This window comes from Homarus americanus, unplaced genomic scaffold, assembly GCF_018991925.1.
Source record: "Homarus americanus isolate GMGI-L3 unplaced genomic scaffold, GMGI_Hamer_2.0 scaffold39155, whole genome shotgun sequence".
Taxonomy (NCBI): Eukaryota; Metazoa; Arthropoda; class Malacostraca; order Decapoda; family Nephropidae; genus Homarus; species Homarus americanus.
In genome coordinates, this window is record NW_024737042.1 from 11,953,384 (window position 1) to 12,097,562 (window position 144,179).

Here is a 144,179-nt window from a genome sequence, read left to right on the forward strand (position 1 = left end):
ATATATATATATATATATATATATATATATATATATATATATATATATATATCGTTTTAAAAATGCATGATCCAAGAATTACGTAAAATGTATGTAATTGGTAACAGTTAGTCTTGTGTTAAACTGCAAATAACTGTTTATTATATTTTTTCTTGAGTGTAGATTCAATTTTGGAGCCTCACTATATTTACTATGACAAATGTGGCCGAGAGCCTACAGAAGGATGGGGACCCCTGGGATAGAGGGAGGGAGAGGTTTAAGGAGTTAATTGTGCACTTGCAGGGTAGTATGTATAAAGCAAGGATATAAGAACATGGGACAAAACACAAGGTTTGCTTTGAATGTTTTACCGCACATTACGGTAGTGTTTCCACCATGCGCTGCTGGTCTGAGTAATATTTATTTATTTATTTATCTATTTATTTATTTATTTAATTACTTCTTATGCAACTCTCACGTAATCTAAGGGTGATAAGAGGACTAGCTGGAGTCTCAATATGACAGGGTGACTTTCGTGGCCCAATACATAACCGATATATTTTATTTTATTTACATTCGTATCAACTTATTAATATTATGTAACTTACAATAAAAACACACCGAAGAAGTTTCCAAACTACGTTTATTATAAATAACATTAATGTGTGTGAATGACATAATGATAAGTCAGTCGGCAGCAGTTCCATTTGTTGCAAGCATTTCCTGTTTGGTTATAGTTTTAATACAGTCATGCCATTTATTCACTGAATGATTTACGCTTGCTCTCATTTACAGGTTAATCAGTAGTCGTGCCTCGCACAGGTCCCTCACACAGATGTAATTTATTATTACTCGACACACACCCTTGAAGGTTGTTATATAGACTCATAGAAAGTTTTGTTTTAAGACATACTAGTAATTGAAGGGGCAGCCATCACAACTCATTAGATCCTCACCATCCTCTCCCCGGCTGTGGTAGTTGAGAAATTTGTATTCAATAATATTCCGTAACTATGACATTTATGAAGGTATATTAAACTTTTCAGCTTAAAGATTCAACGAGCGTTGTATATAGGGCCAGTTTACGAGTTTGTGACAAAAGTTATTGGATCTTGTTTGCCGTTCCCTCGAAGCAACGTGATATTACTTTACTTATTACAATATATGTTTGAGCAACGTTGATGTCTTATATGCTTCTTTGTTTACATATTCTCTCATAGATTGATTGGTGTAGTATGGGAGTTTATCACATTATATCAAACTAGCCTCCTTTCGGTCAAGCATATGGCGTTTGCATCTGTCTTTATGATGATATTTACGCTTACCAAGTATAAAAAGAATAATTCTAGCCCTCACTGATATTAAGGCACAGTAAATTTAGAAGTAGTAATAAGTGTAGAGCGGGTGTCCTGGTGGTCTGCCCTCCTTCCCTTCAACCCACCGATCCCCCTGTACACGAACCCTCACCTTGACAATACACCTATTCGGTTTGTACAGTATTCTTAGGCTTTAGTGTCAGGTAGTAGCACGATTTTAAGAATGCATATTAACAAAAGTAGAGCAATACCTTTAAAAACTGTGAGGGAACTGTTGACTGTTTCATCACATAATGCGTGTTTGCCTCTTGTTCGTTCATCTCAACAATCCATATTCCTGACACAAAGGTTCTAGAATACAACCCATTGACAAAGATGGTGGCTGGACGCGGTATTAGTTTTAATTTAGAGTTGGGATTGAAGCTGTAAACTGTGTATAAATACAAACTTACAATTGAAATAATGTCTGGAAGCAGGAAGATACTCTGACGAAGTCAATATCCAATAATGAAATAACGAAATATCTGCAGACAAAAAATCACGAGCATATTTTTGCAAACGATAGAAGTCATAGGGATTGAAATTGCATTTCACACAATGCTTATACTGTATATGCACCGAAACGATTCCAATATTTTTTGCTAAAAGAGATTAAGAGGAATATTAAAAAAAACAACAAAAAACCTGTTCATTATGAAGCAATATATGAACATCGGGCACAGTGAACTTATTAATTGTTAGAAAAATGCCATTGCAATAATATATCAAGGATGTTTATTAGTATACATGCATTAAAGGTAATATATATAACACGGCAAAATAACAACTTTACTGATGAGAATGAATACAAATTGTTGCAGAAAAAACATAACTATGGTTTACACAAAGGACACAAACCTAACTAATCGGCAGATAGACAAATTAATGTCCTTATATATTGCTTTTGAAAATATGAATATATACTAATAGATTGTTGATACAAACTTAATCGTTGGTTATCATGTAGCCTATCATTAAGACGCGTTGAGTAAGGTGTCAGATGATAGTTGTTGTGGTTCGCCACTATTTAGTTGGAACATAAAATTGCAAATTATTATTTTGACAATGTCTTTGATCAAACAAATCCTTAATCATTATAAAGTGGAAGACTATGAGCTCAGTAATGGTTAATAGTCGATTATATTCTTTGGTTAATTACTAGAGGTTTTAGATGAGCTTATACAGTTTCAATTCATCGTTAACGATACGTAATGGAAAACTATACATTTAATCATATGCCAATGTATGCCTTTGCATTTTAATACTGTATTAGAGTGCTTCATTGATGTGTGAGGCGGCGATACAAAAGTATGTGTGTATACTCGTTACGCAAGCGAGTGGACCTGGGTTCGATTCCTGGGCAGGGTGAAACCATGGCTAAATTTCTTTACACCAGTTGCCTCTGTCTACCCAGAAGTAATTGGGGACATGAATTTTAATCGATTTGCAGATCGTGTTGCAATGGTTAGCCAGTACAGCTGGCGAGTCCAGTCTTCTCTGACTATTCCTTGACATTGAATCATGCAACTCGTTAACTCAGGGTGCAGTTGTTGTGTTGGCGACAGTTTCTACACCTTAAACAAATTCACGCCTAGGTGGCCCTAGGGCCGGCCAACCTCGAACACGAGGGGTAACCGTTTCTTATTTTACTTGTGTTTGGAGTGTAGGGAAGGGGAGGACAGACCGCCGAGACACCAATTATAAGTTATTGTTACCTCTAAATTTATATCAATTTAATATCAGTTGTGATTAGAATATGTTTCCAAATTACTTCGTAAGCGTAAATATCATATCACGATAATTACTCCTATAGTTAATAATGGCAAGTAAATCCGCTGTGATTAACCCTGGTAAAGGTCAAGACCACATGCTGCTGATAAGCGCCCATACTACATCAATTTATCTGTGAGAGCATATATCGAAAACATGTGAATCATCAACGTTGCCGGACCATGTAATGAGTAAAATTGTATCAAGTTGTTTTAAAATATTCTCCTCTTTCCAGGCTTCCGTGTGCACCTCAGGTCTCGGCGAGTAACTCAGAGTTGCCAAATCAAAATGTTTTCAACAATATATAGGCTATCTTCCGGATGACCTTGCAGTTATAATGGATTAGGGATGATATCTATTGTCAGGGCCACTACCGAATAAATCTCCTCTCTCAGCAGAGCTTCAACTCCTAGGCCCATTAATCAGATTTACACTTTGAAATAACAGCTTTGGTTAACAGACCAGGATCATGTATAGAGTGTAGACAATCGCTTGCTTCTTCTAGCTGACAGTTGAAGATAACATTTAATATAAGTACACTGTGAGAACACATCCAAGGAAACCATTCATTATATTGTGCAAAGTGAGTCAGGAATTAAAGGAATACTAATTTATAATAATCAACTTATTTATTTACAGTGAAACCATAACATAAACAATAACACTAAATGGTCTTGTGATCCAAGTAATTTAGAAATTTATCTTTCTTAATCTCTTCATAACGCTCTTCCTCCGCTCATATTACTGGTGAACAACTTATTGATGGCCAAATATAAGATAAACAGTGGATGAAATAAGATTATAGGCACTTCTCTCGTCTCTCATCCACATGCTGTGTTTACCCCGGAGAAAGACAACTCCAAAACGGCAACAAGCAGAACATCTTTTACAGTAAGAATATTCCAAACTCAGAACTTCTTTATATAAGTACATAATATTATATGATTACAAAATATTAAAAATTATATAGAACCAATATAATTCATATGCAAGCAAAAAACCTAATTATTACAAAGGTTATTAGTCAGCTTTCATATTTCTTTCCTTCATAGAAAACAGCTCTTATAGCGGTGACTGATACAAAATGAATATACAGCAGACATCTTAATATTATGCAAATACATAGACATATGTAACACTATTATTTTTGTAGATTCCTCCATGTTTAATACGCCTTACTGCCCATATAGCTCAGGTCGTGTGGATCTGCTATACCTATTCATGGTGGTACCAAGAGTAATGAATACACATTATTGTTATTTATAATAAATGTATTTGCAAACTTTCTGGGTTTGTATTTATGGCAAATTACTATATACTAGCAGGAATCCGTGGAAGCTCCACGAACCCCTCCCCCGGACCCCCATCCCCACCTCCGATGCAATGAACCTCCCAATCCACACCCCTGACCCCTCCAACACTCACCCTTATCCCCCATCCCCCAGACCCCACACACTCCTGAGTGCCATATGATGCAAGGAACGTTAAAGTTAAATATTATATACAGCTGGATGCGACCGAGTGATTTATTAGGATTCTAGCTATGATACAGATGTGACACTTTACTAAATTTTTATACCGAGGGATAATAGAGGTCATGATCACGAAATTCTTTTTCACATTTTACTTTTTAACATGATGTGTCGCCTCAAAAAACTAAATAATAATAACGACAATGTGCCGTTGAGCCCTTCGAATTGCCAGCGTTTGCCTTATGTTCCAAAGCACACGCCCGTAAGGAGGTCAGAAAGTGGTTTAACGATTTTTATGAAACTTGATGAAAACACCCTGCGGAATCCCTAAAGTGTTCGAGCCGCTTTTTATTGTAATCAGGTAACCAAAAATAAAAAAATAGGAACTATAGGTTGAGAACGAAGTTATCCAACCCCCATTTAGAAGTGCTTTGTGGAGTATCAAGAGGCCAAATGCACAAATCCCATTCGTGAAATAATGTTATATTTGTAGACTTTAAACCAACGATTTTCCTGCCCGACCAGAATTCATTCAGTATTTTGGTAATATATTTCATGAGGAGCTGTTCTGGTGTGATACAGAAATACACATTCGTGTATTATTATGCAAGATTAATATTTTGATGCTAATATTTAATTAATTAAATGCATCCGTTATTTTTGGTGTCATGAAAGTCGTAAAAGGACGCAATATATAGAGACTCCAGGCCATCCCCTATCAACCCTAGATTTGGGGAATGCTTCGGATTCACGAGTCGATACTCTCGGGGTTCACACCTCACGGAGAGTGGATTGACAACTCTGACTGTAACAGTTGGAAAAATCGTCAAGTGTACATCCATATTGTTTCTACCCAGTAGGAGAAAGAGAAAGGGAGGGAGTGAGCTGGGGGCAGGAAGTGAATCAATACACCTTATCTTTTCTCCTCAAAAGAAGTTTATAGTGTGCGTTAGTCGTCGTCTTGCTTAAATGCACGACAAGCCGAGAAGAGAGGCGTATAACCTAGGTGATGTGAGAAATAATGCCTAAACATCAGAGGTGGTGGCGACACAGCCCAACGCCACACACACACATTAATATATATATATATATATATATATATATATATATATATATATATATATATATATATATATATATATATATATATATATATATACAGGTTGACAACCCTTATCCGAAATTCCGAAAACCGAAAAGCTCTGAAAACCGAAAGTTTTTTGTGGGGCAATGTTTTTTTTTTTTTTTTTTATATAACAGGGATATCGCCTGGGCTAATCACTGACCCACATCAAGGCCTGGGAGGCGAAATGTAATAATAATAATAATTATTTATAGTAAATAAAATTTTTAATAAAAAATACACCAAAATAAAATAATAATGATAACAATAATAATAATAATAATAATAATAATAATAATAATAATAATAATAATAAAGAAATACAAGAATGAAAAAAAAAGATCAAAAGTGATAAACACGACCTAGACTATGAATTATTATTATTATTATTATTATTATTATTATTATTATTATTATTATTATTATTATTATTATTATTATTATTATTATTATTATTATTATTATTATTATTATTATATTTTCGCCCTGAGGCCCTGATGTGGGTCAGTGATCTATGCCCGGGTGGGCTAAAAAAAAAAAACATTCTGAAACCGAAAACTCGAAATCCGAAAATGCCTCTGGCCTCAAGGATTTCGGATAAGGCATTGTCAACCTGTGTATATATATATATATATATATATATATATATATATATATATATATATATATATATATATATATATATATATATATAATTTTTTTCTCTTCTCTGTGTCACCTTCTCGTTTTTCTGAGCACTTCTGAAATTCCTCCAACATGTAACGACTGCCAAACTTCACCACCTGTATGGCTCGGTTTGTATGACAAATGATATAAGAGGAAACCACCTGCGTGATTCAGCTGGTTTCTGAAGAGTCCCGTTGTACACATTGAACCGCTGCACCACCTACATGAACCAGTGCACCTGCTATGAATCACTTCACCCATCTATGAAGCGCTGCACCACATGTGAATCACTGCACCGCCTGTTAACCGCGGCAACACTTTGAACTGCTGCATCACCAGTGAACACAGGCATGACCTGTGGCCACTACCCCACCAGTGGACCACTACTCCACCAGTGGGCTACCCACCAGTGGACCAACACCCCACCAGTGGACCACTACCCCACCAGTGACCACTACCCCACGTGGACCACTACTCCACCAGTGGGCCACTACCCCACCAGTGGACCAACACCCCACCAGTGGACCACTACCCCACAAGTGGACCACTACCCCATCAAGGACCACTACCACATGTGGACACTACCATCAGAGGACCACTACCCCACCAGTGGACCACTACCCCACCTGTGGACTACACCACCTGTGGACCACTACCCCACCAGTGGACCACTACCCCAGTGGACCACTACCCACCAGTGGACCACTACCCCACCTGTGGACCACTACCCCACCAGTGGACCACTACCCCACCAGTGGACCACTACCCCACCAGTGGACCACTACCCCACCAGTGGACCACTACCCACATGGACCACTACACCACCTGTGGACCACTACCCACCAGTGGACCACTACCCCACCTGTGGACCACACCCCCACCAGTGGACCACTACCCAGTGGACCACTACCCCATCAGGCCACTACACCACCCCACCTGGACCACAACACCACCTGTGAACCACACCCCACCAGTGGACCACTACCCCACCTGTGGACCACTACCCCACCAGTGGACCACTACCCATCAAAGGACCACTACCCCACCTGTGGACCACTACCCATCAAAGGACCCACTACCCCACCAGTGGACCACTACCCCATCAGAGGACCACTACCCCACCAGTGGACCACTACCCCACCTGTGGACCACTACCCACCAGTGGACCACTACCACCAGTGGACCACTACCCCACCAGTGGACCACTACCCCATCAGAGGACCACTACCCACCTGTGGACCACTACCCACCAGTGGACCACTACCCACCAGTGGACCACTACCCCACCAGTGGACCACTACCCCATCGAAGGCCACTACCCCACACAGTGACTACCCCCACCTGTGGACCACTACCCCACCAGTGGACCACTACCCCATCAGGACCACTACCCCACCTGTGGACCACTACCCCACCAGTGGACCACTACCCCACCAGTGGACCACTACCCCATCAGAGGACCACTACCCCACTGGACCACTACCCCACCAGTGGACCACCACCCCACATGTGGACCACTACCCCACCAGTGGACCACTACCCCACCAGGACCACTACCCACCAGTGGACCACTACCCCATCAAGGACCACTACCCACATGTGGACCACTACCCACCAGTGGACCACTACCCCACCAGTGGACCACTACCCCACACCAGTGGACCACTACCCCACCTGTGGACCACTACCCACCAGTGGACCCACTACCCCACCAGTGAACCACTACCCCACCTGTGGACCACTACCCCACCTGTGGACCACTACCCCACCAGTGGACCACTACCCCACCAGTGGACCACTACCCCATCAAAGGACACTACCCCACCTGTGGACCCACTACCCCACCAGTGGACCACTACCCCACCAGTGGACCACTACCCCATCAAAGGACCACTACCCACATGTGGACCACTACCCCACCGGACCACTACCCCACCAGTGGACCACTACCCACCCTGGACACTACCCCACCAGGGACCACTACCCCACCAGTGGACCACTACCCCACCAGTGGACCACTACCTGTGGACCAACACCCCACCAGTGGACCACTACCCCACCAGTGGACCACTACCCCACCTGTGACCACTACCCACCTGGGGACCACTACCCCCACCAGTGAGCCACTACCTGTGAGACCACTACCCCACCAGTGGACCACTACCCCACCTGTGGACCACTACCACCTGGACCCTCCCTGTGAGACACTACCCCACCTGTACCACTACCCCACCTGTGGACCCACTACTCACACTACCTCAGAGGACCACTACCCCACCTGTGGACCCACACCCCCCACCTGGACCACTACCCACCAGTGGCCACTACCCCACATGTGGACCACTACCCCACCAGTGGACCACTACCCCACCAGTGGACCACTACCCCATCAAGGACCACTACCCCACCTGTGGACCACTACCCCCCATCAAGGACCACTACCCCACCAGTGGACCACTACCCCAGTACCTGTCCACACACCTGTGGACCACTACCCCACCAGTGGACCACTACCCCACCGGACACTACCCCACAGTGGACCACTACCCCACCTGTGGACCACTACCCCACCTGTGGACCACTACCCCACCAGTGGACCACTACCCCACCAGTGGACCACTACCCCACCAGTGGACCACTACCCCACCAGTGGACCACTACCCACACCTGTGGACCACTACCCCACCAGTGGACCACTACCCCAATATGGACCACTACCACCAGTGGACCACTACCTGATGGACCACTACCCACCTGTGGACCACTACCCACCAGTGGACCACTACCCCACATGTGGACCACTACCCCACCAGTGGACCACTACCCCACCAGTGACACTACCCCACCACTGTGGGCCACTACCCCACCAGTGGACCACTACCCCACCAGTGGACCACTACCCCACCTGTGGACCACTACACCACCTGTGGACCTACCCACCAGTGGACCACTACCCCACCTGTGGACCACTACCCCACCAGTGGACCACTACCCCACATGTGGACCACTACCCCACCAGTGGACCACTACCCCACCAGTGGACCACTACCCCATCAAGGACCACACTACCCCACCTGTGGACCACTACCCCACCAGTGACCACTACCCCACCAGTGGACACTACCCCACCAGTGGACCACTACCCCACCTGTGAACCACTACCCCACCTGTGGACCTACCCCCACCAGTGGACCACTACCCCACCAGTGGACCACTACCCCATCAGGACCACTACCACATGTGGACCACTACCCAACCACTACCTGATGGACCACTACCCCATCAAGGACCACTACCCACCTGTGGACCCTCCACACCAGTGGACCCACTACCCCCTCAGTGGACCACTACCCCACCAGTGGACCCACTACCCCACCTGTGGACCACTACCCCATCAGAGGACCACTACCCCACCAGTGGACCCACTACCCCACCAGTGAGACCCACTACTACCCCACCTGTGACCACTACCCCACCTGTGACCACTACCCCACCTGTGACCACTACCCACCAGTGGACCACTACCCCACCAGTGGACCACTACCCCACCTGTGGACCACTACCCCACCAGTGGACCACTACCCCACCTGTGAACCACTACCCCACCTGTGGACCACTACCCCACCTGTGGACCACTACCCCACCTGTGGACCACTACCCCACCTGTGGACCACTACCCCACCTGTGGACCACTACCCCACCTGTGGACCACTACCCCATCAGAGGACCACTACCCCACCTGTGGACCACTACCCCACCTGTGAGGCACTACCCCTGACAGACACTACCCACATGTGGACCACTACCAGTGGACCACTACCCCACCTGGACACACATGTGACCTACCCCATCAAAGGACCACTACCCCACCTGTGGACCACTACCCCACCTGTGGACACTACCCCACCAGTGGACCACTACCCCACCAGTGGACCACTACCCCACCAGTGGACCACACCCCACCAGTGGACCACTACCCCACCTGTGGACCACTACCCCACCTGTGGACCACTACCCCACCAGTGGACCACTACCTCAATGGACCACTACCCCATCAGGGACCACTACCCACCAGTGGACCACTACCCCACCAGTGGACCTACCCCACCTGTGGACCACTACCCCATCAGAGGACCACTACCCCACCAGTGACCCACTACCCACCAGTGGACCACTACCCCTGATGGACCACTACCCCATCAGAGGACCACTACCCCACCTGTGACCACTACCCACCTGTGGACCACTACCCCACCTGTGGACCCACTACCACCAGTGGACCACTACCCCACCTGTGGACCACTACCCCACCTGTGGACCACTACCCCACCAGTGGACCACTACCCCACCTGTGGACCACTACCCCACCAGTGGACCACTACCCCACCTGTGGACCACTACCCCACCAGTGGACCACTACCCACCTGTGGACCACTACCACCTGTGGACCACTACCCCACCTGTGGACCACTACCCCATCAGGACCACTACCCCACCAGTGGACCACTCACCCCACCTGTGGACCACTACCCCACCAGTGAACTCCCCACCTGTGGACCCCACTACCCCACCTGTGGACCACTACCCCCACCTGTGGACCACTACCCCACCTGTGGACCACTACCCCATCAGGGACCACTACCCCACCAGTGGCACTAACCACTACATAGTGGACCACATCCCACCTGTGGACCACTACCCCCACCAGTGACCACTACCCCACCTGTGGACCACTACCCCACCTGTGGACCACTACCCCACCAGTGGACCACTACCCCACCGGACCACTACCCCACCTGTGGACCACTACCCCACCAGTGGACCACTACCCCCCACCTATGGACCACTACCCACCTGTGGACCACTACCCCACCAGTGAGCCACTACCCCACCCACCATGGACCACTACCCCACCAGTGACCACTACCCCACCAGTGGACCACTACCCCACCTGTGGACCACTACCCCACCTGTGGACCACTACCCCACCTGTGGACACTACCACCTGTGAACCACTACCCCACCAGTGGACCACTACCCCTGGCACCCCCCACCAGTGGACCACTACCCCACCTGTGGACCACTACCCACCAGTGGACCACTACCCCACCTGGACCCACTACCCTGTGGCCACTACCCCACCTGTGGACCACTACCCCACCTGGACCACTACACCAGTGGACCACTCAACCTGTGGACCACTACCCACCAGTGGACCACTACCCCTGTGGACCACTACCCCACCTGGACACTACCCCACCTGTGGACCACTACCCCACCAGTGGACCACTACCCCACCTGTGACCACTACCCCATCAAGGACCACACCTGTGGACCACTACCCCCACCTTGGACCACTACCCCACCTGTGACCCACTACCCCAGTGAGCCACTACCCCACCATGGACCACTACCCCACAAGGACCACTACCCCATCAAGGACCACTACCCCACCAGTGGACCACTACCCCACCAGTGGACCACTACCCCACCTGTGGACCACTACCCCACCAGTGAGCCACTACCCCCCACCTGTGGACCACTACCCCACCAGTGAGCCACTACCCCACCTGTGGACCTACCCCACCTGTGGACACTACCCCACCTGTGGACCTACCCCACCAGTGGACCACTACCCCCACCTGTGACCACTACCCCACCAGTGGACCACTACCCCATCAAGGGCCACTACCCCACCTGTGGACCACTACCCACCTGTGGACCACTACCCCACCTGTGGACCACTACCCCACCAGTGGACCACTACCCCACCATGGACTACCACATGACCCTACCCCACCAGTGGACCACTACCCACCTGTGACACCACTACCCCACCTGTGACCACTACCCCCACCTGTGGACCACTACCCACCTGTGGACCACTACCCCCACCTGTGGACCACTACCCCATCAGAGGACCACTACCCCACCTGTGGACAACACCCCACCTGGACCACTACCCCACCAGTGGACCACTACCCCACCTGTGGACACCCCAAGGACACTACCCCACCAGTGACCACTACCCATCAAAGGACCACTACCCCACCTGTGACCACTACCCCATCAAGGACCACTACACCAGTGGACCACTACCCCATCAGAGGACCACTACCCCACCAGTGGACCACTACCCCACCTGTGGACCACTACCCCACCAGTGGACCACTACCCCACCTGTGGACCACTACCCCACCAGTGGACCACTACACCACATGTGGACCACTACCCCACATGTGGACCACTACCCCACCAGTGACCCACTACCCCACCAGTGGACCACTACCCCACCAGTGGACCACTACCCCAGTGAACACCCAACCTGAGGCCACTACCCACCAGTGGACCTACCCCCAGAGTGGCCACTGCACCAGTGGACCACTACCCCACCAGTGGACCACTACCCCACCTGTGGCCTACCTGACCCACTACCCCACATGTGGACCACTACCCCCTGATGGACCACTACCCCACCAGTGGACCACTACCCCACCAGTGGACACTACCCCATCAAAGGACCACTACCCCACCTGTGGACCACTACCCCACCAACAGTACCACACCTAGACCCTGAAGGACCACTACCCACCTGTGGACCACTACCCACCAGTGACCACTACCCCACCAGTGGACCACTACCCACCAGTGGACCACTACCCCACCTGTGGACCACTACCCCATCAGAGACCACTACCCCCACCAGTGGACCACTACCCCACCAGTGGACCACTACCCCACCTGTGGACCAACAACCCACCAGTGGACCACTACCCCACCAGTGACCACTACCCCACCAGTGGACCACTACCCCACCTGTAGACCACTACCCACCTGTGGACCACTACCCCACCAGTGGACCACTACCCCACCAGTGGACCACTACCCACTGTGCCACTACCTGTGACCACTACCCCACCTGTGAACCACTACCCCACCTGTGACCACTACCCCACCTGTGGACCACTACCCCACCTGTGGACCACTACCCACCTGTGGACCACTACCCCACCTGTGGACCACTACCCCACCTGTGGACCACTACCCCATCAGAGGACCACTACCCACCTGTGGACCACTACCCCCACCTGTGGACCTACCCCACCTGTGGACCACTACCCCACCAGTGGACCACTACCCACATGTGGACCACTACCCCACCTGTGGACCACTACCCCATCAGAGGACCACCCCCATCAGTGACCACTACCCACATAGTGGACCACTACCCCACCAGTGGACCACTACCCCACCCAGTGCCACCCATCAGTGACCCACTACTGTCAGGGACCACTACCCCACCAGTGACCACTACCCCACCTGTGGACCACTACCCCACCTGTGGACCACTACCCCCACCAGTGACCACTACCCCACCTGTGGACCACTACCCCATCAGGGACCACCCCTCACTGCAGAACCACTACCCCACCTGTGGACCACTACCCCACCAGTGACCACCACCCCACCCAGACCACACTACCCCACCTGTGACCACCACCCCACCTGTGACCAACACCCCACCAGTGACCACTCCCACCAGTGACCACTACCCCACCAGTGACACTACCCCACCAAAGGACCACCACCCCACCTGTGACCACACTACCACCCAGGACCACTACCCCACCAGTGACCACCACCCCACCTGTGACCACTACCCCCACCTGTGAGCCACTACCCCACCGTGACCACTACCCCACCTGTGACCACCACCCCACCTGTGACCACTACCCCACCTGTGACCACTACCCCACCTGTGACCACTACCCCACCAGGAACCACTACCCCACCTGTGACCACTACCCCACCTGTGACCACTACCCCACCAGTGACCACCACCCACCTGTGACCACTACCCCACCTGTGACCACCACCCACCTGTGACCACTACCCCATCAGAGGACCACTACCCACCAGTGGACCACTACACCACCAGGACCACTACCCCACCAGTGACCACCACCCCACCAGTGACCACTACCCCACCAGTGACCACTACCCCACCAGGACCACTACCCCACCAGTGGACCACTACCCCACCCAGGACCACCACCCCACCTGTGACCACTACCCCACCTGTGACCACTACCCCACCTGTGACCACTCACCCCACCAGTGACCACTACCCCACCAGTGACCACTACCCCACCAGAGACCACCCCACCTGACCACTACCCCATCAAGGACCACTACCCACCAGTGACCACTCCCCACCTGTGACCACCACCCCACCAGTGACCACCACTCCCACCGTGACCACCACCCACCAGTGGACCACTACCCCACCAGTGACCACTACCCCACCAGTGACCACTACCCCACCTGTGACCACTACCCCACCTGTGACCACTACCCCACCTGTGACCACCACCCCACCTGTGACCACTACCCCACCAGTGACCACTACCCCACCAGTGACCACTACCCCATCAAAGGACCACTACCCCACCTGTGACCACTACCCCATCAGAGGACCACTACCCCACCAGGACCACCACTACCCCACCAGACCACTACCCCACCAGTGACCACTACCCACCCAGGACCACTACCCCACCAGTGACCACACTACCCCATCAGAGTGACCACTACCCCACCTGTGACCACCACCCCACCTGTGACCACTACCCACCTGTGACCACTACCCCACCAGTGACCACTACCCACCTGTGACCACCACCCCACCAGTGGCCACTACCCCCACCAGTGGACCACTACCCATCAAAGGACCACTACCCCCACCTGTGGACCACTCACCCCACCAGTGACCACTACCCCACCAGTGACCACTACTCACCCAGGACCACTACCCCACCTGTGACCACTACCCCATCAAAGGACCACTACCCCACCAGTGACCACTACCCCACCTGTGACCACCACCCCACCAGTGACCACTACCCACCTGTGGACCACTACCCCACCAGTGACCACTACCCCACCAGTGACCACCACCCCACCAGTGGACCACTACCCCACCTGTGACCACTACCCCACCCTGCACTCACCCCACCTGTGGACCACTACCCCACCTGTGACCACTACCCCACCAGTGACCACTACCCCACCAGTGGCCACTACCCCACCAGTGACCACTACCCCACCTGTGACCACTACCCCACCTGTGACCACTACCCCACCTGTGACCAACACCCCACCAGTGGACCACTACCCCACCAGAGGACCACTACCCCACCAGAGGACCACTACCCCACCCAGCCACTACCCACCAGAGACCACTACCCCATCACAGTGACCACCATCCCACCCAGGACCACTACCCCACCTGTGACCACTACCCACCAGTGACCACTACCCCACCAGTGGACCACTACCCCACCTGTGGACCACTACCCCACCTGTGACCACTACCCCACCCAGGACCACCACTACCCCACCTGTGACCACCACCCACCTGTGACCACTACCCCACCCAGAACCACTCACCCACCAGTGACCACCACCCCACCTGTGACCACCACCCCACCTGTGACCACTACCCCACCTAGGACCACTACCCCACCAGTGACCACTACCCCACCTGTGACCACTCACCCCACCAGACCACCACCACCCCACCAGTGACCACCACACCACCTGTGGACCACTACCCCACCTGTGGACCACACCCCACTGTGGCCACCACTACCCCACCAGTGACCACTACCCCACCTGTGGACCACTACCCCACCAGTGACCACTACCCCCACCAGTGGACCACACTACCCCACCTGTGGACCACTACCCCACCTGTGACCACTACCCCTCATCAGGACCACTACCCCACCTGTGACCACTACCACCCAGGACCACCACCACCAGTGACCACTACCCCACCTGTGACCACTACCACCTGTGACCACTACCCCACCGTGACCAACACCCACCAGTGACCACCACCACCAGAGCACTCACTACCCACCAGAGACCACTACCCACCTGTGGCCACTACCCCACCAGAGGCCACACTACCCCACCAGTGGACCACTACCCCACCTGTGACCACACACCCCACCAGTGGACCACTACCCATCAGAGGACCACTACCCCCACCTGTGACCACTACCCCACCAGTGGACCACTACCCCACCAATGACCACTACCCCACCAGTGAACCACTACCCCACCTGTGACCACTACCCCATGAGGACCACTACCCCACCAGTGACCACTACCCCACCAGTGACCACTACCCCACCAGTGACCACTACCCCACCAGTGACCACCACCCCACCTGTGACCACCACCCCACCTGTGGACCACTACCCCACCAGTGGACCATCACTCCCACCTGTGACTACCACCAACAGTGACCACACTGCCTGGTGACCACTACCCCACCAGTGACCACTACCCCACCCAGGACCACTACCCCATCAAAGGACCACTACCCCACCAGTGACCACTACCCCACCTGTACCACTACCCCACCAGTGAACCACTACCCCACCAGTGGACCACTACCCCACATGTGGACCACTACCCCACCTGTGGACCACCACCCACCAGAGTGACCACTACCCCATCAAATGACCACTCCCACCTGTGACCACTACCCCACCAGTGACCACTACCCCACCCAGGACCACTACCCCACCAGTGAACCACTACCCCACCTGTGACCACCACCCCACCCAGACCACCACCCCACCTGTGACCACCACCCAACGGACCACTACCCCACCACCCCACCAGGACCACTACCCCACCCAGACCACCACACCTGTGACCACCACCACCCCACAGACCACCACTCACCAGTGGACCACACCCCACCTGTGGACCACCACCCACCTGACCACTACCCACATGACCACCACCCCACCAGTGACCACTACCCCACCTGACCACTACCCCACGTAACCACCACCACCCAGACCACTACCCCACCTGTGACCACTACCCACCCAGACCACCACCCCACCAGTGCCACCACTCCCCACCTGTGACCACACCTCCAGCACACCACTCCAGAGGACCACCACCCCACCAGTGACCACTACCCCACCAGTGGACCACCACCCCACCCAGGACCACTACCCCACCAGTGGCCACTACCCCACCTGTGACCACTACCCCACCTGTGACCACTCACCCCACCTGTGACCACTACCCCACCTGTGACCACTACCCCACCAGTACACTACCCACCTGTGACCACTACCCCACCTGTGACCACCACTCACCAGTGACCACCACCCCACCAGTGACCACTACTCCACCAGTACCACTACCCCACCTGTGACCACTACCCCACCAGTGGCCACCACTCCCACCTGTGGACTCCACCCCACCCAGACCACCACCCCAACTGTGACCACTACCCACCTGCAGACCACACCCCACCAGTGACCACTACCCCACCTGGGACCACTACCCCACCCAGACCACTACCCCACCTGTGACCACTACCCCACCAGCGAGCCACTACCCCACCAGTGACCACTACCCCACCTGTGACCACTACCCCAGTGAACCACACTACCCAACCTGTGACCACTACCCCACCTGTGACCACTACCCCACCCAGACCACTACCCCACCCAGACCACTATCTCCACCTGTAACCACCCAACAGTGACCACTACTCCCACCCTGTGACCACTACCCCACCTGTGACCCACCACCCACATGTGACCACTACCCACCAGTGACCACTACCCCACCTGCACCACTGTCAACCCACCTGTGACCACTTCCACCCAGGACACCACCCCACCTGTACACTGCCCCACCAGTAACACCCCACCTGTGACCACCACCTCCAGTGACCACCACCCCACAGTGGACCACTACCCCACCTGTGACCACTCACCCCACCCAGGACCACCTACCCCACCTGTGACCACTACCCACCAGTGACCACCCCACCAGTGACCACTACCCCACTCAGAGATGAACTCACTACCCACCAGTGAACCACCACCCCACTGTTGAACCACTCCCCACCCAGAACCACTACTCACCCGTGAACCACCTCACCCCACCTGTGAACCACTCACCCCACCTGTGAACCACTACTTCATCTGTGAACCACTACCCACCCAGTGGGTTACTACTCTACCTGTAGAACCACTACCCTAACCTGTGAACCATTACCCCACCTGTGAAACTACTCCCCCACCTGTGAACCACTACCCCACACCTGTGACACTACACCGAACCATAACCTGTGAACCACTACCCACCTGAACCACACCCCACCTGAACCACTACCCACTTAGAACCATTACGACGACATACATGGACTACACCGTGAATTACCACACACACCTCCACTGAACCATCCCACCACTATTTACCTGTGAACCACTACGTCACCTGTGAATCACTACCCCACCTAGAACCACTACTTGACCTGTGAACCACTACCCCACACCTGTGAACCAAAAACTCACTTTGTGGAACACTAACCCGTACCTAGAACCACTACTCCACCTGGAACCACTAACCCACCTTGGATCACTAATCCGTACCTGTGAGCCACTACCCCACCTGTCCACTACCCCACCCAGAACCACTACCGCACCTGTGGATCACTAACTCGTACCTGTGAACCACTACCCCACTCCTTAGAACCACTACGCCACCTGTGGATCACTAACCCGTACCTGGAACCACTACCCCACCTTGGAACCACTACCCCACCTTGGAACCACTACCCCCACCTATGAACCACTACCCCACATGTGAACCACTGCCCCACCCAGAACCACTACTTCACCTGTGCATCACTAACCCGTACCTGTGAACCACTAGCCCACCTGTGAACCACTACTTCACCTGTGGATCAACCCGTACCTGTGAACCACTACTCACCCAGAACCACTCACCACCTATGAACAATTAACCCTCCTGTGAACCACTACCCCACCTTGAAACCACCCCCACCTGTGAACCATTACTCATCTGTGAACCACTACTTCACCTGTAAACCACTACTTGACCTGTGAACCACTACCCCACCTGTGAACCATTTCACTTGTCGATCACAACCTGTAACCCGTACCTCTGATCCACTACCCCACCTGTAAACCACTACCCCCACCAGCGAACCACCACCCCACCCGTGGAATCACTACCCCTAACCCAGGAACCACTACCCCACCTGTGAACCACTACCCCACCTGTGAACCACTACCCCACCTGTGGACCACTACCCCACCCTGTGGACCACTACCCCACCCAGAACCACTACGCCACCTGTGAACCACTGCCCCACTTTTGAACCACTACCTCACCTAGAAACCACTACCCCACCTGTGAACCACTACCCCACCCGTGAACCACTACCCCTCCCTGTGAACCACTGCCCCACTTTTGAACCACTCACCACCTGTGAACCACTACCCCACCTGTGAACCACTACCTCACCTGTGAACCACTACTCACACCTCTGAACCACTACCCCACCTGTGGACCATCACCCACCTGTGAACCACTACGCCACCTGTGAACCCCCGCCACCTGTGAACCACTGCCCCACTTTTGAACCACTCACCACCTGTGAACCACTACCCCACCTGGAACCACTACCCCCACCCGTGAACCACTACCCTCCTGTAGAACCACTGCCCCACTTTGAACCACTACCTCACCTGTGAACCACTACCCCACCTCAGAACCACTACGCCACCTGTGGATCACGCACTACTGCCATCAGAGCTAAAGTTGTTGACCTGAGAGCAATATCGCTCTCAATAATTGGTGCACCATCACTGGACCACATTCCCTGGTCCACCATCATTGGACAACTATTATTAGTTCACCGTCTTTGGTCCACAATCATTAATCCACCATCACTGGTCCACTGTCACTGGTCCACCTTCATTAATCCACTAACACTAATCCCCCCCGCCACTGGTCCACCGTCCAGCCACCATAACTGGTCCACCGTCAGCGAACCATCATCACCAGTCCACAATGACTGGTCCACTATGAACCATCATTTGTCCACGGTCATCAGTGAGGGTAATCTGGCCTGGGTGGCGCGGGTCCTGGGTTATTAAGGAGCAATATTTTGTGAGAGTTTAGGGTTGGACTTGAAGAGGAACCTTCGGCCGCGGCTGTTGACACCTCGCGTAAAGTCTTGGGAGATACTGTAGTCAAGCAGCTGCAGAGAGAGAGAAATTTCCGTACCTTTGATCAATAATCATCAATGATAAATTTATTTCGTTTTCTGGATAATCATATGAACGAACTCGGTTCAATTGCATGCTTGATTGATGCACGTCCCAAATATCATACCCACATTTGGTTGTACTGTGATCTTGAGTGTCCTTGGGCAATATACCGGCACGTCAGCAAGTAAGGTGTCTGTGTCATATTATTATTATCATCATCATGTACAGGTATATATTTTTCTTTTGTTATGAGAAATTATGGGTCATTGTGTATGGGAAGGTAAAAGGCATAAATTTTCACCGTAAACGTCACTATAAAACAATAAAAAGATAATTAATTTTTCTTTATCATATCTGATAATGGTACTAGACTCTCTCTCTCCTCTCCTGAAAATTGCATTTTCTTGACAATGATCTGTCTTACACAGGAGTCCAGAAAACACACACACACTATATATATATATATATATATATATATATATATATATATATATATATATATATATATATATATATATATATATATATATATATATATATATATATATATATATATATATGACTGATGGTAGACGAATATTGGTGCCTGATGGAGTTGAGGGTGGTGACTGTTGGTAGCTGAATGGTGGTGACTGAAGGTAGCTGAGTGGTGGTGACTGTTGGTAGTTGAGTGGGGACTGATGGTAGTTGAGTGGTGTGACTGATGGAGTTGGAGGGTGGTGACTGATGGTAGTTGAGTGGTGGTGACTGATGGGAGTTGGAGTGGTGACTGATGTAGTTGAATGGTGGTGACTGATGGGAGCTGAGTGGTGGTGACTGATGGTAGTTGGAGTGGTGGTGACTGATGGTAGTTGAGTGGTGGTGACTGATGGAGTTGAGTGGTGGAGACTGATGGTGGTTGGAGTGGTGGTGACTGATGGTAGTTGGAGTGGTGGTGACTGATGGTGGTTGAGGGTGGTGACTAGAGTTGAGTGGTGGTGACTGATAGTAGTTGAGTGGTGGTGACTGATGGTAGTTGGAGTGGTGGAGACTGATGGTGGTTGAGTGGTGGTGACTGATGGAAGGAGTGGTAGACTGATGGTGGTTGAGTGGTGGTGACTGATGGTAGTTGAGTGGTGGTGACTGATGGTGGTTGAGTGGTGGTGACTGATGGGTAGTTGAGTGGTGAGACTGATGGTAGTTGAATGGTGTCTATAGTCGTTGAGTGGTGGTGACTGATGGTAGCTGAGTGGTGTGACTGATGGTAGTTGAGTGGTGGTGATTAGGTAGTTGGAGTGGTGGTGACTGATGGTAGTTGAGTGGTGGAGACTGATGGTAGTTGAGTGGTGGTGACTGATGGTGTTGGAGTGGTGGTGACTGATGGTGAGGAGTGGTGGAGACTGATGGTAGGCTGAGTGGTGGTGACTGATGGTGGTTGAGTGGTGGTGACTGATGGGAGGAGTGGTGGTGACTGATGGTAGTTGAGTGGTGGTGACTGATGGTGGTTGAGTGGTGGTGACTGATGGTAGTTGGAGTGGTGGTGACTGATGGTAGTTGGAGTGGTGATGACTGTGCTAGCTGGAGTGGGTGGTGGTGACTGTTAGTTGAGTGGTGGTGACTGATGGGTGAGTGGTGGTGACTGATGGTAGTTGGAGCAGGGGACTGATGGTAGTTGAGTGGTGGTGACTGATGGTGTTGAGTGGTGGTGACTGATGGTAGTTGAGTGGTGGTGACTGATGGTAGTTGAGTGGTGGTGACTGATGGTAGTTGAGTGGTGGTGATGAGGTTGGAGTGGTGGTGACTGATGGTAGTTGAGTGGTGGTGACTGATGGTAGTTGGAGTGGTGGTGACTGATGGTAGTTGGAGTGGTGGTGACTGATGGAGTTGAGTGGTGGTGACTGATGGGAGTTGGGTGGTGGTGACTGATGGAGTTGAGTGGTGGTGACTGATGGTAGTTGGAGTGGTGGTGACTGATGGTAGTTGAGTGTGGGTGACTGATGGTAGTTGAGTGGTGACTGATGGGAGTTGAGTGGTGGTGACTGATGGTAGTTGAGTGGTGGTGACTGATAGTTGGAATGGTGGTGACTGATGGGAGTTGAGTGGTGGTGACTGATGGTAGTTGAGTGGTGGTGACTGATGGTAGTTGGAGTGGTGGTGACTGATGGGGAGTGGGTGGTGACTGATGGGAGTTGAGTGGTGGTGACTGATGGTAGTTGAGTGGTGGTGACTGATGGTGGTTGGAGTGGTGGTGACTGATGGTAGTTGAGTGGTGGTGACTGATGGTAGTTGAGTGGTGACACGGTGGTAGCTGAGTGGGTGGTGGTGACTGGTGGTAGTTGAGTGGTGGTGACTGATGGTAGTTGAGTGGTGGTGACTGGTGGTAGCTGAGTGGTGGTGACTGATGGTAGCTGGAGTGGTGGTGACTGATGGGAGTTGAGTGGTTGGTGGGGTGATGTTGGAATGGTGGTGACTGAAGGTAGCTGAGGGGTGGGTAGGAGTGGTGACTGATGGCTGAGTGTGACTGATGGGAGTTGAGTGGTGGTGACTGTTGGTAGTTGGAGTGGTGGTGACTGATGGGAGTTGAGTGGTGGTGACTGATGGAGTTGAGTGGTGGTGACTGTTGGTAGTGTGAATGGTGGTGACTGAAGGTAGCTGAGTGGTGGTGACTGTTGTAGTTGAGTGGTGGTGACTGATGGAGGGCTGAGTGGTGTGACTGATGGAGTTGAGTGGTGGTGACTGATGGTAGTTGAGTGGTGGTGACTGATGGGAGTTGAGTGGTGGTGACTGTTGGTAGTTGAATGGTGGTGACTGAAGGTAGCTGGAGTGGTGGTGACTGATGGTAGTTGGAGTGGTGGTGACTGATGGAGTTGAGTGGGATGAAGTTGATGGTGGGAGACATGGGTGAGTGGGGACTGATAGTTGGTGGTGGAGACGATTGATGGTGGTGTTAGTAGTTGAGTGGTGGAGACTGATGGTAGTTGAGTGGTGGTGACTGATGGTAGTTGAGTGTGGTGGTGACTGATGGTGGTTGAGTGGTGGTGACTGATGGTAGCTGAGTGGTGGAGACTGATGGTAGTTGAATGGTTGTGACTTATAGTCGTTGAGTGGTGGTGACTGATGGTAGCTGAGTGGTGATGATGTGTAGTTGAGTGGTGGTGACTGATGGTAGTTGAGTGGTGGAGACTGATGGTAGTTGAGTGGTGGAGACTGATGGTAGTTGAGTGGTGGTGACTGATGGTGGTTGGAGTGGTGGTGACTGATGGTAGTTGAGTGGTGGAGACTGATGGTAGTTGAGTGGTGTGACTGATGGTGAGTTGAGTGGTGGTGACTGATGGTGGTTGAGTGGTGGTGACTGATGGTAGTTGAGTGGTGGTGACTTATGGTCTGAGTGGTGATGACTGGTGCTAGCTGAGGGTGGTGGTGACTGGGCTGAGTGGTGGTGACTGATGGTAGTTGAGTGGTGGTGACTGATGTGGTGTGACGAGTTGAGTGGTGGTGACTGATGAGGAGTGGTGTGACTGATGGTAGTTGAGTGGTGGTGACTGATGGTAGTTGAGTGGTGGTGACTGATGGTGAGTTGAGGGTGGTGACTGATGAGTTGAGTGGTGGTGACTGATGGTAGTTGAGTGGTGTGACTGATAGCTGAGGTGGTGACTGTTGGTAGTTGAGTGGTGTGACTGATGGTAGTTGAGTGGTGGTGACTGATGGTAGCTGAGTGGTGGTGACTGATGCTATCTGAGTGTGTGATTGATGGTAGTTGAGTGGTGGTGACTGATGGTAGCTGAGTGGTGGTGACTGATGCTATCTGAGTGGTGGTGACTGGTGCTAGCTGAGTGGTGGTGGTGACTGGTGCTAGTTGAGTGGTGGTGACTGGTGCTAATGGAGTGGTGATGACTGGTGCTAGCTGAGCGGTGGTGACTTGTGCTAGTTGAGTGGTGGTGACTGTTACTAGCTGAGTGGTGATGACTGGTGATACTTGAGTGTTGTTGACTCTTGGTAGATGAGTATGACACATCAATACTTATTGTTGCCAACGCTCAAAGACTTTGTGTGGTGAGGGGGAGAGTTACGGTTGCCGGGTGTAGTCTTCCAATCTGCAATAAACCAAGTTAAAGTGTTTGCCTGTAACCGATATTGTACGATGACGTCATGTGAATAGAGCAGCAAGAGCCTGCCTTTGTCTTGGTTCTATATAAGTTAACCAATAAAATTTTTGATTGCCTTTTAACGCTGAAAAAAATAATCTGTTTATTTAGATCAACATTCCATTTACAAATCTGCAAGTACTGACTTTTAAATAAGTACTCTTATATGTTACTGGTGGGCAACACTGTGGTGGGTTTTGGAAGGTGACCTGAGTTGCTCACCCTCACACTGGTAGGCATTTATAGTTTATATCACTTTTTTTCGTCCACATGATCGCCTTTATATACAGACTAGTTCAAATTTTAAGATAATAAATTATAGTTTTTTAAATACCTATCTATTGTAAGGATCATTTACACACATGATATCTATAAATCATCTAAGAACATAAGAACATAAGAATGAAGGAGACTGCAGCGGGCCTGTTGGCCCATACAGGGCAGTCTTGTTTACACTCAAACCCTATCGCTCATATATCCGTCCAACTATATTTGAAGCTACCCAGCGTGTTCGAGTTAATGATGATGTTTGGTATCTTGTTCCACTCATCCACTACTCTATTTCTAAACCTGTGTTTACTTAACTCGCGCCTAAATCTATATTTGTCTAATTTAAAACCATTGCTACAAGTTCGCTCCCTGTTAGATACTTTAAGTACCATTGTAAAGGCCTGGGACTTAGGGATAGAAATCCCTTACCAGACTAATCAGGATCTTAATAAAGGAAAGTCAAGGACCATGGTTTTCTGAGGAATAACAAACAACCGTTTGAGATTGACATCTCTTTACTATAAAAATATAACACAAAACTCTGACACCACTCAACAAACATCAAGTAACAATTATGGGAGTTAAACAATTAATGCAGTAAACAGTTAATGGAGTCAAAAATTAATAGAATCAAACAATTAATGGAATCAAACAGTTAATGGGAGTCAACAACTGATAGAATCAAACAATAAAAGGGGGTCAGCAATTAAAGGAATCAAACAGTAGAATCAAACAATGAACAGAGATTTCCTACGACAGTGGCCCTGGGGTTAGGTTCTGGAACAGGGTGATCCACACTCAGGGTAGGGAAGCGTCCACTCAACTCCACACTCGAGCGACGTCTTGAAATGGCAGGAGAACGCCGGGGCACAGACGGATTGAGATGAACTGACGGTCGTGGTAGTGGTAGATGACCTTAGAATTGACAGTCTATAAGTGAAGGTCTGGGGACACAGCCCACGAGTCCAGAACCTATTATGAGATCACAGCCAGAATTTGACTAACAGCGGGGTAGCTAGATAGTGACTGTATGGCGGCTGGGGTGAATCTGCCGGTGACACAGGTAGCCGCTGCCGTTCTCACCTCTGTAAACCCCCCCCCCCCAAGTGTTGGTCGCACCAGCAAACGGGAGAGTTAGCAGCAGTAACGAGCAGGAAGATCGTTTCCGCCCTAACAACCATTGTTATATCACATTTGTTTAACCCCGACTTCCATTTACACACCTCAATCACATCGAACCGAACTCTACGTCTCTCTAGGTACTGCAATTTCGGATGCTTTAATCTGTTTCTGTACTCAAAGTTCCTAATGCCCGGAATCAGTCTTGTCATCTTCTTCTGTATGCTTTCTAGGGATTCAGTATCCATTCTGTAGTACTGTGACTAAAACTGAACTAAATAATCTAAGTGAGGTCTCACAAACGCAAAATATAGTTTTAGTATATCACTTAATAGTGCACAACTATATCACTCGCACACATACATTTTAGCACTTCACAGTGTAGTATGTTTTAACTATTACGTTCTAAGTAGTCACAACTCACTATTATGACTTACGGTACTACGTACTGTCAAAACGTTTAAGCAGCGTGAACTCCACCATACTGCTAAAATTTTGGTGCGTCTGTATTTACATATAACACATGTAAAACTTGGGACACACCTTCAGAGGCTCGGGTCACCGGAATAATATACCAAAGTTTGAACAGTGACACACAAACTCCGGCATCAGGAAGCCATTCCCTCAAACTTTGTGAGTTACAACAATTTCAAGGTTTTGCTGCCACGCGCACGACTGGATGGTACGACAACAACGACTCACCTGTGTCACGGCAACGTTGCTGCCACTTCCCTTGGAGACGATTACTGAACTCTCTGAGTACACGTACTTAATGCCTTGAGTACAATTATTTGATACCTTGATTATGATTAATTAATACTTTGAGCACGATTAATTAATACATCGAATACGATTGCTTAATCCTTTGGCTGCGGGAGGTTACCTACCCAAAGCTGCATAAAATTGTTTGGCGGTAGCTAGAATAAAATGGTAAGTGCGAGAATTACAGCGAAAGGGTTAATCGAGATAGGTTTTAATACCTTGAGTAAGATTAATTAATATCTTGAGTTCGATTATTTAATACTTTGAGTAGATAATTCATTACTTTAAGTACGTTCAACTGAGTACAATTATTTAACCCCTAGAGTACGATTACTTAATCTTTGAATACAATTCCTTGACCTCTGAGTACATTTAATTAACCATTCCAGTACGCTTACATAACCTATTGAAAGTGATCATCTATACTCTTGGGTACAATTTCTAACCCATGGAAATAATTCCTTATCCCCATTTAATTAACCATTCCAGTACGCTTACATAACCTATTGAAAGTGATCATCTATACTCTTGGGTACAATTTCTAACCCATGGAAATAATTCCTTATCCCCATGAGCATAGTATTTTAACATTTTGAGAACGTTAAGATAACTATACTCCTAAATATAATTTCAATGTATTTAAAGGACTAGATCACTGTACTCAAAACAATAAGACATCGAACTCATGATATCGCTCTCTGGGGATTTAAGTTATTGTACTCATGGGGTTTAAATCATCGTGTTCAAAGAGTTAAGAAATATATTCCTTGGACTAATTCACTGTATTCAGGGAGTTGACATCGTACACAGTAGTTTGAGAGGCTTGGGTGAAGTTGACATAGATCAAAGAGCAAAAGTTTCCGTCATTTGAGGTAGACTGGAGGAGGAGGAGGATGTGTATGTGTGTGTGTGTGCACAGGGTGGTGCAATGTGTCTACAGTAGTGTGGCAGCATTATGTTTGTGTGAAAGGGCAAGCATTGCTTGCTTCCTCTCGTTTTCAGCAACCGCCGTTGGCTAGTCTTCGTGGCGAACAGAGAAGTAACTTGCATAAGTCTTCCCCTGCCAGTACACAGCCTCTTCACCATCAAGACTCCTGCTGTACTTCCTCATGGCAACACACGGTAACTGGGTGCGCCGTGGGCCCAGGCTAGACCAGCAGGGGATCTCGGAATAGCACTGGGCTCCAGAGGGACGGCGCATAGGCCCACTGGGGTGTAGACACGTCCTGGCGCCTCCCAACCAATGCCCCGCTGCCTTGCAGATTAACCTTGGTAGGTATAAGGCTATAGGAGTAAACCCCGAGCGAAAATCTGCAGTGGAGCCCCGCATCAGGCAGACATGCTTACAGACCTCCAACAAGACCCCAACGGCGGCATAGGCGGAAGAGGTGACACCATGGGAACCCAACGACTACACCGGTGGACAAAGGCAATGTATGAAGGTCAGGCTACTAAGGCGAAACCCAACAAACTGGGCTATCGGCAGTCCATTGCAACTCTCCCTCTCCCCAGTCGTTGCAACACTTGCACCACCGGATCAGGAAAAGGGTGAGCCAAGATGTGTGGTTGCAGCCTGTACTACTGCCCCACCACATAAATCAACTCGCGCGCATTCATCATCCAGCTTACCATACTCCTCTTCATCATAGAAACCCCAATACCCTTAAAAGTCCTATGGCAACGGACGAGTGACAACGGGGACAGGCAGAGATGACTGTCTGGAATCTCAAGTCACAACTCTGCACATGGGCGCCACAGATAAGATGGTCGTTTATGCGCTTGGATCTAGGCGGCAGTGCAATCCGGTCCTGTCTATGCGACTGAGCAGTCTTTTCGAGGAGCCACTCTGCTCACCCCACATGGGGAGGGGGCAAGAAAAAGTGCCCTAAACATGGCCTGCCTTAAAAACCAACCTGACTGGGCAACCGCAACGAGGAAGGTCATCTTTATGTGGTCGAAAACACAATCATAACCACAGATCAAAACAAAAACAAACTATACAACCTCTTATGGTTGCACCATGGAATCTGTGGACCCCTTTGGATACTGGCACAAATGAGCGTCCTGAAAGAAGAACTGCCCTTGTGGGAAAAGTTCTGGCTTGGTATAACATCGACAAAGCAGCCATTAGTGAGTCACGGCTCCCAGACGAGGGTCAGCTCACAGAACGGGGGTCTGGAAGGTTAAGCCTGCTGCAGAGAGAAACTGCATTTATGGAGTTGGCTTTGCTATCCACCAGTGCATTCTACACAGGCTAACTGAAATGCCTGTTGGGATCAACGAGTGCCTCATGACACTCCGAGTCCCACTGAATCACTTATGTCATACCTTTTTCATCAGTGCATACACCCCAACACTGGATGCAGAGAATGACATCAAGGACGCCTTTTATGCCGACCTCGACAGAGTGCTAACCTCTATCCTCAGAAAAGATAAGGTTGTGCCCATTAGTGATTTCAATGCCAGAGTCGGCAGGAGATGCTGACATTTGACAGGGAACCATAGGGAGAAATGGACTAGGCAAGTGTAATCCCAACGGCCTACTCCTCCTCAGCATTGTGCATCACACAACCTCACTATCACCAATACCCTGTTTAGGCAGGCCGGCAAGTTCAAGGATTAGTGGCAAAACCCACGATCTAAACACTGGCATCATTGTCAGAGAAAGAGATCGCCAAGATGTCCTGATGGAATCCCAGCCGAGGTGTTTAAAGCAGGAGAATCTCTGCTTACCAGCCGTCTCCACTCTCTCCTCGAGAATATATGAGAAAAGGAGAAAATCCCTTAAGCTCTTAAAGATACCTCCATCGTCAATATTTATAAGAACAAGGGAGACTGGTCGGTCTGCAGCAAATACCACAGGATCTCACTGCTGTCCGTAGCTGGCAAGATTATCGCCCGAGTCCTCCTTAACAGATTTCTTTCTAAGGCGGAAAACTTCCTCCCAGAATCTCAATGTGACTTTAGACCCTCATTTGACACCACTGACATGATCTTTGCTGCCCACCAGATACAGGAGAAGTGCAGAGAACAACATCGGCCTTAAGGTGAATGTACGTAAGACTCGGATTCTCTTTCAGCCTGCCCCTGTTTCAGCCTCACCTCCACCATCCAACCAGTTTAACTATACTACCCTCTCTAATGTTATCCACTTTCGGTATCTTGGCTCACACCTGTCCATCACCGCAGACATCGATGAAGAGATTCAACATTGGTCAGATGTGCATCTCAAGCCTTTGGCAGACTCCGTACTCGTTTCTTCAGCTGTAGGAGTTAAAATTATCTACAAAGTTGCACGTACATCGAGCAGTAGTCCCATCCACCCTGCTACAGTGCTATATGGCAGCGAGACATGGGTCACATACAGGAGACACCTCAAGGCACTGGATAACTTTCACCAACGTAGTCTACGTTCCATCCTCCGAGTTCGCTAGGAAGACAAGAGAACAAATCTCAGTATTCTCGCTGACACCAACTGTAGGAGCATCGAGGCTACGATTATCCATAAACAACTACAATGGACTGGCCATGTTGCCCTCATGTATCACAATAGACTGTCAAAGCAGCTACTTTACAGTTACTTATCGAATTGTAAATTGACGCTGGCGGACAACTGAAAAGTTATGAGGATAGTCTTGAGACAAACCTGAAAAAGTGTCAAATCGACCCCCTTACCTGGGAGACGATTTCTCCATACCGTTACGCTTGGTGTGAATACTTTCGAGTTAGCCCGACTGCATACCGAGGCAGACAAGTGCCAACGCTGGAAAGACGCTGCCGCCGCCGTTCCCGCACTAGATGTAGCCCTCCACATGCATAAAACTTCTGTGAACGACCCTGCCAGTCCCGTATTGGCTTGTTTAGTCACCTCAGAATTCACCACCGTAGGTGACATCCTTAATAACTCGTATCATTTTATTATAGCTGGATGATCGTCATAATCCGTTCCGAGTGACAGCAAAGTAGTAGTAGTAATAGTGTGTGTGTGTGTGTGTGTGTGTGTGTGTGTGTGTGTGTTTGTGTGTGTGTTTGTTTGTTTGTTTGTGTGCAATCAAAGACAAAAGTCGTGTTGCGGTTTTGTCCAAAGATTAAATATAACTCGTGAAACATTATGAGAGCCCCCTACCACAAGGCAGAGCGCACCAGAAGTTTCACCCTTCTTCATATGTTATCACCAAATTTCACGACACGACTTTTGTCTTTTATTGTACATGCATGCGTGGTGTTTTTATATTCAGAAAACCTTATTCCCTCACTAAAGGGACGCCGCTCTTGATATTTTGTTTAACAAACACCAGACGATTTTATTCAGCAGAGAGGGAAACCCATATACAAATGGTTATAGAAGAGTGTTTGTTACGGTAGAGAATCACATCAGGAAAAAAAAACACATGCACCTTACATTACAAGTAGAAATCTTACCACCGTCATTTTGGAGTGAAATACAACGGTAAGTACAACCAGCAGAAGGCAGGTGTACAGCTTTCATTAGTTAATATGCATGCAGCTACACAGAAACACACTGTCTTTTACGGATTCTCTACCTTCAAATAGATGATTGTAGTTATCTCAGTGCTGATATAAAGGATCTTATCTCTGTCCCCAGCCGGCAAGATCCCGAGTCTGATGGACGGACGAATTTCAATCAAACTGGCGATTGTCCTTGATTTATGTGACTGCCTGGTTGTATGATAGGTGAAACTGTGAAAAGTGCCATAGCCAGCAAGGAGGATAGATGATGCTGATAAGTGCATGGGTGACGGGGGGAGGGGGGGGGGTGAGCCAGAACAGTGCTGAAATTGCGGAAATTGCCGGTATCTTGTTACACTAACGATGTATTTAAAACTTATATTTAGTTGCAGACTGAATATAAAAGAAAAATTCATTTCAATTAAAGAAATGTATTGAAAAAGACAAAAAATCGTACAAATTAACCATTGAAAATAATTATTCTCTGTGTAATAGTTAAACGACAAGGACCATGAAGCAAGTGATGACCTCTGCATTACTGAGGGATAATACTCTTTGTTATCTCTAATGGATTTCCGAGATGCCATCCATAACTTCATGAAAATTTGATATCCCGTTTATGTCCCTTTGACGACGTAACTTCAGGACGTAAAGAGAACTGTGACTGACTGTAACTCGCGTAAGAATGATCATTAAATCTCATGACGACATTTGAATCACTAGAAAACAAAGTATGGACAGACACACAGGCGTATTAAAAAGCCTACATGACACTTAGATAAGGTCAGACATCCTACAAGAGTCAGGTCTAACAAGGTCATATGTCTCACGTGATGAAGTAATGCTACAGGACCACATCGATGACACCGGCCACTTACCCCGGTGACACATTTATGGCTTATATACACACTTTCAACTTAGTCACTTCCCTTCCATGTTTTCAAATATCTTCGGTCACAGATTCAGTCATTCATGTTCGTTCAATCACACTCAATCAGTCAAATAGAAGAAACAGACAGAATTTACACACCATCTCCGAGTTCAAGTGAAGACGTCCACAGAGCTTAAATGTGTTGTATATACAGCACGTGCACAGGGGAGGTGGACCAACCCTCAGCCCAAGCTCCACAAGACAGGTTGCTCATAGATTTTTCTTAAATCGTTTTACTGTCTGGCCACGGCGTTTTAGTAACGAGTACAAAGATTTATGACCCAGTTTAGTGTGGTCTTTTTGTCAGTGGGGCTGCTTCTTGTTTGTCGTTATGGAGATGGGGCTGTTTATTTATTTATCGTAGGCCAGGTCTTAGGTCCAACCTTTGCCTGTTATCCAGGTGATGGATAGTTCACCAACTTAAAAAAAATCACTGTTATTTAGCCTCCATATATAACTTATTACATATTAGTGACTTCAGAATATCAAAGAAGAGATTATAAGGTAGCTCTAAAATATATTCTATTAAGGTTAAATACATCGCTAAAACATTTGTTTTTAATATAAACTGAAGATTAAACGAAATTGGGAAATACTGAATAAAGAAAGTCGTTCTATAGTACATACAAGTGATCGTGGGCCCTTCGTGCCCGGTGGCGAGTCCGGTGGTACAGTTTACCAAAGCGTGAAAGTTCGAACGCTCGTGCTTGGCTAGCGCCTAACCGCCGGCCGGCCGACAGCGTACAGCGACATCGCTTTCCAGCGTAAATAAAATGGTTAATTAATAGCTTCCTAAAGAAACCATCGACATGGGACCAGGTTTGTTCCACTCTACGAATTTTTTGCTATTTTTCCACCAAGTTTGATGAAAAACGATTGTGCCGTTTCGGCTGCCCAGACAGACAGACAGACAGACAGACAGATAGACACACGGCTAGTCCTATAGTATATCAGATGTTCTTACATGTTAAAGGTCAGTAGGGAGGGGGGTATGCACACACACACACACACACACACACACACACACACACACATACACACACACGCGCGTGCGCGCGCATGGACACACAAATAATAATTATAATAATTAACGGTTTATTGAAGGAGCACGGCTGCCTAAAGGCTGAAAATATACAGATGCATAATTGAGGAATGGTTCAGCACAAGATGCGTGAATTTTTCAATTCCACTAAAACATTTTATGGCGCAATCACTCGTGGCGCAGCCGCCCTCCACTCATCCGAAGATAACTCCTCAATTAAAGACGATGAAGGCATCCATCAGCATTGGAAAGAGCACTGCCATTCACTGCTTAACCGAAACACCGATGTGGATATCCTGACTACCCAGCAAGTCCCTCAGCATCCAGAGCTGACCCACCTCAGCTATCCTCCATCCCTGGATGAGGTAGCTACTGCCATCAAAAAGATGAAAAAAAAGAAAGCCTCAGAGCCTGATGGAATCCCAGCCGAGGTGTATAAAGCAGGAGGACCTCTGCTTACCAGCCGTCTCCACACTCTCCTGGGAAATATATGGGAAAAGGAGGAAATCCCCCCAAGCTCTTAAAGACACCTCCATCTTCAATATTTATAAAAACAAGGGAGACTGGTCTGACTGTGGCAAGTACTGCAGGATCTCACTGCTATCCGTAGCTGGTAAGATTATCGCCCTAATCCTCCGAAACAGACTTCTTCCTCCTGAGGCAGAAAACTTCCTCCCAGAATCTCAATGTGGTTTTAGACCATCACGTGGCATCACTGACATGATCTTTGCTGCCCGCCAGATACAGAAAAAGTTTGCAGAGAACAGCATCGTGACCTCTACATGGCTTTCATCGACCTAACCAAGGGCTTCGACTCGGTCAACAGGGAAGCCCTCTGGTGAACCCTCAGCCGTTTTGGCTGCCTATCAAAATTCTTCGCCTTTGTGAGACAACTCCACGATGGCTTGAACAGAAGTGTCCTGCACAACGGCACCCAGTTTGAGTTCTTCCCCATCCAAACGGGGTTAAACAAGGGTGTGTACTGGCACTAACTGTCTTTTCCATTTTCTTGGCTGCCTTCCTTACTCGTGCCAGTGCCAATTTAGCCGGCGGGGTGGACACTGAGTACCAGATGAAGGGTCTATTCAACATAAGACGACTCCAGGCAGGAACAATGGTATCAGCAGGTTCCATTACTGAATTTCAGTATGCAGACGACCTCACCCTTGTTGCTCACACTGAACGCAACCTACAGGAGATCCTGAACACCTACCGTGGCCTAGCGGATGAGCCGCCTGGAGCGAACAGCGGACAGTCGGTCACAGGAAACAGATCAGGAAAGGGAATCCCGTCTTAATGCTAACAGAAAGCGAACAGCGGACAGTCGGTCACAGGAAACAGATCAGGAAAAGGAATCCCGTCTTGATGTTAACAGAAAGCGAACAGCGGACAGTCGGTCACAGGAAACAGATCAGGAAAGGGAATCCCGTCTTAATGCTAACAGAAAGCAAACAGCGGACAGTCGGTCACAGGAAACAGATCAGGAAAAGGAATCCCGTCTTGATGTTAACAGAAAGCAAACAGCGGACAGACGGTCACAGGAAACAGATCAGGAAAGGGAATCCCGCTTTAATGCTAACAGAAAGCGAACAGCGGACAGACGGTCACAGGAAACAGATCAGGAAAGGGAATCCCGCTTTAATGCTGACAGATAGCAAACAGCAGAAAGGCGTTCTCCAGAAAATGATCAAGCACATGAAATTCGTTTGAATGCTAATAGACAGAGAGCTGCGGGATCCAGAATTCTAAGAAAGAATACACATTGACATCCGCTTGCAAGAGCAGCATTTAACTATGACAATGAGATAGAATATGAAAAGTATCCCTCTGTTGTCATTGGCAACATGGATAAGAAATGTGAACACTGCGGTGCAAAGAAGTATAAAGGAGAATCTGCTGGACTGTGCTGCTCTCATGGGAAAGTACGACTGCCAAATTTGGAAAAACCACCACAACCATTGAAGACTCTCATGCTGGGAACAACACCAGAGTCAAAACACTTCTTGGAAAATATACGGAAGTACAATTCATGCTTCCAGATGACATCCTTTGGAGCTACCAGAGTAGTTCGTGAGCACGGATACATGCCCACATTCAAAGTCCAGGGTCAAGTCTATCACAAAGCAGGATCCCTCTTACCACTGGAAGATGAGCAGGCAAAGTTCCTCCAAATCTACTTCATGGGAGATCATGAAAAGCAGACTACTATCAGGTGTGGCAACATTCAAGGTGTCAGACATGACATTGTCCTATCTATCCAAGAAATGCTGCATGAGCGCAACACGTATGTACAGTCATTTAAAAATGCCCTGGAAAACATGCCTTCTGACGAGTACAAAGTCAGGATCAAAGCAGACACGACCCCTAAGGGAGAACATGAAAGAAGATTCAATGCTCCTGTAGTTGATGAAGTAGCCATCCTGATTGTCGGTCAAGAGTTTGAGAAACGAGACATCATACTCAAAATGAGAGACGAGTCGCTCACAAGAAGAACATGATGCCACATGTACTGGAAGCTACAATACTGACAGGAAAAGCTAAAGGAGAGGACGTTTTTATACCAAGGATACCTCTCATCACCACTGACCTGCCATTTGAGTTCAAGCGACTTCAGTTCCCGGTTAAAGTGAGCTTTGCCATGACCATCTACAAAAGCCAGGGACAGTCCCTAAAGATGGTTGGCCTAAACCTGGTGTTTCCTTGCTTCTCTCATGGACAGTTCTATGTTGGATGCTCCAGAGTGGGAACTGGCAAAAATCTGTACATACTTGCTGCTAATGGCAAAACCAAAAATGTGGTCTACCCTAATGCACTACAGTGAGACAATGTGGAGCGTCCCGGAAGGTGGCGTCCTACCGTGGCCTAGCGAAAGAGGCGGCGATTCCTCTAGTATACATATATATATATATATATATATATATATATATATATATATATATATATATATATATATATATATATATATATATATATATATATATATATATATATATATTACGACTCTACTGATTATTTTTAGGAGTTGTTACGACCTTGTCGTATTTTTCAATTTTTTTTTATTTAACATGCTTCCATGTTGTTCCATATTATTCCTGTAATAATGTGTTATATTTACTATTATATAATCTAGTCACCTTACCCTGTGCTGTTAAGGTTTTAACTGTTATTATTTGTTCAAGCCTATCTTATTTCTTCATTTAGTATTGTAACAAGCATTCTTTCTCTCTAACGACCATCTGCATCGCTAAACGACCCACGGGCGGGTTTTGGGCGGGAATTGGCCCTATATATAGTGGTCCACCGACTGACTGTGTTTAGTCCAGTCCTCCTTGTCATTCAGTTCACGTTCTTTTGAGTGACACTCGTCACCTGTTACTTATACTTCATTTTATTTCTGTGATTGTTCCTGTCGCCACCATTGTGGTATATATATGTGAGTACCTATTCATGTCTCTTATGTGTCCATCAGTATTTGCTTAGTTACATTTAAGTAATTCAGTGTTGTTTCACGTTAGTTAATTTCAGTGTTAGTTTTTATATGTTTATGCAGTGTTAACGTAATTCAATGCTTTATTTTTATTCTTTTGATGTTTCGATGTTTAGTATCATTTGTGTCTTAAAAGTTTCGATAGTGAATCAATTTGTTGTGACAGCCTACGAGGCTCTTTGTTGTGTTAATATTTATTTTAATTAAGTTCTTAAAGGTTTACTTTATTTATTTTTATTCCCTTTTAATTTACTTCACTCACTTTTTTGTTTGGTTACTCCTAGAACCTGGTTATTAAAGTAAATTAAGAGACGGCGTAACAGTCACCAGCATGTGATTATGTTCCCTTATCCCCAGCTCAGAGTTAACTCGAAAACGTACACATACTGTATATGAGGAGCTCCGGACCATAATCTGCTTAGTGCCAAAAAATGAAATGGAGGAAAATGCTCAGGGAGGAATGTGTGAAATACCCAGGGGATAGGGTAGAGGTTGGGGAATACAATGCAATATTTAACACGTTTCAGCGATATATGGCTCTTAGCAGGTTATGGTCCGAAGCTCCTCTTATGACAACATGGAGGATGAGGAATAGTGCATAGTAAAAGAGTCAGGATTGAGGCCAGACGAATCCAAGTTGCCAGAGCCGCGAACCCCCCTCGTCCTCTACACATAATTGGCTCACGGCCAGCTTCCTGTCAGCCTGATCACCACCATCTTCACAATTTCATTAAAAGTTGAGAAGTCAAACTTTATCAAACATTTCCACAGTTAATGGATTTCTGCGTCTGAAGTTTAGGAAAACATGGATGATATTGAAAATGGGAATAAAGCAGGAGAAGCGGCTGCCCCCATTATTGATACAAAGCCTCGCTCTGGCCACGACTGATGACACAGTCGATCAGCTGATGCTCGATACCTCACTAAAATATTAATCTACTAGGTATTGAAACTGTAATTAATATGATCTCTGTCCTGGTTATTTGTGTGGTGTGTGTGTGTGTGTGTGTGTGTGTGTGTGTGTGTATGTGTGTGTGTGTGTGTGTGTGTGTGTGTGTGTACAAAATATTTCAATATCACACAAATTATGTTACATGAGAGATGTTATTTAAGTGTGTTCCAAGTTGCCGTTTATGATGAAAGGCGGTTGACAGTGACAGTGACATTGCTGACAATGTTATTAATATTGTCAAACACTTGACTCACGTTTTCCAGATACATCGCTTTAGAACCACAATTGCCCCACGTAGCTAGAGCGCTCATTTATTGTGCTCTAGTCATTATATTTATGTGTTTAACTGTGTGTGTGTGTGTGTGTGTGTGAGAGAGAGAGAGAGATCGTATAGGATACGTGTTTATGCCATGGAGTCCATTGAGTCCAGGTTCCAATATATTCTACTGTGACAGCCACTCCTATTTTGTGACTGTTATTCTGCCAGAGATCAAATAATGACTTGATCATTGAGTATTTGTAATTTTAGGTTTAATGTCTTTACACCACACATTGAATAATTATCCCTTTTAGCAAGCTTGGATATATATATATATATATATATATATATATATATATATATATATATATATATATATATATATATATATATATATATATATATATATATATATATATGCGCTTTTATAAGAGTTTAAAGTTCTTGAGGTGCGTCTCGGACTTCTGGTACTCTCCGAGTGAGCTTCCGGTTATGTTTTTAGCCCTTGATTTTTTTAAGGTAGACTCTTCTGATACAACTGTTCCACCAAATTTGTTAGACAGGTGTGTGTATCTCTATCTATTAACTCATATATCAATGTCGAAGGGACAAATGTAATTCCATTTGGGTGTAACTTTTTATCATACAACCGTGTGGCCAGCTGTCTCAGTGCATGATAACATTGCTTAATTATAGTCGTAATGAGTTGTTAACAACCAGGCAACTAGTATACCGCCATCATAGTTTGTTAAATAACCCTGAATCCGGCTCTTGAAATAAGATTTTAGAACTTACATGGAGGGGGAGCCCTAGTCGGCAGAGGCGCAGACGTGGGCGGCAGCGTGAGGTACTTGCGGGCAGAATAACTCGTTATTTAATCCTGATGCAAATCTCGGAGTGTTCAGCTTACATTCTTAGATAATGCAGCTAATCAGTTTGCGATCTGCATTGCTTGTTGGGCGTGGGCGCGGCCGACCGGTGCGTCGTCCCTCGGTGTTTCTTTCTGCAAACGAACACAAAATTAGATAAAATTGGAAATATTATTATCACAACATAGTTTTGACATTGCAGTGATAACAGAAAGAAACTTGAACAATGAAGCTGGTGGGGAAATTGAATTGCCAGGATATGACATACGACGTAGGGGCCGTTTCTTCTGCGTAGTAGACGGACGAGCTGGGGTGTTGATTTACATTCATAGTGAACTAAAGATTGTAGTACCGAGACGAGTTGGAAGTATCACGATATTTGTTGAACCGAAAACGTGAAAACTGCATACTGGTGCGGCAGTTTACATTTCACCCAACACGTGTAGAACGACTCCAATTAATAATTGATAGTTTATTTCAATCAACTGACACCATCCTTTCCTTGAGGCCAGAATCCCGTATCATCATTTCAGGTAATTTCAATCAGCATTTTGACTGTGACACCTTATGTCAGAGTCTTGGTCAGTACATCGGGCGACGACGTTGTGTGGAGGTGTGTATTCCAACAGCACCATGCACACCAAGCCATCTCAGCTCGACTACTCAGTTTCATCTACCAAGCACTTCGGGCAGTGGATTGCATCTGAAGTCTGGGTGGATGTGATATGAATTTCAGACCTTGACTGTGCTTTAGAACCCTTTCAGCACGTACTTTAGACCAACTACGAGAAGTGCTTCCAACAAATCATCTTCATCATTCGGAACAATGACCTTGGCTGGAAGACTGCAAAAATATAATGGCTCTTCTCCTAACGTGACCGGACACTCAACAGGTGCCAGCACCAACGGCTTGACCAACAGAGATTGGAGGTTAGAGTTATAATTAAATCCGCCAAATCCACATGATATCGTTGCTGCATCCAAAACATCTGCAACGACACGAAAGGAGGCTAGTATCGGGAGGTACAAGTCCTTGCGAATCGCAAACCCAAGCCCTGGTAAATAGACCTGGACAACGCACCCGATGACCAAAGCCTCACGGGGAAAATTAATACACACTTCACTGTGGTGTGCAACCGGCTGCCCCCTCTTCCTGCCTACCTCCCAGCGGAGGAAGGCATCGTACAGTAGAACTACAACCGTGGGGCGTGGCCAAAAATCTCTCACATTTGAAGAGTAACATGGCCATACCTCCAGGTGACTTCCCAATCAGACTCATAAAGGAGTTCGTCACTGAATTGAGCTTAACTCTCACCCATATGTACAATACTGTAGGTCTTTGGGACATGTTCCCTCCCTCTGGCGTCAAGCAACCAACATTTCAACACCTAAGAAACTTAAACCCAACACCATTGACGAACTTAGACCTGTCAGTCTTTCTCCCATTCTCAGCAAGACCCTTGACGGCTTTGTAGCACCATTGATCAGGTCCGACCTCCTCCCCTATGGTGCTATGAAAATATGCTGCACCACGCACAACTTTGTTCGTCTCTTTCATGACATGCTCACCGACCTTGACAAGCCCGGAAAGATATTTTCTTTGGTCTTGTATGACTTTTCGAAAGGTTTCAACCTTACAGAATATAGATCACTCACTTATCATCCAAAGACTTCGAGTTATGACTTCGATCCACATATCTCCGCTGGTTCTGTATCTTCCCTAGTGACTGGTCGCAAAGGGTACGCGGCCCCTTCATGGTACTATGTGTGGATTCATCGCCTTCCTGGCCATGATCAATGGTGCTGCGAGAGACTCTCATAGACGCCTCAAGTACGTCAACGGCTTTATCATTTACGAGGCGTGCCCACTTGCACCCTATAACTAGTCACCCAGAGTTAGAGTGTAGCGTGGTCATCAACATACAGAAGTGCCAAGTTTTGCACATATTTACCAGTAAGTTTCTCAAATTGATGAATTTTTTAAAAATTTATGGTTAAAGTTTAAAGAATGAAAATTTTGTTTTAATATTTTGTTTTCTGTTAGCTTGCATTAACTATCGGTGAATTACTCGTACCTGGAGACGTGGAGTTCACATAACCTTATCCACAATGATGATGGCTTACTATCATAACGCGTAGAGAGAACGGGAGGTGTGCAGTACGGGCCTCCCTCGTCCTGGGGATAAAGAGAGGGGAGAATAGGAGGATTGTAGAATAATTGATGGAGAAGAGTGTTACTGAGGGATAGAGTTTTGTTCACTCACACTCAATTATATAACACAAGTGCATTTGAAGTGGAGGCTTTGTTTAGCTTTAGAGTAATTTTTGTCATTTCAATTAATTCAAGGTACTCTCTTTTAAGTTATACTCGGTAAAGGGGAAGATTGATGACTCTGTTGAACAACTCTTTCATTTATCTAAAACACGTAATTTAGAATGATTTACAGCATCACTTCAACACCTACACTCTCAATTAATTAAAGGGACCACGCTCTTCCAACATAACATCTTACAAGGGACTATACCATCAGTATGCACTCATGATTTCCCGCCATATGGCCCAAAGATACCCAGGACGTGCACACTGCTGCACTTCAAAAAACAGACTGTTTTTTTTAACTAGCCCGCACTTCTCTGTGTGTATGAGATGCTCATTGGTTCACTCAATCAACTCAAAGTGTTCTTGGCGTCATGTCACAGGCTCCCTGTGATTGGTTTACAGGCCATAGGCTTGGCTTGGCGCGAAACTGTTCTGTAATTGAATCTACAAATCTCTAAAAGCATGAAATTATGTACTATGAAATCCGATATTACACATCAGTCAGTCAACAGTCAGCATGGGTCAACCATCATGCAATCAACAGTCAGCATGGGTCAGCCATCAGACAATCAACAGTCAACAGGGGTCAGCCATCAGACAATCAACAGTCAGCATGGGTCAACCATCAGGCAATCAACAGTCAACAGGGGTCAGCCATCAGACGATCAACAGCCAGCATGGGTCAACCATCAGGCAATCAACAGTCAACAGGGGTCAGCCATCAGACAATCAACAGCCAGCATGGGTCAACCATCAGGCAATCAACAGTCAACAGGGGTCAGCCATCAGACAATCAACAGTCAGCATGGGTCAACCATCAGGCAATCAACAGTCAGCAGGGGTCAGCCATCAGGCAATCAACAGTCAGCAGGGGGTTAACCATCAGTCATCACTCAACAGTCAGCAGCAGTCAACTATTAGTCAGTGAACAGGGGTCAACCATCAACCAATCAACTTTCAGCAGGTCACCCATCAACCAATCAATACACAGTAGAGGATCACCCATCTTCCAATCAACATTCAGTAGACAGTCACCCATCAACCAATCAACACAAATAAGAGGATAATGAGAAGAAAAAACTGCTGTCTATCTTACTTGTTTATTTTTTACAGTATATCAATAAAGCTTCCGGAAGTGAGGGAAAATAGAACCAGAATGGAAGAGATAGGAAATGGAATCAAGGAGGAGGAGAAAAGGTGAAATGGAATCAAGGAGGAGGAGAAAAGGTGAAATGAGAGAGAGAGAGAGAGAGAGAGAGAGAGAGAGAGAGAGAGAGATCAATGTACAATTAACTTTACAACATCAAACATCAGAATTACATTACAAGGCCAGATGAAGGTGGAGACTACACCTCTTTGTTGATGACCCGGGGAGAGGACGGTTCGAGGGAAGAGGGTGCGAAGGGGAAAGGGGAGGAGGGGGAAGGGGAGAGGAGTAGGGAAGGGGAGATGAGTAGGGGAGCTGGAGGAGTGGGGAAGGGGAGAAGTGGGGAAGATTGGAGAAGGATGAAGGAGTGGTGGATGGGGAGGGTTGGAGGAATTGGGAAGGAGAGAGGATTGAAGGAGTTAGTGAAGGGTGTGCGAGTGGAAGAGAAGGGGTAGGGGTGGGTGGAGGGGAGGGGAGGGTCTGATGGGAGGGTTGGAGGGCAAACATGGCAGGTGGTGGGGAGGGGGGGGGGGGGGGGGGAGTATACTCGTATACCCATACGGTAAGTCTCCGAACAAATGTTACTTAGAATTAAAATATATAAAAACTTGTATTAAATTATACATAATGTTATAATGTCTCTATGTTATGTTACAACGGAAGCTCTGAGAATCCCTCAGCCATATCTGTTATTGCTTCTTCTCAATCTAATAACACTGGTCCTATAATGCACCAAAAGCTATAAGCTAAAGTCACAGACTACTTAAAAAGCATTTAATTTTACACGAAGCATTTAAAGATTTTTAGATTACAAAAATACATTTCATTTGGCTATTCCTCCTGCAATATAAAGAATCCTTCAATATTCTAGCACTGTACAATACACTTTCAACATAACCTTAAGAATGAATGGTACAATGTCAACGTAGCCGAGAACATTAAACAGCGGACACTGGCTTTAACCTCGCACCTTCAGGACATTTTCATCTCTGGGTAAGTGGGATATGTATAAAGAGGCCGTCAGACAAACTGGCGTCGACCAGCAGGTGTAGGCGGTGAACTAGGGCACTTGTGTGTCTCTTCTTGTTACCTGCAGCCTACAGTAGAGCCAGCTGGACACTGCTACAACTGGCCCAACTACAGAGTGCAACAGAAGGCGACTGTATCTGTACTAGCAGGCACCGCCACTGCCCTGATGCTACAGTAGTTGTTGTGCTAATGAGCTATGCTATGGTTCACCGCTACTCACTAAGTACAGGTTCCATGCGCTCGCTACTAACATCTATCTCTGTGCCTTATACACGTGTTCCCATCCGTCTATGAATAACAGAGGGAACACAATGGAAAGTTACTTCAGCCATTTTGCCTTTATATTGTTAACTAACGAAATTGAATTCCATTCTTTTGTCATACATCATAATATTTTAACTTGTGTAACGAATAGTTTCTTCCTATGTTACCGGTTATGCCTTGACTGTTTTGTTGGCACTCACACGAAATGAAAAAGAAGTCGTTCATTCTTTTACGTAAACTCCCACAATTGAGTTAGTTAACGCTCTGAACTAGGGCGAGGCAGAGCTTTACTGTACACGGGGTACACAGAGCCAGTCACCCCGTGGCCTCTACTTGGAGACACTGCGGTCGATAACATAAAAGATACCAACTTTACGTCATGACCTCAAATGCCACGGAACACATTACTTATCTCATCATACACTGCACTCCGAGGTCTAACACACATTAGCTACATGTCAAAATTAGTTATGACCAGATGTACATCTTGAGGTCATAGTGGATTACTTCCTTAGCTTAATAAATGATGGTGATGGCTGCTGCCTCACCCACATGCACAGCAGATGAACACTTGTTAGAACACCTTTCTAGCCCTCTAAAAATCACGTATTATTTATTTTGTTAGTTTCAAAACACGAACTTATCTACTGCGATCTATCTCATCTCAGATAACATTAACATACCACTTGTGATGGTAATGATCCGAGTCCATTTATTCCCATAGTAAATTTACCACATTCTACAAAGACATCAAAGATCATGTTTTATGTAGTTACCGTGGGAAAAAAGTCCTACTCTCCTTATTGGTACAAAGGGATATAATACGGACACTACCGCAGAGGGACTTTGGACTCTGCGGTTATACATTGGATTTGTGACAGCGGGACTACTATACCCTTTACAATAGTGTTTGATAATTCCCTCACAATGAAAAAAAAAGTCTCGTGTGTTAAAAAATTAACAACAGTACGATGAGATAAGTGTTTAGACATCTACTGACGGAATATGTTGCATCTACATTGTCACGGAGAAAGAGAAAGTCTCTTTCAGATGCTGATGGTAGAACATCCTGTACGTCCAACTCTGCTGTGAACTGGAGCTTAGACACAAAAAACAGGGGCTGAGACACCTAGCAATGAAATTGAGACACCAAGGACTGGGGCTGACACACTCTTGGCTGGAGCCGAGACACCCAGGGCTGGAACTGAGACGCCCAGAGGTGAACTGAGACACCCAGGGTTGCAGCAGAGACACCCAGGGCTGAAACTGAAACAGCTAAAGGTGGAGTGGGGCCAACTAGGGCTTGTGCTAGCTGCCGAACTCGTCTACCTCGTAGTCTTTGTCGTAGTCCATAGAGTGAGCAGCAGCCTCGGGGCCGCCTCTCTCCTCGTCCGGCGTGTTGTACCCGATGTCGATCACTTTGACCGGGTACGTCAGTTGGTTCCCGTTGTCCCATGAATAAATCTCCTGCGAGAAATACAATTCTTTTAATGTTAAATGGCCAGGTTAAGAAACAGCAGATCACGTTAGGCAGAACATTACCACGTAGAGACTTACTGTAGTTGGTTAACGATGGTAATGGACCAGAATGTTTTACAATGTTAAAGAGTTATATAACAGTAAAACTCAGCCTACAAGAGTAACGTGAGACTTGCTAAATATTTTTATGTTTAGTGTTACTTGACTTCCTCCATCTTGGTGATGTATTGCATTGAAAGACAAAAGTCGTGTCGGGAAATTTGGTGAAAACATATGCCGAAGGGCTAAACTTTTGGTGCGCTCTGCCTTGTGGTAGGGGGCTGTCGTAATGTTTCACGAGTTATATTTAATCTTTCATTATACACAGCCACCTCCAAAACTCGACCATCCTTGTACACATCTTTGTCATCATCGCCTCACAAACATCTGATAATAGTTGATGTCTAATGTATGATCTAATGTAGAGTTCCTGCTGAAAGATCTCAGTTTTTGAAGCGCGATAACATAACATCAACAACACTTGAACTGTCTCCAACACAGTTAAGCGAAAATTGAAAAAAAAAAACATGATTCTAGGTGCATGGCTGTCAATTAAGCTGAATATTTTTTCTTAATATTTTTTATATCTATTCAGATAAACCTAAAGTGTTACTATTCTGAAAAGGAGAACCAGCAACAAACCTTCACTTTTGATAAAATCTGGCATCATTTGAGGGTCGGGGAGGGAAATGCAATTGTGATTCAAAGATCTATGAGCTCATTTTTTCTTCGTTTAATAGAGTGTTTTCTCGCGTTCTTATTCGGGCTTAATAAAGAGGAAACAAGTACAGTACATGTCTGATATTGACAGGTGTCGAGGGAATTTTTGCTGTAACTTTACATTGCAAAAAAAAACTAAAAAAAAATGAACTTCAGTATTATATCCATAGTAAAAAGCTCTGCCACAATGATCACCTTGATAAAATAACTATATACACTGACTATTATATGTGTAACAAAACATTTACAGGTAGGGGAAACGTCCAGGGTAAAACGAAATAAGTAAATAAATATTTTTTGATACAAGCAACATTTTTTTACACACGTTGCTATGTTAAAAATAAATAAAGGGTATATTTATATTACGGATGTTTTTCTCTCTTTTTCAACGGCCGTCACTCCAGGATTTATCAAACTTGCATCCGCTTTTATAAGTTTACATATTTTAGCCGGGGATATTTTTCTCCCCAACACAGTTAGCTGCAACATTTGAATAATTAGTCGTGTGAGGGAGATTTTATTAAATTTTCTAACTTAATGATGCGGGAGAACGAGCCAGTAACACCCGATTTTTAGCGGAGACTCAAAGACTGCTTGGGAACGTTTCCAACCATTACATCACCTCAGAGGAAGAAACACGAAAACATAATATATTTTTTCTTACATACGAAAAGTAATGATTAAATTTGTTTTGTTTTTATTGGCGATAAAAGCTGAAAAAAAATTATTTGAAGCCTTTTGTTTTGATTTACTGGATTACCTTTAATACATGTGTCGAGTGACGTATGGCTTACAAACAGCATGAAGCAGGTGTAAGACAGCAAGAACAGGTGTGGGGCAGCAAGAACAGGTGTGGGGCAGCAAGAACAGGTATGGGGCAGCAAGAACAGGTATGGGGCAGCAAGAACAGGTATGGGGCAGCAAGAACAGGTGTGGGGCAGCAAGAACAGGTGTGGGGCAGCAGAAACAAGTGTGAGACAGCAAGAACAGGTGTGAAGCAGTAAGAACAGGTGTGGGACAGTAAGAACAGGTGTGGGACAGCAAAAACAAGTATGGGACAGCAGGAATAGGTGTGAGGTAGCAAGAACAGGTGTGGGGCAGCAAAAACAGTTGTGGGACAGCAGGAATGGGTGTGGGACAGCAAGAACAGGTATGGGGCAGCAGGAACAGGTGTGGGACAGGAAGAACAGCTGTGGGACAGCAAGAACAGCTGTGGGACAGCAAGAACAGGTGTGTGGCAACAAAAACAGGTGTGGGGCAGCAAAAACAGGTGTGGGGCAGTAAGAACAGATGTGGGGTAGAAAAAACAGGCGTGGGACAGCAGGAACAGGTGTGGGAAGCAAGAACTGGTGTGGGACAGCAAGAACAGGAGTGGGGCAGCAAGAACTGGTGTGGGGCAGCAAGAATAGGTGTGGGACACCAAGAATGGGTGTGGGGCAGCAAGTAGGTAGTAGGCAGCTATCAAACAGGGAGGTACTACCGCCTGGGAAGATATTGGAAGCATAATGTGTTGTCTAATGGTAGACCCTGCTGCCATATGGCATCACGAAATTTGTGACCAAGTCCCAGGTTGCTGATCTATCTTTCTGCCTCATTTACACACAATTGCGGGGTCTCAATTGTTTCTCTTACTTTGACAACACAACATACATATATCGTTTCTCATTATTGATTTTTTTCTTGTATTTCTTTATTATTATTGTTACAGTGTTATTATTATTATTATTATTATTATTATTATTATTATTATTATTATTATTATTATTATTATTATTATCATTATTATTATTATTATTGTTATTGTTATTGTTATTATTATTTATTAATTATTAATTATTATTATTATTATTACATTTTCGCCCCCCCAGGCCCCGATGTGGGTCAGTGACCTGTGCCCGGGTGGGCTAATCCCCGCAAAAAAAAGAGAAAAAAGGAAGAAAAAAAGAACAGGTGTGGGGCAGCAGGAACAGGTGTGGGATGGTGGTATCATTTATGATGTTAGAAATGGCAGGAGTGGGGGACAAAGGCAGTAAATGTGGGGGCAGCAGCAGCAGCAGGTCTGGGTGAAGCAGTAGCAGGTGTGTGAGTACAATAGTAGATATGGGGACAACAGGTGTGGGGACAGCAGAAACAGGTGTGGGGACAACAACAACAGGAGTGGGGACAACAACAGCAGCAATGGGTGTAGGTGAAACAGTAGCAGGTGTTTGGACAGAAAAGCAGGAATGAGGGCAGAGGCAACAGGTGTGGGGACGGTAGTGCCAGGTGTGGGACGGTAGTACCAGGTGTGGGGACGGTAGTGCCAGGTGTCGGGACGGTAGTACCAGGTGTGGGGACGGTAGTACCAGGTGTGGGGACGGTAGTACCAGGCGTGGGGACGGTAGTACCAGGTGTGGGGACGGTAGTACCAGGTGTGGGACGTACCTTGGTGTCGTAATTGTAGCCCAACATGGTGGTCATCTTGAAGGGGTTATTGAAGGGGAGGTCCACATCCAGGAATCTCTTGCGGTACAGGTCCAACGCGAACCTGTGGGAGGGGGGACTTTTGGTTATGCCAGGCTCTTATACGTGGGCCTATGGGTGGCCTGTAAGACTCTTCAGACATAGCTAACACACACACACACACACACACACACACACACGTGTGTATCCTTATAACGTTTTATTTTTACTGTATTGTAGATGATTAAAGACCTTAGTAATAGTTGGCTAATAATCAATGATGCTTTCACTGACTGTACTGGTAGTTAACTATGTTACCTACACTGCACATCCAACTTACTGCACTGCACCTGATTCTCGTGGTGGTGTTGAGAAATGTATTTATTTATTAGGTATAGCTGCAGACAACATTCCCTCAAAATAATGTTGATTCAATAAAGATGGGAGGAGTGGTGGGGCTGACAACACCACACATCAGCCAGTGTCAGCAGTATACAACGTACCTGATCTTGGTGTCTCTCTCCGTTGCACTGTCGATAGCGTAAAGGACACCACACGTGATGAAGAGCTCTCCGAACTTGTGGTGACTAAGGGAGATGTTCCAGCTGTACTCCACCTGCCGCCAGGAGACACAGTTTGTAGTATATGAAGGGTTATTTTACAGGGTTATTAGAGTGTTAGCTAGTTGACCTCCGAGCCACGTGCACCTATGTGGACGTTGTCTATTCTCGTCATAACAGTTCAATCGCCACTTAGCTATATACCAAAGGAAAGGCAACAAATGTTCACCAAGCTCTACACTCTGATCTGCTGGACAGTTTTATCTCACATCAACAGTATTAACTAACCCCCCCCCCTCCCTCCCTGTAGCCGTACTATTTATTCACTTATGAGCTTCTCTCCATTGCCTCTACACAACATCCCTCTGACCACAACACCCCCTCCCGGCCTCAACTCCCTCCTGGCCCTCAACACCCTCCCCGGCCCTCAACACCTGGCCAACACCCCTCCTGGCCACACCCCTCCTGGCCCCATTATATCTCCTGACCCTCACAGTCACTCCCAGGCCCTCACCGTCATTCCCAGGCCCTCACCGTCACTCCCTGCTGGACCTCACCATCACTACCTGGCCCTCACCATCACCCCATGGCCCTCACCATTATCCCCTGGTTCTCACCATCACTCCCTGCTGGCCCTCACCAACACTGCCTGGCCCTCACTCATCACTTCCTGGCCCTCACCATCACTCCCTGGCCCTCACCATCACTCCCTGCTGGCCATCATCATCACTTCCTGGCCCTCACCATCACTCCCTGGCCCTCACCATCACTCCCTGCTGGCCATCATCATCACTTCCTGGCCCTCACCATCACTCCCTGGCTCTCACCATCACTCCCTGCTGGTCCTCAACATCACTCCCTGTCCCTCACCATCACTCCCGCTGGCCATCATCATCACTCCCTGGCCCTCACCATCTCTCCCTGGCCCTGAACAGATCACTCCCTGGCTCTCAACATCATTCCCTGACCACCAACATCACTCCCTGGTCCTCAACAGATCACTCCGTGGCCCTCAACATCACTTCTTGGCTTCTAAGGTCATCTCCTTTCTCTCACCTTAAGCGTCGAGGGGTCGAGCTTCATCACCACGGTGTTGTTGTCAGCTTCTGGGAGGCCGTAGATAGCCCAGAGGCCGTTGTCGTCGGTATTGAGGTCGATGTAGTCCCGACCGGTGGAGTACAGGTAGTTGTCTCCTTCCGTCGCCACTCCAGGTACTGGCACCGACATGGTGTTACCAGATATGAGGTCGTACCGGATGATGTTTTGTTGGCCTTGTTGGTGGTAGTAGAACGCCCCGTTGTATATCACATGCGAGTTGCCCTGTGGACACCAACCAACACATTGTGAGTACTGTAACCTATGGAAACTAACCAACACATTGTGAGTACTGTAACCTATGTAAACTAACCAACACATTGTGAGTACTGTAACCTATGGAAACTAACCAACACATTGTGAGTACTGTAACCTATGGAAACTAACCAGCACATTGTGAGTACTGTAACCTATGGAACTAACCAACACATTGTGAGTACTGTAACCTATGGAAACTAACCAACACATTGTGAGTACTGTAACCTATGGAAACTAACCAACACATTGTGAGTACTGTAACCTATGGAAACTAACCAACACATTGTGAGTACTGTAACCTATGGAAACTAACCAGCACATTGTGAGTACTGTAACCTATGGAAACTAACCAACACATTGTGAGTACTGTAACCTATGGAAACTAACCAACACATTGTGAGTACTGTAACCTATGGAAACTAACCAACACATTGTGAGTACTGTAACCTATGGAAACTAACCAACACATTGTGAGTACTGTAACCTATGGAAACTAACCAACACATTGTTAGAAGAAAATATTGAATTAGAAGGTAGCAACATATCTGAGAAGGATATCTATAACCACATCTATCATCTCACCTATCACCTTACCTATCACCTCACCTATCACCTTACCTATCACCTCACCTATCACCTTACCTATCACCTCACCTATTAACAAATATACCACCATAACTATTAATATCTCCCAAAACCAACAAAACTCTACGCGGAACAATTCTTATAAACTATTAATGACTCTCCTTTGTAACCCTTGTTTCATTCACCAAATTAACGCGATCTATTAGAGATAAGACTCACCACAAAAGGACTGATCAACGTATAGTTCTTGCTGGGGAGGTTCTTCCGGTAACGATTCTTGTCAGAAAACTCGTACAGATGGTAGGGATCGGCCGGGTTTGTGGTCCAGAAGCGAGGCTCCCGCCGGGGTTCCCTTGGATGCGGGTCGCGCATCCACGACCCGAAATTAGACTCGGTATGACGATGATAGACAGGTTTACCCACCGCTGACAACATGCAATCTGTAACACCCACCATGACAACTGTTAGCTGGTTTTATGTAGAGAGTGTTGTCGGGAGCAGAAAAAAATCAGTCTCACATGGCTAAGTATATATATGAATGAAAAATTAATTCAGCGTAAACAAAACCTTATGCAAAATTATATGCATTAAAGAAGACCTTTCAGAACTGCCAGTAAAAGTGTAGTAATCAATGATGGTGTCTTACTGCAGCTACCATACGTTAAGCTATGACAAACAAGTATTAAGAGAGAAGTCACTCAGACCTAACATGGGCGAGGACAGACTTACCCATCGTCCTGTTCTTGAAGCCCGGGTACGTGTCGTTCCCGAACTGCTCAACTCTGATGCCGAAGAGAGCGCCTCGACCCTCGGCACACTTGGGCACCTTGGGACAATCGGGGCACTCAGGGGGCGGGGGACACAAGTCATCGAACAGGTCCACAAAGCGTGGTGGGTCAGGACCGAAGGTTAGGCCATCCACCGTGCCCGTGGAGGGGACGTGCAGCGTCCCATCAATCTCTGTCAGAGGATGAAAGAAGTCAACCAATTATTGCACAGCTAATAAACTCTTTCTCTTTAGAAAAACACCATGACAATAGTAAGTATTCTCTTTGAATAATACACACCTCACAGGCATCTGAAAAATAACTTAGTCTGCCATTATGTAACGTGGAGCAACAAGTCACCTGGTGCAATATGCCACCTGGTGCTAAAAGTCACCTAGTGCATTATGTCACCTTGTACAACAAGTCATCTAGAGCAACAAGTCACCTGGCGCAATATGTCACCCGGTACAACAAGTCACTTGGTACAATAAGTCACCTGGTGCAACAAGTCATCTGGTTCAATATCTCACCTAGTGCAATATGTAACTGTAGCAATGTGTCACCTGGTCCAAGAAGTCACGTGGTGCATAAAATCACCTGTTGCTATATGTCATCTGTTACAAGTCACTTGGTGCAACAATTCACCTGATGCAATGTTCAAAATCACAGTATAGGTACTCCTGAGCATGCCGAGTCCGATCCTATCATCGACAGTTCGATTGTGGAATAATTAGTGGTCGTAATGATGCTTGGACTATTTTAATGACATTTTTCTCAATGCTCATTTCAGTACTCGCCAACTATTGGTTTCTCGGGTATTTGGTTGGTGTTATGTTCTTCTGGATGTAATTAATTACTGAAATTAATCCCACCAAATTTCAAGTCTGAGAGAAAATCATATTTAGATAGTTTCCTTGAATGTATGCTCACATAATCTGGGGTGGATCCAGGAATATCAAAAGGGACGGGGGGGGGGGTCCAAGAAGTTGTGGGTGGGGGAACATGGCGATCGAAGTGAGCCCACCCATCTTTGTTTTTTTTTAATCTGACCAATATCATTGGTATTTTGAGGCCATTTTAAGGCCATTTTGAAGCCATGCGCACTTGATATTAGGAGATATTCTGAAGTCAATAGTAAATACTTTTTTCTAGACAAAAACGCCTTAGTACAATACAGCATTAAAGAAAAAGTATTGGAATTTTCTGGTGAAAAAAAAGGTCTGGACTGACCCCCCCTCCCCGGATCCACCCTTGGTAATTGCATGGAAATGTCATCTTCAACTGTCAGCTGGAAGTAGCAAAGGTTTCTCTACATGATTTTGGTCCGTTAACCAAAGCTGTTATTTCAGAACGCGAGTCTGATTAACGGGCCTTGGGGTTGAAGCACTGCTGGAAGATGAGGAATATTCAGTAGTGGCCCTGACAGCTTTTTGTGACTTTTTTCAGGGGAGAGTCGGTCACCTGGGATGGATGGCAGGATGGGCTGGCGGGGTGCAGGGTGGGGTGGGGGTGGGACGGGGAGGTGGGCATGATTGGACAAGCAGTTCAAATTACAAGCCGTGGCACCGAGAGAAGCTTGGTGACACTATGACCTAGCGGAGAAGTCACAGGTTCACCAATAATTGTTAAAATTATCCACTCAGGAGGTTCACAGGTTGATGATGTACTGATCACTTCACGTAATAGTCACTTACGAGTCGGATTTTCTTGAAGCCAGACTGGATACTTTTGGAATGACCTTGTTTTTCGACGAAAAACACGGAGCTCACCTTATACAAGTCCCACCCTTACGACAGCTCAACTGAGTGTGCCTCTGGTGTCAGGTTCATGTTGAATATACTTAAGTCAGACACATACTGTATGTGACTGACCCTTCTGTAAGAAGCACACTTTTTGTGTTTTCCTTGACGCCACGACATTGGTATACCGTAGACTAGGTGAACCAAGTGTTGGAACGGCAACCTCTCCTCACTCCATTTCTCACAAAGAAACCTCAGAAGTCCAACCTTGTTAACGGGCACACAAGAATTCTATAGTGATAGGAGCTCTGTAATGTTCACAGAGTTCTTAACCCAACCAAACTTAACCTAACCTAAAATAATCTAACTTATACCAACCCAACCTGATTAAATACATTTATTCCGGCCTTTAATGAAACCAAACTCGAAAGCTTCCAGGGTTACAAGTCACAAACCCCCCAAACCAAGTTCTTAAGAACTATAAAACTTGTAATTTACCGTATATCTGAAACCTTAACCAATATAACACTAACAATAAGGTCTATGGGGCCACCAGTTAACACGATATGATATCTAGGAGCAAAACAGCCTCCAGCAGAAGCGAAAAGAGAGAGAAAGAGAGAGGTAACATTTCACCTCTAGGTTTGTGTGACTATGAGTGAGGTTATTTGGCCGTACCTAACAAAACAGAATCGCAGTGTGTGTGACTCGTGTGAACATGGTGGCAAGAATTTAGCCTTCTCCCTTCTGGTTACTTTATTCGATTTTCAGATTTTAGACATAAATTAGGTTTTTTGGTCACCTTATTATCAACCCGAAGACTAAGAAAGAAAAATGGATTTGATCTTTTATCAGTTAGCTAATTTATGTCCAGCACTTCCGCAGTTTCACTATATTATAGTAAATTTTATTGTTTTCGAGGTTTAATGGTCAGCTTCTTAGAGTAGGATTTGTCTTTTAAATGAAGAGAGGCTTTGGGACTGACCCCGCCATAGCGTTCACGATGACTCTCCGTAGATAATGACAAGACGAGTCCCCTCTCCTGGACCCTTGCTAGGACATGAAACTTGGTCATATGTGACCGGCTCTCGAGTCGAGATAGGTTCTTACCCTTTAGCAGGGTGAAGTTCACCTCACCTGAATAAAACCGTCTGGCGTTAGCCAGAATAAAATACCTATGGGATACTTTGCTCTTTAAGCGGTTAACATGAAGGTTTAGGGAGTGGTTAGAGCCTCAGTAAACGGCTGTGTTTGTCTGGTCAGTTTGTTGTTGGTTTGTTTTGTCGCTGTCTTGTGGGTGAATCTGAGTTACATTGTCTTCAGTCCTTGTCTGTTAACCTGCATATCTTGGAGGCTCTCTTAGATGGTGAATGGTAAGAGTAAGCCTTAAGTGAGTCTCTCTAAAGAGTGTTGAGTCGCAAAGGTCAACGACTCTTATTTTGTCTTCATAACAACGATCTATTCATAAATGGAGACTACTATTTCCTCTTCATTCATACTCTCAAGGTCTGGAAGTATTCGTGAGTGTGAGGAAATAAACCTGTACGTCAACACTACAGAGATGGTGAGGCTCACGCGGCCCGAGGCTATTTAAGTTAGTTTAACAAATTTATTGACAAAGCTTGGAGTACAGTATACAGTACAGTATAGGGAGACTTACCGTACACCTTCACGAGGCCGCGCGTGATGGACAACTCGTTCTTGGCCACACAATGGTAGTCACCCAGGTCTGACTCCTCGATGTCTGAGATGTTCAGCAGCATGGCGCTCTAAGGGAGAACAATGTTATAATAAGCTGGAAGAGAACAACATTATATCACCCTGGGGGAGCACAATGCGATAATCAAAGTCTAAATAAACCAAGTCTACCCATGGGCATGAGCGGAGCTTATATGTGACGTAGTTGGCCGAGGTGGATATTCTTGCCATATTTCCTGATTTTCTCAACTCCTAGGACACTATCTTTCAGTTAGCCACTTGAACTTCTCATGTAATCATTATTTTTACGATATTCCTATTCTTAGTATTAAAAATTTATTATTATTACTATTATTAACAATCCTCTTATTCCTCTCTTTATTATTATTTATAAACTTATGATTTTGCTGCCAGTATCAGTGTAAAAGCAATAAAGAAATCATAGGCATATGGGCTAGCTATTTACGTTAAGGAGTTAGGGATTGGGGCAGATTGTCAAGAAGTCAGGGCTACGGTTGTGTTCTGATCTCGCGAGAGGAAGGTCACGTCAGGCCCGGGGATACATTGTCAGTAATAGCTAATGCTACTTGTGAACAGAGCTGTGCCCTTCTGAGGGCCGAGCTAGTGGCCGAGTTAGTGAAGGTCAAGGAAGAAAACATGAAATTATAGGAAGTGATAGCGAGGATGAAGGCAGAAGACACGAGACAAGGAAAGCCCGTGTCTGGCGAAAACTCAGGCGAATGGAAGGTTGTGAGGAGAGGAACGACCAAAATGGTAGTGAGAAAACACACCAAGGAAACGACAACAGCTAAGTATACAAATTCTTTTAGTCCTTTGATAGACGAATTGGACGTTAGCATAGTCAGGGACAGGGCTGACAAGGAAGGTACGAAAAGCTTAATTGTTGGCGATTCCCAGGTACGGTACCTGGATGGAGTTTTGTGTGGTAAATACAAAAATAGGATGAGGGTTTGTTTGCCAGGAGCTGGGGGGGGGGGGATATAGTTGACAGGATGGCAATGAGGCAATGCAGGAGGCAATGATATTGGCCGGTGTAGGAGTGAGGAGCTTCTTGATAAGTTTAAGACAGCGATAGAACGTATTAGCTTGAAGGGAGGGATCCCTATCATATGTGGTGTCCTGCCTAGAAGGAGAGTTAGCAATGATTGGTTGTCAAGGGCAGTTGTTGTCAACGGCCATCTTGACAGATATTGCAAGTCAATATCAGTCCCATTCATTGACAACTAGGACAACTTTTACGGCAGAAGGGACCTTTATGCTAGGGATGGGGTGGCAACCCTGGTTGGCTCTCTCGAGAGGGCAGTTCAAAAGATGTCTAAGTCTTTAAACTACTTGGGGGAACATATGGGCACGGAGGTGGAGGAGACTGTAGTGGGAGCGGGTAAACAAAGTAAAAGGTTACAGGGAAATAGTGCTAGGAATGATGACAGAATAAAATTAGGCAGGGAGTTAAAACTTAAGCGTGCCAAAGAGAGGACTCAGAACATGACTAACTTAAATGTCTACTACGCAAACAGTAGGAGTATGAGACACAAAATGGATGAAATCAGGGCATTGGTATGTAACGAAAAAAATCGATATACTTGCATTCACCGAAATATGGATAAACTTGACTCATGTGAGTTACCGAATACCAAATTGCAGGTTACAAATTATTCCCTACCGATAGGCAGATTAGGATAGGAGGCGGAGTAGCAATCTATGTCGAGTTAAGTAGAACATAAGAACATAAGAATGGAGGAAACTGCAGCGGGCCTATTATTGGCCTATACTGGGCGATCCCGTTTATAACCCTATTGCTCATATGGGCGTAACCTATGTTTGAAGCAATTCAAGCGTATTCGAGTTAATATTGATGTTGGTAACTTGTTTGCATTCATCCCACTACTCTGTTTCAAACCAGTGTTTACCTGTTCACGCCTAAATCTAAATTTGTCTATTAATCTTAAACCATTATTTGAGTTCGCTCCTGGTTCAAGATGGTTTAGTACCCTTTGTAATGTCCCCTTTGTTTAGCCCTGCCTTCCACTTATACACCTCTATCAGGTCGCCCCTCGCTCTCGTCTCTCAAGGGAGTGCAAATTAAGATGCTTTAACCTGTCTCTATGCTCAGGGTTCCTGTGCCCGGGATTAGTCTTGTCATTCTCCTCTGAATTCTTTCCAAGGATTCATATCCATTCTGTAATACGGTGACCAGAACTGAACTGCGTAATCCAGGTGTAGTCTCACAAGCGCAAGATACAGTTTTAGGATGACCTCGCTAGTCTTGTAACTAACACTCCTTTGTATGAACCCAAGTACTTTATTAGCCTTGTTACGAGCAAAAACACATTGTTTACTTGGCTTAAGGTTCCTACTTATCATTACTCCCAAATCTCTCTCGCAGTCGGATTTCTCTATGGCATCGTTGTTCATCTGGTATCTGGTTTCCCTGTTTACATCTCCTATACTGAGTGCTTTACATTTGTCCAAGTTGAATTTCATCTGCCATTTTTCAGACCATTCGAAAAGTTTGTTTAGATCTTCCTGTAGTTTTGTGGAGTCCTCGTCAGATTTAATAACACGTCCTATTTTAGTGTCATCAGTAAATTTGCTTATGTTGCTGTCTATGCCGATATCTATGTCGTTTATGTATATAATAAATAATAATGGTCCAAGTACTGAGCCTTGGGGAACTCCACTTGTGACGTTGCTCCAATGAGACTTAGTGTCAAGTAATGCTCACTGCCAAGCCTCGTCCTGTAACCACGCTTCCCTCATCCATTTAAGGATGTCACCTTGATGCCATGAGCTTCAATTTTCTAATTAGCCTTTGGGGACTCTGTTTGAAGGCTTTTATAAAGTCGAGATATACCACATCATAATTGTGCCCTTGTCCACCAATTCGAAAAACTGATAAAAGAATGTTAATAGATTACAGCGAAACGCCCCTAGAGGCCATGCTGGGAATCATTGATCAATCGGTGCTTTCTCCAGGTGATTTTAATAGAGTTTGAAATGATTAAGCTTCCAGTAATTTGCTCACTATTGATGTTAGACTGATTGGGCGGTAGTTAGAGGATAGTGACTATCCTCTTGAGTAAATCGGTATTACATTCGCTATCCCTCCAGGATTCTGGTATTCACACCTGTTTTGGGCGATACAAACAATCCTTTGCTAAGGGCATACTAAGCTCTTTTCCCTCATTCCTTACTCTGGCAAATATCTCATCGACCAGGTGACTTATTAGGGCTTTAGTTTGTCTATTTGCTTACTAACATCAAGTATTTGAAGTCACTACTGATCCCAATTTAATTTGTTTTCTTCACTATCTCTGAATAGAGTCGGTGCCTCGGTATCATGTTTAAATCTTCGGTAGAAACTGCTGAAAAATATTGATTCAATTATTGTCATTTCTCCGCCGCCATCAGTGTGAGCTCGCCGAGTCTGGACCGTTATTGGTCCAATCTTTTTCGTGTTTAGTTTGATACATTTGTGAACTTTTGGGGTCATTCTTCGCCCCTTGCTATCCTTACCTCATTATTCCTCTTGGCTTTCCTTATCTCGGTTTTAACCCTACTCGCCATCACCCTAGAATAGTCCCGGAGGTGAATTTCACTACCATTTATCCTTCTACCTATAGCCTTCTCAATGATGTTCTTTTTAAATAATTATTTATCCACGAGGGTCATTATTATTCTCATCTGGAGTTTTTTTGTATGGTATGTTCTGCCTTTTGCATTATAACTCACTATTTAAAATTGTCGGGAACTCGGCAACTTTCAGATCTCAAGAATGTCGGAGTCATCTGTCAGGTTCACGGCCAAGCCGCCACCTCTCAGCTGCCCTTTTTAACTGTCAAAGCTTGCCCTTCTGAAATCTGGTACTTTAGTGGAATTACCATTCTGCAAATCTAACTGGAATCGAATTTTGTGATCGCTTATTTGCAAGTTCGTTCCTCACCTCGACATTGCTAATGCGTTTTCCTGTTTGACAGAATCCAAATCCATATATGTCACTCCCCTGTGGGTTCGGTTATATGTTGACTTACAGTCCCCGATCGCCTCGAGAAAATCCTCGATTCTGAGCGCCTGGTGAAGGTCAACATCCAACTACTACCAAGGTTAAAGTCACTACTATACAGACTTTTGTTGTGTGTGGAAGCCCCATGATTTCATCCCAGATAAGTCGTCATTGACGCCTACCTAAGATTGGGGGTCTATATATTACCCTGTGATTAATTTTTCCCGACTGTCGCTAATTCTATCCAAATTGTTTCTGTATTCTCAGTTTTTATTTCTTATTTATTTCACACTTCAGATTATCCCTAACATAGATTGCTACTCCGCCTCCTTTCCTGGTCTGCTCATCGGTATGGAACAGTTTGTAACCCACAATTTGGTATTCGACTGGTAATCCACGGGTGTCTAAGTTGATCCACATGTTTCAGTGAATGCAATTATATCGATTTCTTTCGGTACATACCAAAGCCCCATTATCATCCATTTTGTTTCACATACTTCTACTCGTTCAATGAGTATACATTTAAGTTAGTCGTTCTGAGTCCCTTATCAGGCTGCTTAGTTTTTAGACTCCTGTCTAATTATTTTTGTCATCATTACTAACACTATTTCCCTGTAACCTTTCGCTTTGTTTACCCGGCCCCACTGCAGCCCCTCCACCCCCGCGTCTATGTTCTTAGCAGTTTAAAGACTTCTGATATCTTTTTGAACTGCCCCCCAGAGCCCCCCAGCTAGGCTGGTACTCATCCCCAGACAGGCACCCCATCCCCAGCATAAAGGTCCCTTCTGCCACAGAGTTGTCCCAGTTGTCAATGAATGGACCGGATATTGACTTGCAATATCTGTCAAGACGGTCATTGACACCAACCGCTTCCTTGACAACCATTCACTGCCAACTCCCCTTCTAGGCAGGACACCGTGATATGATAGGATCCCTCCCTTAGTCCTAATACGATCTATGGCTGCCTTTGAACTTATCAAGAAGTTCTGACCGCCGTCATCATTGCCTCTGCACTGAGGCAGATAATGGGTTTGTTCCCTGTATTACCAGACAAGATAGCTTATCCATCCTGTCAATTATATCCCCACCCCAGCTCCTTCTGGCAAACACACCTCATCCTATTTTTGTTTTTACCAATAAAGGCCCTTGTCCATGTACTCCATCGTGAGTCAACAATTAAAGTTTTTATAATTTCCTTTGTCATCCTCCTTGTCCCTGACTGTACTAACGCCCACCTGTCTATCAAAGGACTGGAACAGGTTGGTACACTTAGCTGTTGTTGTCGCGGTTGTCGTGATCCTCTGTGCTTCTTCACCACCAGCTTTGTCTCTCCCAATTACTCACAATTTCTTCCACTCGCTTGATTTTTCGTCAGACACTGGCTTTCTTACTCGTCCAGCCTCTCCTTTTAATCCTTTACAATTTTTTCTTACTCTCAGGTTCTCCAACGTGGGTCTCTAATTTCTAATCCTGGCCTCGCCAATTCTTTTTCTGTTTACCACTCCTTGGTCAACAAACTCTCATACCCAAGACCGCACATAGCATAATTACCCAAGGTTAAATCACAGTACTTTAAGCGGTTGTCAATATACTCAAAGGTTTAAATCATCATGTTTCAGGGAGGTTAGGTCAATGTACTCAAGAAGGTTAAGTCATTGAACTCAAGGGCTTAAATCACTTTCGCCAAGGGATTAAGACTGTCATAACATCCCGGTTCGCCATAAAAATGGCCCTGGCAGATCACTGTAACATAGTGCTCAGGGAAACACTCACACAAAATTATCTCGGGATTCATAAAAATAACAAAACTGAGACATAAATCACAAGAACAATTAAGACAGGAACAGAAGAACACTGAGGCGGCAGTAGAAGGCAAGAGGGAGGAGGGAGCTGGAGGCAACATGAAGAAGCAGCGGAGGAAGCGCAGGGGCAGAGGAGGTGGCAGGAGGAAGCAGTAGCGAAAATGAAGAGGTAGCTTTACGCCCTTAACTATGAGAGAGAGCATAAGGCAAGCATGAATCCAAGCATGCTTTCTGTTAAGGCTGTGCTTCACCTTACACAAGGATAGGAGTGTCCCCCAAAAAAAAAAAGAGGCAGCAGGGGGCGACAACAGGAGGAAGCAGAAGATGACAGGGAGAGAAACAGAAGAGCCAAAAGGAGGATGCAGGACGCACCTTCCATGTAAAGTTGGGGTCCTGGTGATAAGAGATGTTGTACTTCGTGGAGTTATCGAGGATGCGGCCGTGTTGGTCTTCCCAGTAAGTGACGGCTACGGGGAAGGCCTCTACGTGGCACTCCAGCTTGGCACTTGACCCGTTGTAAGCACCCACTTTCCACTGGTTCACCACCAGGTACGGGTCGACTGGTCAGGAGAGAGGGATGAGAAGGGGTGGAAAGAGACAAAAGGTATTCTGATTGGTTCTTGTCTACCAATGACATTTGTTGCTGTCCCTCTCTCTTTTTCCTTTTTCACATTTGGTACATCATTACAACATAACCAAATCTAATCTAAGCTAACCTAACCTAAATTAACTTTACATAATCTAACCTAGCCTAACCTAACTTAACCTAACCTATCCTTACCTAATCTAACCTAACCTATGTATTCTCACCAAATCTTAGTCTTAACCTAACCAAACTAAATGTTAGCCTATTCTTGCCTCACCTCACCTCAGCTAACCAATTAAAATTTAGCCTAGATTTACCCCCTCCTTCAGCAAACAAAACATATTCTTAACCTAACCTAACCTAACCCTAACCAAAACATATCCTAAAACCAAAGTACCTTAGGTTTTAATATACTCTGTCAACCTAACCAAATCTAACCAGCACAATCTAGTCTGATACTAATCTAACCTAATCAACCAAATTTAGCCAGCCGTACCTAGCCTAAACCCTAAACATCTTGATGGGCACCCGGTAACGTTATGATGAGTAAGGATCATTCACCTCACACTGGGTCCGTATACGCGTGAATTTTATCAGATTGCAGGAAGGGATGGTGTTACGGTGGGTAGAAGGACTGTTTTCTTTTCATTATAAAATCAGATATAAAAGGAACTTCAGATATCTATGTATAATAATAATATGAAGGAAGAAGGGAGAATACATGCTGGCAGGAGTATTAGGAGAAAGAGACAAATGTGTCATGAGGCCACACTTCCACACCAGCCCGTCAAGTGTGTCCAGAGAGGCCCTTCCGGGTTAAGTAATTAATGGACTCGGTAATATATCTCCCGCTGGATACAGGGTGGTGGTGGTGGTGGTGGTGGTTCATTAATATTCTATTAGGTAGGTTGCTAATGTTGATGAGGTCTTTCTGATATGTGCGACAATCTGAATCAATGTTGTATTTCACTTGAACTAATGCCTGGGTATATCTACTTTAATAAATGTTTGGGTGTATCTAATGCCTGGGTATATCTACTTTAATAAATGTTTGGGTGTATCTAATGCCTGGGTATATCTACTTTAATAAATGTTTGGGTGTATCTAATGCCTGGGTATATCTACTTTAATAAATGTCTGGGTGTATCTAATGCCTGGGTATATCTACTTAAATTAATGCCTGGGTGTATCTACTTAAAATAAATGTCTGGGTGTATCTAATGCCTGGGTATATCTACTTAAATTAATGCCTGGGTGTATATATTTCATAACGGATAGATAGAATGTTCTTTTCTTGATATTGGAAATAGTTAATAGGAGTTGAGGAGGAGGACACTTGGAAAGAGAGATGGGAATGCTCACAATGGGTCACAGTTTTCCATAACCACGTTAAACTTATAAGTACTTATGGAGTAATTGTATTAGGATCTAAGATAGGTAATTTTTAACTATGTATCGTTTATGGGAGGTCATTTATTCACCCTGGCCTACATTCATAATTCTCTCTCCCTTTCACCTTCCATCCTCTAAACTCCTTCAAGGGTTAAACTTCCCACACCCCTTATTTTATGCCTCCCCCAACCCCCAGATACTTACAGTGGACCTCAACTCTGAAGGTCTTGTAGTCGTTGGGCGTGATGCCGTTGTAGGCCTCGCATCTGTACGTACCGGTGTGATCACGACGTACGTGTGTCAGGTTGAGCACTCGACCGATGAGCGAACCATCTGTGGTGGGCCAACACAAGAAGAGAACGAAGTTAGTCCGCTGCTGTGGTGGGTTGTCTCACAGTGTCACTGAAACTACAGGTTTTCTACACCACTTAAAATCCATATCTAAGGTGTGCATATTTTCGGGTGTATTATATTTTGGGATATGGTCACGCAGATAATTATAAATGCTAACTAGAACTTACGAGACGGTAAGATATATACCACACTCTTTGGTCGTTACCTGGCTGACAGCTCCTCGTCACGTCGTGAGCCAGCCCAGCCAACCTTGGGCTAAACCATCAAACAGTTCACTAAGCTGCTCTCTAATACAACGTTATATAACATAATCGGACCCCCAGCAATGAGAGAGAGTTCGTCTACCATATAGCAGCAACGTAAGAAAACATTAGCCAATTTATAGAGTAGTGCAACCGGGACAATGAATCAAGCTGTTAAGAACGCCTAAATAATCCTTCAGCAGTCACAACAATATTATTAAGGAATCCGTTTCAGAACATAAAGGTCGACAAAAAGTGTCCAGTTGTCTTCCCCTGACAATAATTAAAACTCCTTTGATGGTAACAACTTCACAGTCAGGGTGCAGTATTTTTACACCCCCAAACAGCCTTTATTATCGTATTGGTATTAAAACCTGAGTAAAATGATACTGTAAGATTAATTATCCAACACGTGAGCATTTTCTTATCTGTTTAAGAGGATGCGGTACATGTGTTAGAATGACTTACCAAATCTGTTTATTTTGGTGTACCACAAGGCTCCATTTCATGACCTCTGTTATTTCTACTGTCTATTTTTTATTTATTCATGTATTTGTCATGGTCTACTTTCGCATGACCACCTCAGCAATCACCTTCCGGGTTACTGCACTATACCTACCTCCCCCAGATCACCACCTCAACACCATACCCTCCCCCAGGTCACCACCTCAACACCATTTCCTACCCCAGGTCACAATCGCAACACCATTCCCTCTCCTAGGACACCACCCCAACACTTACCCTTCCACTGCCCGGTTGGTATTGCTCCGCCATCCTCTCGGCTCCATTCAACTTGCGGTAAAGGTTCGCCTGCAGCTTGGCACCGCAGCCGCAAATTGTCGCCCTCCCGCACGACGATCGGCTTGCGTCGTCGAGGCCGCGTGCGGGTCGAACCTGTGGTGATGTGGTAAAAGAGGGATAGAGATAGAATTAAAGAGACTGGGGACTCTCCCTAACTGTGCAGTACCCAGTTAAAAAGACGGCATGATCACTAGAAGTACCTGTTATAGTGATAAACTGCACTTGATTATAATCATTAGCAACTACCTGGTAATATCACAAGTAGTACCTACTGTATAGTATTTCCACGCTAAGCTGGTTCGTAAGCCACGCCCCTCGTCTATAGCTACAAATAACTGATTGCTTCCCCTGAGCGTCTTACCTACCCCCGACTGCGAGTATATGAACGCGTATTTATATCGACCTTTTATAATAAATATTAAAAAATTTCGAATGTCCTCTCTGAAGTGCTAATGCCTTGAAATGATTTGCATTTTTATAATCCATATATTTAACATTATTTTAGATAATAACAGGTCTGCTTACCAATTGTTAACACATTTAGTTTAAATTTTCTATGAACCAATCAGCTATTAGTATAGAAGAGGGGCGTGGCCTATGAGCCAGGTTAGCGTGGAAAGAGTATAGTATGGTGATGAGTTTTACCTGATATGAGAACTTGTAATACCTGCTATGGTGGACAGTATGACCCACTAGTAGTACCTGGTATAATGAATAGCTTAATTTGGTATGATGGTCATTATCATTAATAGAACATGGTGATATGATCACCAGTATTACCTGGCATAATGGGTGTTATAATAACTAATACTACCTGGTATAATGGGTGGTATAATCACTGGTATTACCTGGTATAATCACTGGTATTACCTGGTATAATTACAAGTTCTACCTAGTATAATCACTGGTATTACCTGGTATAACAGGAGCTACAAGAGCTTGGAGGGTGCGGTACCGTTCACCATCAAGGTACTGATCCCCGGCTCTCCTGGTATGCCTGGTGTGCCATTCTTGCCCTTCCGACCCCGAGGTCCAGCGATACCGAGGTCATTACGTCACACACCAATATATTTAAATAACAGTGTAAAAGAATATAGAGTGATGGAAGTGAATTATAAATAATAATAATAATAATAATAATAATAATAATAATAATAATAATAATAATAATAATAATAATAATAATACCATCTACAGGGTCACGTGAATTTCATTATCTCTGGCACAACGGAATATTGTCCAGTTGCCAAATGAGGAATTTTAAGGGACCTTTTCTAGTATATACAATGATTTTTAATTCATTCACCATATTTATTCACCTATTCTGAACATGAATCTTCCGGGAGCCGGATTGTCACTCTTGGGGGGAAAAAATAGTGACAAAAAACAAATGGCGACCATCCCTGCCCGGGATACCTAAAATGTTCTAATTTTGTTAATTATTAAGCCTAGAGACTTGATTTTGTTGTCAAATACCATGTTATAAATGATAAGGAATCATATGAAACTGTCTCAAGTGGTTTAGTTGATGTCAGTTTCTTGCATTATTAACCGACTCTCATAAGCTGTTGTTGATAATTATTGATAATGTCCAAGTGAAAGTTCATATTTAAAAAAATCAGTCACGGTTTATCTTTATCAAACAACATAAACACATTAACACTTTCTCACAGAATTAATATTGACTCAATACACGATATTGTATTATGTTATTGCTTAATAAAAAAATGAGACCCGCATTAACTATGCATGAGGTGTCATGATCATTTTACCAAACTGTTATTTTTCCTTTACCACAAGACAATAAAATATCAACATAAGTAAATATCGTCAGCAGAACAAATTGACAGATGCATTAATTTTTACTTTTTGTCTAAGCGCATTTAGATACATGATTATAACACATTAATCAAGACTAATTGTCAACAAAAGGATAGAAAGATAGCACAGAAATAAATGTGAGAATTTCCCGTAACAAACAAACAAGAAAGTCCCAGCAGTTCAAGAACTTCTTAGATGTGACACTCCTTGTATGTATATTTGAGCATTCTGGACCAGCATGGCAACTGCAGAACATGGAACAGGACATCTGGGCTCCAACATATCTTGTAGAACATGGTCGAACTGCCGCACAACCTCCTTTGATCATCTGCAGGAGTTCAACTGGAACAGGCGAGACATCCTCAGGCAACGTAGCAGGTTGTAACACATTGTCCTCACCACGGACCCATCCATAGTGAAGTGGGTCAATATCTGGTGGGTTGGGAAATATGGCAGACAACCAAAAAAGGCAGCTTGATATTGTGCACGGTATACATGTTCTGTGAAGACTTCTGTCGTTGGCGGTAGTGACCTGGGAAGGGTGTGGCAGATGCTTTCACATTTGCCATCTTACTGATCCACACTGCATATCGGGTATCAGACATGTTATCTTGTGGCTTACAGCCAACAAGCTGTGATGAACTGTCATGCCTCTGTGATGATTTCATCCATGTTACTGTCTAGCTGGTCAATAACTACAATGGATGTCCTCTCTAGTACTTTCACCATGGTTTGCTTTTTCCTAGCCCATACAAATATGAGACTATGTCGCTCCTGTCAGTGCGTGACCAGCTAAGAGATGTTTAGCAATGCCACTGTGTTGTTGAGCCGTGGCCATTATGTCAATGGCAGTTCTGTCTTGGACCGGACTCTCCATGATGACATTGCAGGACAACTCCAGTTTATCGAAGAAGTGGACTAACAACACAGATACATCTGCCATCACAAATGACTTTGATATTGGCATCACCACATGAAGCAAGTTTCACCAATTGTTGCACAATCATGACGTCCGCCTCTTCCAGTGTGGTTCTCAAGTCATCTCTTGGGGTGACCATGTTAGATTGCAGCTGAAGTGGAACAGGATCTTTCCCTGTAATGACCACTCTGTTGACACCAGAAAGTTGTTCACGATTGCTCAGAAGATGGTTACATATTAGATCAATGAACTGACATCTGTTGTATGGCACACCAAGAATTACTTTCTGCTCTGGCAGTGGAGTACTCGTAGGCAACTAATGTTCTCGATCGGCTCCAGCTCTTTGTGGTCTCATCAGCTTTTTGGCACGATCTGGATACTACCTGTCGAAGATCAAGTAAACATCACTGGTTCTGAGATGATACACAATGCTTGAGGAGAAGCTATTCAGGTAGTCTACCACACTACCACTCGCTGGCCAATGAACAGTCCACAGAAGTGCACAGTCATCAATGATTACTGCATCCGGTGGTCTCCAATGAGTCTGCTTGATATATTTGCCTGCAGTTTCCTTTTTAGTGAAGATTAGCCTGCATCCTCATCATGCCATGTTCATCAAACAGGGCAGCAGGGATTGGACACAGCTCATACCTTAGCACATCCTAGATGTTCAGGTCTCGGGACTTCGGCTAGCCCATTTGAGACAGTTTCATGAGGTTCCTTGTCACCGAGTGTGATATTAGTGAAGTTATAATCGAACGTAGGATTTTCAGAGTGCCGAAGGAGCCCATTTTAAATTCAATATTGCCGACAGAAACTCGTCCAAAAGAAACTGTCTTTAGGTACAGTTTTAACAAAATTTGGGCCAATTTTAGAATTTTCTGGGGGCCGATGGCGACCATTTTGTTTTTCGCAAATAAAAAAATCCCCAAGAGTTTCAATCCGGCACCGACAAATTTATGTTCAGAATAGGTCAAATTTGGGGAATCCGCCAAAAAACGTTATATATACAAACAAATTTGGCTCAATGAGATTCCGGTGGACTAAAAAAAATAAATGAAAAAATACTGTACATAGTGAGAGGCCATCGTAAATCTAAAGTAAACGGGAACAGCAAACATGAGCAGTTAACAAAAGTAAACGACGAGCCTCCTCAAATAACAAACAGACGAATAACTGTTTGTCTAGGTGGTCACGGTTCAGGTTTTATCAACTCAGTTTTAACAGAAGTCAACACGATACATCCACAACGTTATCCAGCGAGCCGTGCACCAGCCAGCGTGTTGCCTGTGTCAGTGTCGTGAATCACCCGCTCAACTTTACCTAACCTCATGATCTGCTCACGTGAATCAGAATACCTAAATTAAGATTAGAATTTCAAACTATCCGTCACTCCCACCACGACTCTTATCTGGGAGTGAGAAACAGAACACGGGAGGTCAATTTCTTGTAATACCTGCGTAAACACATCTTTCAGAAGCAATGCCTGCAGATGCGTTGACATCACACGACAGCGTCAAGGCACTATTTTTTCTTCCCTGGTAGTCTTGAGTATACAGTGGTCTTACGGCTTATACTCTCATCTGTTAACAATGTAATTAAAAGAGAGAAACCCTCTTTTTTTAATCATTTGAGGATGATGGTTTAACACTTTCATTGCGATGGTTTAACACTAAGCCATTGGCACAAGGAACAGTGCGGCCGGTACTGAGCTCGACCCCCTTTTACTTCCCAAACTGTAACTTCAAATATTCATCGGCAGCTAGGTGAACTAGGACCGGAGCAAACCAGTGACCCCTACAAGAAGTGAGTTATGTATCCTCACAGTGTTAATTATAGGGTGTACACGGCGTTTTTTTTTTTTTGTTAAGGTGGGGAAAGGATGGAAGGCATGCTGTGGCTCGAGGCACAGCCAGACATGAAGGATAGAGAAGTCACGACAGATAGTCGTGGGGGAAAGGTTGGAAAAGATGTTTAATGGGTTAAACAGAGGGGGACGACACCCCTTGTTTTACATTTTACAGAGTTTGTTGGCTAAGCTGACCGAGGATTTAGGATGAGGTTGCACAATGGTTACTTTGGTTGACAATGACTTGTTTGATTTACAATTACATGTTTATTAAAATCTTATACGTACTACGTTATGGACTCACTAGATTGTAACTTATTAAAGGTGAACTTATATCATCTAAGTTTTAATCTAAGGTGGATTGTTGTGGCGGACATAGATGGGTCGCGGGTTGGGTTGTTGTAGTGCGGGCAGACTCCGGGGCCACCAGGCGTGGGGTCGCCCTCCGTTGATGTCTTCCCCGCGTAGGTGGTCTGGGCTGTGAGGGTCGTGGTGTTGTGAGGCAGCACCCTATCTGTCCTCTCTAGTATTACCCGCCCTCCACACCCTACACCTCCGTATACACTGTTATATGTATATTGTACACCCTTCTATTTCTAATGCACACTCTAGCATTAGAGGTGTGCGCCCTACTGTGTGAGTGTGTGGTTGTCACGTCTTATAAGCTTGGAACATATCAATCAGTATAGGTCAGGGTGACTTCAGCCATCGCCAGCTCACATTCAATCAGGGAAATCTCTGTTTCTTCCCCTTAGTACAGTATTTATACAGGCAACAGCTCCAGTTTATCAAGGAGAGTCTGCGGTATTATGCCAGTAGTATGTTTCAGTATGAGCTGTAGTGTCGTGTGTAAGGAAGGGATGTCATCTAAGACCATGGTGCCTACAATAACTGGAATAAACTGTGGTCGCCAAAGACTCCTCAACCCCCAGGAACTCTTACATCATGTCTGTCTGTGTGTTAAGCGTCTTAACTTACTTGAACTGTCAAAAAAATGAGAGTTACGTACAACGGTGAGATCAAAACAACGCTGATGTTTCTATGTTCCGGTATACAGTCTTCGTCATCTTACACTAGCCATTACCAGCGTTGACCAGCACGACCATTAAAGATGTAGTGCCGAAGAAATAAAACTAGTGAACAGCAACACACAGCAGCTATTATGTGATACAAGTGAGGTGTAGAAATCAGCGCTGAAAAAGTAATTAAAGAACAACGTAGACGTCGACGCTACAGTAAGTATTTTAGACGATTAGTATACGTGACTCAGCTGTGGGAAATATAAGATTAACCAAATTAGTATACAAGTTTTAACTACACCTGGGTGAAAGAATAATGATGAACTAAAGATATACCCGATTTTGACCCGAACTCTTTTCCTTATAAGAATATTCAATACTGATCAGTCCGTGCGTATCCTATGATAACGAGAGTAATGTAGTTGACTTACTCTTTGTTCAAGACCTTTTTTTTATGATAGTGATTTTTTATTAAGTTATTTTTTTATTGAAATTATGATTCAATTGCATGAAATTAAGTCGCTTTACTAATATATACCTTATAAACCTTCATTAAGAATTATCTTCCATACTGTTGATCATATTTTGGATGGTAAAATAAATGATGAATAACTAAGCTAAACACAAAAGACGATAATTATAAGAAGAATCACTTGTACTGGTTAAAGGTATTGTCATATTATCTGGTGATTACCTTCACGGTGACGAGACCTTGGAAGATATGCAGTGAGCCGAGACAACTAGACCTTTTGTGTAGTACTAGTGCTATGTCCGCCTTTTTATTATACTGCCGCAGGGAGGGTACGTGATCTGGGACCTTCATTTACACTGTACAGGTGAGTTGGGTGTACATTTAACACACTACGGGTGAATGGGGAGTACACAACACAGCACGGCCAATGGGGTGTACACTTAAAATAGCATGATCAATAGTGCATATAGTGTATTGCAATATGCATGTTGTACAATGTATTGTATTGTGAACAAATGTATTATACGTATATGCATGTTTTATATTGTACCGTGTTGGTAGTGTGATGTTGATTTTGTCTGGTTGTACACTGAACATGATGCACATGAAACTGTACGTGGTAGATTGCAGACGTCATAAAGGAAATGCTCTATGTGCTGTGTACAAGGGTGTATATAAGGTTCAGTTTGTACACTTCAAAAAAGGTTTACGGTGATTTATTTAGTGCACAATGGAAATTTATTTTGGGTGTGTTTCTAAGGTGTTGCGGGAACAACAACAACAATGAAGATGATTATGATGATAAGAACAATAATATCGGGAGTTCTAGTTTGATGTCTTCGCTACTGATAAAAGAAAAAAAATTTAATTACTTTTCGCACTGAATATTCCCGAACAGGTAATCATTAGCATCATCATCATCATTCCACCAGTTGTTGTTCTCAGGTGAGTCAAACAGGTAAAACTCTTCACAAGGCTGAGAGATCAGTTGTCAGGCGGGGATGATGTGATGTGGTTAATTCTGGAGTCATTTTGTAGTGTAATCATGCATCATCTCTTTACTGTGTTCTATCATGTTAAGCTACAAATATTTCACACCTGTTAATCAAACGCTACAGGTGCTAAATAAAGAACGTCACCAGCCCCGTGGCATTAGTCGTCTACCTTACGTTATTAAAATAAGTGCTGGCTACAAGGCTTCCATAATACTTCCTATTAAATATGGAGATTCAGTCATCAATATAAATATATTCTGTTCATGCAAGGTGAGAATATTCCACCGAGAATTATCATCTACGGATTTGAACATCTCTGACATTCAGCAATTGTTTCCATCATTCGGGTTAGTGAACAATATCACTTGTAAGGACAATCAGTTCACATTTATTTTATTTTTTAAACTCTCCTCGGGTTTTGCTTCGTTAATTCCGTATATTACTTGAGCATCGAGGGATGATTTGCGGGCATGTACCACCCACACCAATGTCTACAAAAAGATCAACTTTATACCGAAACTCCATATAGACAGTTTAATAACATTATATTTTATTCCAGGAAAACATGAAACGTAAAACATATATGCATGGCAGCATGAGGAAATAGTCGAAATACTTTTGAAGAGATACGCTAGCTGGACGATTTTTCGACTATTTACATGCTGTCCGGACGGTCTAGCCCCGACACTTACATAAAGTTCTCTCTTGCCCTGACGCTGTCTCTCTAAAATTGTCAAGCTTTAATACTCCATAATTATATTCATTCAAAAAACGGTAATATTGAAATGCGAAAATAAACAAAAACTATACCAACTAAATTAACAGGAAGACCTTCAGTTAACCTCAATACTCGTGTTTTCGAGAAATTTTTCGCACTTGTGAATGCAGTTTAAAATTTCACATCAAAATTATATCTTTTCATTACGGAAATGGGAATGGAAATGAAAGTAAATTTAAACACAAATAAATTTTTTGGCCATAACACATACATATTAATTCATTACTTTAAATTCTGCTCAGGCAAGGTGAGAATATTCCACCGATATATATATATATATATATACTGTATATTTCATTAGCCCAAAAGCACGCGGACTTCAAAATACAATCAACACCTCAATCCGCCAGGATTCGAACCCACGGCCCACTAGACCATGACTGTGACCGGGGAACGCTAACCGCTGGACCACCAGGATACTAAAAGCATTCCTAGACTTTGTTATATATGGAGGAGGGTGAAGTCAAGTCCACAATGGTCAGGTATTAGGTAGTGACTCTACTAATCTTCAAAAAGCACCGCAGCAGTCGGTAGTCAGGTCAGAGGATAAGATGACCCAACTTTTTCACCTGGTTACAAATCTTCTTAATTACGAAATTATCCAGTTTGTACATACCATTACTCAAATTCATGTTTAATGAGACCTGATTCTATAATGGTCCTACTGTAGGTGCTGGAGGTGGGTGTTGTAGGTGGGTGTTGTAGGTGGGTGTTGTAGGTGGGTACAGATGGGTGTTGTAGCTGGGTAGAGGTGGGTGTTGTAGGTGGGTAGAGGTGGGTGTTGTAGCTGGGTAGAAAACATAACATAAGAACATAAGGAGTCTGCAATAGGCCGGTTGGCCTGTGCATGGCAGCTCCTGTCGAGAGTTACTACCACTCTCTACCATCCATGAATCTATCTAGCCTCCTTTTGAAACTTTCCAGAGTTCCAGCACTTACTACACAGTTGCTAAGCTTGTTCCACTCGTCCACCACCCTATTTGTGAACCAGTTTCTTCCAATCTCCCTCCTAAACCTAAACTTATCCAACTTAAATCCGTTGCTCCGAGTCCTATCCTGCTCGGATATTATAAGAACTTTATCTATATCCCCTTTATTGATTCCTTTCACCCACGTAAATACTTCTATCATATCTCCCCGCACTCTTCGTCTTTCTAGGGAATGCAAGTTAAGTTTCTTTAACCTATCCTGATACGGAAGATTTCTAATTCCCGGAATCATTTTCGTCATTCTTTGCCGCACCGACTCTTGTGAATTGATATTCATTCTATAATAAGGGCACCAGAACTGAACCGCATAATCGAGGTGCGGCCTGAATAGCGCAAGATATAGTTGCAATAAGACCTCTGCACTTTTATTACTTACACTTCTAGATATAAAACACAATACTCTGTTTGCCTTATTTCGACCATTAACGCACTGTTTTCTAGGCCGTAGGTCCGGGCTTACAAGTACCCCTAGGTCTCTTTCACAAGTCGACTTCTCTAGGTTGATGTTGTTAAGGCTGTATACATTGTCAGTATTTGTTCTTCCAATATTAAGTACGCTGCACTTGCTGGTGTTGAATTCATTTGCCATTTTTCAGACCACCCCTGCAGTTTATTTAGATCCTCCTGAAATGCATTTGCATCCTGCCCTGAATTAATCTGCCGCCCAATTTTGGTGTCATCCGCAAACTTGCTTATGTCACTGCTGATCCCAGTATCTAGATCGTTTATGTAGATTATGAACAAGAGTGGGCCTAGTACTGACCCCTGGGGAACCCCACTGGTTACACGGCCCCACTCAGATTTAATACCATCTACGCTGACCCTCTGCGTTCTATCGGTGAGCCATGATTTTATCCAATTTAAAACTTTCCCCTAGATACCATGAGCCTTAATTTTTCTCAGAAGCCTCTGATGCGGTACTCTGTCAAATGCTTTGCTAAAGTCTAAGTAAATAACATCATAATTTTCGTCATTATCTACTACCTCGAAGACTTTCCTAAAAAACGTCAGCAGATTTGTTAGACAAGATTTTCGCTTTGTAAACCCATGTTGCGAGTCGTAGATTAATTTGCTTTTCTCTAGATGCGATTGGATACTATCTGCTATAATTGATTCAAGAAATTTCCCCACTACTGACGTCAAACTGATCGGCCGGTAATTTGATGCTGATGCTTTGTCTCCCTTTTTGAATATGGGTACTACATTTGCTTGTTTCCACAAGTCTGGCACAACTCCGGTGTCTAATGATTTTGTAAATAAATTTACAGAGGGTCCGCTAATCTATTCCCTACACTCTTTCAAGACTCGAGGGAAAATTTCATCCTGCCCTGGGGATTTTGTCTTTAGTTTATTTATCCTCTTAAGAACATCCTCTTTTCTGATAGTGATATTCTGTAATTTCTCTTCTTCCTTTCCCCTAAATATCAGTTCCACCTCTGGAATTTCCTCGCAAATTTCTTTTGTGAAAACTGATAAGAAGTAGTTGTTCAATGCTTTGCTTATTCTTCACTGCCATTTATCACTTCTCCCCTCCCTGACTTTAAAGGCCCAACTTTGTCCTTGACTTTTGTTCTATATACCTGGAAAAATCCCTTGGGATTCGCCTTGGATTCTCTTGCTATTTTGACTTCATAGTCTCTCTTTGCCTTCATTACATTTTTCTTAACATTCCTAGATAGTTCATTATACCTATTTCTGAGCTGCTCCTCCCCTCCCTTTAATTTCTTATAGATTCCTTTCTTTATTCCTATGTCATGTTTAAGTTTTCTGGTCATCCACCTTGGCTCATTCTTATTTGACCCAATTTTTCTTTATGGTATATTTTGTTCTTGTGCTTTATGTAGTATACTAGTGAATATATTATAGTCATGACCAATTGTTGTGTCATCTATGACCTCACCCCTTCCTACTGGGGACTGACGTGACTGTTCCCAGGTGACCTCACCTAGGTACCTTCTTAATCCCTGATAATCCGCCAACCGAAAGTTTGGGACTGACCATATTGTCATTGTTTTTTGTTTCCCAATTTAGGGTGAACCTGATTTCTCTGTGATCACTGTTACCTAGTTCTTCCCCTACTGTGATATCTCTGATTATATTTTCTTTATTTGTTAATACTAGGTCTAATATATTGTCACCTCTAGTAGGTTCTGTAATTAGTTGTTTCAAAAAATTGTCCTGTACTGCGTCTGGGAAGTCTTCAGATTCATAGTCACCTACAATGTTGTCCCAGTCAATATTTCTGAAGTTGAAATCCCCCATAATGCATAGGTTGTTATATTTTGCTGCCCTACTCATTTCCTGCTACATGGGCTGAGCTGCTTCTTTGCCCTGACTTGGGGGCCTGTAAATCACTCCCATAATTAGTTTTTCTCTTCCTTCCGTGATTTCTGCCCATACAGACTCGGTTCCCATTTCACCCTTTATTGAATTATTAATACAGCATTTTAATGTATCCTTGACGAAGAGTGCGACTCCTCCCCCCTTCCTACCTTCCCTGTCCTTGTGAAAAAGGTTGTACCCTTCTATGTGGTACTCTGATAAAAAAATTTTGCTTGCCAGATTCATCCAAGTTTCGGTGATTGCTATGACGTCTACATTCTCGGTACATACAACCGCTCTCAGCAAGTCTATTTTATTTCTAACGCTCCTACTGTTTGTATAGTATACATTTAAACCTACCCTTCCCTGGTCCTGTTTTACCCCTTGTCCTGAGTAACTAATTTTACTTCCCAGGACCTGCTTGTTTTTTGACTCCCACTCACCCCGACATCTCTCTACTGGCGAACCCCCCCCCCCCTTTGGAGTGACAATTTCACGCTCTAGGGATGCAGACAACGTCTTTACCCCCGCACGAGACAAGTGTACTCCGTCACGACTGTACAGGTAGTCGTTGCCATAGAATCGTTGCCAGCTATCAATTCATGCCCAACCATTGTTTGCACAATGTTTTTCCAGTCGGCAATTTATAGCAATTGCCCTGGACAGCCATTCACGACCAATCCCTCTTCTAGGCAAGACACCACATACTATCGGGATCCCTCCCCTATCTCTAATCTTCCTCAGCGTCTCCCTATACCTCTTGAAAAGTTCCTCACTCCTAACCTTTCCTATGTCGTTTCCTCCCACACTAAGACACACTACTGGATTGGTACCCTCCCCTGACAAAACCCAGTCTAACCTCTCAGCTACATGCCCTATCCCATCCCCAGGAAAACACACCCTAGTCCTACGTTTCCTATCTCTTGTACAAAAAGTCCTACCTAAAAACCTCACCTGGCTGTCCCCAACTACCACGACCTTACCTCTGGGCAGGGTTTGTACAACTGCCCTTTCCTCCACCTGCACCACACTTTCCTGCCTCTTCTCTTCCTCGCCTGCTTCCTCTAGCACCTGATAGGGGTTCCTACATTCCACACCCTGGTCAGCTTTCCTGAGCCTGACCCTAATCCCCTTGGAGACAACCACTCTCCACGCCTGCTCCTCCTTCGCAGGTGTCCTGCTAGGCAGGACACCTACCTGAAGGAGTTCAGTCCTGAGGGCTTCATTTTCCGCCTTTAGAGTGTCAACCTCACTCCTCAACTGCCCCAGCTGCCTTAGCAGAGTGGCCAAGAGGTCGTCTTTCCCCACACTACTCTCCTCTTCCCCCAAGACACAACGATCCAAGGCGGCCATTTTCCTTGGTCACTACGGGAGAACTTGGGGGCACGTCCTTCTCCAAGATGGGTCAGGTAGCAGTGGCTGGTGGTGGTGTGTGGGTTGGTGTGAGGTGGGTGTTGTAGCTGGGTAGAGGAGGGTGTTGTAACTGGGTAAAGGTGGGTGTTGTAGCTGGGTAGAGGCGGGTGTTGTAGGTGGGTATAGGTGGGTGTTGTAGGTGGGTAGAGGTGGGAGTTGTAGCTGGATAGAGGTGGGTGTTGTAGCTGTGTAGAGGTGGGTGTTGTAGGTGGGTATAGGTGGGTGTTGTAGGTGGGTAGAGGTGGGTGTTGTAGGTGGGTAGAGGTGGGTGTTGTAGTTGGAGGTGGGGCTGTAGGTGGGTAGAGGTGGGTGCTGTAGGTGGGTGGAGGGGTGTTGTAGGTGTGTGGGTGTGACGACCTGTTACATATGTGAATAATGGTGATGTGGGTGGAGACGGTGTGTGGTGACAGGTTGTGGTGGTGGCAGGTGTGGTGGTGGCAGGTGTGATGGTGGTAGGTGTGGTGGTGCAGGTGTAGTGGTGGTAGGTGTAGTGGTGGTAGGTGGTGGTGGCAAGTGTGGTGTTGGCAAGGAAGTGGTGGCAGGTGGGTAATAGCAGGTGTGGTGGTAGCAGGTGTGTGTGGTGGCAGGTGTGGTAGTGACAAATGTGGTAGTGGCAGGTGTGGTGGTGGCAGGCAGGTGTAGTGGTGGTAGGTGTGGCAGTGGCAGGTGTGGCAGTGACAGGTGGCAGGGCGTGTGTCAGTGGCAAGTGTAGTAGTAGTGGCAGGTGTGGTGATAGCAGATGTGGTGGTGCCAGGTGTGGTAGCAGGTGTGGTGGTAGTAGGTGTGGTGGTGACAGGTGCGGTTGTGACAGGTGGTGGCAGGTGTAGCAGGTGTGGTGACAGGTTGGTGTGGCAGGTGTAGTGGTGGCAGATGTAGTGGTGGCTGATGTGGTGGTGTCAGGTGTGGTTGTGGCAGGTGGGTGGTGGCAGGTGAGGTGTGTGGGTGGTGGGTGTGGTTGTGGCAGGTGTGGTGGTGGCAGGTGGCAGGTGTGGTGATGTGCAGCAGGTGTGGTGGTGGCAGGTGGTGGTGGATGGTGGTGGAAGGTGTGGCAGGTGTGGTGGTGGCAGGTGTGGTGGTGGCAGGTGTGGTGGTGGTGGTGCAGGTGTGGTGGTGGCAGGTGTGGTGGTGGCAGGTGTGGGTGGGTGGAGGCAGGTGTGGTTGTGACAGGTGTGGGGTGGCAGGTGTGGTGGTGGCAGGTGTGGTGGTGGCAGGTGTGGTGGTTGCAGGTGTGGTGGAGGCAGGTGTGGCAGGTGTGGTGGTGGGCCAGGTGTGGTGGTGGCAGGTGTGGTGGTGGCAGGTGTGGTGGTGGCAGGTGTGGTGGTGGCAGGTGTGGTGGTGGCAGGTGTGGTGGAGGCAGGTGTGGTTGTGACAGGTGTGGGGGTGGAAGAGGAGGAGGAGTACGAGGAAGACTCACCTCTCATGCCCTGAAAGCCTCGCGGTCCTCGCTCGCCTTTGGCACCTGGGGTCCCTGTGGAGGAGAGGAATATTAGCTGTATTATTCCATAAATTTTTGCGACAGTAATAAACTTACTTGACCTACGTACGGTAATTTTGTTAAATTAGGTCACTAATTCCTTATACTACGTCGTTCTACTCGGCGTCGCATAAGGTATAAGTGTAGACCTCTGTGTTTACTATAACAAACAATACTCAGTAATGTGAGGCGACTGTGGATGGGTCATACACGAACCACCCGCTGCCAGGGAGGCTTTCTGGCATAATGACTTCGAGCACTTTCTTTTATTCTCTTGCTGTATAATGGCATATGATTGGCAGGTAAGATATGGGAGTATCAAACAATAACATTGAGTTCCAATGTTTTTTCTTTACTGTTTTCTTTTCATAGACGAATTATTTCTCGGTGATGATTTTGGTTTCGTCTCGAGTAAAGTATTGTTTTTTTCCTTAAGTTACGTGTATGGGTCAGAAAGATCTCGGGGATGAGCACAACTCAATATAAAGCATGTTTAGGTCACCAAAAGACAGATTTTATTAGACTAAATTAAATATTTGCGCTTTTTTTTTACAGGGAATAGCCCACCCGGGCACAAGTCATCGATCCACAACGGGGCCTAGGGGGCGAAAAAATAAGAGTAAAATGAAATTGTAAATATAAAAGAAAAAGATTATATTAATCGACACCACGAAGATGCCGGAAAACCAGCTTTTTAAAGTGAGACAGATTGTATGAGTATGGAAACCTAGAAGAAGGCAGAGCATTTCACAGGTTGGCTGTGTGAGGCGCGAAGGATGTACTATAACGGGTTATTCTAGTGTGACCGACATCCACAGAGAAACGGTGGGCACCGACGGCAAGACGAGTGTTACGAGCCCACGGCCTTGCCGGCGGTACACAGGATGCCAAGTGCACCGAACATTGCCCGTTAAAGTACCTGTAAAATAAAGTGAAGCAACATTGCGGCGAAGAGAAAGGGAAGAAAGATTATCAACTAAAGGAGGAGTTGTCAATAACACGAAATGCCTTTGATTCCACCCTATCTTACAGTTGGACAAAAGAAGAGCCACCCCAGATATAAGAACATAAGAACATAGGAAAATAAGGAGTCTGCAATAAGCCGGTTGGCCTGTGCATGGCAGCTCCTGTCGAGAGTTACTACCACTCTCTATCATCCATGAATCAATCTAGCCTCCTTTTGAAACTTTCCAGCGTACCAGCACTTACTACAAAGTTGCTAAGCTTGTTCCACTCGTCCACCACCCTATTTGTGAACCAGTTTCTTCCTATCTCCCCCCTAAACTTAAATCCGTTGCTCCGAGTCCTATCCTGCTCGGATATTATAAGAACTTTATCTATATCCCCTTTATTGATTCCTTTCACCCACTTAAATACTTCTATCATGTCTCCCCGCACTCTTCGTCTTTCTAGGGAGTGCAAGTTTAGTTTCTTTAACCTATCCTGATATGGAAGGTTTCTAAGTTCCGGAATCATTTTCGTCATTCTTCGCTGCACCGACTCTAGTGAATTGATAGCCATTCTATAATAAGGGCACCAGAACTGAACCGCATAATCGAGGTGCGGCCTGACTAGCGCAAGATATAGTTGCAATAAGACCTCTGCACTCTTATTACTTACACTTCTAGATATAAAACCCAATGCTCTGTTTGCCTTATTTCGAACATTAACGCACTGTTTTCTAGGCCATAGGTCCGGGCTTACAAGTAACCCTACGTCTCTTTCACAAGTCGACTTCTCTTGGTTGATGTTGTTAAGGCTGTATACATTGACAGTATTTGTTCTTGCAATATTAAGTACGCTGCACTTGCTGGTGTTGAATTTCATTTGCCATTTTTCAGACCACCCCTGCAGTTTATTTAGATCCTCCTGTAATGCATTTGCATCCTGCCCTGAATTAATCTGCCGCCCTATTTTGGTGTCATCCGCAAACTCCAAGTTAAGACGATTGAATCCCTTATAAACTTGAAACAACTGCTCAGGAGTGAAGTAGCTACGGCATCTGTACAGCATTCCCAGCTTTAGGGAGGCAGCTTTAGCAATGTTGTGGATGTGTGGCTTCCATGACATATTAGAGGAAGTGGTAAGACCTAGCATATCTATTTTAGAATTTGGCAGAATGATTGCGTCCTGAAATGTGATTGGTGGGAGATCACCTAATTTGGAAAGTGTAATTGGTAAATACTGAGATTTATTAGTAATGAGTTCAACCAAGTTTCTACCTCCCCATTCGGAGATGCTGCACAGATCCGCATTGATAGATGAAATGATATCAGCTCTAGAAACAGATCTAGTCTGAGAGTTAGGGGGAAGGGAAAAATGTGATGAATAGGATATCTGGATCTCTCCTTTCTTAACTTAATTTGTTATGAATATTATATGCTCTTCATTTGCATAATTACACCCTTTGAAAAGATTCGTTACGTTAAAGTACAGTTGCCCCCACATGAACGTGCCATGGCCTGGGAGTGTGTGTGGGCTCTGGTACGAGACGTGGCACGGCAGCTCTTTAGTCATGGGCGTAAAACGGTGTACTACCCTGTTTGCGGGTTACACAATAATGGTGCATAACTGGTAATACAGGGTTTGTTTATCTTTTTACCTCCTATATTGTGTGTATCTTATAAAAAAAACAGGGAATTTCACTGTTTCACTCCCATGCATTCAGCCCTGACTAAGGCGTTGCCCTGTCACATCTCCTACCCCGAGCTGTGATACTTTACGTTCCTATGGAGGCAACTGTACATTAAGGCGGCCTTCCTTTTTGTCCATAAGCCTACTTAAACTAAAAGCTCATGTCTGTCTTAATCCACGTCTATAACATTGCCATTCTCCTGAACTTGTCTCTTAAACAGTGTCCTCATGCGTTTGTGACTACAGAGGAGGCGTGTTAAGATATTCCGAGCAATCACCAAAACTTGGTTGATGTTCAATATTTGGAAATAAAAAAAAATGACAATAAATTCCTGCATAAAAGAAAAGTAACAAGCATTTTCTATCTTATCTGAAAATGACTTACAATTACACATTATGATGATAGAAGATTTATTTCAAGATGTTTCCTATTACCAAATATCGAACATTAAATATGGAACAGCCACCCAGCAGTAAGCGATAATGGGGTCAATTGCTTCACCTTTTTGTACCAGTACATTTGCCGGTTTATTCTTGATAATGAAGGTGTCTTGTCATGAACATCAGCCATCGTCAGTGCCCGGGTCTCTAAAACAAATTTTTGGCGAGTTGAGCTTGCTAGCGCACTTGCTATATTAGACCTCAAGGTATCACCCTAGGAGGTGACAAGGCCAATATTAACATATCTATATCAGTATAGGTTGTCACTAGCAATGAAGAAACTGGAAGCAGAGAATGGGAATCTGCGCAAGAGAGCTCCGCAGTGTCACTGCCTGTATAGGAACATAACTCAGATGTCGTTCTTTCTGGCCTCACTGCTGTAGGTAGACGTCCCAGACTCTTCTCCTGCCTCGGTTTTATTCTTCTCTTTTTGGTTTGTGTCTGTACTTCGCACTATCTGTGCATTTTTTAGTCAGCAGTTTCCCAGAATGATTTATTTTCTTAGTTATTTAGGTGGAGGAGTGTTGTTTTGCGCCCTCTTGGCTTCGGCCATTTTCAGGCTTTTTGCTTTTCCCTGTTTGCATGTTTTATCTCCCCCCCTTTTTTCTTCTTGTGTGGTGATTCACGCCAAGGGCGTCGATTTGTTGTTTTTTTTCCCCCCACATGGGTGGCCCTCTATTTGCGTTTTCTCTTGTCCAGGCCCACGCACCGATTTGTTACTCGGTTTCATTGTTCTGGCTCAGGGTTTTGGTGGCAGAGAGAGACGTCTGTAGTCCCTTCTTCTTCCCTGCTCCACTGTTTTCTCCTGCTTGTTTTTTCATCCCCAACTCCAGAAGGTGCCCTGCTCGGCCCAGAGGTGTTCGGTCAGGTTCAAACAGGATGGCCACTCCGCCTGTTAAACCCACGCCCAATGCGTGGATGATAATAAGTTCAACTAGAGTTGCTGTACGGTGTGCTCTGATGGGTGGCAGAGCTTCTCCGCAACGCCGACGGAGATGTGGACACTTCCCACATTTTCTGGCAAAATTTAGGGCACCGCTGGGCGGCAGCCTCCAGTTCCGCCAGACACCGGGGCTCCCCCATCTCCTGAAGGGACCAGGATATTTGTTCTCGGTTGAGAATGTGCCACCATCTAGGCCCCTCGGGTAGAGACCATTCTACCGACGACCCAGGCCAAGCTTCCCTCCTCCAGCTTCCCAGTCGGCCACTGGGAGCCCATCTCTCCCTGCCCTGGGGCTTCGGGCTCTCCACAACTCAACCCCCTTGCCCTTCCGGGAGTAGAGTGTTCACTCCTCCTCCTGTCGCCACCGTCACCGCTCGGGGAGTCCTGCTAATTCTTCCTGGTTTAGGATGCAGCAGCTGCAGCAGCAGTAGGCCCAGGCCCCCGCCACCCAACATCCTGTGGCACAGAGATCCCGCCCTCGGCCCCCCTTTCCAGATCCATTAATGTTCTTGTAGTCCAGTTCCGAGACGAGGAGGCCAGGTCCTCACAGGGGCTGCCTGATTACTCAGACTCGGACCAGGAGTTGGTCTCCGCAACCTCTCCAGCCCCTACAAGGCCCAGGCCTTTGTCAGGAGAAGATACACCCCCACCTCCCCAGGGCTAGGAGACCCTTCACGGCGCCGCCGGGGGGATGGCCCCTCTAACGCCTCCATCGCTCCATCTAGGCCTGCCCCAGCCGCCCAAACGTCGCAGCCGGAGATGCTGCCCCTCCCCCCCTCCGGGGTCACTGCACCCACCCTCCCAGCCTTGCCTCTGGAGATGCTGGAGGCTCTGTCTTCCTGGTTCTGGGCGCAGCAGCTTCAGCAGTAGCAGGCCCAGGCCACCTCCAACCAACCTCCTGTGGTATGGGGATCCCACCCTCGCTCCCCCTCCCCGGACCCTTCAGTGTTCTTGGAGTCGGGTTCCGAGCCAAGGAGGGCTGGGTCCTCAGAGGATGCCTGACTACTCCGACTCGGACCAGGGTCCGGTCTCAGCAACATCTCCAGTCCTTACAAGACCCAGGCCTTCGTCAGGATAAGGGAACTTCCCCTCACCTACGGACGCTCCCCTCTCTTTTAAGACACCTGATTACATCATCAGCCAGGAGGCGTACAATTGGGCTCTGGTCCCACGGGACTGGTTTGTGCACTGACACCAGGGGAGACTGGCAATTTTTTTCGAGTCTAAAATGGAGGAAGGACCTAGTTCTCTCTCCCCATTCCGACCTAGAGGTCCGACGACTGGCAGACGACTTAGGTTCGGAGTACTTCGAGTTCCGACAGCTCCGCCTGTCGAGAAGAGAGATGGTCCCAGCCCTGTCAGGAACGTCACCGATTGCGGCCCTGGACGCCTTCGACTCTCTGTCTTCCTGTTCCGTGCTGTCCATGGCAGGTACGCTACAGGATGGTAGGAGGTGTGCCTGGGCGGCAGGTCAGGCTCTCTTTCCACGGGAAAAGGTGGGCCTGGATCTCCAGTTGATCTGGACGACGGTTGCTGGAAGGAACAGCTGTCACATCACCTTCCTCTCATCGGCCCCTGTTGTCTTATCCCCCCAGGATGACCGGGTGCCAAATGAGTTGATGAGTTGATGGAGTTCTTGTGAGCTTCGAAATTAACCCAGTCCTCTCTCCCATGGCAGGCCTCTCAGGTAGCCGAGACTACCCTGACCATGGACGCCATGGAGAGGCAGAAGGCGGCCCTCACCTTGTCCACTACGGCAGGACTGGCCCAACTCGGCGCCTGGTTGAAGGCACTGGCCAACAACCCTAACTCCCTCCACCCAGATTCGGCATCCGGCATCTATAGGTCCTTTCTAAACTCGCTTTCGAACATGCCTCAGCCTTCAACCTTCGCCCTCCTTTCTGGTTTGGACGACTCCTGGCCCTCCGGTGGCTGGGCATCGAGGGTCGTCAGGCAAGGCCTCACCTGGCTATGGATCCGCCTGTCTCCACTCAGGACAACCAGACTACCCTGGACGAAGCCATCTGCTTCGAAATGGTCAGCACAGCAGCCGTTTTTCTGCCTCAACTGGCAGGGCACGGCCCGCTCAGCCCAATTGCTGTCATTCTTGGAGCAGATCTGCAAGGAGGCACATGACCTGCCTGCTCGCCATGTCACGGGAATCGAGAACGGCTGGGCCGAAGCTCTCTTCCGTTTCAAGGGGACGTTAGTAGAGTGGACATTATGTCCATGTGTGATTCAGTTACTGATAGAGCAGTGGGGTCGGCCGGAAGTAGACCTCTTTGCCTCTCATACATCCGCTCAGCTTCCGGCTTACTTGAGTCAGTTGACGCCGACACCACATGGGGACCCAGACGCCTTCATGGAGGACTGGAACAGGTGTTTCCGCCCCCCTTGCTCCAAGGTCCTGCTACGGGTCTGCCACAAGCTTTGTAGCTTCAAGAGAAAGTCCTCCTCCTGGCCCCCTACTGGCCAGCTCAACCATGGTTATCAGAGCTACTCAGCCGGTGTCCGCATCCACTGATGTTGGGAACGCCTGCCCCTTCGATCCCCTCGTTGCCAGGCTAAGGAGGTCACTTCACTTACACATGTGGAGTTTCTCTGTGCCTCCCCGAGCAGGTTGTATTCGCCTAGAGTGGTGGAGGACATCTTTTCAGGACTAAGACCCTCACTACTCGACAATACGAGTCCTGCTGGAAAGCCTTCCAGCAGTACCTCAAGGAGCAAGGATCTCCCACGCCCAGTGAAAGTGTAGTTCTAGAGTTCCTGTCATCTCCAGCGCACGAGCGAGGCATGTCTATCCCAACCCTCTCCACCCACCTGGCTGCCCTCATCGACCCGCTGGATTACGGGTGCGGGGTGAAGGTTAACAACAAGTCGGTTACCCTGCTGAAGCGGGACCTATCCCACCAGCGACCACCTGCTAGACCACCCCGGACCTTCTGGTCCTTGAAGAAAGTCCTAACTCTTTTGGTCTCGGTAACTACTACTCCTTCAGTCCTGTGAACTATACTGACAACCTAGCCTGAGGGCCTCTGGCCTTATGCTGTCTATTTTTCCTATGTTCTTGTTACTATAAATGTTTTACCATGACATGGGTTAATTGGGTATCTGTCTCACCCCAGGATCAATTCACCACCCGACCGTTAAAGGACCGCCTACTACAGAAGGCCCTCTTCCTCGTAGCGCTGGCCACGGGCTTCAGGTCCTCCCAACTCAAGGCACTCACGAGGTTCGACCACTGGACCTCCTTCGCCCAAGGAGATTCTGCAGTGTCCCTGGCACCTTCTCCCACCTCCCTGGCGAAAAATGAGCAGGAGAACCACAGGCTTTAGCCAGTAGCAGTTCCGGCATGGTAGAGGGCGGGCCTCACCGACTCTGTCCGGTCGGGACCCTCCACCAATACCTCTTCATTACGGCCGATCACACCACCAGCCAGCATCATCTCTTCGTTCATCTTCGGTCGGGCCGCTCGCTGTCAGCCAGAGGATTGGCAGACAGATTGCAGCAGGTTATAGAGGAGGCAGACCTTGGGAAGGCACCACATCCCTTCCCTACGACGTACAGGGTGTAGCAGCTCCACTGGCCTTCCTGAGGACCCACTCCTTCTCACAGGTCCGGGAAGGGGGTCAGTGGAAATTGGCCTCCTGCTTCATAGCAAAATACCCGTCTCATCAATTGTCAGATGCACCCTGCATAGCAATGGGTCTCACCCCTCGATCCACAGACAGCAGGCTAGAAAAATATTAAAGTAGCTTAATCTAGAATAAATAAAATTCTAATGGTCCTGTGTGTGCTCACTGCTCCCGTTACATCCTAGCACCCTCCTTCCTGTGGAATTTAGCAAGTGCACTAGAGAGCTCAACTCCCTAAAATAGGGGCTTTGAAGCTTGTTGAAAAGCCTATTTTTGGTGAGTGAGCGAAGCTAGTGCACGCACTTATTCCTCCCTTCCTTCGGCTCAATCCCCCTGCTATTCCTGATGTAGGGTTTTGGAAAGGAATGACGTCCAAGTTACGTTCTCAGACAGGCAGTGACACTGAGCAGCTCTCTTGGGCAGATCCCCATTCTCTGTTTTCAGTTTCTTCATTGCTAGTCGCAGCATATACCGATATATATGTGCTAATATGGGCCTTGTCAACTCCTAGGGTGCTATCTTGAGGTCTAATATAGCATGTGCACTAGCTTTGCTTACTCACCAAATATAGGCTTTTCATCAATTTTCAAAGCCCCTTATATATGTGCCAGAAGTTCCTCCAACGCTTCAACACATTGCAATATATCTTGTTAGTATTGGGCAATAAGTCCTCGTGTCTGTATCTGTATGGATAGTTTTGCCTCCTCAAGTCACTCGTTTAACGAAGCTACATACAAACTGTATAACAACAACAATAGCTTGTCAACTTACCGTCAGTACCGTTGAAACCATCCCGTCCCGGCAAACCATTGGAGCCCCAGATGCCATCCACACCGGGGATACCGTTCAGCCCATTGCGCCCTGGGATGCCGTCCAGGCCAGGTTCACCAGGAAGCCCATCCCGCCCATCCAGGCCCGGGACACCTGCAGGAGAAGATTAAGAAGCTGATGCAAAGCGAGTATTTACATATAATATTATTACTAAATATCAAGACTTTTAATAAAGTGTAAATTTTACATAATAATAAAACTGGCAACACCTTGGTCTTGGTTTGGGTATTTCTAGCCACTTCGCCTTTCGGCTATTTCTGCGTGGCAACATGACACAAGTATAGGGACTTTATATACCAGTAGCAGGTATGGAGAAATTGTGACCCATTTTTGGCCCCGAGCATCTCAGGGTGGCTGGCGACCATAATCAACGTAAGTTCTACTTTCTCTTTTAAGAGAAGACTCAGAGGGGTATAGAATTTATTGATACATTTTGATGAAATTTAGAGTACCTTTATACAGTACACTATTATAAGGCTAACTTATAATAACGGAACTACATTGGAATGATGTTCTAGGGTAGCGGCCATATCCACTAAATCTGCAAAGATTACTTTTAGTATTAAAGCATTAAAAATAATAGGTGGCCCTGAAGAACCCTTACGATTTCAATGAAAAGTTCCTCACCCCTGATACACTCAGTAACACGGTTGTTGAGGGTCAGAGGGTCACAACTTTGAGCGTGCATAATTTTCCTATTATAATATATTATTTTTTTTGCGATGTAAATTGAAGTAGTATAAAGTTTTAATCAAATTTTGACTTGTAATTATACTGAAGCAACTTTATTAGTCACTCTAATTACAATGAATCTTATTGGAACCGTGTAGACATCAAGCACTAGGCAGGCGTTTTTTTTTAAACAAGTTTTGCGTTAAAATTACCTTCTACATCAGCAAAATGTTGTTATTTTTTAGAAATAACTCAATAGTAACACAGAGACCTATTATGGGAGAGGAGTTGACGGTGTTGACCTTTAAGGAAGTTTTAATCAATGAAACTGTAGACAAGAACATAAGAACATGAGAACATAAAAATGGAGGAAACTGCAGCGGGCCTATTGACCCATACTGGGCAGTCCCGTTCATACCCAACCCCTATTGCTCATATAAGCATCCAACCTATGTTTGAAGCTATCCAGTGTATTCCAGTTAATGATGATATTTGGTAACTTGTTCCATTCATCCACTACTCTGTTTCCAAACCAGTGTTTACCTATTTCACGCCGAAATCAAAATTTTTCTAATTTAAAACCATTGTTACGAGTTCGCTCCTGGTTGGATAGTTTGAGTACCTTTGTAATGTCCCCTTTGTTTAACCCTGACTTCCATTTATACACCTCTATCATGTCGCCCCTCACTCTGCGTCTCTCGAGGGAGTGCAAATTAAGATACTTTAACCTGTCTCTGTATTCAAGGTTCCTAATGCCCGGGATTAGTCTTGTCATTCTCCTCTGGATTCTTTCCAATGATTCTATATCCATTCTGCAATACGGTGACCAGAACTGAACTGCGTAATCCAGGTGAGGTCTCACAAGCGCTAGATATAATTTTAAGATGACCTCGCTAGTCTTGTAACTAACACTACTTTGTATGAACCCAAGTACTTTATTAGCCTTGTTACGAGCAAAAACACATTGTTTACTTGGCTTAAGATTCCTACTTATCATTACTCCTAAATCTCTCTCGCAGTCGGATTCCACAATGGCATCGTTGATCATCTGGTAACTGGTTTCCCTGTTTATATCTCCTATACTGAGTACTTTACATTTGTCCACATTGAATTTCATCTGCCATTTTTCTGACCATTCGAAATTTTTTTTTAGATCTTCCTGTAGTTTTGCAGCGTCCTCGTCAGATTTAATTACACGTCCTATTTTAGTGTCATCAGCAAATTTACTTATGTTGCTGTCTATGCCGATATCTATGTCGTTAATGTATATAATAAATAATAATGATCCAAGTACTGAGCCTTGGGGAACTCCACTAGTGACGTTGCTTCAATGCGATTTAGTGCCGTTTATGCTCACTCGCTGTTTCCTGTCCCGTAACCACGCCCTAATCCATTTAAGGATATTACCTTTGATGCCATGCGCTTCTACCTTTCTAATTAGTCTTTCGTGGGGGGGGACTCTATCGAAGGCTTTGCTAAAGTCAAGATATACCACATCATAATTTTGGTAACAAAATGTCTCCCTAAATTATTAGTAAATGGAGGGAAATGTGACGGCCATTACTTGGTATTTCAATGTTATGATGTCCTTATGCTTCACAGTAAAAAATTTTCCTCTTTTAATATTTTTATAATATTCTTCTTCATTTATTAACTCATTTATTTTTCTTCGGTGATCCATTGTGTTTGTCTGTTTAATAATTATTTATCTGTCTGTCTACACCTGTTGGTCTTTATATATAACGTTTCCTCCCCCTTCTAGTAGTTTTATTTTTCTCAGCTAAATTTCATTTCTATCTTTGCCTAACTGTCTCATTTTTGTTTTGTTTATCTTTTCTCTTGATATTATTGTCTGCTTTCATCTCCCATTTCCAGTCATTATCTATCTTTCTCTCTCAGCGCACGTGTCCATCTCTCACCTCACACATACCTGGCAGATCCATCTCTCCCCTCACACATACCTGGCAGATCCATCTCTCCCCTCACACATACCTGGCACATCCATCTCTCCTCTCACATGTATCTGGCAGATCCATCTCTAACTTCACACGTACCTGGCAGACCAATCTCTCCCTTGGGTCCTCTCATCCCAGATGGTCCGGGTACCCCTGGCAGGCCGGGCGGTCCTTGAGGCCCGGTCTGTCCAGGCAGGCCCCGATCGCCCCGGTCTCCGTCCTGGCCTGACTGGCCGGATTCTCCTCTGGGTCCTACTGGTCCCTCGGGGCCTGGAGGACAGGAGGCGCGCGTCCGACTGCAGAACTCTTGGATGGCGTTGTACTGTGGGTGGAGAAAGGAAATAGAAGGAGGAGCGTTAGTTAAAAACCCACCAAGTAACTTATTCTACTAATCTAGAATAATTGCTTTATGTTGCTAGTTGTTGACGCGCAGTAATGCATTATAACATCACCCCCCGATTCTGCTCTTGACACAAAATATCCTTCAGTAATATCAAGAAATACGGTCATTTTGGCTGTCTAAAAGCGGCCAAAACATTAGATTCTAATGTTAATGAAGACGGGTTCAAAAATATATAAAACAAATAAGCTTAGATTTAGTATATACGTAGAACACGTGCATCAGGACACATGGGAAACTATTGTTATTGTCTGATCATGCTATTATAGTCAGCTAACTTATGTGGACAACTGTAGTGTCAGCATCACGTCTATCAACAGTATATCATTATGATCAGCTGGGTGAAAGCCTTACACTTCATCCGTCATCCTTGCAACAACACAATCACAGTACAGTAGTAAGAAAAAATATCACTGCCCGCAGTTCAGTTTCACAGAACTCTACAACAAGTTTATATACACCAGTACAGTACTTGTTGAGGTCTTGTGGTTTCACCGAAATCTCGTATCAGTTATGTTGTCATTTTGTACGTTTTAGATTACAACTGAAATTAAAATATTAAATTTTTAGTCAGTTACAATTGATTAGTAATTACTTGACAAATAACAAATAAAATCAATTACAAATACCAAGTGCCTGGTTTTAACACAGTTCAACATAGCTTGTAATTTACTGACAGAACATAATAACACAAGTTTCTTATAAATAACTTTTAATCTGATCATTCTGAGGATAATTTATATTACGTACCAAAATCCGTATGTATAAAACGACTAAGTCACATGAATTAATCATAATACATTAAAACAATATTTGAATGTTTAAAGCATAAAATTGCCTTCGTTTGGGCATGAATCACCAGAAAAAAAATTATAATTTTACTTACATGAAAATATAAAAGAAGAAATTTCATATCCAACTTTTATTTCACGCATTTGGTAAAGCTAAAATTCTAATGGGAATAATTTATTTCAATTTTTGTTTTGTATTTGCAGGACAAACTTGTGATAAATTTTTAGGTTTGGTATTTGACGGCCTAAACCAGCTGTACAGCAGTTGTGTGGGGGTTAAGATTATGGGGAGATTAGCAAAAGTAAGTTGAATTTTTTTTCTCCTCTCCCCACCGCTTGACCGCAGGAGGGTGCTAACATTATGTTTCAAAGGCTCATGTATATCAAAATCAAGAAATGATATGCAACATTTGCATGAATACAGTTTGTGTGTAATATTTACATCACGTACACAAAAATAAAGTGCTTATACAGCGGTGCAGTCAGCAAAAAGTATCAAGACCCCATCGTCCGGTAGAATAAAACATGAACAATAACATCAGACGGATTGATGTATCGGACAGATTGCTACAGTTGTGGAAATGTGTTTCTACACCCCTTGTGGTAACCAGTGTCTCCAAACGGCCATCCTATATGACCTATACCTATAGCAAACCTATCCACCAATCACGTCCGTCGTTACACAACCAATACCCATGCATTCATACTTAGTGATACTACTACTGCGACGTTGCGGCATGGAGACACGGGTTACCACAGGGTTGTAGGAACACAATTCCTCAACTGTTCCTCTGACTATAAAAATCCTTCGTTGTACAAATGTTTTGTGATAATAGTTTATAAAACAATACCACAGTTAATATTTTATGTATTTTTGCATAATGTATTACTTTAACGATGATTAAATATCCATGTTTATGCAACACGGTAGGAGGATTGTTGTAAACCTCGAGATGAGTTGCCATTTCATAAATATTGTGTATAGGAGAAAACCATCAGAAACTAAGAGTAAATTTAACATGAGAGATAGAATGGTTTTATTAAGAGATGTTATTAGGATATCATTATTATTGTTTGGTGAAAATATAACGAAATGAATACGTGTTCCCCGTCACCAAGAGGACAACCGTGAAGCAGTATTGTTGGTCTAGGGTTAGAAGATATCAATATGAAGTCGAGATTTTATTCATCTAATCGATGGTATCAATGAAATACCCTGTAGCATGATTATGCTGACTATACTATAACTAAAAGGTTTGTCTTGTGAGAAAAGTGTGTGTGTGAACTTTACCATATGCTCCAGCTAGTCATTTTTCTTTATATAATTCATCTAATAAAATTCTGTAACCCATTATGCATTTAAACATATTAAATAACCTTTTATGTTCTCTACACAACCAAGGTAACATCACATACATTATACGTAGAGACAAAATAGTATTGGAATTATCGCGGAATTCAATTATATTAACACTGCTGTTGTTATAATGGTATTACCACATTTCAACAACGAAGGTCGTTAAACATGTAACAAGGTTAGTAATACACTGGTCAAACAACAATAGACCTCTATCATTACCAGGAATACTTTTTTAAGTCTTCGCCCAATGTTTCAGGTTGTCACGCTCGGCAGGGGTACAGATACTTTTTTGTTGACTGTATATTTGCAGGGTGTATTTCTTTTCCTTTAATAGGCAGTAGGCAGCTATCAAACAGGGAGGTACTACCGCCTGAGAAGGTATTGAAAGCATAATGTGATGTCTAATGGTAGACCCTGCTGCCATATGGCATCACAAACATTGTGACCAAGTTCCAGGTTGCTGGTCTGACTTTCTGCCTCATTTACACACAATTGCGGTGTTTCAAGTGTTTCTCTTACTAGTGACAACACAACATACATACAGTAGATCATTTCTCACTCTTGATATTTTATATTATTTATGGCTCTTTATTATTATTATTATTATTATTATTATTATTATTATTATTATTATTATTATTATTATTATTATTATTATTATTATTATTATTATTATTATTATTATTATTATTATTATTATTATTATTATTATTATTATTATTATTATTATTATTATTATTATTATTATTATTATTATTATTATTATTATTATTATTATTATTATTATTATTATTATTATTATTATTATTATTATTATTATTATTATTATTATTATTATTATTATTATTATTATTATTATTATTATTATTATTATTATTATTATTATTATTATTATTATTAATTATTATTATTATTATTATTATTATTATTTTTTTACTTTCGCCTCCCAGGCCTTGATGTAGGTTATTAAAAATGACCTGTGCCCGGGTGGGTTAATGCCCGTAAAAAAAGTGTTACTCTGAACTATACTAACTGTATTTGACATAATGGATGCCATGATGTAGTCTAAACAAACAAACAAATGTAATCGCAAAAGGAATCAATTACTTGGCATAGTAAAATTAATTGTAATAAAATTCTTATTATGCCAACCGTAATTGTAATTTCATTTATCAATGAACACAAAGTAATTATAATTAATTAAAATGGAGAGGTAACTGGCTAGGACTGTCACAAAACATCGGTCGGCCATTTTAGTGTTATACTTGAAGTTGACGAAAATCAAGTGAATTCGTTTGGTGGTAAATCAATGTTGTACCTTGAGTTCAATGTAATTGTTTTGCTTAATTTTGTTTGTTTGAATTAAAGATTCTACAAGACTATTGAAACTTGGTAAAGAAAAACCATAGTTTTATAGATTTAATAAAATTCAGCTTCATTTGTGCTAGTCAGTGTCAATTGTTTAGCGACGTATAGACGTGGCTGTGTCAGTACCATAAGGGTGGTGGAAGGTCCGCTGTGGTCTGATGACATATTCTTACTTGTATTGCCATTGGAGATTACCATTCGGGGATTTATTGTGTATGTTATGTATGTGAACCTATTTCCAGGACAACACATTGGGCATGCGAGATAGTGTGTACAAAAGACTAAGGGGGACAAAACAACTCATCAGCTATGGAGAAGTGGAACAGTATAGCTATGTGGCATCCTCTCACTGACATGTTTCAAGTGTTTTACCTGAACACTGGGAGACAACAACACGCAATATGCATCGGTCGCTGACAGCAGAGGCCAACCTGGGCTGTGGATTCCCAGTCGGTGATTCTACAGGTATTTTGCATTTGTATTGCTATTTCGGTGACCTGTGTGAACTTGGAAACAATCTGTGAGGCCGAACATCTTGTGTGCATCAGCCCTGTAGCGACATTCTAGCAGACCTTAAAGCAGGTTGTGCCGACAGAAAACAGTACACGATGGGAACTCACACTTGCTACTGTAGAACCTAAGTTACTGCTTATTAATAGGTTAATTTGGAGAGTTTGTCTGAAAATTTATTGTTTTCCTTTTAGATCACTGCCAAAATACTATTTTCATGGTTTATGTGGTCAGTCATGGGAAATGCGACGCTAACAATGTGTTAGCGCTAATTCATCAATTAATTTGAACTAATAATTGGTTTGGCTACTTAAGTCTACACCGTAAACAACTGAGGCAGCACCAACTGCAAGTTTTAACCTGTTTGTCAGACCGTATATACTGTACATGATTCTACATATAGCAAAACAATTCGTTGCCTTTTACAGACGGAGCGCAGTTGCTGTTCCAGTGTAGAGTACTGTATGTTTTGCGCTTGTTACTGACCAGTCATATTGTCTCAACTAAGTGATGACATCCCTGTGTTTCAAAGAATGACGCCACAGTACTATTTCAATGATATTCATTTTTGTTCAGTAATTTTATAATTTTTTTCAGTTTGTATAATATAAGGAATCAATACAGATGTATAATTTTAATAATGTTTATTAATTTTTTCATTGGTTTGTTTTGCTTATAATATGAAAGGAAATTAACGGCAAAATTAGCGTTAGCGAGAGTGACTAACTTTTGAAGTGTTTAACCATAGCGACGCTAAATTTCATGGTAGTTGGAGGGCACAGCAGTGGTCGTGGTCTCTTATTATAGAGGACATGGAACTACGTAAGTTGATTCTTGTGTGATTCCCAACCACTAAGGATTAATATTTGAATTGAACTTCTTCGTCCCACTGTTATTCGTTATTTTTTTCTTGTACATTCCTTTCATGTTACGTGTGGAGTGAAATGTGTGTTGGATAGTGTATGTTGAACAATGGACCAACAGCGTGTATACTTCCCTTGGTATATACTATTCTTAGGTCCTACTTCATTCTCCACTAGTTTCTATAATATAATTTACCTTTAAAGTTGATTTTTTATTGTATTTTCGTTATCTTGGATCAATGTTAATGTTGGAGAGACGAGAGACAATTGCTAGGGCTTGGAACACTGATCTTTACTGAACACAACGTCAGCTTTTCTTGACAGCCAGACAGACTGTACAACATTCATACGAGGAGGTAGCCCAGTCCTTCGCTCGTCCAGAGTTGAACGCTAACACTAATAATTTAGATACATATTCTTATTTCCGTTTCGGGATCTTATATAACTAGAATAATTATTTTTTTTATGTAAAATTATTTGGTAATTAAAATGGCGGGAATAATCTCAGTCACGAAAAACAAAATAAAATATAATTAATATTTTTGGGATGAGGAAACTATGTTGTAATACCTTTATTCACATTTCTTCACAATATTATATAAGTCCGTGGAGACAAAAAAGTAAGTAGTAACGTCGACTATTCCAAATATTTAGAAACAAATACCCAGCAGATTATTTTCCAGAAACACATTTCCAATTGTTGCTGGAGATGTCTTGAATCATTTCTGTGGAAACATTATCGAAATAGTGAGATACGTCTAACCATAAGGATATCAATAATAAACTGGCGCCTTGGGACACATTACAGCATGTTAACATATACGGGATTTAAATATGGAAGTAACCCACTATCCTTAATGAAAGACAAAATCAATAAAAACAATGAACATCACCATTAATAACGACAAAAACAAACACACTTCCAGTCATTCCTGGACGAGGTAAAATTACCCGTAAGATTCTGCTTCATAATAAACAGCAGTGGTCATCTTTTTTGAGTAGTGTATATTTTACCTTCCTATGAAAGGTTCCCACGACTGTAAGACCCGAGAGGCTCTTATTGACACTGTAAAAGGAAATATCGTATTTTGAATTTATCCCATACAGTAATCCTCTTTTCGTGGTTGATCAGGTTTGCATCTGTAGTAGAGAGTTTTTCCTCTTGATTTTCTTTTCTGTTGTGAACATTGTAAATAAAACGACATGTAGTGTTTCTAAATCACAAAAAAAAAGATTATTTTGATAATTATATGAATCATTTCCTGAGAGCTTATCCTATACACCATCTGCCCCTTGATGTGTGGTACAACACTACACCAGCTGCCCCTTGATGTCTGGTACAACATTACACCAGCTGCCACTTGATGTCTGGTACAACACCACACTAACGGCCCGGTACAACACCACACCAGTTGCCTCTGATGACTGGTGGTGTTACATAAGGTGGCTCGCTCTTGGTGTGAATATCAAGAGACATTCCTATGTTGACCATCTTCTCCTTCCTCCTCAGTACATCATCAGGTCCACCACTCTGTACTAACACACACACACAGAAATACATTAATTATTACTTGGAATATGTAAACAAACACTCGTCAAGGTGTCTTTAGTTGTTTACACATAACATAATTTCAGCTTATGTGTGTGTGTGTGTGTGTGTGTCCAGGAAGTTACTTAGTGCTGGTAGCGCATTCATAATTTAAACATGTATATTCTGTGCAGGTAGGATGTACAGTTTATAGCAGCGAGATGCAGTAATTCCTGATATCTGTATTTAATGAATTAGTAAGATAATCACAATATCTGTATCCAGTCAACATGCAAGATATGTTTACAATGATGTCATGTTTCATTGTTATTATAGAGCAGTTCAGGTTCACACAACATTCAGCCCAAATTCTCGACTCACGCAGGCAAGTCTCTCGAGGACGACCATAAAGAACAACTGAGGCGAGAAGACTTAAGTCAGCTATTATATGCTACATCTTTAATGTACAAATGCATTCATTCATATTTCGAAAATTCCAGCGTCAACTTAAACTTATAATGATACTACTACTACTACTACTACTACTACTACTACTACTACTACTACCACCTCCCCCAATACCCACACCTTCGCCACTATTTTATTACCTTAATATTAAATATCCTTTTACAAAAATAGCTACCCTAGCTGAGTTAGTTAAGGAGACTGATCCAGGTAACCCAACAACAAACAGTCTGACAGGCTATTAGTGTACAAAGAAAGAGGGTCGGGAGGGGGTTAAGGTTCTTACATTAAAGGGGTATGAAATGGTACGTTCATTAATCCTTAAATCTCTAACGATATACATTTATTTCTTATCTCATCTTTTATATAATGACCGTAAGAAATTTTATCTCCTGCACAATACACTTCTTATTTAATCATGAGACTTAATATTTAAAGCATTTCACATTATAATATTTTATGGCATTTACATTTATGAGAATTATATTATAGATATATATATAAGGTATCCCGGCAGGCGAGTCATTATTACCAGAATGCCAAGCAATTTCCCCAGTCTATTGTTTAGGGGAAAATTGTCGGTAAAAAGTATTCAGTTATTAAAAAGTGTGTCAACATAATTCACTACAACAGGACCAGCTGACGTTATGTGTGTGTGTGTGTGTGTGTGTGTGTGTGTGTGTGTGTGTGCTGTAATTGTGTGTGTATGTTGTAAGTGTGTGTGTGTGTGTGTGTCACACAGGGTGGTGAAATGCGTCTAGAGTGGCAGCATTATGCTAGTGTTATAGTGCAAGCACTGCTTGCTCCCTCTCGCTTTCAGCTGCCGCCGCTGGCTAACCCTCGTGGCAAACAGGGAAGCAACTTGCATAAGTCTTCCCCTGCCAGTACACAGCCTCCTCATCATCAAAACTCATGATGTGCCTCCTCCTGGCAACACACGGTAACTGGGTGCCTCGTGGGCACAGGCTAAATCAACAGGGGATATTGGAGCAGCAGTGGGCCCCAGAGGGACGGCGCATTGGCCCACTGTCATGTGGACATGTCCTGGCGCCTACCAACCACAGCCCCGCTGCCTTACAAATTAACCTTGGCAGGTATAAGGCTACGGGAGTAAACCCCTAGCGAAAAATCTGCAGTGGAGCCCCGTATCAGGCAGAACATGCTTACAGAGCTCCAACATAACCCCAACGGCGGTGTAGGTGGAAGAGGTGACCACCATGGAAACCCAACGACTACACAGGTGGACGAAGGTAATGCCCAATGGACAGGCTACTAAGGCGAAACCCAACAAACTGGGCTATCGGCAGTCCATTGCGACTCTCCCTATCCCCAGTCGTTGCGACACTTGCACCACTAGATCAGGAAAAATGAAAGCCAAGATGTGTGGTTGCAACCTACGCTCCTGCCTCACCACATAAATCAACTCACGAGCAGCCATCGTCCAAATTCATCATACCTCTCATCATCATCCAAACCTCTATACCCCCAAAAGTCCTATAACGACAGACGAGTGGTGACGATGACAGGCAGAGATGACTGCCGGGAGTCTCTAGTCACAACTCTGCACATGGGCGGCATAGATAAGATGGTCGTTTATGCACTGGGATCAGCAGTGCAATCCGGTCCTGTCTATGCGACTGAGCCGCCCTATCTCGGAGTCACTCTGCTCACCCCACATGGGGAGGGGGCTAGAAAAGGTGCCCTTAACATAGCCAGCCTAAAAAAAAAACCTGACTGGGCAGCCGCACCCAGTAAGGTTATCCTAATGCAGTAGGAAACATAATCATAATCATAGATCAAAGCAAAAACAAATTATACAAATTCTAATGGTTGCTGCATGGAATGTCTGGACCCTTTTGGATACTGGCATAAATGAGCATCCTGAAAGAAGAACCATTCTTGTGGCAAACAGAGCTCTCTATGTATAACATCTTTTATACTATTCTTTTTTATGGTCCGTACTCTTGAAATCAAATTTCATTATCCTCTTCTCATTTCAAGACAAGTTGCAACACATATCATTCCTTACCACATCACCTTTAGTCCGTACAAGTACCCTCTTGGCGAACCGGATTACACCTTTACCTCCTTCAGTCCTTACACTTCTCTATCACGGAACTCCCTTTCCTCTCACATTCTTCCATCAAAATACAACTCGCAGGTTTCGAAATGTACAGTGTATACCATCTAACATACAGGTAAACAAACATACTTTCACCTTACTTATACACGGTTTACGAGGCAAATCCAGTGTATATATGAGTCACTCAGTCAGTAACATTAACCCTTCAGGGGCCACACTGTTCTGAGCACCTGCCTTAGTCCACCAAAATGTAAAAAAAAATGATGTATGTATGTATGTACCTGTGGTGTAATGGTCAGCATTCTCGCCTCGCAAGCGAACGGACCCGGGTTCGACCCCCGGGCAGGGTGAAACTGTTGGCAAGTTTCTTTAAGCGTTTGCCACTGTCTACCCAGCAGTAATTGGGAACCTGGATGTTAATCGATTTGCGGATCGTATTCCGCTTGGTGTAAATTGTGTTGCAGTGCTGTTGTGTGAGACAGGTGGAGGTGTGAGACAGGTGGAAGTGTGAGACAGGTGGAGGTGTGAGACAGGTGGAGGTGTGAGACAGGTGGGGATGTGAGACAGGTGGGGGTGTGAGACAGGTGGGGGTGTGAGACAGGTGGAGGTGTGGGACAGGTGGAGGTGTGAGGCAGGTGGAGGTGTGAGACAATTGGAGGTGTGAAACAGGTGATGTGAGACAGGTGGAGGTGAGACAGGTGGGGGTGTGGGGACAGGTGGAAGTGTGTGATGTGGGACAGGTGGAGGTGTGGGGCAGGTGGAGGTGTGGAGACAGTGTGAAACAGGTGATGTGAGACAGGTGTGAGGCAGGTGGAGGTGTGAGGCAGGTGGAGGTGTGGGACAATTGGAGGTGTGAAACAGGTGATGTGGGGGGGAAGGTGTGAGACAGGTGGAGGTGGAGACAATTGGAGGTGTGGAAACAGGTGATGTGAGACAGGTGGAGGTGTGAGACAGGTGGAGGTGTGAGGCAGGTGGAGGTGTGAGACAGGTGGAGGTGTGAGACAATTGGGGGTGTGAGACAGGAGGTGTGAGACAGGTGGAGGTGTGAGGCAGTTCAAGGTGAGACAGTTCCAGATACTCACCATGCTTTTGTCCTTGTAAGCAGTGAAAGGGAAAATCGATCATATTAATTGGCTTTAATATCTATCAGGGGTGAGGGGGGGGGGATGTTGGGCTAAGGGAAGTAATTTTCCCATAAAATTAAAAGTTCTTACGTCACTATGGGAGGGGTTCGTTATTATTATTATTGTTATTATTATTATTATTATTATTATTATTATTATTATTATTATTATTATTATTATTATTATTATCATTTTCTTTTCTTTGCCATCAATATTTTTCATGAACCAAGTAGTAACATTCCGTAATTCGCTATATGTTGTAAAATTATTAACTCAATCACCACAGCCAATAATACTCTTTACTAACTCACCATAACTTCAAATAAACTTAACTAACTCACCATAACTTCAAATAAACTTAACTAACTCGCCACAACTTCAAATCACCTCAAAAATATCATCAAGAAACCAATGAACTACGTCAATCACTGCTAATCACAACACACTGCCGTCACCTACGTCATCATTTACGTCATCATTTACGTCATCACCTACGTCATCACCTACGTCATCACCCACACTACTAAGGTGAGTCATGTTAACATTTGTGTTGTTTCTCTGATTCATTATATGTTGTTTCAACACATTCATTCCTCACAAGTTGCTATAATTGACACCACCTTCGGACTAACTGCCACTCGGGATATCTGACACTCAAGACTCTCTGACACTCGGGACTAACTGACACGCAGGACTACCTGATACTAGGGACTACCTAGTACTTGCGACTATCTGATACTCGGAATTACTTGATACTTAGGACTACCTGACACTTAAAACTACCGAACACTTGGGACCACGCATACCGACAACAATGTTAGGGTACCTACCACAGGCTTGTCCTGGAAAGCGTGAGGGAGAGAGAAAAATAATAGTCAGGTTTAATATATTATTAAATAATTAATGTACGCACCAACACCCTTCCGCCTCTCACTTCCTCTTCCCTCAGGAACCATACCACCACAACACCACCACAACCACCAGTAGTGTAGTGGTTGTGGTGGAGGTACACACTATATATCTGTTCCCTCATACCACCACATCATCACCACAACCACCAGTAGTGTAGTGGTTGTGGTGGAGGTACACACTATATATCTGTCCCCTCATACCACCACTACAGCCACCAGTAGTGTAGTGGTTGTGGTGGAGGTACACACTATATATCTGTCCCCTCATACCACCACAACAGCCACCAGTAGTGTAGTGGTTGTGGTGGAGGTACACACTATATATCCGTTCACTCATACCACCACAACAGCCACCAGTAGTGTAGTGATTGTGGTGGAGGTACACACTATATATCTGTCCCCTCATACCACCACAACAGCCACCAGTAGTGTAGTGGTTGTGGTGGAGGTACACACTATATATCAGTTCCCTCATACCACCACAACAGCCACCAGTAGTGTAGTGGCTGTGGTGGAGGTACACACTATATATCTGTTCCCTCATACCACCACAACAGCCACCAGTAGTGTAGTGGTTGTCTATATACCAGACACAAATGTCCGTGCTTTGTGGACGAGGGCGTTGATATCAAGCTGCTGTGGATCCCCTCTCATAAAGACCTCAGTGAACATGAGAGTTGATGCCTTAGCTAAGACACTGTGAAATGCAAACTTGTCTCGCAAACATTACCAGCCACCAGTATTGTTCTCCAGCTACCAGTATTGTTCTCCAGCTACCAGTATTGTTCTCCAGCTACCAGTATTGTTCTCCAGCTACCAGTGTTGCTCTCCAGCTACCAGTGTTGTTCTCCAGCTACCAGTGTTGTTCTCCAGCCACCAGTGTTGTTCTCCAGCCACCAGTGTTGTTCTCCAGCTACCAGTGTTGCTCTCCGCCACCAGTGTTGCTACCAGTGTTGTTCTCCAGCTACCAGTGTTGTTCTCTACCAGTGTTGCTCCCTCCAGCCACCAGTGTTGTTCTCCAGCCACCAGTGTTGTTCTCAGCCACCAGTGTTGTTCTCCAGCCACCAGTGTTGTTCTCCAGCTAAGCACCCTCCAGCCACCAGTATTGTTCTCCAGCTACCAGTATTGTTCTCCAGCTACCAGTATTGTTCTCCAGCTACCAGTATTGTTCTCCAGCTACCAGTGTTGCTCTCCAGCTACCAGTGTTGTTCTCCAGCTACCAGTGTTGTTCTCCAGCCACCAGTGTTGTTCTCCAGCCACCAGTGTTGTTCTCCAGCCACCAGTGTTGTTCTCCAGCCACCAGTGTTGTTCTCCGCCACCAGTATTGTTCTCCAGCCACTAGTGTTGTTCTCCAGCCACCGGTGTTGTTCTCCAGCCACCGGTGTTGTTCTCCAACTCTCTCCGTTGCCATTAAGGCCAAGTGTAGGCCCTTCGCCGCTCGAATGAAGTTTTTCCCTGCTGTTCCATCTCTCTCATAATCCATCCACCTCAGAGATTCCTTCACATCTGAGTATTGGGAGTCACACTCAATGTTGTTCCTCCAGCATTCTCCTAGTTTCCCGAGGGACCTTGAAGTTCACTCTCAAAATCCTTCTTCTGGATTCTCTCCACAAACTTCCATACTCCATGTTCCGACCAATAATTTTTTGTGATCTTATGACATCTGTCGTGTTTGGTTGATGTGCCAAAATTCTGAGAACTGTGTTGTGTCGACCTCCATATCCTCCGCCCTCTCCATTCACCGTCCTCTTCATCCTTCCATCCATCCGTCCATCTTTTCTTCATTTATCCATCCATAATCTTCTCCATTCCCCATCTTCTCAATCCACCCTCCATCCTCACCATCAAGGACTGCACTATATATTCTCGGAGTATCACATGCACCAACACAATCAATAAGCTTTTGTTCAACATCTCTTTAGTGTCTCTCATCCTTACCCTACAACTTGATTTACTTCATTGACTTCATTCAGTTTTGTAGTTCTAGAAACCCATCAACTGTTTATTTACTTCAACGAAAAAGAACATGGATTCCAGCGACTAATTTTACCTTATTTCTATTATTTCATGTCTTGAGATAATTGTTTTTTTAGCATTTTTGTCTTGTTTTCAATAATGTTTAGATAAGAAATTTTAACAGTGTCTCTAAAGGGGCCGAAGCTAACACTATCTCTCTGACCAACATGTATATGCCTAGGTTTTGACCAACACGTCTACGTCATCGTCCAACACGTCTATATCATCATCCTACACGTCCACGTCAACGACCAACACTTCCAAGTCACCATCCAACACGTCTACATCACCATCCAACACGTCTAGGGTCCTCGTCATAACCTAACCTCACCTCTCTAGGTTTAAATAATACAAAGGCTATTATAAAGGCATAAGATACACAATACACAAGGTCATAAGGATACATAGATTATAAAATACAAAGGATAATATGAATACAGTGGTGGCAAATTGGACTACAAAGCCGTGAGCAGTTTAATTAGAGATAACTGATAAAATGGAATTGCACACAATACAAGTGATATTAACAGAGATAATATAATTTAGTTTCTGTTGTAACAAGACAAAACTCACAAGAAGATTACATACAGTAGGAAGTATAGAGAGTAGAAATGTAAAGATAGGAAACTTGGTTAAGTGGCCGGGATGTTATTTACTCAGCGTCAACACGCTTATCTATTCTGTCAATACACATAACTATTCTTCTCAAGGGACAACTTCTCAAACACCTCTTCGATACAACTATTTATTAATTCACTCAATGACATGGATACATCAATATCATTATTATATCAGGGCACTAACACATTATGTTTTACGTTACTCGACACTGACTCTCGGACACACATGAATGAATACACTTCCCACAGTAGGTAACTCACCCTAGAGATCGTTCTGACAATGACTCACGTGTACCCTGACGTAGGCCCAGTGGGTGTTGGCTGGGCTCTGTCTCCGATGGGGGGCTCTGCTTAGCTGATGAGGCCGGGGTCTGGTCGGGAAGTCTCCCCCCCGGCCTGGGGAGAAGACGAGCTTGACTCTGCGAGTGGATGGACTGACGGCCCGGACGGGAGAGAGATGACAGTAACCAGACTGACCGAATGACAAGGTCAGAATCCCGAACAGAATAATCAGAATAATTTCGTGGGCAGGACTGCAGGCCTTTATATGGGGCCCAGCCGGTGTTTGACCTTAGCCGAATTAACACTAAACTAGTTAGATCTGGACAGCTGTGTTCAGGTGTGGTCATGCCCAGGTGTCTTGGTCAGGTGAGATCACCCGCTAATTCAGCTAATTAGCGGACGAGGTCGCGTCCCTTGGGTCTTGGGGTGTGTCCACCTGGTATGTGGTGGTACCACGAGGTCTGTAGTGTACTTGCTGTTATATGTGATGTAATTCTGGGCTGTAAGCTTTGGTCTGATATTCAATCATTACACTTTAATGTAGCATACTGCACATAAGCTTATAGTATGTGGAAAAATAATAATAATAATAATAATAATAATAATAATAATAATAATAATAATAATAATAATAAACAGATTATTAATAGAGTTGCAGCCGGTGGCTGAAAATATACAAACTTAAATGTGATTTAGACATAATAATACACGTTCAATACATTTACAGGGCTGTACAGTACATAAATCAGGAGCTGTTTATTATTTTAACAATAGATGGGATGGTGCTATTCTTATATCTATCGGTGCGGGCTCTTATGGGCTAAATTTTGTTGTAGTGGCGGGCTGCGCAAGGTGGGCGGGGACTGCCGGTGGCAGTAGGTGGCGATGACGAGGATGGTGCAGTAGTCCACTGCCAAACCTTGCTAGTGCTTGGTGGTGGAGGTCACTGAGGGATGGCATTTCCAGGGTGGAGAGAGCGTTGTTGCAGCCGGAGTAATTTGCGCCGAGCATGATTCTGCAGACACTCTTCTGTACCTTCTCTAGCTCACGTTGTTGGGTAGAGTTGAGAGAAGACGACCAGGCTGGTGATGCATACGTTAATTTTGGGAGAATAAATGCGTTGTAGATAGTCCTCAGCTCTGGCGTGGGTGCCCCAAGTGACCTGAGTCGTCATAGCATGTAGAGTAGGTACGAGGCTTCCTTGATTGTGTTGTTTACATGGGCCTTCCAGTCCAGTTTGTGGTCTATAGTTACACCCAGGAGTTTGGCAGACTGCATTAACTGGAGAGGATGGGCACCCAGTGTAACTGCTGGAGCTTGCACTGGAGTGGTGGCGGTATTGATGTGCATGACTACGGTTTTGGTATGATTGATGGTGACCTTTTTCTCTGTAGTCCATGCCTGTAGCCTGTCCAGTGTGCCTTGTAGCTATGAGTAGTCCCGTGAGGTGCTGTCCACTGTAACCCCCACAGTGCTGTCATCCACGTACTTCCACCTGTGAGGAGTGTCTGACAGAGCGTCGTTGATCAGGATTAGGAAGCACAGTGGTCCCATCTTGGTCCCCTGGGGAACACCGCAGGTGAGGTGTTGGAATGTGGAGACAGAACCCTGGTACCTCACTGCCTGACGACGCTCACTCAGGAAATCAGTGAGCCATGAGACCAGGTTGGTGGGCAGCCCTAGTGCAATGGCCTTGTTGTAACAGTGCAATGATCAACAAGGTCAAAAGCCTTCCTGAAGTCAACAAGGACACCGGCTAGTGATGTCTTACGTTTCTCCAGGTTTTTGTGCAGAAAATCCAGGAAATTAACTGTGTGTGTGTGTGTGTGTGTGTGTGTGTGTGAGTGCATGCATGCTTGCACGTGCATGTATTTGTGTGTGTGTGTGTGTGTGTGTGTGTGTGTGTGTGTGTGTGTGCGTGGGTGTGCATGTGTGTGTGTGCATGTGTGTAAGACCCACTGGCATGTAGACACGTCCTGGCATCTACCAACCACTGCCATGTTGCCTTGTAGATTAACCTTGGGAGGCATAAGGCTACGGGAGTAAACCCTGCACGAAAAATCTGCAGCAGAGCCCCGCATCAGGCAGACATGCTTACAGAGCTCCAACAAGACCCCAACGGCGGTATAGGCGGAAGAGGTAACCAAAATGAGAACCCAACGACTACACCGATGGACGAAAACAATGCATGATGGACAGACAACTAAGGCGAATTTCAACAAACAGGGCTAATGACAATCCATTGCAACTCTCCCTATCCCCAGTCGTTACAGCATTTGCACCAATGGATCAGCAAAGAGGAAAGCCAAGATGTGTGGTTGCAGTCTGTGCAACCACATAAATAAACTCATGCACAGCCTTCACCCAGCTCATCATACTTCCCATCATCTTCTAAACACCTATACCCCCAAAAGTCTTATTGAGATAGGCGAGTAGCGATGAGGAGAGGCAGATATGACTGTCGGGAGTTTCTAGTCACAACTCTGCACATGGGTGGCATAGACAAGATGGTCGATTATGCACTGGGATCTAATATAGAGAGTAGTGGAATCCGGTCCTGTTTTTGCGACTGAGCAGCAATTTTGAGAAACCACTCTGCTTACCCCACATGGAGAGGGGGCAAGAAAAGATGCCTTAAACTAATTAAAGATGAAGAAGGCATCTTTCAGCGCTGGAAAAAGTACTATCATACGCTGTTCAATCGAAGCACCGATGTGAATGTCCTGACGACCCAACAGGTCCCACAGCATCCAGAGCTGACCCACCTCAGCTATCTTCCATCGCGGGACGAGGTAGCTACTGCCATCAAACAGATAAAAAATAACAAAGCCTCAGGGCCTGATGGAATCCCAGCCGAGGAGTATAAAGCAGGAGGACCTCTGCTTACCAGCCGTCTCCACTCTCTCATGGAGAATATATAGGAAAAGGAGGAAATCCCCTAAGCTCTTAAAGACGCTTCCATCATTAATATTCATAAGAGCAAGGCAGACTAGTCAGACTGTGGCAACTACTGGGGGATCTCACTGCTGTCCGTAACTGGCAAGATTATCTCCCGAGTCCTCCTAAACAGACTTCTTCCTGAGACAGAAAACTTCCTCCTAGAATCTCAGTGTGGGTTTAGGCCACAATGTGGCACCACTGACATATTCTTTGCTGCCCACCAGGTACAGGAAAGGTGCAGAGAACAGCGTCCTGACCTGTACATGGTCTTTTTTCGACCTAACCAAAGCCTTCGACTCGATCAACAGGGAAGTCCTCTGGTGGACCCTCAGCCGTTTTAGCTGCCCACCAAAATTCATTCCCATTGTGAAGCAACTCAACGATGGCATAAACGGCAGTGTCCTGCACAATGGCACCCAGTTTGAGTTCTTACCCATCCAAACGGGGTAAAACAAGGGTGTGTACTGGCACCAACTCTCTTTTCCATTTTGTTAGCTGCCTTTCTTACTCGTGTCAGCGCCAATTTAGTTTGCGGGGTGGGCATCCAGTACCGGATGAACATAGGTGTCGGCAGCTTCCATTACCTAACTTCAGTATGCAGACGGCCTCACCCTTGTTGCTCACACTGAATGCGACCTACAGGAGATCCTGAACACCCACACAGATGCGTATGCACATTTTGGTCTTGAGGTGAATGTACATAAGACTCAGTTTCTCTTTCAGCCTGCCCCTGGCTCAGCCACACCTCAACCATCCATCCAAATTAACAGTACTACCCTCTCTAATGTTACCCACTTTCAGTATCTCGGTTCTCACCTGTCCACCACCGCGAATATCGATGAAGAGATTCAACATCGGATCAGATGTGCATTTCAAGCCTTTGGCAGACTCTGTACTCGTATCTTCAGCTGTGGGAAGATGAAATTGTCTTCAAAGTTGCATGTATATCGAGCAGTGGTCCTCCCCACCCTGCTATATGGCAGCGAGACATGGGTCACATACAGGAGTCACCTCAAGGCACTTGAAATCTTTCAGAAACGTAGTCTACGTCCTATCCTCCGATTTCGCTGGGAAGACAAGAGAACAAATGCCAGTATTCTCGCTGACACCAATTAGGTTAGGTTAGGTTAGATTAGGTTAAGTTAGGTAAAGTTAGGTTAGATTAGGTTAGGTTAGATTAGGTTAGGTTAGATTAGGTTAGATCAGGTAGGAGCATCGAAGCTACCATTATCCATGAACAACTAGGCTGGACTGGTCATGTTACCCGCATGAATGACAGTAGGCTGCCAAAGCAGCTACTTTACACTCACCTAACGAATAGTAAATGTAACGTTTGTCTTATGACCAACCTGAAATTGTGCAAATCGACATCTCACCTGAGAGACGATTACTCCACGCCGTAATGCTTGGAGGAGCACCACACGAGAAGGTGTTAATACTTTCGAGTTAGACCAACTGCATTACCAAGACTGAAAAGCGCCAACGCTGGAAAGACGTTGCCACCGCCCCTCTCACTAGATGTAGCCCTTCACACGTCCAACATCTGTGGACGACCCTGCCGATCCCGTATCGGCCTCTCGGTCCACCTCAGAGCTCACCAACGAAGGTGACATCCTTAACCCTTTAGCGGGCAAGTGCTCCCCTCAAATTAATAAAATCATATCATTGTATCATAGCGGGATGATCGTCATACACGATTCCGAGTGAAAGCAAAGTAGTAGTAGTAGTGTGTGTGTGTGTGTTTTAATTACTTGTTTTACAGTAACTTATATGTGTTGTATCTGAATTATCGCGTATAGTTGCCTATAAAAAATATTTTGTTTAATGATTACAGTGAAGGAAATACTGTATTTTATATCAGGTCTGGAATTTACATGTGTGTATGTATTGTGGGCTGTGCAAGCTAACAGTGCCAGAGTGGCACATGCTACAAGATTATTATGTAATTATGTGCAAATATGAATCAGTAAAACGAATAAAAAAGACTTCTGCACAAGCAAGGGACACGGTTCTACGCCCTTGGGTCAGTCTAGCACTGAAAAGACTAAAAATAATACGAATTACAGGTTTTCCACAATAAGTGACTCTTGTTTCACGGGCCTATAACCTCATTGTACACACACCAATTTTACTTCTTATTCCATTCGAGCGATTTATCATATTTCTCAGTTTCATAACATTAACATGATAAATATATACAATAGCTAATTTACTAAAAAAACAAAATTACTTAACACAATTTGTAAGTTGTTTAGTAGATTCCAGTTATGGCGTTGAATGTCTAACAGAGGCTGAAAGCTGAGTAAAAAGCTTATTTGTACATCAATCACAGATAATGTTCAGAAACAAATTTAGATTGACGAAATTTCATCACTATCTAAAATGCTATAAAACAACTAATATACCAATTTTAAGTCGTAAAACTAGAACTAACAGAGCAGTAGATGTTTATATACCCGCCAAGCCTTTAAAGGGATCTGTAATACCTTAAGTTTGAGATAAAACTGACAATAAATTGAAAGTTTTGGGTTAGAAGAAATCAAACAAATTTTCAGGTCAATACACGACAAGGGAATACATTTATTGTGGTATGAAGGTGTGTCTTTTTTTTCATATCCCCATTGGAACTCGCACATCAAACTACAGTATTATTCTAACACTAATTACACATCAAAGAACACGGTCAACCACGGTGAACATTATATGATCAGTTGTGAATTAAAAGTATGTGATTTAATATTTTGTATAAATTAATTGTTTATGTAGAAGTTTAAATTTCAATCCCCGTTTATATACCGCAGCACACACAGCAATGAGAATACCTCTCTCAGCCACAAGGTGACTTCGAAACATCTGAGGCTTGAACAACGAAACAGTAGAAGGAAGTGTATTTTCAACGCAACAGATGTCTCACCTGATTGTTTTTGAGGGAAGCGAGGAGGGTGGGAGGAAGGTTGGTTGGAGTGGAGAATAACATAATGAAATCTCCATCTAATGATAACATTAAGATGGTGTTGGAGATGGTTTACAGAAATAAAGGTAATGAATGTATCAACAAAATTTTTATATACATGGTAAAAAATTATTTGAATAAATACTAGGAGGTTCTAGGAGCAACAGTGGGATTGTTAATATTATAATGATTTCTATAAAAAAAGTGTGTTCACTCGAACTATGTAACAAGATAGCTGATTGGCAGACAGGAAGACATGCAAAACGTCGTTCAACCGAGCCTTCGTATTTAATTTATCTTACCTGTCTCCTGTAAGTTTAAGGAATAATAACTGTTCAGTGATGATCTCTGATAATTTCCACACTTGGGGAAGTAGAAATTAACACGTTTACTTTTTTTACTTTTATCCTCTTCACCAAATGATCGGCTCGTTAGCCGCTTGGGCGATCGGTCATGTCTCTGTTACACACTGTTGGCAAGTACTGGGCATGCACCGGCTCCTGAATGTACCTGAACCTGCTCCAGTGTTGGTCAAGTCTGGTCTTGAAAGAGCTCACACTCGGTGCCGACACAACACTTTCTGGTAGATTGTTCCAAGAGTTCACAACTCTCACTCCGAAAAAGTTTGTCCTCACAGATTTCTGGACCTGCGGCTTCTTCAATCTTGAGCTGTGACCCCGTGTGGGGCGAGCGTCCGCCAGCTCCAAGTAAGGACACTCGTCTGAGTAGGGCTCCTTGAGATGCTTATACACCTCAACTAGGTCCCCCCTTGCCCGTCTGTAGTATAAGCTAGGCAAGTTCAGGCGCTGCAATCTCACAGGGTAGCTGAGGTGCCGAAGTGCAGGCACCAGTTTGGTGGCCCTCCTTTGAACATTTTCAACCAACTGACAGTCCCTAGCATATCTCGTGGACCAGACAGGGTGACAGTACTCCAGATGGGGAAGCACTTCACTCTTGAAGATCGTTACGAGGGACGGACCGTTTAGATATCTGAACGACCTTCTTATAAGACCCAATAATTTATTTGCCTGATCTACCTTCTTCTCGCAATGGCCCGAGAACTTTAGCTCATTGTCATCATACACACCAAGGTCCTTCTCACATTCAGTCTCAAATAGTGCAGTTTCTTCATCCCGTTGGGACATATAATACGCCTCCTAATCGTCGGTACGCCCCAGGTGCATCCTCTTACACTTCGTGACATTGAATCTCAGCAGCCATTTCTTCGACCATTCTTGGAGTTCACAGAGATCCTTCTGCAGCTCTTTACAGTCCGCATGGTTCTTGATTTCCCGAAATAACTTGGCGTCATCGGCAAATATTTGTATGGAGGAGTGTACAACGTCAGGCATGTCATTTATGAAACAAACAAACAACAGCGAGCCCAATACACTGCTCTGTGGCACCCCACTTGTGACAGGTACGGACGATGATTTAGTGCCATTAACCACCACAAACTGCTTGCGGTCATGTAGAAAGTCTTCTATCCACGCCAGGGCATTTCCCCGAATTCCGTACTCTTCCAGTTTGATTTTCAGCCTTTCGTCGGGTACACTGTAGAAAACCTTGGCAAAATCTAGGTAAATATTGTCGATATTACCACCCCGTTCCAGAATATGGGCCCAAATATCCAATACCTTGAGCAATTGTGTAAAGCAGGATCGTCCCGGCATAAATCCGTGTTGGTAATCCTTTACAAGGTTGTTTCGTAGTAGATGTTCCATTGCGGCATCTCGGATAATACTCTCAAGTACTTTACATATTATGCTGGTCAGGCTCACCGGTCTATAGTTGTTCTTGAAGTGACTATAGCCCTTCTTGAAGATAGGACTCACATAAGTCACTTTCCATTCACTGGGGACCTTTTGTTTTTCCAGGCATTTACAAAACAGGATCTTCAGGGGCTCGGCAAGCTCGTTGCACAACTCTCTTAGCACTCTAGGATGCACCATGTCAGGGCCGGGACTCTTATGGACCTTTAGCTTTGACAGTTTATGTCTAATACTCTCTTCTGTGAACACAATTTGGGTCAGTGCTGTGTCGAACCGTCTGACCTCAAACGCAGGAAGGTTAGTTGCATCCTCTCTTGTGAACACCGAGGAAAAGAAGCTGTTCAATGCCTCAGCTTTATCCTGGTCAGAATCTGAGTGAAACACATTGGTAAAGTATATATAAAGAGAATAACTTTTAAATAATTTGATTCTGTAAATCCATCTTAAAATTTAATTCCATTTATTAAATTTTACTTCCTTTTAGCTAGAAGATTTATGACAGATTTTGAAGCTACCATTCCTACTACAGGACATATTGCTGTTCTTATCACATTGCCTTTCTTGTCTTCCTCTTCACCTTCCTCTCATTAATAGTTATGATTTTTTATTGTCACAAAATTTCCCGTTATTTTATACCAGTAGCAATAAATATTTACAATTTGAGATGATTTTAATTATTTACAAATGTCAAGGAAAATTTCTACAGTACTGCAAGAAAGCAACATCTTATATACCCACAACTCGCGTTCAGGATGGTATTGCCAAATCACAAATATTAATTCGGAGTAATGAAATCCAAATTCTTTGAGATCCTTGCAATAATATTTACAGTTATTTTTCGTGAGTAAAGAGGGTTAATGTTATTTGTTTTATTGATACTTAGATGGTCTTCTCGAAATAACGACAGGGAAATTTGACGCTTTATAAGCTGTCGGCAAATATTTGGCATCTTTTAACTTTGCTGGTGACGAGCGCCAGAGTAACTTGTGTTGTTGATCCTGTTCGCGTTTCCCTTATGGTATTTACAAAACCAGTGCATTTCATTTCACATGCTAATTTCTGCTTCCCCAGGCGAGGAAATAATTATCAGAGATCAAGAGAGCAACTATCCATTAAAATATGAAAATATAAAGAAGATATATTAAATCCGAAGAACTGTACAGTAGATTGACCCTATATGCTTGTTCGTCCGCCAGCTAATCAGGTGCCTGGCTCCAAACTGTGCTTCGGACTAATATGCAAAGTTCGAGTGAAAAGACTGTGGCAAACCTAATTTTAGTGTTTGGTTTTAGAGTAACGTTCTTACTATATCTATAGTAATATACCTTTTTGTGACATTTTCCACTTGTTAATAATCGGCCCGACCACTGACTAAACCTGTTATATCGAACAAGTTTCTGTTTGTATCTTTCTTTATTTTTTATATAATATTGTTTTAGGGTTTTTTTCCACATACAAAATTAACATTATTAAAATATAAAGTTTGCCAGGAGTCGGAAGCTACAAAGAAGGATAATTCATTAATTGCTGGTTAAGTTTTCAACAGTACGCATAATGTAGGGAGAGTTAGAAAACGGAACCATAGAATTAGGAAATATTAATAAATACATTGTTTTATTCAAGAACTACATCATTAATACCATGGGCCGATTTTTCAAACTCCCAAAAAAAAATTCGCCTCCCTATAACACACCCTACTATTGCAGTATAACAAGTAGGTCTCTTTCGATTTCAGACAGGGGTTAGATAGGGCAGTGATAAAGTTAACTAGAGCTAACAGTGAGTTCATTTCAGGGTTTCTGTCAGAACCCGCTTGACTGCGAGAAATTGACTCCGAGAGATTGACTGCGGGAGATTGACTGCCGTTTGAGACTGCCGTTGATGATTGATGATTAGCGATTGTCGCAGTTGGAACGATCAGTGCAGGCTTGTCACGGGTCAGTGGGGATATCAAGGGATCTCTTGAGTGAACAAGTGCTCCCGACAACTAAAACGACACGGACCAGCATCAGCATTGGATGATCAGTTCTTCCCACGTGGGTGCACAGCACCACGTGTTTTCGGTCAGCTGGAAGTATTACCTACTGGCTAGGGTCACCTGCCGGCGTTCTCTCTTCCCGCCCATGGACGCACTGAGAGTACACTGAGGCTATCTCAGTAAATTAATGGTCACACCCTGAGACCAGGAGTCTAGGGGATACCTAGAGAAACATTTTATCTCTCTTATTACAGGTGTATGCTGAGTTGGGTGAAGCAGGGTTCACGGGTATTGGTGGACCCAGTAACATCTCAATAATAGTGATAATATTTTTGTGTGTAGTTAATACCATTTTTTCAGTTACTGATATTATATTGACGTGTGTAGTTTAATATTTCTTGAATAATTTTGATAGTATTGCTTTTAATGTTTGTGTCACTAATTGAAACCAGAGTGATACTGTGATTTAGTTCCTTTAATGCATTTAATTTTTCTTTATAATTCCGATCTCAGATATAACCTTTGTTCCCCAGAGTAGTGTATAAGTTAGGTTAGGAAGTGTGCATCTGTTGGGGTAATATAATTTTGTTGAGTGCCCTGAAGGCCTATTCAGGATGGAGTTAATAAGTTCTTATATTTTTATACCATTTTCTCAGTGCTGGATATAATTTTGTTGAGTGCCCTTAAGGCCTATTCATTGTAGAGTTAATAATTTCTTATTTTTTTAATACCATTTTCTCAGTGGTTGATATTATTTTGTTGAAAGCCCTAAAGGCCTGTTTCATGTGTGCAAGCAACACTTCTTAATACTTTGAATTTATTGTTGTCCAATGAGGCATTGTCTGAGTTTCTAATAATTGCAATATCATGTATAACTTTTATTCCCCAGAGTAGTGTTCTAAGTTCAGGTTAAGAGGTGCGCATATGTTGGTGTACCATTATTTGATTGTGTCTGTAGTGTTGGAGGGAATATAACTGTCTAAATTTTACAGTGTGTCTCATTCATCCCAGTCACAGATGCTATCCTTCCACGGGTCACGGACAATTCATTTTGTTAGTAAATTTAAGTGTTCTTGTGCTGGTTCGGGACTTTTCTCCAAGGGGCGCTTCCACTGCAATTTCCATCTAATAATTAATAAACCCCAAGTCAAGTGAGGAATTAAAGTTCCATCAATTTCCGACCGGTTACATATATATAAAATCAACACCTCACCCCGCCAGGATTCGAACCCACGATCTTAAGACTAGGACTACTTTTAGTGTCCTGGTGGCCTAGAGGTAACGTTCCCCGGTCACAGTCTTAAGATCGTGGGTTCGAATCCTGGCGGGGTGAGGTGTTGATTATATGTAGAAATCCGTGTGCTTTATTGGGCTAATGAAATATATATGGATCCTCGTGTTTCGAAACCGGATTTGGTAAAACGTTACTCTGATCACCTAAGCGGCACGGGTAGTCCCCATTAGAGGTTCACGGCGCCATAATCTCGTTGAATAGGCTTTGTGTGAAATATAACAGAGTCTAGGACTGCTTTTTAGTGTCCTGGTGGCCCAGAGGCAATGTTCCCGGGTCACAGTCTTAAGATCATGGGTTCGAATCCTGGCGGGGTGAGGTGTTGATTATATGTAGAAATCCGCGTGCTTTATTGGGCTAATAAATATATATATATATATATATATATATATATATATATATATATATATATATATATATATATATATATATATATATATATATATATATATATATATATATATTTTTTTTTTTTTTTTATGAAACAAATGGTTCAGTGAGAGATCAGGCAACCGTTACCGTAAATCTGTTTTGAACCCTACGAAGGTGCATGATGAAAAATGACCTTGACAGGGAGGTCCATTGAGAGAGAGAGGGAGAGGAGAGAGAGGAGAGAAGGATCTATGCAGGGTGGTCTGAATGGACAGCCCGAGCACACACAGACAACACACACACACACACACACACACACACACACACACACACACACACACACACACACACACACACACACACACACACACACACACACACACACACACACACACACACACACACACACACACACACACACACACACACACACACACACACACACACACACACACACACACACACACACACACACACACACACACACACACACACACACACACACACACACACACACACACACACACACACACACACACACACACACACACACACACACACACACACACACACACACACTTCTATCATTGTCATTCGTTCTCTGCAACAGCGTTGACAGATGTGCTCTGATGTGGTGTTCCTTCACAACATATCCATGAGATATCTACCTGCCATCTAGTGCCTCCCTCACCCCATGCTTCTCTAGTGCCTCCCTCACCCATGCTCCTCCTAGTGCCTCACACCACCCCATGCTTCTACTAGTGCCTCCCCTCACCCCATGCTTCTCCTAGTTTCCTCTCTCCATCTTTCTACTAGTGCCTCCCTCACCCCATGCTTCCTCTAGTGCCTCCTTCACCCATGCTCTACTAGTGCCTCCCTTACCCCATAATTCTACTGGTGCCTCCCTCATCCCATGCTTCTGCCTCCCTCACCCCATGCTTCTCCTAGTGCCTCCATCACCCCCATGCTTCTAGTATCCCCTCACCTCATGCTTCTCCAGTGCCTACCCTCACCCCATGTTCTCTAGTGCCTCCCTCTCTCCATCTTTCTACTAGTCACCTCCCCACCCATGCTTCTCTAGTGCCTCCCCTCACCCCATGCTTCTACTAGTGCCTCCCTCCCCCATGCTTCTACTGGTGCCTCCCCTCATCCCATGCTTCTACTAGTGCCTCCCTCACCCAATGCTTCTCCTAGTGCCTCCCTCACCCCATGCTTCTACTAGTGCCTCCCTCACCTCATGTCTACTAGTGCTTCCCTCACCCCATCCTTCACCACATCCTTCTACTAGTGCCTCCCTAACCCCCATCCTTCTGCTAGTGCCTCCCTCACCCATCCTTCACCACATCCTTTTACTAGTGCCTCCCTCACCTCATGCTTCTCTAAGTGCCTCCCCTCACCCCATCCTTCACCCCATCTTTCTACTAGTGCTCCCTCACCCCATCCCTCCCCATCCTTCTCTAGTGCCTCCCTCACCTCATGCTTCTACAGTGCCTCCACCCTCACCCATGCTTCTACTAGTGCCTCCCCTCACCTCATGCTTCTACTAGTGCCTCCCTTACCCAATCCTTCATCCCATCCTTCTACTAGTGCCTCCCTCACCCCATCCTTCTGCTAGTCCTCCCTCTTCCCGATCCTTCACATCCTTCTACTAGTGCCTCCCCTCACCCCATCCTTCTGCTAGTGCCTCCCTCACCCGTCCTTCACCCCATCCTTCTACTAGTGCCTCCTCACCTCATGCTTCTCCTAGTGCCTCCCTCACCCCATCCTCTCTCCATCTTTCTACTAGTTGCCTCCCTCACCCCATGCTTCTCCTAGTGCCTCCTCACCCCATGCTTCTACTAGTGCCTCCCTCACCCCACGATTCTACTAGTGCCTCCTCATCCCATGCTTCCTGCTAGTGCCTCCCTCACCCCATCCTTCTCCTAGTGCCTCCTCACCCCATCCTTCTACTAATTGCCTCCCTCACCCCACCCTTCTCACCTAGTGCCTCCCTCACCCCATGCTCCTCCTAGTTCCCTCCCTTACCCCATCTTTCTACTAGTGCCTCCCTCACCCCATCCCTCACCCCATCCTTCTACTAGTGCCTCCCTCACCCCATGCTTCTATGTTGCCTCCCTCACCTCATGCTTCTCCTAGTGCCTCCCTCACCTCATGCTTCTACTAGTGCCTCCTTCACCCCATCCTTCTACTAGTGCCTCCCTCACCCCATCCCTTCCCCATCCTTCTACTAGTGCCTCCTCACATCCTTTGCCCCATCCTTCTACTAGTGCCTCCTACCCCATCCTTCACCCCATCCTTCTAGTGCCTCCCTCACCCCATCCCTTCTCTAGGCCTCCTCCACCCTCACTATCCTTGTACTTGCCTCCCCCCCATCCTTCACCCAATCCTTCTACTGGTAGCTCAACCATCCCTTTTTACACCCTCCTTGTTCCATCCCTATTTGGTACTCTGGCTTCCTCACCCCATCCACCTACATGCTTCTCAACACCTCCCTAGTCTCTCCCTACTACTTCATCCTCACCCCATCTTTCACTCCACTAGTGCTTCCCAATGTAATTCACTTTAACCCTGGTTTCTTCCATGTGCCTTCACTCATTTTCTCCTAGTGCCTTACCCACCTCCTTTTACTAGTCTCCTCTGAACTCATTCTTCTTTTCCTCCTTCCCCCCACCTATATATTTGCTTGTTCTCCCTCCCTCATGTCTTCTGTGCCTTCTTCATCCTTCTCCCTTTCCCCCCTTCACCCATCCTTCTACTAGTGCCTCCCTCACCCCATCCTTCACCCCATCCTTCTCCCTAGTGCCTCCTCACCCATCCTTCTCTCAGTGCCTCCTCACCCCATCCTTCACCCCATCCCTTCTGCTCTCACCCTCATTGCCCCCATCTTTCTGCTAGTGCCTCCTCACCCCATCCTTCTCCTGAGTGCCTCCCTCCACATCCTTCCTCTAGTGCCTCCTCACCCCATCCTTCACCCATCCTTCTACTAGTGCTCCCTCACCCCATCCTTCCCCCATCTTTCTGTGCCTCCCCTCCCATCCTTCTCCTAGTGCCTCCCTCCCCCATCCTTCATCCCATCCTTCTAGTGCCTCCCTCACCCCGTCCTTCTCCCTGTGCCTCCCCTCCCCCATCCTTCACCCCATCCTTCTACTAGTGCCTCCCTACATCATTCTTCTTTAGTGCCTCCCTCCCCCATCTTTCTACTAGTGCCTCCCCTCACTCCTTCTCCTGTACTCCCTCACCCCATCCTTCCCCATCCTTCTACTAGCTCCCTCACCCCATCCTTCTCCTGAGCCTCCTCCCCATCCTCCTCCTGTTTGTCCCCACTCCCTGTCCTTCACCCCATCCTTCTGTGGCTCCATCTCATTCTTTCTATAGTGCCTCCCTCCACACCCCATCCTTCTACTAGTGCCTCCCACACCTCGTCCCTTCTAGTGCCTCCCTCACCCCATCTCTTCTACTGGTACCTCCTCACTCCATCCTTCTCTAATTGCCTCCCTCACCCATCCTTCACCCATCCTTCTACTAGTGCCTCACTCACATCCCTTCTCCTAGTACCTCCCTCACCTATCCTTCTCTTGTGCCTCCCTCCCCATCCTTCACATCCTTCTACCTGTAGCTCCTCACCTTCACCTTTCACCCCCATCCTTCTCCTAGTGCCTCCCCTCACCCATCCTTCACCCCCATCTCTACTAGTGCCTCCCTCACCCTATCATTCACCCCATCCATCTCCCTGGTGCCTCCCTCACCCATCCTTCACCCCATCTTCCTAGTGCCTCCCTCCCCACCCCTATCACATTCACCCCATCCATCTCCTAGTGCCTCTCCTCACCACATTCCCCCATCTTTCTAGTGCCCTCACCCATCTTCACCCATGCTCCTAATTGCCTCCTCACCCCGTCCTTCACCCCATCCCTTCTACTAGTAGCTTCCCTCACCCTCATTCCCTTCTAGTGCCTCTCCCATCCTTCACCCCATCCTTCTACTAGTACCTCCCCTCACCCATCCCTTCACCCCATCTTTTCTACTGGTACCTCCCTCACCTATCATTCCTTCTCCTTATGCCTCCCTCACCACATCCTTCACCCCATCTTTACTAGTGCCTCCCTCACCCTATCATTCACCCCATCCATCTCCTAGTGCCTCTCTTCCTTCACTCTTTCTACTAGTGCTCCCTCACCCTTCATTTCCCCATCCATCTCCTGTGCCTCCTCACACATCCTTCACCCCATCTTTCTGCTAGTGCCTCCTCACCTTCTCATTCACCCCAACCCATCCTCCTGTATCCCTCCCCATCCTTCACCCCATCCTTCTACTAGTGCCTCCCTCTTCATTCACCCCATCCTTCTCTCCTGGTGCCTCCCTCACCCCATCCTTCCCCATCTTTCTACTAGTGCCTCCCTCACCTATCATTTCACCCCATCCATCTCTAGTGCCTCCTCACCCCATCCTTCTCCTAGTGCCTCCCCTCACCCCATCCTTCACCCCCATCCTTCTAGTACCTCCCTCACCCATCCTTCACCCCATCTCTACTAGTGCCTCCCTCACATCCCTTCTCTAGTGCCTCCCTCACCCTTCTTACCCCATCCTTCTAGTGCCTCCCCTCACACATCCTTCTCTAGTGCCTCCTCACTCCATCCTTCACCCCATCCTTCTACTAGTATTCCTCACATCCTTCACCCCATCTTTCTACTAGTGCCTCCTCACCCCATCCTTCTCCCTAGTGCCTCCTTCATTCCCATCCGTCTGCTATTGCCTCCCTCACCCATCCTTCACCCCATCCTTCTCCTGGTACCTCTCACCTATCCCTCTCTAGTGCCTCCCTCACCCCTGTCCTTCACCCCCATCCTTCTACTAGTACCTCCCTCACCCCATCCTTCACCCATCCTTCTCCCTGTTCCTCCTTACTATCCTTCACCCCATCCTTCTAGTACCTCCCTCCCCCATCCCTCACCCCATCCTTCTACTAGTTGCCTCCCACTCACATTTTCTGTGCCTTCCTCACCCCATCCTTCTCCTAGTGCCTCTCACCCATCCCTCACCCCATCCTTTACTAGTGCCTCCCTCACCCATTTTTTACTAGTGCCTCCTCACCCCATCCCCTCACCCCCATCCTTCTCCTAGTGCCTCCCTCACCCCATCTTTCTACTATTGCCTCACACCTCTTCTCTAGTGCCTCCTCACCCCCATCCCTTCTCTGTTGCCTCCCTCACGCCATCCCTTCACCATCCTTCTGCTAGTACCTCCTCACCCCATCCTTCTCCTAGTGCCTCCCCTCACCCCATCCTTCTCCTAGTGCCTCCTTACCCCCATCCTTCTTTCCTTCTCCTAGTGCCTTCCCTCACCCATCCTTCTCCTAGTGCCTCCCTCACCCCATCCTTCATCATCCTTCTGCTAGTGCCTCCCTCACCCCATCCTTCTCCTAGTGTCCCTCCCCACCCCCATCCTTCTCCTAGTACCTCCCTCCCCATCCTTCCTTCATCCTTCTCCTGCACCTCCTCACCCCTCCTTCACCCCATCCTTCTCCTAGTGCCTCCCCTCACCTCATGCTTCTTCTAGTGCCTCCTCACCTCATCTTCTACAGTGCTCCCTCACCCCATCCTTCTACTAGTGCCTCCCTCACCCCCATCCTTCTACTAGTGCCTCCTCCCCCCCATCCTTCACACATCCTTCTACTAGTGCCTCCTTCTCATCTTCTTCTAGTGCCTCCTCATCCCATCCATCTACTAGTGCCTCCTCACCCCATCCTTCTCCTAGTACCTCCCTCACCCCATCCTTCTATTGCCTCCCTCACTCCATCCTTCACCCATCCCTTCTAGGCCTCCCCTCATGCTTCTTCTAGTACCTCTCCCTCACCTCATGCTTCTTCTAGTGCCTCCCTCCCCACCCCATCCTTCTAGTGCCTCCCTCTTCCTTCTGCTAGTACCTCCTCCCTCCCATCCTTCACCCATCCCCTTCTGTGTGCCTCCCTCCCTCATGCTTCTACAGTGCTCCCTCCCCCCATCCTTCACCACATGCTTCTGTGCCTCCTTCTCATGTTTTTTGCCTCTCACCCCATCCATCTACTAGTGCCTTCCTCACCCCATCCTTCTCCTGTGCCTCCTCACCTCCTTCTCCTAGTGCCTCCCTCACCCCATCCTTCACCCATCCTTCTACTAGTAGCTCCCTCACCTCCTTACTTCTACTAGTGCCTCCCCTCACCCATCCTTCACCCCATCCTTCCTTAATTGCCTCCCTCACCCCATCCTTCTCCTAGGCCTCCCCTCACACATCCTTCTCCTAGTGCCTCCCTCACCCCATCCTTCCCCATCCTTCTAGCTCTCACACTCTCCTTACCCCATCTTTCTATTGCCTCCCTCACCCATCTTCTCTAGTGCCTCCCTCACCCTATCCTTCACATCCTTCTACTAGTGCCTCTCACCCACATCCTTCTCCTAGTGCCTCCTCCTTCATCCCATCCTTCTACTTGTTTCCCTCACATCCTTCACCCATCTTTCTACTAGTGCCTCCCCTCCCCATCCTTTTCTAGTGCCTGCATCACCCCCATCCTTCACCCCATCCTTCTACTAGTGCCTCCCCTCACATCCTTCACCCCAACCTTCTCTCCTAGTGCCTCCCTCACCTATCCCTCTCCTGTTGCCTCCTCACCTATCACCCCATCCTTCTACTAGTGCCTCCCTCACCCCAACCACATCCTTCTCCCTATTCTCCTTCCCCTATCCTTCACCCCATCCTTCTACTAGTACCTCCCTCACCCCATCCCTCCCCCATCCTTCTTCTGTGCCTCCCCTCACATCTCTACTAGTGCCTCCCCTCACCCCATCTCTCTAGTCCTCCCATGCTTCTACTAGTACCTCCCTCACCCCATCCTTCTCCTAGTGCTCTCCCTCCACCCCATCCTTCATCCCATCCTTCTTAGTGCCTCCCTCCACCCGTCCTTCTCCTAGTGCCTCCCTCACCCCATCCTTCTCCTAGTGCCTCCCTCACCCCATCCTTCACATCCTTCTCTGTTACCTCCCTCCCCATCTTTCTACTAGTGCCTCCCTCACCCCATCCCTTCTCCTAGTGCTCCCCTCACCTATTCACCCCATCCCTTCTCCCTGTTACCTCCCCTCACCCCATCCTTCTACTGTGCCTCCTCACCCCCATCCTTTACATCCCCTTCCCCATCCTTCTACTAGTACTCCCCTCACATCCTTCCCCCCTTGCTTCTGTTGCCTCCCTCACCCCATCTTTCTCCTGTGCCTCCCCTCACCTCATCCTTCACCCCATCCTTCTCCTGTGCCTCCCTCACCCCATCTTCACCCCATCCTTCTCCTAGTGCCTCCTCACTCATCCTTCACCCCATCCTTCTGCTTGTGCCCCCCTCACCCCATCATTCTACTAGTGCCTCCCTCTCCATTCTACTAGCCTCCCCTCACCCCATCCTTCTCCTAGTACCTCTCTCTCACTCATCTTCTCCTGTTACCTCCCTCCTCCCATCTTTCTACGTGTCTCCCTCACCCCATACTTCTAGTACCTCCCTCCTTACTTCTCCTTGTGCCTCCCCTCACCCCATCCTTCTCCTAGTACCTCCTCCCCTCCCATCTCTACCGTGCCTCCCTCACCCCATCCTCCCTCCCTCACCCCATGCTTCTCCTGGTTCCTCCCTCTTGCCTTTCTCCCTCACCCTTCCCTCACTCCATCTTTCTCTAGTGCCTCCCTCTCCCCTGTGCTTCTACTAGTCCCTCATGCTTCTCCTATTGCCTCCCCTCACCCTTCTCCTAGTGCCTCCTCCCCCATGCTTTCTCAGTTCTCCTCACCCCATGCCTTCTCCTTGTGCCTCCCTCACTCCATGTTTCTACTAGTGCCTCCCTCACCTATGCTTCTACTATTGCCTCCTCACCCCATCCTTCTCCTAGTCCCTCCTCCTCCATCTTTCTACTAGTACTCCTCACCCATCCTTCTCCTCCTCACCCCATGCTTCTACTAGTGCCTCCCTCTCCCATGCTTCTCCCTCCCCTCACCTCACCCCATGTTTCTCCTCCCCTCTCTCCCATCTTTCCTCCCCTCACCCCTTCTCCTCCCCATGTGCCTCTCTCCCCTTTGTCTCAGTGCCTCCTTGTCCTTCTCCTAGTGGCCTCTCTCCTCACTCTTTGCTTCTCTAGTGCCTCCCTCACCCCTTGCTTCTCTAGTGCCTTCCTCCACTTCTTCCTGGTACCTCCCCTCACCCCATCTTTCTGTTGCCTCCCTCACCCCATGCTTCTCCTATTGCCTCCTCACTCCCATCTTTCTACTAGTGCCTCCCCTCCCCCATCCTTCTCCTCCTCACCTCCTCACCTTACTCCTCCTATGCTACTAGTGCCTCCTCACCCCATGTTTCTCCTAGCCTCCCTCTCTCCCTTTCTCCTAGGCCTCCCCTCCATTGCTTCTCCTAGTGCCTCCCTCACCCCATGCTTTCACCTCTCTCTTGTCTAGTGTCCCTCACCCCATCCTTCTCTAGTGCTTCCCTCATCATTATTTCTCTCTATTGCCTCCTCCCCATCCTTCTCTAGTACTTCCCTCACTCCATCTTTCTACTAGTGCCTCCCCTCACCCCATCCTTCTCTGTGCTTCCCTCTCCACTCATGTTTCTCCTAGTGCCTCCTCACCCCATGCTTCTCTTTGCCTCCCCTCACCCCCTTGCTTCTCCCTGTGTCTCCCTCACCCCATGCTTCTCCTAGTGCCTCTCTCGCCATCTTTCTCCTCATTGCCTTCCTCCTTCTACTAGTGCCTCCCCTCTTCTCTGTCTCCCCTCACCCCATGCTTCTACTAGTGCCTCCTTACTGCATCTTTCTCTGTGCCTCCCTCCCTCACCCCATCTTTCTCTCCCTCCCCTCCCCCCCCATCTTCCCTCCCTCACCCCATCTTTCTCTAGTGCCTCCCTCACCCCATCTTTCACCTATTGTCCCTCACCCCTCTTTCCTGTCCTCCTCACCCCATCTTTCTTCTTGCCTCCCCTCCCCCATCTTTCTCCTAGTGCCTCCGTCACCCCATCTTTCTACGTGTTTCTCTACATCTGGCTCACCACTCTCAAGGTTGCTTTCCTTGTCTCACCTCATCTTGTTCTTTTCCTTCTTGACTCACAGAACATAAGAACATAAATAGGATGAAACTTGGCCCTATTGGCCCTTTGAGCAGTCCCTTTTACCCCCTATTGTAATATAAGCATCCTTTATGTTTATTCATATTCAGTGTGTGATGTTGTGCACCTCCCTCACCCATGTTTCTCCTAGTGCTCCTCACCCCATGCTTTTGCTCCCTCACCCCAGGCCTGCGCCTCCTCAATCTCCATGCTTCTCCTAGTGCCTCAATCTCTATGCTTTTGCCTCCTCACCTTAAGCCCTAGTGCTCTCAATCTCCCATGTTTCTCCTTGTACCTCCTCACTCCATGTTTCTCCTAGTGCCTCCCCAATCCCCATGCTTTGTTCTCCCTCATCTTATGTTTCTCCTGGTGCCTCCCCACCCCATGCTCTTTTGCCTCCCCACCCATGCTTCTTTTGCCTCCCCACCCATGCTTCTCCTTTGCACCTCCCTCACCCATGTTTTACTAGTGCCTTCCCCACCCCATGCTTCTACCCAGGCCTGCCTTAATTCCCATGCTTCTCTTGGCTCCCTCAATTCCATGCTTTCTCCTAGTTCGTCTCCCTCATTCCATGCTTCTCCTAGTACCTCTTGCCACATCTTTCTTCTCCTCGTGCCTTCCTCACCCCATGCTTCTACTAGTGCCTCACCCCATGTTTTCTCCTAGTCTCCCCACCCCATGCTTCTACTAGTGCCTTCCCTTACTGCATCTTTTTCCCAGGCTCCTCCCTCAATCTCCATCTTTTCTCCTAGTGCCTCCCTCCCTCACCCCATCTTTTTCCCAGTGCCTCACCCCATCTTCTCCCAGGCCTCCCCACCCCATCTTTTTCACCTATTGCCTCCCTCAATCTCCCATCTTTCTCCCAGTGCCTCCTCAATTCCATCTTTTCACCCATTGCCTCCCTCGTCTCCATCTTTCTCCCAGTGCCTGTCACCCCATCTTTCATTGCGATTTCGATCTACATCTATGACTCACCACTCCTTGTTGTTGTTTTCAACTTGTCTCACCTCATCTCCACTTGTAATTTTTTTTTTCCTGTTTGACTCATAAGAACATAAGAACATAAGAATGATGAACCGTAGTATCGATATTCATACTGGCAGTCCTGTTTACTCCCCATCCCCTATTGTTTATATAAGTATCCAACCTATGTTTAGCATTCAGTTATTTATAACTTGTTCCATCTTCATCCACTCACTTGTTTCCAAACCAGTGTTTATCTATTTCACGCCTAAATTCCAATTTATCTAATTTAAACCATTGTTACGAGTTCGTTCTGGTTGATAGTTTGAGTACCTTAATGTCCCTCTTTGAGTTTAGTTTTGCTCTTCCACTTAAACACCTCTATCAGGTCGCTCCCCGTTGTACGTCTCTCGAGGAGTGCAAATTGCTGATGTTTTAGCCTGTCTCTATATCTGTTCCTAATGTTTCGATTATCTTGTCATTCTCCTCTGAATTATTTCCATGATTCTATATCCGTTCTGTAATACGGTGAACAGAACTGAACTGCGTAGTCCAGGTGGTCTCACAAGAGCAAGATACAGTTTTAGATGACCTCGTTGTCTTGTAACTAACATCTTTGTATGAACCTGGCATAGCCTTTGTTATGAGCAAAACACATTGTTTACTTGGTTTGTTGTTCCCATTTATCATTACTCCTAAATCTCTCATGTCGATTCTATGGCACTGTTGTTCATCTGGTATCTGGTTTCCTGTTTACATCTCCCATAATTGAGTAATTTTTACATTTATCGATCGTTGAATTTCATCTGCCATTTTTCAGATCATTCGAAAAATTTGTTTAGATCTTCCTGTAGTTTTGCCGAGTCGTCGTCGATTTAATAACATCGTCCTATTTTAGTGTCAATAATTCCCATTTCTATGTTGTTGTCTATGCCGACATGTCGTTTATGATATGATACTAATACCGGTCCAGCACTGAGCCTTGAACTCCACTTTAGACATTCCTCCAATGGGACTTAGTGTTGCGCACGTTAATTGCTGTTTCCTGTCCTGTAACCATCGCCCCTATCCATTTAAGGATGCTCACCTTTGATGCCATGTAAGCTTTATTTCTAATTGCCTGGGGACTCTGAAGGTTTTATAAAGTCGATATACCACATCATAATTGTGCCCCTGTCCACCACAATCTGAAAAACCAATGAAAAGAATGTTAATAGGCAAGAACGTCCGCTTATGCTGACCCGATCAATCTGTTTCTCCAGGTGATTTCGAATGATTTTGAGATGATTGCTTCCAGTAATCTGTCTACTTCATTGATGTTAGACTGACTGGACGGTAGTGATTCCATCTCCTTCTTGAAAATCTGGTATTACATTCGCTATGTCTAGGATTCTACTACACCTGTTTTAAGGACAGCAAACAACTTGCTATGGCATACTAAGCTCTCCTTACATTCCTTTAATACTCTGGCAAATATCTCATCGGGACCAGGTGATCTATTAGGCTTTAGTTTGTTCATTTGTTTATCGATCGTTACTAGTCACTACTATTTCACTTGACTTGTTGAGTAACTGTTGAAAATATTTATTCAAATTATTGCTCATTTCTCTGTCGTTATCAGTGAGCTGCTGGTGTCTGACCGTATTATCCACTTTTTCTCGTGTTTTAGTTTGATACATTTGTAGAACTTTGGGTTTTGTTCGCCTCTATTATTCCTCTTTGTTTTCTTTATCTCGAGCGAACCCTACTGTTAATACCCTATAATAGTCCCAGAGGTGAATTTCCACGATTTATCCTTCACCTATAGCCTTCCTTAATAATGATGTTCTTTAAATAATTATCTTCCATTTAGGGTCATTGTTGTCATCTGAGTTTTTGTATGTTCATTTTGTGCATTATAACTCACTATTTAAATTGTCGGAATCTTGCAATCTCTCAGACTGTTATCAGGTCTGTGTCATCTGTCAGGGTTCACGGTTGCTGCGACACTCTCTTCAGTTGCCTTTGAACTGTCGTTCCTTCTGAAATCTGGTACTTTAGTGGAATTTTCCTTATTGTCTGCCCTGAAAATCTAACTGAATCTAATTTTAGATCGTTGTTTGCACCTGTTCCTCACCGACCCTGTTAATGAGGTTTGTTTGACAGAACTAAATCGAGATACATTATCCCGTGGTCTGGTTATATGTTGACTTGAAAACAGTCCTGATAGTCTCGAGAAAATCCTCTGATTCTGAGTTACCCAAGGTCAGTCCACCCATGGTCCAAGGTTAAAGTCGTTTTTCAATATACAGACTTTGTTGTAAGGAAGTTTTGCGCATTTCATCCCAGATAAGTCGCTTCTTGACTCCTATCAAGTTGAGGTCTAAGAGAGCATTCCTAGATTAATTTTTCACCGCTGATTAATTTATCCAATTGTTTCTTATCTGCCTGCTTCTTATTTCCATTTATTTCACACTTCAGATTATCCCTAACATAGCTTGCTACTCCACCTCCTTTCCTGGTCTGGTTTATCGGTATGGAACAGTTTAGAACTCCGTAATTTGGTATTCGACTAGTAACTCACACGTGTGTCTAGGTTGATCCATGTTTCAGTGAATGCAATTATATCGATTTTTTCGGTACATACTAAGGTCTCATTATCCATTTTGTTTCATACTTCACTGTTCGCTATACATTAAGTTATCGTGTTCTGAGTCCTCCCCACTGTTGTTTAGTTTTAAACTCCCTGTCTAATTTGTTTTGTCATCATTCCTAACACTATTTCCCTGTAATCTTCACTTTGTTTACACTCCCACTGTAGTCTCTCCACCCTCTGTGTTTCCGAGAGAAACTTCCCTAGTAGTTTAAGACTTGATATTTTTGAACTGCCCCCTCTAGAGCTCCCAGCCAGGGTTGTTACTCCATCCCTAGACAGGTGCACCCATCCCAAGCATAAAGGTCCCTTCTGCCATAGAAGTTGTCCCAGTCAATTGACCTGAGGATGACTGTAATATCTGTCAAGACGGTCGTTGACACCAACTGCCCTTGACAACCATTCACTGCCAATCCTCCTTCTAGGCAGGACAGCATATGATAGATCCCTTCCTTAGTCCTATAGTTGCCTTGAACTTCATCACAGGTTCGCTCCTTACACTGGCCATCATTGTTCCTCCTTGTGAGGCAGATAATGGTTTGTTCCCATTACCAGACAAGATATTGTCCATCCTTGTCAATTATATCCCATCCCAGCTCCCATAAACACACCCTCATCCTATTTTTGTTTTTACTCAATAAATGGTTCCCCATGTCCATGTAATTCCTTACCTGTGAGTCACCAACAATTAAAGTTTATATCTTTGTCATCCCTTGTCCCTGGATCAGGTCATCGTCCACCTTTGTCTATCAAGGACTGAACGGGTTAAGACCCTAGCTGTTGTTGTCGTTGTTGTCGTATCCTTGGTACTTCTTCACCACCAGCTTGTCTTCCCACCACTCACAACTTCTTCCACTCGTTTTGTCAGACACTGGTTTTACTGTCCAGCCTCCTTTAACTCTGCCAGCTCTTTCTTTTAATTTCAGGTTCTCCAACCTGCCTTCATTCTTCATTGGCCTTACCAATTTTTCCATGTGGACCACACCAGTTTGTCAACAAACTTTGATACCCAAGGCCATAGTGACTGGTGCACATAGCATATAGCACATAGCACTGGCCATATCTGATAATTATCCCTCCTGAGCTACCCCTTGTCGCGATCTTTTCCCCCAGTGAGGTCAGAACATCAACTCTTGTCACTTGTCATTCGTTCGGTGTCCCAAATCAAGATATCTCTCTCTCTCTCTCTCTCTCTCTCTCTCTCTCTCTCTCTCTCTCTCTCTCTCTCTCTCTCTCTCTCTCTCTCTCTCTCCGTAATTGATCATAGTATTTTCCTCTTCTCTCTTTCATTCTAAACTGTTATTTGTATTTGTTCTTCCTCTGCTTTCTTAACCTATTCACATCCTTCTGACTTTGTTTCTTTATTTTTGCCTCTCTAAGACTTTGTGACAATCTTTGTTCTCTTTCTTACATGTTGGCGTCTGTTATTTTTTCATTTCTCTTTCTTCTTTCATTTTAATATTCATGTACTCTTCCCTTCTTCCATCATTCTCTTTCTTTCACCTAACGTTCACATTAGCAACTCATTTCCTTAACGAGAAGAGTCGATCTTTCTATAAAATTTATATTCTCATGCACTCGTCAAAACAGCATCTTTAACTTCCCTCTATTCATCTCCAATGCCTCTCAATTTACCCTATGTCAGCAATGGTAAACTCCCCAGTAACCTTCAATACCCCAGTTCTTCCTCTATGCACTCGCTCCTAAAAGTATCTTTACGGAGGGATCAGTTCAAAATGAACTCTAACTTCTGTTGTCTCGGTAGGGTTGTCAAAATCCTTCGCCCATTGTGTCACATTGTCTAGCTTAAAATCGTAAAGATACTTTTTGGAGAGAATACGTAAACACACTTCCTTTCAGTCACTTGCTTCCGGAGTTCGTCCAATTTTAATGACTTTCATCTCATTACCATAAATTGTTTCCGTTCTGAACTTTTTACTGTTTATCTCTGTTCTCGCCTCTACCAAAAACTTGCTGGTCAAACACTCGGCACACAAACTTATCTCAAACACTCGGTACACGACTTCTCTTAAACACTCGGTACACAACGTCTCTTAAACACTCGGTACACAACTTCTCTTAAACACTCATTGTACACGACTTCTCTCAATCACTCGGTACAATACTTTACTCAAACACTCGGTACACGACTTCTCTCAATCACTCGGTACACTACTTTCTCAAACACTCGGTACACTACTTCTCTCTAACACTCGTTACACTACTTTTCTCAAACACTCGGTACACTACTTCACTCAAACACTCGGTACACTACTTCACTCAAACACTCGGTACACTACTTCCCTCAAACACTCGGTTCACGACTTCTCTCAAACACTCGATTCTACTTCTCTTAAACACTCGGTACACACTTCTCATACACTTTCACTGACTTCTTTCAAACACTCGGTACACTACTTCTCTCAAACACTCGGTACACAACTTCTCTCCTACACTCGGTACACTCTCTCATACACTCGGTACACGACTTCTTTCAAACACTCGGTACACTACTTCTCTCAAACACTCGGTACACTACTTTTCTCAAACACTCAGTTTCTTCACTCAAACACTCGGTACACTACTTCACTCAAACACTCGGTACACTACTTCCTCAAACACTCGGTACACATTTCTCAAACACTCGGTACACTACTTCTCTTAAACACTCGGTACACTACTTTTCTCAAACACTCGGTTCACTACTTCACTCAAACACTCGGTACACTACTTCACTCAAACACTCGACTTCTCTCAAACACTCGGTACACTACTTCTCTCATACACTCGGTACACAATTTCTTAAACACTCGGTACACAACTTCTCTCATACTCGATACGTCTTCACTCAACACTCGGTACACTACTTCTCTCAAACACTCGGTACACTACTTCTCTCATACACTCGGTACGACTTCTCTCAAACACTCGGTACACTACTTCTCAAACACTCGGTACACGACTTCACTCAAACACTCGGTACACGACTTCACTCAAACACTCGGTACACGACTCACTCAACACTCGGTACGACTTCACTCAAACACTCGGTACACGAAACACTCGGTACACTACTTCTCTCAAACTTGGTACACGACTTCCTCAAACACTCGGTACACGACTTCTCTCATACACTCGGTACACAATTTCTTCAAACACTCGGTACACAACTTCTCTCATACTCATTGCACAATTTCTTCCAACACTCGGTACACTACTTCTTCTCAAACACGGTACACTACTTCTCTCATACCTCGGTACACAATTTCTTTAAACACTCGGTACAATTTCTTTCCAAACACTCGGTACAACTTCTCTCATACACTCGGTACACAATTTCTTCCAAACTTCGGTACACTACTTCTCTCAAACACGGTACACGACTTCTCTCATACACTTGGTACACAATTTCTTCAAACACTCGGTAACAATTTCTTCCAAACACTCGGTACACAATTTCTTCAAACACTCGGTACAATACTTCTCTCAATCACTCGGTACACAACTTCTCTCATACACTCGGTACACTACTTCTTTCAAACACTCATTACATCTTCTCAAACACTCGGTACACAATTTCTTCCAACACTCGGTACAATACTTCTCTCATACACTCGGTCCACTACTTCTCTCAAGCACTCATTAACTACTTTTCTCATACACTCGGTACACTACTTCTCTCAAACCTCATTTTACAACGTCTTCCAAACACTCGGTACATTACTTCTCTCATACACTCGATTTACTACTTCTCTAATACACTCGGTACACAATTCTTAAACACTCGTGCATTACTTCTCTCATACACTCGGTACACTACTTCTCTAATACACTCGGTACCTCGATCTTCCAAACACTCGGTACATTACTTCTCTCATACACTCGGTACACTACTTCTCTCATACACTCAGTTACAACGTCTTCAAACACTCGGTACATTACTTCTCTCAAACCTCGGTACACTACTTCTCCCAAACACTCGGTACACGACTTCTCTCATACACTCGGTACACTACTCCTCTCATACACTCGGTACACAACTTCTTTCAGCATGTCCCCGTCGTGTTTTTTAAGAGATAATTGCAACATAGTGATAATTTTATAGAATTTTTCTTTTTACCGAATTTCTGAACAGGTCTGTATATAGAGGGTCAGACTTAATTGAACTAACTTTAACCTAACATAATCATACTGCACCTTACCCTTACCTAACCTAATCTAACGTAATACCCCTCAAGGTAGCTGTAGGGTGTTTAATCACCATGAGAAATAAACTGGAATGTTGAATCTACAGGTGATCCCAATTTTCCTCTTCTAGGTAAACCCCAGCGCTAGTTGTAGCTTCATTAACGCTAATGGACTCTCAGTGGATCAAGAAAATATTATGCTTCATTATTCACGAACCTTGGCTAGAATTATTGTCTCTGAAGCCTGTAAACCCAGCGTGAAGTCCACCATGCAACACATAACACTACCTAGCGTGAGATCCACCAGGCAACACATAACACTACCTAGCGTGAGATCCACCAGGCAACACATTGCACTACCTGAGCGTAAGATCCACCAGGCAACACATAACACTACCTAGAGTGAGATCCACCAGGCAACACACTACCTGGCGTGATCCACCAGGCACATAACACTACCTAGCGTGAGATCTACCTAGTGAGATCCACCAGGCAACACATTGCACTACCTAGCGTGAAGACCATCAGGCAAGAAACACACACACACACACACACACACACACACACACACACACACACACAGCCTGGTCTTCCTCCCTAAATTTGACACAAAGGAAACACCAAGAAAGAGTTCAGACGAGAGCGCGTGCAAGATTATTCTCTCCCCTTCCTCCTCCGCATATCAAGAATCGGTCAGCACACTGACCCTCTCGGCTCTCTCTATTCATCACCGCGACCTCATTTACAAATTTGAAACTTCTGCACCATCCTCGACACCGGGTCCTGCTTCCACCTGAGATCCCTCGTCCGCAAATTGCTGTTCGACACCACAACCGCATCCAGCCCATGCGAGCACGAACTGACCACTAGAAGAACAGCTCAGTCCCAACCATAAATATTATCAACAACTCCTAGTCAACCGGTGTCTTCCCTCCCAGCCAGTCTTACTTTCGTACTGTTACTATGTTGAAATTCCCTGCTGTATGACCTTCTCCTCACTTAGTTATTATATATCATATTTGTATCATTTATGTTACTTGTATATTATTTCTCAATCAAGTGACCCATTCTCCAATTATGTAACTATTATTTTCCTTTTGGATGCCATGTTCTTGCAATAAACCGCTAATTATTAATATTTATTATTTTTACTTATTATAAATATTTATTATTATTACACGCACGCACGCACGCACGCACAGGATAACCTCTAAAAGCTAAGACATACCTCGTCCTATATATATATATATATATATATATATATATATATATATATATATATTTATTTATTTATTTATTTATTAATATATATTTTTTTTTCATTAATAATTTACTCAGAATTTGTTGGGAGTTTCATATAGATTGTACTTTTATTATTTTCACGCCTACTGTAAAGAAATTCATCATAATTCCTTCATGCTTGAATTAATAAGAAATTACTTTTTCAACAATAAATTTTTGTCTTTGTTCATTATAATAAAAAAAAAAGCCGAATATAGACTTATACGTCAGCTCTTTACTGATTTATTTTAACTTTTTTACATAATTTTTTTTATCTATTTAGGGAGAATCTTGGTAGAAACAGCCATACTATATTGCGTATCGTAACAGAGACAGACAAAGTCGCATACCACCACCAGTTTAACCTTTATATTCCGGAGTTCTTCAACAGCGAATCTAAATCATCCCTGAAATACAATTCCTTGGTAGCCAATGTTACTGCCCAGCCACCAGTGTTACTGCCCAGCACACCAGTGTTACTGCCCAGCCACCTGTGTTACTGCCGAGCCACCAGTGTTTCTGCCCAGCCATCAATGTTACTCTCCAGCCACCAATGTTAATCCCCAGCCACCAATGTTACTCCCCCAGCCACCAGTGTTACTGCCCAGCCACCAATGTTACTCCCCAGCCACCAGTGTTACTGCCCAGCCATCAATGTTACTCTCCAGCCACCAATGTTAATCCCCAGCCACCAATGTTACTCCCAGCCACCAGTGTTACTGCCCAGCCACCTGTGTTACTGCCGAGCCACCAGTGTTACTGCCCAGCCATATATGTTACTCTCCAGCCACCAGTGTTAATCCCCAGCCACCAATGTTACTCCCCAGCCACCAATGTTTGCTCCCCAGCCACCAGTGTTACTGCCCAGCCACCGATGTTACTCCCCAGCCACCAGTGTTACTGCCCAGCCATCAATGTTACTCTCCAGCCACCAATGTTAATCCCCAGCCACCAATGTTACTCCCCAGCCACCAGTGTTACTGCCCAGCCACCAGTGTTACTGCCCAGCCACCAGTGTTACTGCCCAGCCATCAATGTTACTCTCCAGCCACCAATGTTAATCCCCAGCCACCAGTGTTACTGCCCAGCCACCAGTGTTGCCCAGCCACCAATGTTACTGTCCAGCCACCAATGTTACTCCCCAGCCACCAGTGTTACTGCCCAGCCACCAGTGTTACTCCCCAGCCACCAATGTTACTCCCCAGCCACCAGTGTTACTGCCCAGACACCAATGTTACTCTCCAGCCACCAATGTTACTACCGAGACACCAATGTTACTCTCCAGCCACCAATGATACTCCAGCCACCAAGGTTACTCCCCAGCCACCACTGTTACTCCCCAGGCACCGATGTTACTCCCCAGGCACCGATGTTACTGCCCAGCCACCAATGTTACTGCCCAGCCACCAATGTTACCTGCCACCAATGTTACTGCCCAGCCACCAATGTTACTCCCCAGCCACCAGTGTATTCCCCAACCACCAATGTTACCCCAGCCACCAATGTACTGCCCAGCCACCAATGTTACTCCCCAGGCACCGATACTTCCCAGGCACCGATACTGCCCAGCCACCAATGTTACTGCCCAGAAACCAAGGTTACTCTGCAGTCAACAGTATTCCCCAGCCACCAGTGTTACTCCACAGCCACCAATGTTACTCCCCAGCCACCAGTGGTACTGTCCAGCCACCCGTGTTACTCCCCAGCCACCAATGTTACGCCCAGCCACCAAATTTACTGCCCAGCCACCAGTGTTACAGCCCAACCACCAATGTTTCTCCCCAGCCACCAGTGTTACTGCCCAGCCACCAATGTTACTCCCCATCCACCAGTGTTACTTCCCAGCCACCAATGTTACTCCCCGCCACCAATGTTCTCCCCAGCCACCAGTGTTACTCCCCAGCCACCACTGTTACTGCCCAGCCACCAGTGTTACTGCCCAGCCACCAATGTTACTCCCCAGCCACCAAAGTTACTGCCTAGCCACCAGTGTTACAGCCTGAGCCACCAATGTTTCCAGCCACCAGTGCTAATCCCCAGCCACCAATGTTACGCCCAGCCACCAGTGTTACTGCCCAGCCACCAAGGTTGCTCTGCAGTCAACAATGTTACTCCCCAGCCACCAATGTTACCCCCAGCCACCAGTGTTACTGCCCAGCCACCAGTGTTACAGCCCAGACCAATGTTTCTCCCCAGCCACCAGTGTTACTGCCCAGCCACCAATGTTACTCCCTGAGCCACTAGTGTTACTCCCCAGCCACCAGTGGTACTGTCCAACCACCCGTGTTACTGCCCAGCCACCAATGTTACTGCCCAGCCACCAATGTGTCCCCAGCCACTAGTGTTACTCCCCAGCCACCAGTTACTGCCCACCCACCAGTGTTACTGCCCAGTCACCAATGTTACTCCCCAGCCACTCAGTGTTACTCCCCAGCCACCAGTTACCCCCAGCCACCAAAGTTACTGCCCACACACCAGTGTTACTGCCCAGCCACCAATGATACCTCCAGCCACCAAGGTTACTCCCCAGCTACCAATGTTACTCCCCAGGCACCGATGTTACTCCCCAGGCACCAATGTTACTGCCCAGCCACCAATGTTACGCCCAGCCACCAATGTTACTCTCCAGCCACGAATGTTAATCCCCAGCCACCAGTGTTACTGCCCAGCCACCAATGTTACTCCCCGCCACCAGTGTTACTGCCCAGCCACCAGTGTTACTCCCCAGCCACCAATGTTAATCCCCAGCTACCAGTGTTACTGCCCAGCCACCAGTGTTACTGCCCAGCCACCAATGTTACTGCCCAGCCACCAATGTTACTGCCCAGCCACCACTGTTACTCTCCAGCCACCAATGTTACTGCCCAGCCACCAATGTTACTCCCCAGCCACCAATGTTACTCCCCAGCCACCAGTGTTACTCCCCAGCCACCAGTGTTACTCCCCAGCCACCAATGTACTTGCCCAGCCACCATTGTTACTGCCCAGAAACCAAGGTTACTCTGCAGTCAACAATGTTACTCCCCAGCTACCAGTGTTACTCCCCAGCCACCAATGTTATTCCCCAGCTACCAGTGTTACTCCCTAGTCACCAATGTTACTCCCCAGCCACCAGTGTTACAGCCCAGCCACCAATGTTTCTCCCCAGCCACCAGTGTTACTGCCCAGCCGCCAATGTTCCTCCCCAGCCACCAGTGTTACTCCCCAGCCACCAATGGTACTGTCCAGCCACCCGTGTTACTCCCCAGCCACCAATGTTACGCTCCAGCCACCAAAGTTACTGCCCAGCCACCAGTGTTACTGCCCAGCCACCAGTATTACTGCCCAGCCACCAGTGTTACTCACTAGCCACCAGTGTTACTGCCCAGGCACCAGTGTTACAGCCCAACCACCAATGCCCCAGCCACCAGTGTTCCTGCCCAGCCACCAATGTTACTCCCCAGCCACCAGTGTTACTCCCCAGCCACCACTGTTACTGCCCAGCCACCAGTGTTACTGCCCAGCCACCAATGTTACCCCAGCCACCAAAGTTACTCCTCATCCACCAGTGTTACTGCCCAGCCATCAATGTTAATCCCCAGCCACCAATGTTACTCCCCAGCCACCAGTGTTACTGCCCAGCCACCAGTGTTACAGCCGAGCCACCATGACTCCAGCCACCAATGTTGCTCCAGCCACCAAGTTACTGCCCAGCCACCAGTGTTACTGCCCAGCCACCAGTAGTACTGCCCAGCCACCAGTGTTACCACTAGCCACCAGTGTTACTGCGCACCAGTTCAGCCCAACCACCAATGTTCCCAGCCACCAGTGTTTCTGCCCAGCCACCAATGTTACTCCCCAGCCACCAGTGTTACTCCCCAGCCACCACTGTTACTGCCCAGCCACCAGTGTTACTGACCAGCCACCAATGTTACTCCCCAGCCACCAAAGTTACTCCTCATCCACCAGTGTTACTGCCCAGCCATCAATGTTAATCCCCAGCCACCAATGTTACTCCCCAGCCACCAGTGTTACTGCCCAGCCACCAGTGTTACAGCCGAGCCACCAATGTTACTCTCCAGCCACCAATGGCACTCCCAGCCACCAGTGTTACTGCCCAGCCACCAGTGCTACTGCCCAGCCACTAATGTTACTCTCCAGCCACCAATGTTACTCCCCAGACACCAGTATTGCCCACCAATGTTACTCCCCAGCCACCAATGTTACTACCCAGCCACCAATGTTACTGCCCAGCCACCAGTGTTACTCCCAGCCACCAGTGTTACTGCCCAGCCACCAGTGTTCCCCAGGCACCAATATACACCCCAGCCACCTGTGTTACTCCCCAGCCACCGGTGTTGCTGCCCAGCCACCAGTGTTACTCCTCAGTCACCAGTATTACTGCCCAGCAACCAGTATAACTCCCCAGCCACCAGTATAACTCCCCAGCCACCAGTATAACTCCCCAGCCACCAGTATAACTCCCCTGCCACCAGTATAACTGCCTCGCCACCAGTATAACTCCCCAGCCATCAGTATAACTCCCCAGCCGCCAGTATAACTTCCCCAACCGCCAGTATAACTTCCCAGCCGTCAGCACGATTTCCCAGCCGTTAGCATGACTCCCCAGCCGTCTGTGTAACTCCCCAGTCACCAGTACGCTCTCCGGCCTTCAGTGTTGCTCGTCCCTAATCACTTCCGGAGCTATTGTCGATAACTAGACTAATTGAGTAGGAATAATTGGGACATTATCAATATTGGTAGTTAGTCTCTTGAACAGTAAATGTCTTCACGACCGTTTAATAATAATTATGAAACAAACACCAGTATATGAACTAAGTGATCACCTTTACCAGCGTATAACTGAGATTCAATATTATGTCTCTCGGTCAATCATAACTGCTAAGGTCAACGAAAAGTCCCTATTCAAATGTACTAATTAACGCTATAGTTATTTACCTTGATCGGTATTACTGCAGATTCACTCCTAATTGGGTTAAAGCAATTATTTTTTTTTTGTAGGGGATAACTAAAAAACGACTAAATTCCGACGTAATGAAGGTCAAACTCGAATGAATCACAACAAATACCATGGGAAAAACCTAAAAATTCTTGTTAAAATCAATTATTGCTTGTGTACATTTTTTTCGATCACTCACTATAAAGCAGTTCTGAAATCCACTTGATATCTAACCACAATAATCGGGTATCAATTCATTCTGCGTTGTTGTTAATCTCTGGCTGGGTGAAGCTGCACCATTGCCTCCGGGAAACAATTTGCAACAAGACACAAGTCACCGAAATTTGGCTTCGCAATATTGCTGAGACCTGGTGAAGGGCAAGGAACAATGGGATGCCATAATATTCCCCAGCCACCTGTGTTGTTCCCCATACACCAGTGTTTATACACCAGTGTTCCCCCAGCCACCTGTGTTGTTCCCCAGCCACCAGTGTTGTTCCCCAGCCACCAGTGTTGTTCCCCCAGCCACCCGTGTTGTTTTGGCCACCTGTGTTGTTCCCAGCCACCAGTGTTGTTCCCCAGCCACCAGTGTTTACATTCCCCAGCCACCAGTGTTGTTCCCCAGCCACCAGTGTTGTTCCCCAGCCACCAGTGTTGTTCCCCAGCCACCCGTGTTTGTTCCCCAGCCACCAGTGTTGTTCCCCAGCCACCTGTGTTGTTCCCCAACCACCTGTGTTGTTCCCCCAGCCACCAGTATTTGTTCCCCAGCCACCAGTGTTGTTCCCCCACAGCCACTAGTGTTGTTCCCCCAGCCACCTGTGTTGTTCCCCAGCCACCAGTGTTGTTCCCCAGCCACCAGTGTTGTTCCCCAGCCACTAGTGTTGTTCCCCAGCCACCTGTGTTGTTCCCCAGCCACCAGTGTTGTTTCCCCCAGCCACCTGTGTTGTTTACAGCCACCTGTGTTCCCCAGCCACCAGTGTTGTTCCCCCAGCCACCAGTGTTGTTTCCCCAGCCACCAGTGTTGTTCCCCAGCCACTAGTGTTGTTCCCCAGCCACCTGTGTTGTTTAGCCACCTGTGTTGTTCCCCAGCCACCTGTGTTGTTCCCAGCCACCTGTGTTGTTCCCCAGCCACCAGTGTTGTTCCCCAGCCACCAGTGTTGTTCCCCAGCCACCCGTGTGTTGTTCACACAGCCACCCGTGTTGTTCCCCAGCCACCCGTGTTGTTCCCCAGCACCTGTGTTGTTCCCCAACCACCTGTGTTGTTCCCCAGCCACCTGTGTTGTTCCCCAGCCACCTGTGTTGTTCCCCAGGCCACCAGTGTTCTTCCCCAGCCACCAGTGTTGTTCCCCAGCCACCCGTGTTGTTCCCCAGCCACCCGTGTTGTTCCCCAGCCACCCGTGTTGTTTCCCCAGCCACCCGTGTTGTTCCCCAGCCACCTGTATTTATTTCCCCCAGCCACCAGTGTTGTTCCCCCAGCAACCACCCGTGTTGTTCCCCACAGCCACCCGTGTTGTTCCCCAGCCACCTGTGTTGTTCCCTAGCCACCTGTGTTGTTCCCCATACCTGTGTTGTTCCACACGCCACCTGTGTTGTTCCCCAGCCACCTGTGTTGTTCCCCAGCCACCCGTGTTCATTTCCCCAGCCACCTGTGTTGTTCCCCAGCCACCTGTAGCCACCGTATTTCCCCCAACTTCACCCGTGTTGTTCCCCAGCCCACCCCGTGTTGTTCCCAGCCACCCGTGTTGTTCCCAGCCACCTGTGTTGTTTCCCCAGCCACCAGTGTTGTTCCCCAACCCACCCGTGTTGTTCCCCAGCCACCCGTGTTGTTCCCCAGCCACCCGTGTTGTTCCCCAGCCACCTGTATTGTTTCCCCCCAGCCACCTGTGTTGTTCCCCCAGCCACCTGTGTTGTTCCCCAGCCCTGTGTTGTTCCCCAGCCACCGTGTTGTTCCCCAGCCACCTGTGTTGTTCCCCAGCCACCTGTGTTGTTCCCCAGCACCAGTGTTCTTCCCCAGCCACCAGTGTTCCCCCAGCCCACCCGTGTTGTTAGCCACCCCGTGTTGTTCCCCATACCCGTGTTGTTTCCCCAGCCACCGTGTTGTTCCCCAGCCACCTGTGTTCCCCAGCCACCAGTGTTGTTCCCCGCCACCAGTGTTGTTCCCCAGCCACCAGTGTTGTTCCCCAGCCACTAGTGTTGTTCCCCAGCACCAGTGTTGTTCCCCAGCCTGTGTTGTTCCCCATGCAGTGTTGTTCCCCCAGCCACCCGTGTTTGTTCCCCAGCCACCCGTGTTGTTCCCCAGCCACCAGTGTTGTTCCCCAGCCACCACAGTGTTGTTCCCCAGCCACCAGTGTTGTTCCCCAGCCACCGTATTTGTTCCCCAGCCACCAGTGTTGTTCCCCAGCACCAGTGTTGTTCTCCAGCCACCAGTGTTGTTCCCCAGCCACCAGTGTTGTTCCACAGCCACCCGTGTTGTTCCCCAGCCACCAGTGGTGTTGTTTCCCCAGCCACCAGATGTTGTTCCCCAGCCACCAGTGTTGTTCTCCAGCCACCAGTGTTGTTCCCCAGCCACCAGTGTTGTTCCCCAGCCACCCGTGTTGTTCCCCAGCCACCAGTGTTGTTCCCCCAGCCACCAGTGTTGTTCCCCAGCCACCGCGTGTTTGTTCCCCAGCCACCAGTGTTGTTCCCCAACCACCGTTCACAGCCACCTGTGTTGTTCCCCAGCCACCAGTGTTGTTCCCCAGCCACCAGTGTTGTTCCCCTGGCCACTGATGTTGTTCCCCAGCCACCCGTGTTGTTCTGGCCTGAGTGTTTGTTCCCCAGCCACCTGTGTTGTTCCCCAGCCACCCAGTGTTGTTCCCCAGCCACCAGTGTTTGTTCCCCAGCACCAGTGTTGTTCCCCAATTTTATGTGTTGTTCCCCAGCCACCCGTGTTGTTCCCCCAGCCACCAGTGTTGTTCCCCAGCCACCCGTGTTGTTTCCCCAGCCCTGTGTTGTTCCCAGCCACAGTGTTGTTCCCCATCCACCAGTGTTGTTCCCCAGCCACAGTGTTGTTCCCCAGCACTGTTCGTGTTTGTTCCCAGCCACCAGTGTTGTTCTGGCCACCTGTATTTGTTCCCCAACCACAAGTGTTTGTTCCCCCAGCCGCAGTGTTTTTCTCAAGCACACCAGTGTTGTTCCCCAGCCACCAGTGTTGTTCCCCCAACCACCAGTGTTGTTCCCCCCAGCCACAAGCGTTTGTTCCCCAGCCACCAGTGTTGTTTTCAGCCACTAATATTGTTCCCCAGCGACCAGCGTTGTTCCTCAGCCACCAGTGTTACTCCCAGCCACCAGAGTTACTCCCCAGCCACCAGAGTTACTCCCCAGCCACCAGAGTTACTCCCCAGCTACCACAGTTACTTCCCATCCACCAGTGTTGCTTCCCAGCCACCAGTGTTACTCCCCAGCCACCAGAGTTACTCCCCAGCCACCACTGTTGCTTCCCAGTCACCAGTGTTACTCCCCAGACACCAGTGTAACTCCCCAGACACCAGTGTAACTCCCCAGACACCAGTGCAGCTCCTCAGCCATCAGTGTTGCTCCCCAGCCGTCAGTGTTACTCCTCAGCCACCAATGTTACTCCCCAGCCACCAAGGTTGCTTTCACCAGTGTTGCGTCATAACAGGCAATGTTCATTCCGGCACACCAACGTTGCTCTCTAGCCAATCTTGTTTCCAGGGCGGTCAACAACAGGTTAAGGGCCAGGGTTGGTGGCCACTTTGCTGAGCTCTGCCGGCAATGATGATGTGTCCCCTGCTGGGCCACTCTCACCTCGGCGTTGTGGGTACAGCTAGGCCACTCTCACCCGGGTGTTGTGGCCACAGTGACGACCAACCAAAGAGCGACACGTGGCGTGTCATAGAGTGATAGGTGGCGTGTGTAGGAGTGATATGTGGCGTGTGTAAGAGTGATACGTGGCGTGTGTAAGAGTGATACGTGGCGTGTGTAAGAGTGATATGTGGTGTGTGAAAGAGTGATACGTGGCGAGTCAAAGAGCGACACGTGGCGTGTCAAAGAGTGGTACATGGGGTGTCAAAGAGAGATACAGAGCATGTCAAAGAGTGATACGTGGTGTGTCAAAGAGTGGTACAGAGCGTGTCAATGAGTGATACGTGGCGTGTCAAAGAGTGATACAGAGCGTGTCAAAGAGTGATACGTGGCGTGTCAAAGAGTGATACAGAGCGTGTCAAAGAGTGATTCGTAGAGTGTGTGGGAGTGATACGTGGCGTGTCAAAGAGAGATAATTGGCGTGTTAAAAATTGATACGTGGCATGTGAGAGTGATACGTGGCGTGTGAAAGAGTGATACGTGGCGTGTCAAAGAGTGTTATGTGGCGTGTCAAAGATTGATACGTGGCGTGTGAAAGAGTGATACGTGGCGTGTCAAAGATAGATACGTGGTGTGTCAAAGATTAACATGGCGTGTGAAAGAGTGATACGTGGGGTGTCAAAGAGTGATACATCGTGTGAAAGTGTGATACGTGGCGTATCAAAGAGTGATACGTGGCGTGCCAAAGATTGATACGTGGCGTGTGAAAGTGTGATACGTGGCGTGTCAAAGAGTGTTATGTGGCGTGTCAAAGATTGATACGTGGCGTGTGAAAGAGTGATACGTGGCGTGTCAAAGAGTGATACGTGGCATGTCAAAGACTGATACGTGGCGTGTCAAAGACTGATACGTGGCGTGTGAAAGTGTGATACGTGGCGTGTCAAAGAGAGATACGTAGCGTGTCAAAGAGTGATACGTGGCATGTCAGAAAACAGCAATATAATGCATTTTAAAATAAGATGAAAATAGATTTCTCTCAAGCTGAATTGTTTGTTTGAGATTCGAAATCTGTTTTAAAACAAACTCTATCGTTATGTAACCTAATTGCTTTTTTATGCACTACGTAAACAGATTTTATGCAACATAAATAACCTCCGAAATTACCAAATTATTTAGTATGCGACGACGAAATTATTTTGAACGAATCTTGACAATTTTGAACGAGAATTAATTAATTATATTGGTAAACTAAATCACTAGTTAGAACCACTGATTTACTTCCACACGAAAAAAAACACCCATGTAAAAAAAAAAAACTAGCCACCCCAAAAATATTCTGAGCTAACGTCAACAAACTCAACTAAGCGTATCCCCATAAAACTTACAATATTATTACGAACGTGAATTAATATTAACTTAGTTCAGAGTGTAAGTGACGTTAAGTCAGATATATTAATATCGTTTTGGGTTGGGTTACAAGTCACGCTGATTACCCATGTTTGTGTCGAATTTATTTTTCCTTGTTAAATGTAAAACGGGTTAGTTGAGGAATAAAATTAATTATTTCCTGCACAGAATAATTAATATTCTGTGTGATATGAATTTTATTCGTGCGTGAGGTAGTAGTGTTTATGGGTGCAAATTTAAAGCCGCAAATCTAACAAAACATGATTAATGAACTGTAGTCTGGCGTGACCATAGTATACAATAAACATTGACCTACAGTAGCACGGATGAAGGCAGGATAATTACGAACATATTTTTAGGCCAAGTGACGTAACATATATTTACAGGTCATTGTAATTTAAGACCACGAAGGAGTGAGAAGCCATCAACTAATAAATAAATAAATAAATAAATATATATATATATATATATATATATATATATATATATATATATATATATATATATATATATATATATATATATATATATATATATATATATATATATATATATATATATTTATAAATATATAAATCACTGTAGGTGCGCGTGATCCAGGTATATGCTGATAACCACATACGAAACAAGAAACACGAAGTTCCCAAGCACTTTCGTGTAATTCACATCTTCAGGGGTGAGTACAGACTAAGGCGTAATCATTGACAAGGCTAATATATACAGTAAATGGGAGTGCGATCAAATCTCTCGGGATAGCAGGTGTCCACCATAATCAGGTCATAAGGTAAGAACATAAGAACATAAGGAGTCTGCAATAGGCCGGTTGGCCTGTGCATGGCAGCTCCTGTCGAGAGTTATAACCACTCTCTATCGTCCATGAATCTATCTAGTCTACTTTTAAAACTTTCCAGCGTTCCAGCACTTACTACAAAGTTGCTAAGCTTGTCTCACTCGTCTA

The 144,179-nt window shown here is 45.6% G+C and overlaps 3 protein-coding genes across 3 annotated transcripts; 2 read left to right on the top strand and 1 right to left on the bottom strand.

Annotated features, from left to right (window-relative positions):
- Window positions 1-42,182: 42,182 nt before the first annotated feature.
- On the bottom strand, window positions 42,183-100,611 carry LOC121872799. The gene is made up of 20 exons (XM_042375856.1): window positions 100,604-100,611; window positions 99,732-99,743; window positions 89,381-89,603; window positions 86,595-86,747; window positions 78,111-78,164; window positions 69,687-69,691; window positions 67,115-67,242; window positions 66,875-67,047; window positions 66,256-66,372; window positions 65,034-65,162; window positions 64,060-64,212; window positions 62,927-63,055; window positions 61,117-61,304; window positions 54,881-54,989; window positions 51,444-51,674; window positions 50,934-51,154; window positions 49,833-50,096; window positions 48,720-48,832; window positions 48,199-48,301; window positions 42,183-45,003 (listed from the first exon to the last, which is right to left on the bottom strand). The coding sequence occupies exons 2-20, from the start codon at window positions 99,732-99,734 to the stop codon at window positions 44,845-44,847; spliced, it is 2,655 nt and encodes an 884-aa protein (XP_042231790.1). The 5' UTR covers window positions 99,735-99,743; window positions 100,604-100,611; the 3' UTR covers window positions 42,183-44,844.
- A 33,013-nt stretch (window positions 100,612-133,624) lies between these two features.
- Window positions 133,625-135,307, top strand: LOC121872801 (proline-rich extensin-like protein EPR1). Its single transcript, XM_042375857.1, has one exon. It carries the CDS (start codon window positions 133,625-133,627, stop codon window positions 135,305-135,307), a length of 1,683 nt encoding a protein of 560 aa, XP_042231791.1.
- A 1,410-nt stretch (window positions 135,308-136,717) lies between these two features.
- Window positions 136,718-137,491, top strand: LOC121872802 (leucine-rich repeat extensin-like protein 2). Its single transcript, XM_042375858.1, has one exon. It carries the CDS (start codon window positions 136,718-136,720, stop codon window positions 137,489-137,491), a length of 774 nt encoding a protein of 257 aa, XP_042231792.1.
- The last annotated feature ends 6,688 nt before the right edge of the window (window positions 137,492-144,179 follow it).

Coding starts and splice junctions, on each gene's coding strand:
- LOC121872802 (XM_042375858.1), top strand. CDS start 136,718: ATGACTCCAGCCACCAATGTTGCTCCAGCCACCAAGTTACTGCCCAGC.
- LOC121872801 (XM_042375857.1), top strand. CDS start 133,625: ATGTTAATCCCCAGCCACCAATGTTACTCCCCCAGCCACCAGTGTTAC.
- LOC121872799 (XM_042375856.1), bottom strand. Junction 51,155..51,443: donor CTTCAAGAACAGGACGATGG/GTAAGTCTGTCC, acceptor TGGGTGTTACAG/ATTGCATGTTGTCAGCGGTG. Junction 45,004..48,198: donor GCTACAATTACGACACCAAG/GTACGTCCCACA, acceptor TATTTCTCGCAG/GAGATTTATTCATGGGACAA.